This window comes from Ammospiza caudacuta, chromosome 7 (genome assembly GCF_027887145.1).
Source record: "Ammospiza caudacuta isolate bAmmCau1 chromosome 7, bAmmCau1.pri, whole genome shotgun sequence".
NCBI classification, from domain to species: domain Eukaryota; kingdom Metazoa; phylum Chordata; class Aves; order Passeriformes; family Passerellidae; genus Ammospiza; species Ammospiza caudacuta.
In genome coordinates this window covers 31,397,641-31,535,830 of record NC_080599.1, presented here as the reverse complement: position 1 = coordinate 31,535,830, position 138,190 = coordinate 31,397,641, and the positions used below count along the sequence as shown (strand labels likewise).

Sequence of the window (138,190 nt, the reverse complement as noted above, 5' to 3'; positions counted from 1 at the left end):
AAGAGCAAAGCATTGTTTTGTAATAATTTCTGTCTCTTTCCTGGCTAGACAGATGAGCTGATTTGAGTCATAGAATCAGAAAAATAATGATGTCTTCCAATTGTTTTACTTTTTCTAATTACTCAATTATCCCAATTGTTTTTAGTCATTATCCACTGTTACTTTTAGAAACAATGAGCAATAAATGGAGAGTTTAACTGTTTCCTTTTAGTGTAATAAAAATGATTAGTATAATAACAAACAATTTTTGAATAGAAAACTATGCCTTACTTTGATAGTAACTTCAGTTGATAATAACTTCTACTTGTTTACTTGTTGATGTGAAGAACATGAAACAGCTGCTGCTAACCTAAAAGAAACTGCCTGCAGAAGTGGTGACTCTTTTAAGTCACAGACACACTTATGATGCCAGATAGTGCTTGAAAATTAAAGCTAGACAATCTAGAGATCAGTAATAAGATGCAATTTTTCAACGGCTGCTGCAAAGCAGAACATTAAATATTACTATAGGATTTTTAATATTTGAGATTATTCAAAATGGCAAAGTATCTTTATGATGCAGATGCTGTTACTCAGACACTTCCTTAAGCTGCAGGTTTAAAACCTCTAGGGCTGGTCCTGGCTGCTTCCTGCACAGAAATGGCTTTAGGGACATAAGTTAATCTCAGATAAATGAAAAAAAAAAAAATCTGATCATGCATCTTTGCATCTTGTCCATGCACCTAATGAATCCTGTGTTGTTTGAGCCATATACAAATAACAAAGCTTCACAGTTTATGGGAAAATCACTCAAAATGTTGTAGAAAGGCATATTGTAAAAACAGCTTGTGTAGTTGAAATCTTCATGACAAATACTGAGATCTTGGAAATGTAAATTAGTAGTTAGTCTATTTTAATCAGGAAGACCAAGTGTGAAAGGCCTGAGCTAAGATGGTTCAACAAGTCAGTGAATGAGAGTTGTAATGCCCTATGTGATTCCAGCTGTTTCCTGTGGTAAAGCCCATTAAGCTATAGGCTTTCATTAGTACCTCTTTTTCCTCAGAGTTTCATCTTCTCTAAATGGGGGTCATTTGTTCAGTCTTGGGCAGCCTGAATCCCACCAACCAAGAGCAAGGACAAGTGCTTGGAAATCTTCTCTTTGCACCATGCTTAAGAGAGAGCTTAAGGCCTGATTTTGCTTTGCTGCCTTCTTTTTGCTCATTTTTCCTGTACGCTTTGGGAAATGTCCCAGTGCATGTTTCTGTGCCTTCTCATAGGTGGGTACAGTTTGTTCCTTTTGCATAACTGCTTCTGTGGAATTCTCCTTGACCTCTGATGGGTTTCGTTTACCCTCACAGATGAGCTCATATCAGTTCATTTTTCAAGGGATTTTCCAGTCCAGCTGCATTTGAAGTTGTTTGCTCTATCAGGTTTCTGTACAGATGACTGATGTATGTATTGACATATTAAATGCCACTCTTCTTGGCATGATCAAGTTTCTTGTCCTTGGCCACATTAAATCTTTGAGTAACTCCAATGTTGAAAATCTCTGGAGTGAATGCATCATAACATACCCTGTTCACAAGGAGCTCTTTCAGTAACTTAATTTCTGCTGAAATTACTCATTGTGGCTTTAGTTGTTATTTGTGCTACTACATCTCTCCCAAAATCAAGTGTGCTTCATTAGAGTAAGCAGAAATAAATGGAATTAATTTTTTCTTCCTGTAGCCTATGCAGTGACAAGGTGGAAAAAAGAGAAAAGAACCAACTATAAAAAGCTCCCAAACTATCAATTTTTATATTCCTGTGATCAAATTGGCTGTGTAAGGGCAACAAGACTCAGAGCTGACACAGTGTTAGGAGGAGACCAAATCTGGGTGTTAGCAGTCCAGCTGATGAAGTTTTGTATTACTGATGACAAAGGATTTTAAACTGAAATACAGTTTGCTTCTCTTTTCTTCAAAAGTGATCAAGACTTAAAAGAAAGCCATAGTAAAGGAGCCAAAGTGGCTTCACTGTAAAAATGAAATCAAATAAACACATGCTGATTTCAAAACTTTTATAAAATGCATTTGCGTTTTTCTGATTAAATAAATTAGTTCACATTTTGTGCTATTACAAAGAATATAAGGTGAAAACTCTCTTATCCTTAGATATGAATTCATGGAGAAGATTTTTGACACTCCTTCCTTGTAATGCACCTCTTCAATGATCAGTCTGTAGAGATACTTCCTTTTCATTCTGTTGTGAGCTTGTCTTCTAATGCCAGAATTTCCATTTCTCATTTGCTTCTTTTCTCATTGCACCGCAGAATGAATGGTGACTGCACAAAAAAAAAAGGTCTGGAATTTATTGTTAATACAAAAAAAAAAATTCTTCGTGCTTGTGAGTTTAGTAATGCAATGGAATTTTCTTGAATATTGGTTCATATGCAGCAGCTCAGAATTCCTGGGGTACTGGTTCATTAAGGGAAGGACAAGATGGCTCTTCTTCAGGGGATTGACAAATCCACTTTGACTGGAATAGTCTGTAGTCTTATCTTTTCAGTAAGCCACAGAACATCCTGCTGGGTATAGAAAATAGGAAAACACAATATTGAGCTGTGCCAGTCAGAAATGTCAGGGGAACCTGAGGCCCTTCCATGCCATATCTGCCTTTTCCTTTAAGATAGGTTGTACATCAATAGAACTGTGTATCACTGGCTATACAAATAACAAACCAGAAAAGTGTAAATCTGTAATAATAGAAAAGCACCGTTCTGCTGTGTTTTGCTCCTGGACACTCCGTATCTGCACAAATATAGGCCTTTTTGGTAACAGGACTATTCTAGAACTTGTGTGCAAAACCACTGTAGATACCTGATGTGCAGGACCAACTGAGCAGGTCTGCTCCCACCTCACGTTATTAAAGCTGCCTTCTACCCATCACTGGCCATACTGGCCTAGAGCTGCTCCCTGCAGCAGGTGAATCCCCTTCTCACAGCAGTGTCCTGGCCTACATTTGTCTTGACTCCCTGACTCCCTCTCGCTACCCCAGGCTGTACCCCAGCAGCTTTTCCACTCTGACTGTGCCCAGTTGCTGGCAGGATGAAGTACTCTCCTTTCCCAGACACACAGGCAGCTGTTCTTTATCTGGTCACAGGACTTATTGAACAGAATTCTCGATATGCCTCTCCTGAAGTGAACCCAGAATTCAGATGTTACTGCCTGGAAGCACTGGTAGCTTTTTTGGCACTGAATGTAGTTCATAAGCATGGCCAGCAGATACCCCAGTGTTAAGGGGAAAAGTCTGATTTTGCATGCACCTATATCTAGGCATGGCTGGAATGGGAATAATGGAGCCTTCTTTGCAAAAACATGGTATGAAGGGGGATTTTGGACCTATACAGCTATCTTCTAAAAGATGGCATTACTATAAACTAGCTTGGCAACACCCCTGGACAGAACAATAGGGAGCAATGACTAACACCTCTACTTATAATGAAATGGACTGGAAATGAGTCAGCCTGAAAGGTTAGAAGCTGCTGGCTTTTCTTATACAAGCTTCCATAAAATAACATTATATCAGAGGATTTATTGGGCGACTTGGATATTTCATTGTATCTGGGGAAATGAACAAGCAGCTGAGAAGAAAAGCACATCTGAACAAACAGAGGATTGCACAGTTGGATCCTTTAAGACAAGGATCCAAACTGTAGCTTCAAGTTACATGCCTCTTCTGTGAAGTTCAGTTTTGATGTTGGTGGGAAGTGACTGATCAAAAGTGGAACTGGTATAGGGGATATAATTTGCATCAACAGCAAGCAAATAAATAAAGTCAGGAGATGTTATGACTGACCCCACTGATGTCATTGGCATCCTCATCCTAAGTGACTTTCTGTCTCATATGCTAGAATAACATTCTCATTATCTTGTTTACTGAAACAAATTGAATCATTGATGAAGATACAGTTTTCCTTTCTAGTTCAGCATTTAAAATTTCAGGATTAAAATGCCTTGAAGCCAACAGTAGAGGACAAGAAGTGTCCTGGCAAAATAGAAAACATGCTGGCAATGGCAAAGTGCTGAACTGTTAAAACTGTCACAGGTACAAGGCTTTTTTCACACTAAGGTGTTGCCACACAAAGGGTAATTTCCTGCTTTTCGAATTCCTAGTAAGGACTGTCTCATTTACCAGAGGGTGTGCCTGCTAACTCTTTTCTGGAAATGATAGTTGTGTGCAACTACATGGAAAACTGTTCCTGAAAGCAGCGTGGTCCACAGACATTTCATGTTCCCCATTGTCTGGCTGCCAGTGCCCCTGAAGAACTTCAGTGAACATTATAAGTGCAGCAGTTTTTGCTGACTGTGGAACCAGGGTAGAAAAATATATTGGTGTTTCCTTTTTTTTTTTTGATTGCTTGGCTTGTTCTTAACAGGAGCATTGAAGGTAACTGAAAAATAGATATGAGATCTTTGAACCACAGCACTAAATCTGAAAATATTTGAAGTACAAGTTTTCCTGGTAGTTACAATCGGGCTATTCTAGAAGCAGCTTTGTGTCGACTCCTATTACGAGAGGAAGGGAGCAGGTTAAAAAAGAGTGGGAGAAATCAAGGACTGTCAGGGGCAAGAGAGAGGTGGCTCATGAATGCTTAGGAGTAGGGATGAAATTCTACTCAGAGGGGAAGTACTCAAAAGGAGACACAGTAAAGGAGAAGGAACACTGAATGGAATGGACGAGAGAGACTGGAGGGCAGAGGGAATGGTCCTAAAACCCAGAGACTAGAGGGGAGAAGATGAACAGGAGTACAGCTGAACAGCCCTAATCAGCAGAAGGGCAAGAATATTCAGAGTATAAATGTGAAAAGCTGTTAAGCATTGAAGGGGATTTATGAACTCTGGCATATTTCTGTGTTCCACATAAGGCCCAAGTCCAAAAAACAAGGCCACCATTGTCCTGCATCTCATGTCTCCTTCCTCCACACTGTCTCATCTATACAGCTTTTTATAGCTGAGGCATCTTTTTATAGATGGTGTGAAGGCACCACACTGAGGTCTTGGTGTTCATGAGGATAATTAGGCATTTTTAAAAAAAAGTAGAAATTATATAGAGAGGGTTAATATATGGTCAGATGAACCTATGCATGTATATGGTATAGATAAAGATATTTTTAGCTATCCACCAGTAATTTACAATGAGATATTACCGTGATCTTTCAATATTTCACACCATAGACTGGATAAAGCAGCTCTTCAGAAGAACTGAAAAATATATTTATATAGGGGTAGAATTAAAGCATCCTAAAGCAACATGACTGATATAGAATACATTAGGGAGTACAGGCTTTGTGAAAGTACTTTTTTTTACCTTCTGCATTTTATCTGTAGTTACTACTACACAGAGCTAAAATCTATAAGCCATGTATTTGTGCTTCTTCAGATGGGGGTTGCTCTCTATTTTGAAGGGTATTTTTATTTGGATTATGCAGACTCTGACTACAATATGAAGCAGAAAGTGGAATGAAGCTTTCATAGAATCCCGGAATATGCTGAGTTGAAAGGGACCCATTACAACCACTGAGTTTGACTCCTGGCCCTGTGCAGGACTCCCCCAGAGTCACACTCTGTGTCTGAGAGTGTTGGCCAGGCGCTCTTGAGCTCTGTCAGGCTGGAGCTGTGACCACGGCCCTGGGGAGCCTGTCCCAGTGCTGAGCCACCCATGGGGTGAAGAACCTTTTCCTGATACCAACCTAAACCTCCTCTGACACAGCTTCAGACCATTGCCTTGGGTTTTGTCACTGGTCAGGAGAGTGAAGAGGTCAGTGTCTGCCCCTCTGCTTCCCCACATGAGGACGTTGAAGGCCGCAATTCTGTCTCCCCTCAGTCTCCTTCTCTAGGCTGAACCTATGACTGTTTATTCTCCAAAATCTTTATTATTCTCATTAAGTGAAAAGATAAAGACTCAAGAATCTCTCTTAACAAACCAAATTAAGCCATGTCACTGGAGAGCACTGATAGCTGTTTTTTTAGTTTATATGTTTAAAATCACTTAACATCACTTAATCCCCGTGAGCGTTTTCCTCATTGTACATCTGCAGGTTCTGGATTACTTAACTTTTTATTGTGTGCAAATCATGCAAAACCATCTCAAATATGCTGAAGAGCCAGCCAGGGCAATACCTTATAAGGCATTTCACAGCAGTTCCAACATGTGTCATAGAACACAGCTGTGAGCACAGAGCGCTTTCCGCTCATCATCACAGTATGTGAGTCAAATCTGCAATGCCATGGGAGAGGAGATGCTTCTTAGTATGTGTACGAAATGAAAAGGGATTTGAGAGAAACTGTCCTCTAAAAATGGAGTTATTTCTTTGTCACTATGAAGATAATTTTAGAAGTTTCATTTGTAGCAAAACCATACAGAAAATTCAAACTGATGTTTAAACATTAGCAAAATATATTTAGATATTTTGTTATGCTACCTGTCTAGGAAAATACTTTTTCTTACTTAAAAAGAAAGGAAATGAAGAGATGTCAGATTTTTTCTAAACCTAAGGGTTTCATTTGAACAAATTGAAACCAAATAATGTATAGTTCCATGTGGAGGGGTAGAATGTAAGAGAATAGTGTAAAGGTAGTCTCACACCTGAGGAGCTGCAGCTGTACTAATCACCAAAGATTAGGAACAGGCCTGCCCTTAATTGGCCACAGCTGTGTCCAACAAGACAACAAGTGCTACAAAAGAGTGGGTTAGGTGGGTGAGGAGAGAGCTGGAGTTAGTTGGCTGTGCTGTGAAGAAGAAGTCAGTGCTGTGAGGAGCTGTCCATGAGAAATCACCAAGAAGGTATGGAGCTTTGCAATAAAGATAACAACAGCTCCATAATAACAAATTTTGGTTTAGTCAACTGGAATTGGAATGTTACTGACTTGGATTTTCTGCTTTTAATTGCAGGCAAGCCATTGGTTAAACCTTTTAGTCTACAGGTGACCTTTCCCCTTCCCCCTCCCTTAGCGCATTACATGTAAGGCAATCAAATAGCTTAAGCTTCTAAAGAGGCACAAATAACCGACACCCTTAAGGTGCCTGTTGACTGAGGTGATTGATTCAGCTGTTAGTGTGGGGTCAGCTGCACAACTCAGACCTCAGTTAGTACATCCTCAAAATATGTGAAGAATTTTAGACTGGAATTTAAATTTTAGTCCCTTTCAAATTCACAGCTCTTCAGAAAAGTGAGGAAGGAATCATGCACTACAGGGTGAAAAGAACACTTTGGAATTGGAAATCTCTGAAGTTAACATTAGTCTTTTTCCAATGATGTGTTCAATGAGCTTTAGATGTTACCATTTTGTAGTCTTTTGGCTATGAAATTTTTCATGGTTTTCTGGTATAACCACAATATAACAAAAATGTGGTATCACTGGCAACACACTGAGAATAATGCAGTAAGCACAGGGTTAGGAGAGGTTCCTTTCTGCTGTTTTAAGACCCATTCCCAGCAGAAACCATGGGAATCTGATATAGAAACCAGCGTGCTTTCTGGGGAACTATAATTATTAACAGATTTTTGCAATAAAGAATACATGTGGCGAGTTCCAAAAGAAGACAGACTTTGCAAAGGGCTGAAACTTTGACTAGAAATTGTTATCATCTCCTTCCTACCGTTGCCTCCCACACCAACCACTAAAAGCGACATTTCTTTGTGGGGGCTCAGGGCAGCAAATCCAGTTGTTCTTTGTTGGGTTTTTTGGGAGCTACTTGATATACTTGCATTTTTGTAAGTTTTAACAAATGCTATTTGAACCAGCCATGTGTTCAAGTTGTTGCTAATTCTTTGTGGAAGATCTCCCTCTGAAAGTGGCTGATAAATTTATCAGCCACTTTCAGAGGGATATCTTCCTCAAGGAATTATCCTGTTTATAGCTGTACTGACTAAGCTATAAATTTTTCAAGGAATTAGACTATTTATAGCTGTAGTGACTAAGCATATAAACTGCAATAGTCATATGTGAAAGGAATCTCATGATGGGAGACCATCTGCTGCTCCGTGAGGGCAGCCAAAGGCAGCTTGCAGAACACATCTGTAGACCATCAGGTCATGCCTGTCCCTTCCAGAAAGATGAGCTGCTTTCCTAAAAATTGCATGAAGCCTTGTTTCAGAAATGAAAGTTAAGTTATTTGATTGCTAACAACATAATATGTTTTGTCTATATGGCAGCACTGAGTTTAAGAATGGGGCTTACTTCTTTTAAAAAAAGGTTTAGAACGGAGTGATTTTTATATGCTCCTAAAATAGAGCACAAATTAATATAGAGGTATATTCCTTGCATTTATAGCATGAAGTCAATAGATGTTGCAGCTCTTGATGTGTGCCTGTTAGAGATACTCTATTAGAGATTAATAGAGTCCAAAAATTGATAATTTTCATTTCATAACACCAGAGGAAGACATGGAATGTGAGATTTCCATTCCTTTCCATTAATCTGACTAGGTTTTTACTGCTTTAGCTTTTTCGTTATAGTTGGATCTGCTACATCTTATTTTGAAAGGCCAAGTGGAACAAATTATGTAAGAAATAATGTTTCTTCCAACTCTGAATGAAGGCCTTATAAAAAAGCAATTGTAGGAATGGTCATCAATTTTCTATCAGATAGGTTTTCACTAGTAAACTGTGATTTATTTAAATGTGTAATTGGCAAAGAGTATATATGTATACATCATATATTTTATTTTTTTTGAGGGCTCGTGATACATGCAGTACCTTGCTAGAGAGCCTTGTCTGCTTCTTTTCTAACTCATTCAGCTTGCTGCTGTGGAGCCTTGGCTTTCACAACTTCACATCTGGGGAATATCTGCAATCTGTTTCAGAACTGGAGATTGCTAAACTGCCAAGAATGTCTTACTGGTTTTAGTTCCCATGAACTTTGTCCTACAGGTGTGGATCCTTTGTTCTAAGGATGTCCTGGTCCCTGGGACTCAACTTCTCAGCTGATAATAGGGGTGAAAAACTATAGCAAACCCTGCATTCTAGTTTGCTCCATCATAAAAGCAGTGTGCACTCCCCAGTATTTCTTCTGGGTATTCTGCTTTTCTTTGGTTCTTTTAGATGTACAATAGAAATGCCAGGAACATCCATCAAGTTGCAATGCTTAGCACTCAAAATTAGGAGTGAAAGCGAGTTTTCTTTCCATTTAATTTCTTTTTTCTAGCTTTTGATTTCTAGATGGTATAGATGGAGCTCTAAGTCTACTTAGACAGAAAAAAATAAAGCTTGTAGACAAAAGATGTGCTTTTATTTTACTCCCATTAAACAGTTCCGTTTAAACTGCTGGACAGGTTTTATAGCAAAATTCCTGTATTTTTGTATCGTGAAACAGATTAGAACAATAAGCTGGAGTTTGTGTTTTAGCATGAGTGTAACTCTGTATCTCAAAAAAAGGGCAGAAATTAGTTTACTTTTAGGTTCTTCCCTTGAAAGGTTGAAATGGATTATTTTATGAAATATGTTTTGCAAAGAAAATGTTACAATCTTTTGCCCTAAGCTCTAAGCAGTTCTGTTAGATGAAGTTAATGTCTCCTGTATGTGCTTTTTTGTTGCACAGATATTTTATACGAATCTGTATTTCTTTCCTTCTTATCACATGAAATGGTGAAGATTTTATGACTCTAATCATCATCATCTGCAGGCAATATGTTGAAGGAAAAGAATGCCAGGGGTGCATTCCATTGCTTTTTCTGGCCTCTGAGTACTATTCCAACAAAAATACTGTCAGAGAACCCAGTTCTATTATGTATGTATTCATTGGAATTAGGAATAAGTTCACATTGTGCCACTGAGCTCCAGTCTATTCAAAACTGCTTAGTAATAAGTTGAAAAGCAATAGAATGGCAAGAAATACAAAAAGTTAAGTAAATTTTACCTGTGCCAAAGAAGGTACAAGCATCTCTTGGAAGCATTTTGTACAAGTTTTTCTCAGTGAGTTTATACTGACTGCATTACACACACGTAGTAAAGGAGGAATTAATTACGTCAGCCACGAAGTAGCAACCAAAATCCCACAGGAGTAAGAACACCATTTAGAAGCACCCACCTGCAGAGTAAACTCTAAATGCTGCATAATTGGCTTTGTGTCTTGCAAGTACATCCATACAGGTCTACACCACAGTGCAACTCTGCTTTTGCATTGTGGGCAAATCACGTAATGGTTTCATGTTCATTGAAACCATCCCAAAAATTTCCTTTGTTGCTTAATAGAACGGGAGATTCCAGTGAAAATCTTACCTGACCTAAAGAGGGCTTATCTTAATTCTTGATGACATGCAGTTTAATTCTTCAGGCTTTACCTCGTGTTTTGTCTATTCATGCCTGACTCGACATTTAGCCAAGTTGATGTGGAGACTCCCGGGCAGTTTGCACATTCTGCAAAAGCTCTGCTCTGCCCATGAAATTGTTATTAGAGACTGCCCAGGTGTATCACCTGCCTGGAAATCAGTTTCTGAAATATTACTGTGCCTCTCTCTAAACAGGAGAAGGAACCTGTCAGGGCCTAGAACATACAGTGAGTAGCTCTGAATTCTGGCATCCATGTGGTTTGCCAGTGTCATTGTGGTTATATAATGTCATGTCTTCCTGGACCCCTCTAGTGTTTCATCCATCCAGGAAGTTGAGTAAACATTAGATCTGGGTACTGCATTTACTACCAAAGACAAAAGAACAAACAGATCCTCTGATCATATTCCCAGAAGGACTCCAGTGTTTTGCTGGGCTGCCTTCCACACAGTCATTCAAATGGTGAAAAGCCCAAAGAACATATTGTTTCTTTTTGGGTGCTTTCAATTCCCTGTCCACTGTGTTGGGGATTTTCATCCCCAGGAAACCTCAAAATAAAGGTTGAATCCAGTCAACCATCTGCTGAACAACATGTGCAAAACACAAGGCTTTCTGACCTTGGACAAAATCTGTCTTGATTCCAGAGAGTCTCACACAGTCACAGAAGGTTTGCAGGAGTGGTCTGCTTTCCAAGATATTTCCCCAGGGCTTTGGTATTACACTGCACTCCGAGGCTTTTATTCCCCCCTTGCCTCAGGTTCCTGTTGGCTACAGACATCTCCCTGCTGTCTCTCCCTCCTGTTTTCAGCAGGATGCTGGCTAAAGATCAACAAGTGAGAGTCAGAAGGACAGTATTTTTCCATTGAATGTTCCAAGACTCTTTTCAGGAGCCAGGCCCATGCAGCCAAGGCTTGGGTCTTACTGGGTACCACAGTTGCTTAGTCACTGTTAGTGCCTTACTTGTCTTCCTATGCAAAGGCTAGAAATGTGCATCATCACAGGAGCAACCAACATACACACAGACACAACATTATCTGGTGGATCTTCCCTAGGCTCTGAAATACTGAATGAAATGCCACACAAAGAGGCAGCCTCTGATTTTGTCATCTGATAACAAGACAAAAAAACACCTCTCTTTTCATCCATGTTCCTCTTGAAAATGATAAGTCTTCATATTGCTTGACAACACTTAGGATAACTTGAGCCAAACTGTGCTAAAAACATTAACATTTGGGTTTGTGCTCTACAAGATGCTTTACTCCCCCAACTCTCAGTTGGTAGCCCAGTACCATTTTCAGCTAATTTTTATCAGATATTTTGCCTTTTGTAGCTGAAATACAAACTTCTTGTGGGTCCAAGTTCTGTCTCAAAGATACGTTGCTTCCCCTTTACCAACCCTTCAGGATCCACCCGTTCCCACAGCCGTGTTGTTCCTGTTTTCCACTGCAATCAGGTAACTCAGCCCAAGCAACATTTGCCAGAGTTCCAACAGAAAACCTTTCTGCTCTTATTGCTAGTCAGATCAGAAAGAATGAAATTATTCAGCTGGCTGCATGAAAAAAGTAAGTAATCTTCTTAGGCCAGTCTGGGGTCTAATAAGGAAGGAATAAGCCTCAGTGCCTGCCCCTGCATCCAGCACCTCTTGCACTGCTTCTGCTATAGGTGACAGTGGCCATCCCTGAGGACCAGGACCTTAGCCAGCACTTGGCAGTGTCTCTGTGCAGCTCCTGTCCCATCAGCCTCTCCACTCTAACACATTTGGAGAGGTCCCATATGCCCTGCTGAAATTCTCATGGTTACAGTGCTCTGGTTACTTAACTTCTCATGTGCAATGGAAAATTTTAAAATCTCAGGTGTTCACACATTTAAAAGTGAACATCACTGTATAAGCTTTTGATTGTTAAAGACAGGTCTCCCATATATCCTATATAGGTAAATAAGCAATAAACACTATCTAGTAATGAAAAAAATGATGATAGATGCCTCAAGTCACATGCATAACTGCAGAGTACTGTAAGAGTTCCAAATATCAAAAAGGGGTTCCTTCTTTTCCAAAACAGTTGTCTTTGAGTACAAACTTTAAACAACTGATTACATCATTTTGAGCACAAAAATGGATTCTTAATCAAAAGAAAAATTCTATTTTGCTTATCAGTCTTAATAATATTTACATATATATACATAATTTAATATGTAAATATCCAAACTATTCTTTTAAAAAGAGGCTTTAGTAAATGTGCATTTATTTTAATTGGTTTCATTAATTCAGTTGTTACTTGTGTTAATTTTTAGTGTTTGTAGGTGAGTACAGTTTAGAGCAGTATACCAAATACAGAGATTCACACAGACCCGTTAAACACAGTTGGCGTTTCTTGTTTCCAAAAAATAGTTTTCAATTTTCCCAGGACATTCTACCTCCTCCTTGCCGAATGGTTTGGCCATGATTTCTAACTGTGTGAGTCAGATGTTCTTCCTTTTCCACAGCCTCCCACTTTCGTATCAATCTTTTCCAGATTCACGGAGCAGAGAAATAAAAAGCATTTGAGAATTGAGTGCTGTAATGAAAGATTCTGAATTTTAAAAAATAATAGGCTTTAAATCTCTGAAAATAAACTGGCTAGTTTGTGGATTGAAAGTGTACACCTACCAGAAAGCAAACATCAGATATTTTTGGATACAAAGAAATTTTCTTTCTGTAAATATGAATTTTAGTTTAATAAGTTTTCAGTCATTTTCTTGGCATAGATTTTAAGCCACAAATGAGACATTTAATTAATTTTTTTTCTATTCCCTATCACACAGAATTCCAGTTAAAAAAAAAAGGTAACTCTAATGACTCCCTTGCATTAGACTTGAGGAGCCAGCACTGAAGCCAAATGAAAGTTTCTTTTCCCACACTGGTGAAAGCAAAAGGTTCATTACAGACAAATTATTATGGCAGAATGTGTTTCCCCTAATATTCCCCTAATACAGTAAGTGTTTGGCTAAAAGAAAGCTGAACAAAGCAATTTGATCCCTTCTGCTGGCTATAGGGCCAGCACTTCAGCTTGTTGGTTCCTTAGAAACCCAGCTAGACCAACCACAGTCAGGTAGACCCAATTGGTATCAGGAATGTACTGATCTATTGCAGCTTTATTGCAAAAAGAAACCAGATAAGTAATGAGGAGAAAGTGCACTAGCAGAAACTTTTGAAAAAGGAGGGGTTTGGCATCCAGTGACATATTTTTCAATTTTTTAAAATATGTCATCCAAATAGAGATTCGTAAATAAGTAAGTGGACTGATAAACTGTACTGCAGAAAAAAGCAGTGTGGCCTCTGAACTGTTCTGCCTGTTTCTGTTCTATTGAGGAACTCTGAAAGCTCTTCTTTCAGATACTCAAAAAGCAACAGCGAGCAGTGGAGAGCATGACACTGCCTCAGGGAGCCAAGCCCCACCAACAGGCTAATGAGAGACATCTGTCTCAAATTAAATAAACATACTGGAAATGAATGAAGGCAGATGTTTTTAAAAGTCAAATATATGGCTGAAAATCTTTCCAAACTCATAGGAACTTTGCTCTTAATGTGTGATTCCTGTGTACTCAGAATTCTGCCAGAGGCCTCCCACTCCAGCAGTCTGTTCCAAGACCCTACAGGAAGACATTAAATACTGAATTTCTGATTCTTCCAGAGTATTTGGAAGTAGCAAATTTCAAAACAAAGTCTATTGTAAAAGTTGTGACGTATTTATACAGAAAGATCTCTTATTTATTTATTTGGGAACAAGTATGAAACAACTCTCTAACCTTGCTTTGGTATATAGCCTACTTTTATTATGCCAAAGGAAATACAAGTCCCAGGCCCAGGCAAGCTGGGGCTCTAGGTACCTGCATGGCTTACGACAGATTTGGTAACGTTTCCTTCTGGTCAGGCCTGTGTGTGTGAAAGAATAAATTGTGGAAGAGCATGGCATCGTGGCTGGCAGCTGACACTGCTGCAAGGTGTGAGGGGGTGGGCAGTGGGCAAAGGCTGGGCAGGCATAGCTGTGCTTGTGTTCAGGGAGTCTGGATACACAGTTTGGTTATAAAGGCACACTCATGTTTAAATCACTATATGAGCAAAGCTGTCAAAGCGTAGTCTGAATATGTGGGTAGCTGTTTATACATAACAGATGCCACTTTAGGAGAAGTCAACATAATTCCCACCAACAAACCCTGTGCAAAAAGCCCACAAAAACAGATCCATGCCTTCAAAGTCAACAAGACTAGACCTTCTCAAAATAAACCTCCAAGCTGAGAGTTCTCTGTATCTATGACATTTTCATTGGCAAAGATGTGCTGGATGATTCTGGTTATCACAATGCTGCATGAAGACAGATATCCTGTAAGTAGTCAGGCTCCAGAATGTCTAACATGTAGATAATCTCAAGCACTACCTGAATAATGCTCAGAAATGAACAAAGAGAATAAACGCCATGCATTCTTTATGGTTTGCATCATCAGGCAAACAGACATATCTTACACCATCATTACTAAACCACATTATTTAAAATTCAATAGCTTAGGAAAGTACTTGAAATATTTTAATCTCAATTTTAAGAGGCCATAACTGTGCAAAACTAATCCATATTAGTATTGTGTTAGTTGCGCTATCTCATACCATACTTGCATATGCTACAAAAAACTGCCTAAACCACAGACCTAGGGCTCCTGACCAGCATCAAAACCCAAGGCATTGAAATTCTCTGAAGAATACTATGCTTGTGTTATTTCTATTGCAAGTAAAAGCAAATAGGACTGTCAGAAATGCTTTGGGGACAATAATCACTTTTCACAAAGGGATCATTAAGATTTCAAAATCTTGGTAGGTTCCAAGAGTTTAAAGATACCATTAAATACCTACTCTGCATTTAAAACCATCCCCAAGTTTGAAGTTTTTAGCTGACCCTGCCTCTGAACCCAAGCTAATGATCTTCAAGTAGCTCAGCACTGTAGTGATTACTGATAATATTCCATAAAGGATTTCCTTCCCGTGGTAGAGTCCAATAGGGAATGATGAGATGTGAGGGTATTCAGTATTCTTTCCCTACTACCAGACCACTCATAAGGAGCATGTGTTTATATTTGCTCTTAGATTTCAAGGTATTTTGGAGAAAGCAAACCAAAGTAATTATACTAACAGCACTATATTTTTTCCAACTGAAAAACACTATTAAAGAAAGGTAGAAGTCTAGGTGATACAGTCTTTCATTCTCAGATAAGGAAATGGGGTCATGGGGAGCTAAGTGCCTTGGTCAATGACACCTGCAAACTTTATCTGTCAGCTCTGCAGACAGCTATGATGCTTTTGTTTGTATGTACAAACACATATATCTTTATATTGCTGTAAGGATAAGCCATATTCATTTCCATACCAGATCAGCTTAAAAGTAGCTGTGAGAAACATGATCTTTTCTCACAGTTGTGTAAAATGTCCCATGAAATATAAATACTATTTGATTGAATGTAGTGACACATCAAAGCAAGTAGCATGAAGTCATTTGCCTACTAAGCAAAACTTCTGGGTCAGTGGAGAAAAGCCTTTGGCAAAGACATTGAAATCAACAAGTATATGTTGATGGGGAGATTAGAGAGAGTTTCTCTTGCATAAGAGACAATGGCTAAATGTTATATGACTTGAAAAGTTCCTCTATTAAAATAAAAAACAGTGTTCTCTTATTTTCACAGCTGAATATATCCCAGATTTAGCTGCTGTTTCGTATTCTAATACTTGAGATTTCACTACATTTTTTGATACATGTGAGAAAATTAGGTTCATATTTTTATAAACTCATTCTAATATGTTTAGAGGTTATGTACTAGATAGTATATGATCCATAGCCTGCGCATCTTACTGTGCTTCTGGACATTTTTAGTCATGAAGCTGTTTACCAACACAAGAAATAAGACCTGGAAGATCACTGTACAAATCCTTTTTGTTACAGTAAGATCTGTTTCTGAGGTAAACATTGTAACATCTCTCTGATGTAGTGTTCTAAAATAAATGCTGTGGTCGTGTCAATATTCATTCACAAATCTGTATGAATAGATTTTTTAAATCCTAACTTTCACTTTACGGTGCTTTATCAACTTGGATAGGAATTCAAGGTTCACAAGGAATGCAGAACTAAGATATGATATGTTTTTAGTGAGGTAGACAGAGAGCAGCCTCTCCCTTTTGATTTCACTGTTATTTTTCCACATTAAGTTTTATTTTCCACAACACAAAATTAACTCTTTTGGTGTTTATTTCTATCTTCTTACCAGAAGGCATTAAACCCTAAAATGTGTCTTGAATGCTGTTTGGTTTTACAATCCTTTATGTGTAAGATGTTATATGCAGGTTATAGGACATATGAACTGTACTATTCAGAAATATCATATTTTGGTATAGAGCAGTGTGCATATGTATTGAGATTTATTTATATCTATATCTGTATAATCTATATCTATGTATACATACACTTGCCACAAACACATGTGTATATGTAAGTATGCATGCACCACCCAAGGGAAAAAGCTCAATGAGGAGGAATTGCCTCTTTTTTCTAAAGAAGGATTACTGCTCAGTGCTAAGGAATGTAGCAGTCCTATTTGTAGCAATTTCTGACACAGCGTTTAGTATAACCATACACAGACATAACGAGCAAAAGAACTGGAAAATATTTGTGTGGTTATTAAGTGCTAATAAAGCTGATAACGAGCACAACTGCCACAGACATTATGCAACATGGAGTAGTGAGATCTGTTTATAAAGGATGTGGTTTGCATGAGTCGGAGTAGAATTTTTTTAAGGAGTAGCATTACTCAGCAAGTTTCTTATGTTGGAGTCAACTCTTCCATTTCTCTGGGGGTTTTAGATGCTAAAATTTAGCTTGTCATAGGGAGTATATAATTCATGTTTTGGATTTTTTTTAATTAGGGAAAGGACATCTTTTGGGGAAAGAAAAGGCATAATCCTAATAAAAGCAATAATAATGATGCCATGAACTCTTCAATTTCTGTAGTTGAAAATAATTTAGAAGTGTACTTTCTCCCATGGCAGATTAGTTATTAAAAGCAATCCTTCAACTAAGTAGATGGGAAAGGAGAAAAGGAAAAAATGACAAGTTGCTCAATCAACTTTGCCACAAAAAAAATATATTATCAGGCTGCAGTCTCCTGCCTTGCTCTGTGGTACGCTGAAGACAGTTTTTGGACCGTCAGACATGTTGTTGCCATTTGACACAAATCAGTGTAGACAGCAACCCATGTTTTGCCAAGTGTTTCCAGGGAGGATCATGGGACAGAGCACGTTACCACTTGCTCTGTAAAAGTTCTTGCTTTCTCCTTCCTCTTTATCATTGTGTGGGCGCAGAACCAAGGTCTGGGCATTTCGACATTCCTAGGCTCTGGGCTGTGCTGGTCCATGTTCTCAGCACGCCCTGGCTGCCGCGCCTGTGCCGCTCCTGTCCCCGGCCGCGGGCATTGCTGGGCCTGGCAGCCGTCCCTCGAGCTCAGTGCCCGTGCTGCAGGAGCACTGCTGGGGAACGGCTTCTCTGGAGCCCTGCCAGGGACTCGCTGCAATTCTGCCCATCCTGGTGGCTCTCCTCAGCCCCAAGCCCCACACCTCCATGCCTGCCCCACATCTGAGGTGGTGCCATGAGCTGCACCTCCTCATTATGCTCAAGGTTCATTCCCGTGTTCCTCCCTTGCCCCAGGTCTCACTCCTTTGTCCTTGCCTGGCCCCTGGAAACCTGCCAGCTGCCTTCTTACTACACTTGGTTCAAATCATCCTCCCAGCCCCTGAGCTTTACCCCACCATATTCACTCTGCTTCCAAAAGAGCATGAGGTCACAGCTCCTCAGTGCTGCTCTGCCTGTCCTACCACAGAGCCCAAAGCTCTGTGCTGCACCCACACTTGTACCACACCTCCTGCCAGCACTCCACATTCCAGGTCTCCCATCTGCCTTTCCACAAACTGGGAGCTCAGTCCCATTGTCCTATTTCACTACTGCTTGGTGGCACATAAAAAACTCAACACAGATACTGTGCAAACCTCACTAATTTGTGGTTTATTCTCTTAAGATGAATAGTGAGTTTATGCTTCACCAAGTGCAGAAATCTATTTGCTAATCTGTCAGATAGGCATGAAATGAAATGCAAGAAAAGATTTCAACTAATGCAATGCTCAGATGGTTCCTGGGATGGCAGATCTCTGCACTGACCTGCTGTGACTCACTCTCTATAGCTTCTGTAGCTAACTTCACATGATAAGGTGTTTTCCAAATTTTACTTTTTATAGCCTGATTTTCTTTCACTTAGACTGAGTTCACTGAGAATTGTGGTTATCATTATTCATAAGCTACAAAAACTCTTGAGCTACAAGAGATTTATCATTCTGAAGTTCTTCCTATCATTATGTCATTAAGTAAATTTGACATATTTTTCCCGATTTTCTTTCCTTTTTTTCCTGTTTGCTTAAGTAAGTGAAAGTGTGAAGAATCAAGTTCTTTCTAGTTTCAGATTTGGCATCATAACCAAGACAGTTCTCATATACTATCTAAGCACATACATTTTTGATCATCAGAAGAAAACAAAAACATCTTTATTTCTGCCGATAGGATCTTGTCTTGTCCCTATCTTACTTTAAATTACTTATTTAAAATTAGCATTGCCAAATCAATTATTGGGGTCTGAAGTCCAGTTCCAGTGGTGTCTGGATCCTTCTTAATAAATAGCTACAGTTAGAGTCATAAAACTCAGATGCAAATCCCCATTGCCTTCAAACTCTGAGACTCAGAGTTTGGCAGAGGAGAGTTTCAGTTAAGTCTTATGCTATACAGACTTTGAGAGATAGTAAATAAAATATATTTTTCAAAGACATACCTGGAGTGAACATTTCGATTTTAGTTATAATGTTTTATTACTGCATTGAGAACATTTTCTTATTAACAGAATTATTTAATGAACGTTTAACTCTTATAATACTTGGGCTTCAGACATACTAAAACAATGCTGATCCATGTCAACTCACCCAGTAATGCAAGAATCAGAATGGAGAACACCATCACTGAAATGTATTTTCATCACAGTGAAATAGTGAAATTTTCACAGAGTTCTGGAAAAAATAAGAACAAGAAAGCCAAAGTACTGCATTTTGACATTATCAGAAAAAATCCCCCACATTGAAATATTCATGATTCTGAAACATTAATATCCATTTGCCTACATTTTCAATTTGATTCAGTATGATCAGTATTTCTTTCAATGTCTTCAGGGATATGGAGTTTGAGGAGTTTTCATGTCCCCATTTCCTGCATTGTCTAGTAAAACATTTCAGTAAAAAACTTATTAAAATGCAGCACGAAGATTTCAAAGGGCATCATCCTTTGCAAGGTCCATCAGTTGCATCCTGCAGAAAACAGGACTGGCCCCGATGCCAGGGATGAATCTGCAGCTTCTGCAGTGAACTGAGTGCCATCAGGACTGGTTATAAACATGTGTTATTAGTTTGGAAAGACATTTTTGCCTTTGCAAGATAAAAACAACCTCTCAGAAGTCAGCATTACTTACATATGGTTCCTCAAGCCTCACTTCTCATACTGTGTTCAGATAGCAATGTCCTGCAAATGGCAAAGCAGATAATGGTTGTGATCTTCCTCAGTGTGTGTCTGAAAAGAGGGCACATCTTGTGTTGGCACCACCTTCCCCATCTGAGACATCCTCTGTGTCTGGTTAAGTCATGACTCAATATTGCTACGACTTTTTCAGGGCTCCATACATAACATGATACAAACATTTTGTATTTACTGCTGCTAATCATTCATCAAATTGTTATTTTTGGCAGTCATGGTCTGCTTGGAGGAATAAACACTTTCATTAAATTGAAAAAGGCTGGACTCTGTATAGCATAAATGAAGGAGAGCTAATGATGTCTCTTGTTTCCACTTTTATGGGTTTACTTTATGTTAATTTTAAGCCACCATCAGGGAAGACTGTTTGGAGCCCTGCTTCCTAAAGTATACATTTTAGAGATGATTGTTTACTAAATATTTTGTGATGCAAAGATACTGCATAGCTCCTTCCTGCATTGTTTACAGACTTTCAGCCCCATTGGCTTCAGAAATTTTTACACTGTTTTCTATATCAGTCAACAGCTAACTGACAGAGAAAGATGATTACTGACAATTCTGGGAATGGAATAGCATTGTAAAAGCAAATAGTAAAATAGGAAAGAAAAATAGTAACAGGCTGATTCTATGGACCATAAATAATCCGTAGTAAAATGACAGACTACCATTTTTAATACCGAAGAGATATCCTGCAAAAGTGCCAAATCCTTGATCAGATCACCTTGGTCAACGCTGACCCACATTCAACTGTTCATGTCTGGCATCCTCTTAAAGCCTTAGAACAGAACACTTGGCACAGCAAATACATTTTATACAGTTTGAGAAACATATGCTCAGTTAGATTGCCCAGAGTTACTAGATTTTGGACCAGATGCTACATTTTCAAAGCACAATGGCTTGGAGGCGCTGGAGCACAATGAATCTTTGTGTTCCCTTCCAGAGGAAAAGTCAGTTCCTGGAATATATTCTGGGGTCCCTTCTCTGTCTCATAAGGACCCTTGCAACAGGGCAAACCTTGCTCTTGTGCTGTGCCCCACCACTGCAGGGATGAACACACTATTTAGTCTAGATTGGTGTTGGCTGCCTTTTCTGGTAAGGTGGATGCTTGACTGCAATGGGGAAAAGCCATTATGCAACCCACTACTAACTGGAATTTCAAGGGAAGATAAACAAGTTCTAATTGTTTGGGTAAGCACATGGTTATTTATTGCTTTACAGTGTTACAGCTTAGCTGTTCTACACATATTGATGAAAAATACAGGGAATATAGACATCATGTGACTTTTGAGCCTGTGGGAGCCTGTGGGCAGTCTGTGTCTGCTAGGAAGCACTGACACAACTCTGCTAACTGCAAACACTGCTGTGTATGTGTGAGATGGACAGAGGAATAATCTTTTTGCAGTAATTTTGCATTTTGCATTCTGTTGTCTTGCTGACCTGCAGTGCTGCCTCTCAGTAACAGGCTGATTACTGCCTGCCTAGGGTTCAGCTGGAAGTACAGGCATACACACAAGATTTATTTTTAATGCTTTACTACATATATTTGTCCACTTCAACTCTTATTACACCAGAGTTGTAATAAGAGTTGTAATAACAACAGGCTTTAGTCAATTTTAATTTTTATAAAAATTCCAGCCTGGCAGTTCCAGAGACATTTTCTGTCTGTCCATTATGCTGTAACTACAAGACTACTCCAATTTAGACCACCTGAACTCTGCAAGCCCCATTTGATGGGGGGCTGTGAATCAGAGTGAGTCAGTCTCTAACACCCATTTTCCCTTTATCTACTTTTAATTTGCTTTCTATTTTCAATATTGGTGTAATGGGCAAAAAAAAGAAAAAAAGATTAAATAAACCACAAAAGGAGTATATTAGAGACAAAAATAAGGAACTTGTTGCATATTCTGTTTTCTGTCATTCTTATATTGCTTCCTTTCAGAATGAAACCAAATAAAGACTCTGTCCATCTTTCATTGTGCCTGGGCCACTCATTTCTGTGAATCAGAGCACAGATGGATAATTTTCCATTGTCTGCTCCTCTGTCCATTGTCTGCTTATATATCCACCCCTCCTTACTGCTCTTTAGCTGTTCACATTCATGCTGAAGATCACAATATTGTGATCTAACAATTCACATTTTAGTTTAGAGAACTGTAAAGGGTACATGTGGCCATGTAGCCAGCTGGTAACCAACTGATTTGTCATGTTTGCTCTCAGGAATGCCCTGTAACTCTAAATATCTGGTCATCTGTATCCTCACAGAGCCACTACCTTCAGGTTAAATATATGGTCCCAGCATACTTGTACATAGGCCTATATATCCCTGGAGAAGATGCTGGCAAGTGGATAGACCTGAGTCAAAATAAATCTAGGCATCAGTTATTAGGTTTAATATAGTTTTTAATTATCAGTTATTCAACTATTTTAACTACTTTTAACTGTTAGACCGGGTCATCAGTGAAGTGAAGGGGGGAAAAGTTAAAAAAAATTACTAGTTGAAGAAAACAACATAAAAAATTTAATTAGAAATTAGCCAGTGTCATTTCATAAACAGAAGAAAGATCTGAATCAGTCATAGGAATCATTATTCAATTAATTTCATTTTAGGAGGAAAATGTATACACAGTAAGTACTGTACCAGAGGGTGACTGTCTCAGGAGCTGTTACCATGTGCTCTGAGAACATCAAAGCCCGGATGGCATCAGTAACATGGCTGATTCAAAATCCATGAATAAATAGGCACAAACCACAGCAAACAGGAACACTCTGACTCTCTCCTTCCATCCCTGGAGAGGTCCAGGCATGAGGTGCAGAATTAATTTGTTGAGACATCAGGAAGGGCAGCAAATGTTAGCACCCAGAGTATGTTCTTCTACATCTCTCTTTCTCCTTTATCACAATGAGAAATGACAGATGAGAATCATATTGAATACCTGCTTTTGGTTTTGTCCCCAAACCTTCCTGTTCCATTGTTTAATATTTCCTATTCCTTCTGAACGTTTCTTAATAGACAGGGAGGATTGAGTCCATTTCTATATTTTGCACTGAAATAATAACTTAGGAGTTAGACTCATAAGATTTCTGAATTCATTCTGTCTATAATATTCATTCTTGGTTGTAAGTAAGAACAAAGAAAAATCACAGGAGATTGTCTGAGAAACTTTGCTGTCTACACTTCTAAAGTCTGTTTTCTCCCTGATTACTCAAGCATTTAATATCATTGTCCTGAGGCGCATCTCTCCTCTCTCTCCCTCCTTGACTTTTCTGTTGCAGGAGCCTTTGCTTCTGACCATGGAACTTTTAAGACATCGGTCGCTTTGTTTTCTCTGTCTCACAAAATTTTCCATACTACACCTAGCACTCTTTGCCACATGATATATAGAGATGGAATCCAAAGAAAAATGGACAACTGCATCAAAAATTAGCCTCTTTAGCCACTATTAAAATGCGACTTCACTGATCACTAGTAGACAGGAAGCGAGATTTACACATGGGGATTTCTAAATTTTAATAAGTTGCAACAAACTTGAGTATGAGCAAGGAGGAACTTCCTTCCAGTTACCAAAGATACAGATGCTTACAAAAATCCAAATTGTTGTAGAATAATGAAATACCAGCACGGGGTTCTCATGGAAAAACCTGAAAAGCAAGTTGCAACATGAAAGACGTGACTAGTGGCTTGGTTTACAAACATATCTGCAGAAGAGTTTTTAAAATAAGTTACAAAGGAACAAAGTGCCATGTTTGACAATTAAGTATCTTTACACTTCCAGTTTTAATTAAAGGTTTTACAGCATTCCACAGCAACACAAAATGAAACACGGAATACAGCTTGTTAACGTGGGTAAGAAAACTTCCAGCTACTTCCAACAGATCTGATCAGATCTGTGTAACAGGCAGACCCATGGCATGTGCTGTTATACAATCACTGAAACGCTATTTACCTTGGCCCCCAGTATTTGTTTCATAACCCTCTTAGAAGAAGAGTGATAAGTAAAGCAGACCACACTTGCTAAAATTCTGTGGATTATGCGTTTTTCTCTTTTTAAAGGATCAGATAAACAGTGAATATATACTTCTCTGGGACCGGTGAGAATGGAAATTGCATTATTCTATGGAAAGATGGCATAAAAAACTATTCTTTATTGCCGATTTTCAAAATAATTCAAAGAAATCTGGATCCAGCTGTGACTTCTGATGATGTGGATGTTGAAACTTTGCAGATAGCTGGTTCCTGAGGGAAACATATCACAGTTGAATGTTTTATTAAGATTACATTATCAAATATAAAAATATTTTGGTTTTGGTGACTACTACCACAGTAAAAATTGAATATTTGAATTTTTAAAAAACAAATCGGGTGGAAATATACACTGGCCACTAGTTTTAAAATTTCAGTAGTCTTGTTACATGAGTACTATCAAAATTACAACTTATATGCAATATATGTATTTTTCTCCTTACACTGGGTGTGGTGCACAGCAGACCACAACCAGATTAATTCAATAAACAAAGCCATGTGTGGCAAAGCCAGCATGCTTTTATACATAGATTAGAGGGTGCTTTAGGAGATTAGATAAACACAGTTGCTGCCAGTTTACCAAGCAAGAGGCAGGACTGAGACAGGGAGGGCTGAAAATACTTGCTGGACAGCAGAAAGTCAGACACAGAAGAAAGAGTGAACTATCAAAAGGACATATCCCTACATTTAACCCAAACCTTGTGTAAATTCTGCCTGAAAGAATAAGAGAACAAATTTCTACAAATGAGTAATCATATGGAACCTAGTGGGAGTGCAGGTCTCTGGTGTGTCCTGTGTCCATTTCAAATAATCCATTTTGAGCTATGCCAGCCAGACCACTACAGTCCATGGGTTTCTATGGGTTCAAAGACAAGCCAAAAAGAGACCAGAATCACCTTTTGCCTCTACCTCTCCTGGAACAGTTACATACCCAAAGAAATCCATTTCTAAATAGTTTCTTATATGGCATTTATTTTCTGAGCCAAGTGTTGACAGAAAGCTGGATCACTTTTAATTGACTTTAGACAGGGAAACTGAAGCATAAAGTTCACTTATCAACAAGGTAAAGAAGAGCAAACTCTATGAATAAAAGTTTGCATGATTGGCCCATAGATGTTTGTTTTGTCTTATTCCTTTACTGGTACACAGGAAGGGCCATGGGAATTCCCAGACACATCCACATCCTTTGGGTTGTCCACTTTCCTAGTGTTATCAGCAACATTATGTTGTGCAAATATGTTACGTGGACAGGAAATTGTTATACTGCCATTGCTCATGTCAGTTTGACAACTTCAAATTTTAGTCACTAGAAAGAGGGTCAACATCCTTTTTTCAAAATATCTTTCCATTTTTAAGCACGCAATGATTGCTGCAAAATCTTGGTTCCTCAAACAGCTGCTCAAAGAAGAAGTTCTTACCTTCCATTGAGTGTTTTAGTATCAAACATTGCCTAATAGTATTCTCCACTGTAATGATACACAGTTAGTAGGACAAGCATTGGGAACAGCTAGAAGAATGCTAATTCTTTTTTACTGCATGAATGCAATCAAAGCACAGTACCTATCCCATGACTTTACCCATAATGTGACAGACTAGGAATAGTGTTGTTCTATGGTTTAATCACAACAGATGAGTAACAGCCCTCAGTTTATGTGCAAAGATTAAAATAAATCAAAACTGCAACAATATCTAGACATTTATGTACATTTTGCTTTACACAGGTCTCGGTGTAAGACTGTATCTCGTTTTACCTTACACCACAAAAACACTTCACACAAGAAGAATGCTCATGACAAGCATTATGAAGAGAGTGATGAGTTGTTATTGCAGAAGCAGAAACGTTACTTGAAAAGAAGTCTCAAAAGAATGCAGTTCTTTAATCTTAGTAATGGAAAAATGTTAACTCTAGCGACAATGCTACAAGATTAGTTAATATTCATCTTCCTGCTATTAAATGAAAACTGTTTCTTCTTTCACTTTAAATGATTTATGGAAACATTGACACAAAGTGATTGCATATTGTATTAAACTATATATTGGTACTGGAAGTACCAGCAGGCAATGGATGAGAGCAGAGTGGGGCTGGCCAATGACATGGAGCTCCATGCTTCTGATTTTAGATTCCAGCTGCTCTGCCTAGCTGAACTTCATGCACATGTGCAGGATAAGTTTTGTGAGAAAGTTTGATATATAACATGTAAAAATATTCTATATCTTTTCAGATAATGGGAAAAAATTTAATTGAAAGAACGTTGGATTTCAGGATTTCTCTCTCCAAAAAATTTGTTTATAGTATTAGATCCCAAGAATTCTTAATAGAGTAGGAATTATTTCTCTAGCTATTTCACATTTAATTAGGTTTTGCAGAACTGGACCACAATTCTTAGCAAATATTTCAGCTATTGCACTCTTACCCAATAAATAGGTGTGCTTCTAAGAATGACTGCAGAATTTCTATGAGTTAGAGCTACCCATCTGGGAGAGTGCTGATTCAATGTCACTTTAATGGAGATGAATAAACTGTTTACGTAAGTCATGCCATCTCATAGTCTGTAACACCACCAGTGGCTGCTGGGCCCATTACTGCATTCCACTCGCTGTTGATTTTTCTTCTCATGACTGATTAAGACAAAACATAAATTGAGCAGGTAATTTATGAGAAGTCTGTAAAAAATTGAAGGTAAACCAAAGGTAGTAAAAAGAGTAGGTCAGATAAATAACAGACATCTGTGGGCCATTATCTGACTCAGTATGACTGGCCACATAGTGATCTTATAGACGTGCTGTTCAAACATCGGTGTTTGGAGAGCAGATTGATGATTCTTTGACAAGGGAGCCTATTGGCACTAAGTACATAGATAATCACCTTTCCTCCTGCTCGCAACAGGCTGTGCAAAGCAGGGTGTTCTGTATTCCCTTTTCAGGCAATGAAGATATTTAAGTCTTTTAACGTGTGTTGCAATGGAACTTCAGATCCTGTCTAGTTGTATAAAACTCATGCAGAAACACACTATTGTCCATGAACACCCTTTCCCTGGAACACCTGACTAAAATAATGATTATTCTCACATAAAGTAATTGGCCACACTGTGCAGTGAATATAATTAAATCTACAAATGCACTACTAACTTGAGTAGATTCTGTGCTGGCTGCCTGTGCTGTTATTGGGAGCATTACATTTGGATAAACTAGATGGCCTATTGCCTTCTCTAAATAAAACCTGTGTTATTTTGAGGAAGAAAAGCAGAATAATATATGCTGCTGCCCAAGCCTCACTAGTTATTGGAAGGCTTTGTTTTAAAAAGACAACTAATTAACACGGAGAGAATTGTACATGCTGTCAAAGCTCAGTACAATAAACATCTAGACGCAATAAATCCATGAAGTTAGGCTGTTTCCACCAGAGGGACCGGTGAAAAGCAGTGCTCGCAAAGTCCAAAGCTAAAAGCTCCAACAGATGGCACTGAAGGCTCCTAGCAGCCCGTGTCGCTGAGCAATGCGCGGTCCCTGGGTTTGCCGGAGGAGCTGCAGGGCGCAGAACTGCGCGACAGTGACATCCAGCGAGAGACGGGGACACCCGCTCCTTCTGCACTCGCGGCTCTTCGAAAGCCCTGCAGTCCAAGCTGTCTCTCTGGATACAACACCATTATTTTTCTCTGGCAAACTCTCAGTAGCTGATTCTATTAATGTAAATTGTCCTTACAAGGACTAAAATATCAGTGAAGCATCTTGTGCTTTCAGAAAAGATTTCTCTCTAGTCGTTGCAATGATTCTGCTACTTATCTTAGTGTTGATAAAAACCACATTTCCCTGGTCTCCCCCCAACTAATGAAAACATCTCATTGTTTTCATTCAGAACTAAACCTGACTCTGCAGGTCACAGATATTTCTGCATACTCCATGTGGTCCAGATTGAAGCCTTTTGCAATACTGTTTGATTTGGGTTTATCCTAGGTTATTCCATTCTCTTTGTGGCTCTCAAGAATATCTTCCATCCTTTCTTCCATCCTTTCTTCCATTTACATAATGTGCAGAGCAAGCAATCCTTTCCCAACCTTACAAATCCACAGCTTTCACTTCCCAATTCCTCTGAAACTCAAGCAATTCCCTTCCCTGGCTTTTTGAGGGGATGTTTTTAAGAGCAGTGTAACTTGTCTGTTCTCTGTATTGAGACACTCAGATGTACTGGCATGTCTGCTCTTTAGACCAGAGAGGGACATGAACAGCCCTGAAACACAGAAGTGTTTCAGTTCAAGCTCTGTCACTGTCTGCTACCCACGCCACTTACTGTCAGAGCCCTGGGCACATTGTAATCCTGATTTCCCACAAAGGTACAGCTCCAGCCTTGTCTGGCTTGGTGGTAATGTTCCATGTGATCCTGAAACATTGATTCTCTTGCTCTGTTCTCAGACCTTGAAATGAGTCACCTCTGAAGTTTATTATCAAGTTCAACTCAGCAAACACTTTTCTAGGGTCAGGCTGTGCTCTACCTTGTGAGGAATGAAAGGGCTCTTTGTGCAGATGTCTGCATGCTTGTGTGGCAAGTGGAACAAATTAACTTTGTGGTATTATACTCGTTCCTTGAATGATTCATATGTTTGGTAAATCACAGGAGGGATGGTGGTTTGCAGCAGTAATCTAAAACTATAGAGGCAGTAAGATGTGCACACTCCGTTCTTCTAGACTGCTGGCTAGAAGACTCAACAATCATTATCCTGAAACAAAAATAGAGCTTCTCAATGCACTAGAAATATCCAGAAGAATTTGATTATTAATTTGGTTATTAATTTGTTAAATTAAAGTGAGAAGGTTGAGAAGTAAAACATCTAAAAATTACTAGAAAAAATATTGCTTATTTTATCTTTTGTGCATTTTCATAATTATATTTACAACTAAATATTTAGAAAGTCCAGCTGTAAATGATCAGCAAACAGATGAGCAAACAGAAAAGCGAGGATGGAGCATCACAAACAAACTAACTCAAGTCATCAGAAAGATTGGACTCTTTAGCTGCCTTGGACAGAAGTCTGCCAGTGGATCCAGAGGAGCAGTGGCAGTACTCTGATCAGAAATCTGGCTGGGAGCTTTGGGTTGATAGCCAGGCCTGACTCTGCCAGGGCACTCTGGCACTCTCAGGCCAACACTGAGGATATTTGCTGGCAGGAGAGGAAAGGTGATACTCTGCTTGAGAAAGGGAGTGGTGGCAGACCCAGATTCTCTTGATCATTCCCCACAGTCTTAATCTTTTAAGTACCTTCAGGACTTGTGCTATGGCTTGTTTATGCCCACACAGCTTTCACTGTCTACCCTTTTCTTCCCTGGCCAGTTTTATTCCTCCCCATACCAGTTCTAGCCTCCCTTAGCTCTCAGGGTCCTACTTTTTTCAATCTTAGGCTCCTTTTTTCAGCCATTTCCTCCTATCTCTCAGTCTCACTCACATCCAGCCCCACCCTTTCCTCAAATCCTGCATGCTGTCCCTTGCATGCCAGTCCTCCCTCCACCTCCTCTCTCTGGCAGCCATTCCCCTGCTGTCCTAGACTTCCATTTCACTTCTGTTGCTGGTGTCCTTGCTGAGCCAGTCCTGGCTTTCAGTCTGTTACTGTGCCTCAACAGAGGCATAATGGCCCACTGTCTACAGCCTTAGGTTAAATGCTCTCATGATACTGATTTTTTGAATCCCTCATCCTTCTCAGAGACCTGCTAGGTCCTGCTTTCCTTATCAACCAAAGTATTCCTTATCAACTCCAGAAACAATAGGCAGTTCTCCTTATTCTTTACATTCATCTCAGGAGCAGTCTTTGTCCATTGTGCCTGCTCTCCATCAGGACAGTCACTGATGTGAAGGTGAAACAGTGAAGGTACATGACAGGTCAGAAGCACCTTTCAGGGCTGCCCAGACTGTCCCAGCCAGGCCCTGGGTACACCATGCAGGCACAGACGACAGATCCTTTAGCTATGAAGTTCATCAAGTTGACTGAGCATACACAATGATTTATCAAAATGGTCTGGGTAAATATTGATGAATTTTCTCAAATTATGAGAAAAAGCTAGAAGCATTTCTTTCCTCTTGTCCATTAAAAATTTCTGATGAAATAACATGTAATAATTTCTTTACTACTATCCAAGAAGGGATACCATATTGTCTGGTTTTTTAATTTCATTTTTTAAAGTGACTGAATAATATGTGCTGATGTTTTTCAAAAATCTTCAGCACCTGCCATGAGAAATTTCATACTGAATGGTCCAAGAGACATGAGGTTATAAACACCTGCACTTAGAATGCAAACCTGAGCAGCAGCTTGAGAATAATAGGAGGCATTATGTTTGGTTTCTGGGTGTTACAGTTCAGGATTTTCCAAGCATAGCTACCTACAGAGAACAGTGCCTGCCTGCTAAGCTATTGTACATAAGCAAGATCATTTGAGAGCAATGGAAATTATGCTCAGCTGCACCTTCTCTAATTAGGCAGAAAATGTTTGCTTTTAAGCTGAGTTTCCTAGTTACCGTGTCCTGTTATTAAAATAATTGGTCTCTGTTCCTTGTCTGACCCAGAAGGGGATACAGATAGGGATAGTCATCTCACTTAACCAGTCTAGCAAGGAACTGTCATGTTTTCATTTAGCACCTTCCTCTCCCAGTCCACATTCATTCCTGCTCCAGTTTTAATCAGGTAAGTTTCTTGGTAAGAAAGTTGAGCCCCAAGCAGGCAGCACCAGGACTCATTCTCAGTGAATAAACTACAGTCATAAAAAAGAACTAGAAGTTTGTTATTAAAGCTTGGAGTCAGGAAGCTTGATTTCATGTTTGATTGTTTCTATATATTCTATGTGACTTCATGAAAAACAGAGAGATGAAAAATGCCCATGAATTTACACTGCTGCTCATCTGTTGCTGATAAACATGTCTGAAGATTGCTAACATGCAAAACATCCTTTAAAAACTACAAGTAGTCTCAGAAGAGTAAATGTTAATCTCCCTTGTTGTGGTTCCCCCACTGCAACACACCAAGCAGGTTGAATGGTTAGAAAATTTTAAAATGTCTTAAAATTCAAATAAATCACTGTGTGTTCCTGGGTACTCCAAGACTGTAAATATTTTCTTTTCCTTTACAAGAAATGTTACATTCTTGAGAGATCAGTGCAGATTTACAAGTGAATGTGGATCCTCATAATACCAATCTCCCATGGAAGTGGCTGTAGTTGGATACAAGATTGAAATGAAGATATCTATTTTATAAAGCCAGCATCTTGTCCACGTAGACCAGGGGACTGAGACCAAAGGCTCCAACATGGGCTTCTCACCAGAGAGAGAGAGCTCAAGCTAGTGGCCAAGTCATTAGTGCTCACAAAGGAGGACCAGTTCTCTAATCCAATACTCTTTCTCCAGAATTCATTTTCATCTCATTTCTATTTCAGCACTACAAAATATCACTTCTAAAGCTCCCTGCTCCTCACGGAGTGCTCGAATGACTCAGCTGCACAACCAGGCTCTATCCTGTGAAAGTGGTAAGACAAAACACAAAATTGATCTTTTGGGCAATTTTTGGCAGGATTGGACAAATAACAAGCGAGAGTTTTTGGTATTACACTTTGGATGTGGGTGTTTAAATCTGTTATCCAATCTGAGCTTTGTTTCCTGGTATTTGCTTCAAGTGTAGCATGAGGATCCTTCCTCATTTGTGAATATCGGCTCTCCGTGGTGTGAGGCTCTGTACACCCATCTCAAACGCTGAGCTGGAGCTCGAAACTGGGAGCCGAGCCCCACCTAGTGACACAGGATAAAAGTACTCAGCTGCTACTAAGTAGAAAAAATGTTTTATTTGATCATGTTTGAAATTCAGGATAAAAACTTAGTAAAATTAAAATATTTAATTTATGATTTTTAAAAAATCCTATTCTAATTGTGAGTTAATTTCTAGCATTTCTAAGATAATTGCTCCTAGTCTAGCTGAAGAAATAAAAGAATCTTGATTGATATTGCTCAGTAAAATCAGGCCTCTACTTCTGATTCCAATTTTTTTTTACATGAACTTCAGTTACCTGGATTTTGGAGTTTATTAAAAATATATTTGTTCCATTTGCTGGTTTCCTCTATTCACAGTAAGAATGGAACACAAAACTTAAAGAGGATCCTTCAAAAAGTGCCAGACCAACAGCAAAATATTAGCATGTGATGACAGCAAGTCATCAGATTCTAATACAGGCCTTCATTACTGGCATTTTTCTTCAAGATGATTTTTCTTAATCAGATAATGATTATGTCTCAGAATACTTTTTGTCCAGGTTAAAGGTTATTAATATTTTGGTTAGCTTTCTTGATATAATAAAAAATTAACTTATCTTATTTTAAAAATGTTAAGTTTCCTGTGAAATTTTACATTTGTGTTTCAAGGGAAAATTACTTTTCCCACACATTTTTAAAGTGCAACAGCAGAAAGTGAAGGGAAAACTATTTTCTCTATTTAGGTTTTATAAGCACAAAACTACTCCTTCGGTTTTAGAACTTCATTTTAATTTTCATCCAAATTCTGAAAACTCCCCAAAATTGATGAATGATGAGCATTAAAAGACAAAATGCTGATAAAGGCAAGAACTATGAGGTGGCTGGAAATGAAATGGATAGTAAATCCTTTGTAAGACAGTTTTCTAGAAATCATTCCTGCTGCGTTTCTTCAGAACCACTTCTTTGGAAGGGGAGGAGGTGGGGGTGGAGGTGTGTGTAAATTTAAATCAGAATTTTAGCAGGTTCTGTCAAAACAGTTAAAATGTCAATTTCGCAACCATTGTATGACTTTGTATGTATGTATGCCCCAGAACATTGTACGTTCTGAGGCAGAGATTCACTCCTTTTTATAAAAGCCCCTTTTCAGATATTAACTATTTACTTCCTTCTATGCTAGTTTGTCACCAAGGTTTCATGCTGCATTTTCTATAGAGAACTGGAATACATGGGTTTGTTTTGCTTTATTGTTCTAGACAAGGCTAGCCTAGTGCTCTGTCTCCTATGCAAGATGGACCAGTTCTTAAACAGTTTTGCAAAACAGCTTCCATTTAATTCAATTTTATTGCAATTGCAGATGTTGTATTACTTCTTAAAGAGGATATTTATTTGTTCCACTGACTGTCAGGAAGAGGACAAAACCATACTTTTAACATCCTTCCAATGTGTAATTTTCTCTAGATAATTGAGCTGAATTTAGTGAACATAAAGATAAATTGGCAACAGGAACAGCACAGAGAAAACGTTATTAAAAGTGGCTAATAATTCCCGAATTCCTCAGTCATCTGAGTTACATGGATTGACCTAATTTGGTGTTATTCCTTTTGTTGCAGGTTATTCCTGTGCATGCAAAATGCATGTGGACATAGATGAGAGTATGTATAGCATAATACAGCCCGTCAGCATGATCTAACTCTACAAACTACAGCCAAAGAGAAGCTGAAAAGGATCTATGACAGGCTGTGTATTGATAATGCAGCCGGATCAGCCGAACAGGTATCGGTGTCAGGGGCCTTTACAGGACGGAACAGCCCCCGTTCTGCGCCGGCAGTGACAAATCTTCAGCTATTCCCAGAAATAAGCTAATGAAGGGGGAAATATAAACCTCCCACCGCGGGCGGGGGCCCTGTATAAACCTGCAGCTGTAGAGGAGCTGCCGGACCCCGAGCGCCTCTCCCGGGAGCGGGAGCGGAGTGCCCGGGGCACCAATGCCGCTCTCTCCCTCCCTCCCGCGCGCAGCGGCCCCGCGGCCCCGGGCACACACGGCGGGCGGAGCTGCCGGAGGTGCCGCCGCCCGGCCCGGCCCGGCCCCGCGGCGCCGGAGCCGAGCCCCGGGCAGCCTCGCCCCGCCGAGCCGGCTGCGCCCCGGGCCCGCCCGCCGCCCCCGCGGAGCCCGGCCCGGCCCGGCCCGGAGGGCGCGGCCATGGAGCGGCGCGGGGGCCGGCAGCAGGTGAGCGCGGGCCGGGACAGCGCGGGGGGCACAGCGGGCAGTGCGGGGGACACAGGGCGGGCAGTGAAGGGGGCACAGAGCGGGCAGTGCGGGGGCACGGAGCGGGGGGCACAGAGCGGGCAGTGAGGGGGGCACAGAGCGGGGGGCACAGAGGGGGCAGTGAGGGGGGCACGGAGCGGGGGGCACAGAGCGGGCAGTGAGGGGGGCACAGAGCGGGGGGCACAGAGGGGGCAGTGAGGGGGGCACGGAGCGGGGGGCACAGAGCGGGCAGTGAGGGGGGCACAGAGCGGGGGCACAGCGCGGGCAGCGCGGGGGGCACGGAGCGGGGGCACAGCGCGGGCAGTGTGAAGGCAGCGCGCCTCGCCACGGCACAGAGCTGCCAGGTGTTCCGCACTGAGGGGGCGAAGTTACGCGCTTGCTGAAATCTCTGCCCTCTGCAACTTGAGTTAATTTCACAGGAAGTTTGTTCTGTTCTTTTCTTGAACTTTTTTTGTTTCTCTTTAGGACTCTGGAGATAGTGTTTCTGAGCTACCGGAATGGAGACCAGCCGTTTACAGAAAGTGTACGGACATTCTCTGGCTGCTCCTCTTCTGTCTTTTCTGGGCTGGTTTGGTAAGCGTGCAGTTTGTTTGTTTCCTGGAAGGACAAATCAAAATAAGAGTCTGCTGTAAGCAAAAATGAGATTGCTCTGAGAACTAAAGAAGCACATTTGTACATGTTTGTGTATGAGACGTGTTTTTGCCCAGATCCAATCTTTAGTCACAAGTACTAAAAGTAGAAGCACAGATAAAGGCTGTAAAGTTGAGGTTAGAAGGCAGTTGTGCTGGTCTGTGCAATCTGTCTCGACCACAGCCAATATTCAGCTGTACTCACTCAAAGCAGCAGTGGTTAATGTGGGACTGGGGAGCTTTGCTGCAGCCAGCAGTTGGCAAATAGCCACAGAGCTTAGTGATTGTCCTTGGTGTGTGTGAACTGTGACTTGCACCCCATGGGACAGAGGAGAAGCTTGCATCACTGAGTTCTTCAGTGGCTGGAGTGATGGGGAGATAAGCCTTGGGTAAAGCAGTACTCAGAACTTCACCAGTTTCACAGAAGAATTGCTGCTTTCTTGGCACTTGCAAAGGTTCTTTCCAGGGATTGTTTTGGCCCCCACAATGTACAGGAGGGTTTAAACTGCATTCCTGGACAAGGTGTTTAATTTTGACTGAGAATTGCTGCTACTTGTCCAGCAGAGGTACTTAGCTACCTCTGGGGTTTACAAGAAGATGATCTACTGGAACTTTGATCTGGCAGCAGAACAACTAAAAGGTCAGGGCAGTGTCACCTAAGTGACACTGCACAGTGTGGCTTTCTACAGGTTTTTTACATATGTTAAAGATACTCCTTCCTGAAATTTCAGGTAATCTCAATTTTAAATATATTTTGTGTTTAAAAATAATTCTGATTACATTCACTAGCAGCTTCAAGGGCACATCATGGCAGCAATTTTATTGTCCAAGTGTGTCTTGAAGGTCACCCTGTAACATGAGATGTAGTGAGCCTATGAAAAGTCACCATTTGAGTGATCTTGCCTAGTGACACACATGAACATCTCCAGGAACAGTGTTCAGCACCTTAGTAATGCTTTTCTCTTATTTTAATCAGGACCTCTATCTTCCTTCTCCTGTGTTATTCTGCTTAATTTATATACGTTCAACAATAGATGAGGGAAAGCTCTAAGGAAGCATTAGGGCTAAAGTTGCCCATGTGACTTGCTCTGGCTTTGTGCAGAGAGGTGAATTTTAGATTTAATTGTTTGGACCTGGAAGGCAAAAATGCATGACCTAAAAGGAATATTTATTGAATAGGAAGGAAAAGCTATGGTAGCATGCTTTCATATTTAAATAAATATTTTAACAGGTGTTTATAAGTGGCTATGCTGTGGTGGCTGGTGCTGCAGAAAGACTTGTGCTTGGATATGACAGCTTTGGGAACATATGTGGTCGGAAGAACACTCCTGTAGAAGGGGCAAATCTTTCTGGATTGGACATGACTAATAAAAAGTAAGTGCATCAGATAATGTATAAGTCAATCAAATGTTTGAGAACTTAGTAAAATACACATCTTCTAGTTGTCAGTCATATACATCTGTGTAACTATACACTGTTGTGTTGAAAGGCAAAAAAGGTGGGAGTAGTGCAGAAGAGTGACATTAAAAAGTTAAGGTAGAATTCGAAAATTTGCTGTGTTGTTATGCTTTATGCAGCTGCCTTCTTAAAGAGGATCTTAAACGGGACATCAGCCAAACAGGCAGTCATTCTATATGGCAAATCTTTCTACTTAAGGATGTTGCACATTGAAGTTCCCAGTCATTCCACTGACTCCTTTGGAAAAAGTTTCACTTGCTTTGTAGCACTTTAAAAAGAAGGTTCAGAATTTAAACTTATGAAAAACCAAGAAAGCTTGTTTTTTGAGAAGAGGATCTTTTTTCTTTCTAGGTATGTGTTCTTTCTGAATTCATGCAGCCTGGAAATACAAAGCCCCAAAATCAGTTCACTTTCCTTGTGCGTGTCAAGTTGTCCACAACAGCAACTCAACTCTTTGGAAGATCTACAGAGTTTTGCAAGGAATAATGGTGTGCCACAGGGAATATGAGTACCTCAGTGTGTCTGTAGAACAGTTGAGCAGCTTCCACTTTGTTTTTGTTATGGCTCTTACACTAGGGAGTCATATTTTACCATTAATTTCCTGAACAGTTCATGATAACAGAAAATAAAATGTCTTGTTTCTGCTTTATTTCAAACCCACAGTTTCTAGAAATGTTACAGTTCTCTTATGCAAATTAGAAAGTTGTTCATTAACTCCTGCACAGTGCTGAGATTATGTAACAGAAAACTGACTGTTGATAATGAACTAGTGAAGTTTGGTGGGGGTGCCAGTAGGTGACCAGAGTTCATATGTTGTTTGTGACTCTTGTCCAACTGGTTCCTTTAAATGTAATTAAAACTGTGGTGGAATTATTAATTCCATGAAGACACAAGTGGATTTATCCCTCTAGACATTAGATCCCTGCGTTTGCTATTGCATTTTGTTGTAGTTTAACCCCTGCTGGCAACTAAGTACCACACAGCCCCTCACTTCCTAGCAAATCCAGGACACGCCTTGAAATTTTATTTGATTCTGGTGTTCAAGATGAAAATGCTGTCAGAAATAGCTGTTATGTGAAAGAGGCTCCAGTTTATTCATGTCCAACATGTAAATAAAATAATCTGTAGCCTAAGCCTTATTTCATGGGGTGTATATAAACTTCAGACCATATGAATATTAATAGCTGTTATTGTTGGAGGTCAGTATCCCATTATTTTTTTTTGTTTTGCTGTTCTATTTGGCAGAGATTGCTATTTAAATTGACAATGTTTGTTTTAATTTAATTCTGGAGTAGTTTGACATAATTTTGTATCTACAGAAGCTGTAAACACCTGTGAGATTATATAAGTATTTTCAGTCTAACTAAACATAATTGCATCAAATTCCAGCTAAAACTGCTTGCATGTTTATGTCAAGGCAGGGAGAAGTCTTGCATTTTGAATGGCTTGGATTACCCAGCCTTTCTTTCCCAGGAGTGCTGTCTAATGGAGCAGAGAACCTGGAAATATTTCACCTAGATGCCAGCACAAGTTAGGTTTCTGGATACAGATGTATTCTATTCTAACTCAGGAGGGCCTGGTTCTATTGTAGCTTCCATCATTTCAGGTTTTTCTCTAGTCCTAGTGAGCAAGGATTAATGGCACTCTGGAGCAAACAGTGTGCCTGCCCTCCAGGAATATAAGTGATAACTGTGGTTAAGTTGAGAAGGCAAAAGATCCTGCAGAGATTGGTTTATATTTACTCAACTACTTAATTTGCTATTCATATTCCCACTGGAATATCAGGGATGAAAATGGACTGCTAAGGGATCAAACCAGAAGTGCAACAAAACTTAGCTGTTAATGTGGTTTTTCTCTCAATTTTTTACTAATCTTAAGTTACTTTTTTCTCTCTCTGGTTTCTTTTTTTGTTTGTTTTTTTAGGTTCTTTCCTTTGTGTTTACAGCCTGAATGTTTCCAGTTACACAGTAAATCCAAAGGCAGCTCAGCTGTGTCCCACACTGCCAGTTCCACCAAGGTAAGCATGACTGAGTGCTTTACGACCTCCTTCAGTCCAAACAGCTTCTTATGGATTGTTACTTTCTCACATCTTGTATTTGCTTCACAGTCAGGATGGTTTTGCTTTGTTTATTTATTTTTTTGTCTGTGTATCCTTACAAGTTCTTTTATGTGCCTGTGAACATGCCAGTGTCCTGTCCCACAGAACAAACAAGGACTGCATTCCTTCCATTCCTCTTCCTTTTCCAAATTAGGAAAAAGCACTCCATATGAGGAACAGCTTAGCTCCTGCACAAATTTTGCTTTCTCCCTCAATGCCAAGGATGTGGTCTTTGGCCTTGCTTCTTCTCCTGAGCCCAGAAATTTCCATCAGAATAATTTTATAGCCAGATGGCTTGAAGCACAGATATGTGGATGTTGCTGTCTTTGTCAAATCAGGCATTTGTGACTCAAAATTCTTAAACTCGTGATTTTAAGTTCCACTGTGTCATGAAAATACAGCAGAGAATTGGAATCTCTGTGTTTGCAGAGCTAATTCATCTGCTTGGAACAGCAGAAAATAGAACAAAATGAAGAGGAGAGAGCAGGAGACATGTAAAAACATTACATACAGTGGATCAAAAGACAGCGTGTAAATTGATGAAAAAATATGGCATGTTTCACTTATTTCCTCAAATCTCTAGGCCTTTTTTTGGTTTGCCAAGGAAGTCAGCAAAGTTATTCATCTTGCACAAAAATATTACATAGTAGAAGCAAAGCTAGTTAGTAAATTTTTAGCTGTTGATAACAAAACCTCTCCTTTTCAGGTATGATTTTGCCATTGTCTGTTGTAGGGCAGCACTGCCAAAGTGGGACAATAAATTTATGCAAGAAGCTTGGCTGGGAGTGCCAAATAATTTTGTATAAATATTTGGTGCCATTAATTGTACCTTGCAAACATTGTTTTGGTGTGGCTTTTAGAATGCTTAAATATCATAAAAGCAATACAAAGTGGTTTTGATCTAGAATTATCTACAACAACATAGGTTGCAGCTATGTTAACATGAACTTTGTTTTTACATAAATACATGGGAGCAAAGCAGGTGAAGCCAGACTAGAATGGGAATAGGAGCTATGTGCTGATGGTGATAGTTGATGAGAGAGTTGTTAATTTCTTTCCTCAGGCTGATCTTGAATGGATCTGTTCTGGTACAGTGATACAGGCATGATACTGTTAAGGAGTTTATTCTGCAGATTATACATAAAACTACTCTTTATAACAGAATGCTGTCTGTGGAAAATGGCAGGATGGATCTCTGTGGATTTTAAACTGTTTGTCCAGTAATTAATATTTTTTACCACTTTTGTTTTCAACATTTCAGTAAATCCTTTCCATTATTTAATCGCTGTGTTCCACAAAATCCTGAATGTTATTCCAAATATGCATCTGTCCTCATAAGTATGGTTAATGAAATGGATGTTTTTCACCGAATTCTGAGTGGAATATTGGCAGGAAGAGATACTGTGATAGGACTGAGTGTCCTTGCACTAGGTAAGGTTATAAGTAAAAAGTGGATAATGATATTCAATTAAAAGGTTAAAGTGTTTCTTGTAAGTCTATATGTTTAATTCAAAAGTAGACTTTTTCATATTTTCTGGGCACAGTTATTTTTTAAGGAAGAGTGATCAGATTTTATCAGGAGACATTTAATAGACTGGTGAAATGCAGATCTCTATCAGATTCTGTGGTCCATGACATGGTTAAATACCTCATTTTGGAGGACCGTAAGAAATTGTTGAAGAAAAAGATTACATCAGCATGAATACTTGACTCTTACATAAGATGTTAGTAAAAAGCTAGTATTTCCCGTGGTGAAATACATCAGCTATAAGTTTCTTATTATTTAAGTTAGAGGTAACTGTGTGCTTTAAATGTTAAAGAGCTTGCCAGCTTTATTAAATGCTGTTGCTATTAACATTACTGTTTAAAAATAAAAGCCAAAATTCTACAAGAACCTTAAATTTATATTTAAAATGAAAAGGGTTGTAACACTCAAACTTTATGTATTTTTCAGCCTTCTCTTTGATACTGGTTTTAGCCTTCAGATTCATTCAGACCCTCTTCATCCATACTCTGATTGCACTGGTTGTGTTTGGGTTGTTGTGTAAGTATACTTACTGTTTCACTGTACTGAAGGATTAGCAGCTGACCAAACAGCTATCCTTTATTTCCGTGGCCATCCTCAGAAACCTTCAGCTTACCACAGTCATTTCCAAGCTGAGGCCTTTTGGTGCCAAGGTCTGGCTGTGCTGTTCCAGCTGCTGAGTGTTAGGATGATGGTGATGTTTATTGTTTTTATAGATGCCTAGGAACAACATTTCTTTTGGCAGATGAACGCAGTTATGAAAATGCTACTGTTTCAAAGAATGCTTAGTGAACTCTTATACTGAACCATAGGAATCTCTCTGGCTAAAGCTTGTCATTCCATGAAAGTTAGCTTTGGATCTCCACAATGAAATTACATGCCTGAGCTTTGGGATAATGCAAGAAGTCCAAATGTTCTGCTGCGGTTTTACCTCATTCTGACAGGCCATTACTGGAAGTTTCTCTGTGCTCCCTGGTCCTGTGGCTCACTTTGGTGGCCGACAGTATTCCCGAGCCCTGGGGGATGGTGGGAGGGCAGGACACTGGGAAGGGAGGGTGGGCAGGCATCATCCTGCCAGCAGCAGCGTGCCCTGCCTGCCCTCACGCTGCTCTGCTCTGCTCAGTTGTGTCAGGTGTGCTCTGGTGGCTCCATTACGACTACAGGAATGACCCCAGCACTGAACTGGAAACAGAAAAGGAAAATGTAAAATTCCTATTTGGATATGCCATCTTCTCAACAATCATCACTGTAAGTAGCATTTTGCCCTAAGCAACGACAGAGGCTGTAACTTGAAAACTTGAACTACAGGGGTTCTGCAACAATAAAAATAATTCCTAATTCTTTTCAAATTGGAAAATGAGATTAAATTCTAAGATCTTCTTACATTCATTCACATATAATCATAAAATGACAGAATGGTTTGGGTTGGAAAGGACTTTAAAGATCCCTAGTTCTAAATAGATTTTTAGGCCCCCAACAAAACTACAAAAATAATTTTATATATTCATTGTGAAACTTGTTTTTTAGCCTTGCCATACTTCAAACCTGTACAAACTGTATCAGTGTTGTTGGTGTAAAAATGCCAGAATTGTGTTCCATGCCCACTTTGTGCTGCATCAGCTCACTGGAGAATCATGTTGAATGTGCACAGGGCATTGGCTGAGTATGGATATGAGATCTGTGGATTCATCCCACCCTGTCAGCAGGAGAAAGGGGTGGCAGCTCTTTGAGACAATGAAAGGGGCAGTGAAATGCAGGCAGCATTGTCTAGACCTCAAGTTACAGGGTTAAATTCTGTTTTTCTCTCAATGACCTTGTTTTACAATAGAAAATCTAAGTGGCTTGCAACTTCTGAAGAGAGTTTTTTCACTCTGATGTTGCAATGTTAAAAGGAGCCATTTCTCAATTTGAGGGTACAGTCAATTTATACTTCATGAGACATTTGTCAAAGCAGTTGTCCTGTTGTCTTAGAGATAAGTAAGATCCATATGGAATTTGCCAGATATGAACAGTCTGGCAGTTTACAGTGACAAATATAAATGTGTCACAGACCAGATTTTTTTTAATATCCTCTGAAAGTTATGACCTTTTTACATCTGCTGATACTAAAAAGGTAAGAAAAAGTTTCTTTGAGTGCTGGTGTGTTCCAGTACAACTGACTGTTGTTTGCAGAGCTGTGGGAACAGCCACTGCTGCAGGTTATGCTTCAATTCAGAGCTGGTGGCTTCTTTCCAGAGCAGGCAAGAAAACTAGTGAAGGAGCTGCCACTGGTTGTGTTTATTGCTTTAGAGATTCCAGCCTCCCTTTTAATTGCTGGTCATAGTTCCTTGTCACATAGAAAGTATTGGGGATTTTGTGAGATTTTTGACTCAAGGCTTTGTTGTTGGCAGGTTGGGTTTTTTACTTTTGGAAGACAATAATTGATTTAAATAAGTTTTCATTTTATGTCTGCTTTGCTCCTATACATACATAGCTCAGAAACTAGTTGGGTTGTGGACTGCAGGAAAGGACTGGTTCTCCTACCATTGTGAAAGTGAACAGTAGCAAGCTGACCTGAGTAGAAAGAAAGTTTAAAAGTTCATGACATGCAGGATATGTGAAAGCAATGTGCAGTGTGTAATGTATGTTTATGTTTGCTATAAAGCAAAACAGACAGTTTCCATTAGATCAATTAAAGTCTTATGGATACTATTTTGTTAAAAAAAAACAGCAATGACTATTGTAGGAAAATAAATTTTAATCCACAGGCTCTTTGAGAACATAGGTAATGTCTTGGAAGGACTTTCTAATATGTAGTAAGATTGTATCAATTGCTTTGTTGTCATGTCTTTGTGAAATCTGTATCCTCTGATCTCACATTTGACAACTCTGATAATTTTCTTGACAAACCCCTAACAATTTGTCTTTTTATTTCCTGAAACAGGTTGTTCTGCTCTCCCTTATATATGTACTAAGAAAGAGGCTTCCTTTCTCTGTTCAGCTCTTTAGAATTGTTGGCAAAATCATTGGCAGAATTCCTTTCCTCCTGTTCCAGCCACTCTGGACTTTTCTGATTCTCATTGTGTTCTGGGTATTTTGGGTTGCTGTACTGCTTAGCTTAGGAACTGCAGGTAAGCATATGCTTTTCATGTTTCTGACTGAGTGCTAGCCATTTCCTAAATTCTCTTCTTAGATGTGGGACTTCTTGGTGCTGGCGTACAAAATGTGGGCTAGCATTGTTACACAGCTGAGTTGTTTTATTTTATTTTATTTTTTAATTCTTTAATTTTTAAATTTTTTTTACCAGCTGTTACAATCATAGCACAGCTCAAAGGTATTTTATGTTTTGTCTTCCTTCTAACTTGAAAGGAATGCTGATCTTTTCAGCAAGTGATGCAAACAGTACAGAGGACAGCACAAACTTACTGCACAGCAGAGTTATGATAAAGTTTCAGTTTTGAAAGAAATTACTTTTCTCAGATTTCGCATAAGAAGGGAAGGTATATATATTGTTTTTATGAGCAACCTAGTAAAACATAGGTTTTGACAGAGGTGTTCTGGCTGGGTATTTTTAGTGCAGATGTCAGTCCTTGTAAGATCTTCCTGTTAGAAGCATGTTAATGTCTAGCAGTGCACGTGTGCATTTTATAAATAACCCAGATCACGTCTCAGTTACAACCCGAGCATGAACGCAGGTGGGAAGGCGCCGCTCTGTGCGGGCAGTGTCCCGGGTGGGTTGGGCGCTGGGTGTCCCGGCCGTGTCCGTGGGGACACTTTGGGGCCGTCGGGCGCTCGCTGCGCCCGCAGCAGCAGCGCCCGCGCCCGCCAGGGGGCGCCGCAGCCCGCGGGGAGCGCCTCAGGCCCGCCCGCCCGGGGAGCGGCTCCGGAGAACCGGGGGGACAAAGGGCGGCTCGGCCCGCCGGGCTCCGGGCAGGGCTGGCGGCGTGCCTGGGCCTGTCGTGCTCCGGGGAATGGCCAGCGCTGCCCCCGAGCCCGCCGTGCTCCGGGACACAGCGGCTGAGCCGGGCCGCTCCGGGACACGGCCGGCGCAGCGGCTGAGGCGGCCCGCGGGCTGAGCGCACGGACAGCTCCGTGTCAGCCGGATTGCTGTTGGGATTTCCAGTCCCTTACTCTACCTCAGGTGTGCTTTGTGATTCAAATCTTGGAGGACGAGCGCTAAACGAGATCTGGTGTTGAGAATATTCCATTAGGTTGTCGCTCAAATTTTCAACCCAAATATGAGTCCTCTGAAATGCTGCCTGTTAAAGCAGCTCACCATCAGATAAGCTGGGGGTCGTTCTGCTGTTCTGGGTAGACAGACCCACACATCCTGTAATGACAAATGCATACAGAACCGTATGGTTAATAATGCACTGACAGGACACCTTGGTATTATTAATTAGTTTTCTACAATTGTCCTGTAAGTGGAAGATGTCTCTTTTTATTTTGAGTTTTGGGGACTTTTTGCACCACTTGAGAGTACTTCTCTGAAGATCTCCAAAGATATGCTTTCTCTTGCAGAGCAATTTGTTTTCTTCATTGACAAATAGTTACCTGTCTAGGATACAGCTTGTAAAATACAGGTGGTGATTTTCTTTGGTTTGACGCTTTGACATTTTCTTCTCACAGATTTGTTTTCTGGGGCTGTGCAGGCTGTATTTTAAATGCAAATGTACCAAGAAAGCTGAAAAAAATGAAATGTTTACAAAGACACTAGACTTTTTGTCTAATACAGAGAGATGGGTAAATTAAATTGGCTTGCTGCTGTGCTGCACCTGTTCTTAACATTTTCTTTGAATCTGCACTAGTTATATAATATTTATGGTGTCTCTGTATCTTAACAGTTCTGGAGCACTTGATCCTTGCTTCAGCTGTGGCACACCTGATCATTATGTGGCCATGGAGGCACCTTATTTACATCTCCTCCAAAAGTTAGTGTTACGGTGAGAAAAAAGTCCTAACTTTTTGGGGGCTATAGAAAGCTATAGCCTGCACTTGAAAGGTACTTATGCACATGACTAATTTGAAACACATGGATAATCCTATTAAAATCAGTGGGACTACTTATGCATTTTAGGGTAGGCACCTGCCTAAGTACCTTGGTAATTCAGAATCTGTAAGAGCAGCAGAGACTGAGTGAATTCCAGACCTAGAAAACTAGGAGAAATGCCAAGACTTCATGAGACTTTAGGTAGCACAGTGGCACCAGTTAGAACCATTAGCTGGCTAGGAATGGAATTCAGCTGTTCTTTGGAAAAGCTGATATGTCTTAGGGTTATTGAGTTTTATTGTTTGCTAATTTGTGGGTAATTCACTGCAGAACTGAAGTAGCCATGTGGCACAGCAGAGAATGTGTTTCAGCTTTTCAGAGTGCAGGAGCTGTGAGGTCTGCATGGTGAAAATACTATGAATGTAGGATGAGAAGGTGGTGTGATTTTTTTGTGTAATAAAGGTGCATCCTGCAAGCAAGTGAGCAGCAGAACTGCCACATAAAGCTGTGCAACAGCAAAATGAGCAATAAAAATGTGTTTCCTGCAGGGGCCTTGACATTCCTATTACAGTCAGGTAGCTTACCTGTAAATATCTTTACATGAAAAAGCACAAAATAAGATAACACAATATATTGTGTTGCAGGAAGCACTAAGATTCAGTGTATGATTCCAGAACCTTTCCTCACAGTGGGAGGGGCACAGCATATTTTCATGTTAACAGGAACTGATAAACAGGCTCTCAGTATTTTCTTGTCAGTGGCTCTTTGTTTGTGATAAGGAAATTGCTGGACTAGACTTCCCAGGAATTTTTTGTCTCTTACAGCAGCCTGTTGCTGCAGGCATCAGCAACACCTCAGAGCAGCAGCTGCTGAAGAAGGGCATCTGAGCTAAGTGTGTCAGTCCCAAAATGCAGCTGAAGGTGCCACACGCAGCCAGCACTGACTGGTGTCCCAGTGCCCTGCTCTTCTGGCTGCCAGGGCAGCGCTGTGAGTCCCAGGGGAAATTCTCCTGCCTTCTGCTGCAAACACTTGGCCTGTTTGCTTTGTTAACATCACTTCTTTTGAAGTATTGGCAGCAGATCAACACTTGTACTCATCAAAGGCTTCCAGATCTGGTGGTTCAGATGTGGGGTGTTCAGTTCTTTACTGGCTTGTTAATGTCATCGCTAAGAGTGTATGATACCCTGGGAAGTTTCATTATTGTGTCCTTGGAGAAAAATATTCTGTTGACAGATTGAACTGTATTTCAGGCTGTGTTGAAACAGTTCAGTTTGTATGAACAGGTAGATCATACTACAATGATGAGGAAAATGGCATACACTTTTCTTGACAGGTTATCTAGGACAGCTTTAAAGTTTATCTGAGATACTGATATAGAAAAATAGCCTTGCATGTAGTTCTGCTGACAAAGTCAGGCATGTCTGGTATGCCCAGAAGACAGGAAATTGGACAGAGATGTTTATATCATTAAACAGATTTTTGGGAAATAACAAAACTAGTTTACTTTACCTGATCAGCAAAGTGATCAAAGGTGAACTCACAGATGGCTCTGCCTGATTTCTGTGCAGCTGAGCACAGCACTGTGCACATGTACAGGTACAGGGTTGTCCAGGAAAGACAAAGCCATTACTGTTATTACTGCAGGTGGTTATTTCAGTAGGCTGGTAAAAAGCAAATAGGATTAGTTTGCCATATGAACATTTATCAGTCTTCATGACAACAGTACTGAACAAAGCCTGAACAGGTCTATTTTGGAAAAAGAAATGTTCAGGTGGATTGTATGGTGGAAAATGTCCTTAATTCTGCTACCAAATGGTGTAATGTCTTTGTGTGAAAATGGAGAGGCAGGACACCTTTGTGTCTCACTGACATCTTGTTTGCCTGAGTTCCCTTAGTAAAGGCTGTAGGCTGTGGATAATGAGTGTATTTGGCTAGTTGTCTGCTGCAGGAAAAGGCAGTCAAGAGCCTCTGGAAGAAATATGGAAAATGAAAAATCTTTTGAATTCATAATTATATGGTGCCTCACTCATTTTAATGACTTAAAGTAATTATTGTATCCTCAAAAACTCACCTTAAAAAACCCTCACTTTTGCAAACTTAAAACCAGTGAGGCACAGGATGGGGAGGCATGAGGGAGAGTTTGTGAGAAGAGATCTGAGTAGTAGCTTTTTCAAACCATCAAATATCTTGCACTTCCCAGACTTAAAATTCATTTGAATATATTGGAAGCACTACATTGTTTCTATGAATGACCAACCAAACAGCACTGGAGAGAGCTTGCCTGTTCAGCCAATATTGTTAACCTCTCAGGAAAAAAAAAAAATCTAGAAAATATATCTGTATTTATGTACCCATGTAGCATTTTTTTTATCTTTCAAAGAACTCTAAAATAATGTTGCAGTGCTACTGTGGGGTAGATGGATATTTTTCTTTATTTACAGACTAAAAGGCTGCTTCTGAAAACTTAAAAAAAGCTTGTCTAAAGCTGATTGCTTTTTATTGCTGAAACAAATCTTTACTGTTTCTACTTCTAGTTATTCTTGAGTAAGAAGTCTGTGGCTGTAGAAAAACAGGCCAGAAAGGAACCATTTCCTAGATAGCTTTGTGTATGTGGTGGTTTTGAACTTGAATGTGGTGTGTTGTCCTGTAAGAGAACACAGAATCATAGAATCAATTAGCTTGGAAAAAACCTTTGGGATCATCAGGTCCAGCTGTAAACCTGGACTGCCAAGTCCACAAAATGAATACGTGAAGTATTAAAGCTTAGGTTATATTGCTGTTTGAGCAGTAATAGCCAATTCTGTCTCACTTTTTTATTTCTTTCCTGGAGCTGGAATAAGAAACTACTCACCTCCAGAGATTGTTTTATTTGGTGAACATGTTTCTCTTTAAGGTTAGTAGACTTAAGGCTTGGTAAAATAAAAAAAAAAAAAAACAAAAACATAGCATGTTAGGAACCTAGAGACCTTTTACTACAGTCAAATTGTCTTAATGCCATTATCCCCTTACTACTCTTCAGAGTCAAGTGCCACCAACAGGATTGCACAGAAAAAAGGTCTAATTGTTGAGGAATCTGAATTGACCCCACCTTTTGTGAAAAGCCTTCTATGAATACGAAATACATTCTTTGTTGGTAACAGAAGTGGAAGGAATGTTTTTAGCTTGGGCAAGTTAATTTATCCATGCTCCTAGATACAGTAGTGGCCTTGCAGCATGTACTACCATACCATGTCTGCTTTTTCCCCCCCCCCAGAGAGCCTAGATGTATCTGCCTGTATTTTGCACAAAGATTGCAAAGTATAGAGAACAGAAGACCAATGGCCATGGTTCTGATTAGTAATAGCAATAAAGTATTTGTTTTGTTTTGCTGCAACAGTATGTTATGTATCCTTAATATTTTTCTGCAGTCTTTCTCTTCTGCTTGTTACAAAAAAACCCTAAAGAATTTCATAACTATGCATTTATTTCAAATTTGAATAATGGAAGTGAAGGTTTCATTTACTTCTGAACTATTTGATTACTCAAGTCTAGAGTAATGTCTTCTCAGATATCTTTACTAATATGTAGCTTTCCTTTTTTCTTTATTGGTAGCTGTGTCTCAATCCCAATTTAAGCACAATCTTTTGCTTTTTGTGAGATTTTATTTTTCAAAATCCAAGTTGAATTATAAGATGTTGTTTCTCTAACTTTGTTAGAATGGCAGAATTAAATAGCATCAAATTTACTTTTTTTGTAACTTTACTGAAGAGAAGTTAAGAGAACATGCACAGAAGCACTTCCATGTCCTTCTTGTCCCTGTCCCCCTTTCTCCTCTCCCCCTTGTCTGGCATGTTATAATAACACAGTGGTGTAATCCCAACTTCAGGTACTGCACAGGCCACTTCAGGAGGACAAGTAGAATACAGAGCTCTGTCTGGAATCTGCTACATGGCATGGTATCATTTCGTTGGCCTTATCTGGACTAGTGAATTCATTCTTGCCTGTCAGCAAATGGTCATTGCTGGGGCAGTGGTTACTTGTTATTTCAACAGGTGAGTGCGGAATTGTCCCTGATAGTTTTGGGCATTTCCCAGCATTTACTTTCAATCTTTTTCTAGGAAAAATGGTCCCAATTAGACTGCAATTTATGTCAATATCGGGAATCCAATTTATTATAAAATAATGTTGCTTGTTGTAAGATCTTGAGTAAGATTTTACAATTGGCATGGTATTAATGTTGGTCACCCCTGCTGCTGGAGATGCTGGGCCAAACTGGGCCCTGATATTGGAGCTCTGTTGGCTGTGGGGGAATTCCCATTTGGAAGGCACAGGCTGCATTGCACCCTATTCCAGGAGACTGCTTTAGCTCCAAATGAGAAGCAGTATATTGTTCCTTGGTAATGTCATGTATTCATGGGCAGTTTGACCATTGCATTTTGGTCAATACACCACATTTTTGGTGGAATACACCACATAAATCCGCAAGGCACATGCACTGTCCATATCTTGTTGGTGCAGAGCAGGGAAGCACCTGTAGAAACTGCTGTGATGACATTTACTGCTCTGCTAGGGGCTTCCGCTTTCCAGCTATTTTTTACTGCTGCAGGAACTGGCTGCCAAGTACAGAAGGTTCCTGCTCCCAGTTGTGTTGGTATCATTTTGTACAATACTGTTAAGCTTTCCTCTTGCTTGCCAGGTGACCTGTACTGTGTTGAGAGGGTTGTGTTTGCCAGGGGAAATGCAACTTTTCCATGGTGGTAATCCCTTGTCCCGGCCTTTAGGCTGTCAGGACAGATGCAGAGCAGTGCAGGCATGGGGAGATGCAGAGCAGTGCAGGCATGGGGAGATGCAGAGCAGTGCAGGAATAGGGAGAGGGTGGTTAGCTGCAGGAGCAGCCACACCAGCAAGGGCAAGGGTTATCTTGAGCTGTTCCAGCAATTCTGAGCTTGTCTGCTGTGTGTTTTTAATGTATTCCCTGGGGCTGCATCATAAAGGCATGTCACAAGAGTTTGTTTATGGGATCTTACAGACAGGCTTCTTTCTTCTTGTCCTGTGAGTGCTCTGAGGAAATGGCACGGCCTTCCCAAGCGGAAATCTCCCCCCACAGCACGGCCAACAGCCACGGCTGAGCTGCAAATGGCGTGGGCAGGGGGTCATTCCACCTGGGTTAGCTTTACAGGAGATGTTTATTTGGCCTGTAATACCACGACTGAAAATGGATTTGGCCTTCTTTTATTTTAGATTAAATATGAATACACAAAAGATTTCATTGATTTAATAAAAATAAGTAGATTTTCTTGCTTAATGATTACATTTTACAACTTGTCGAAAGGGCTTGGTCTTTTTAAAAGCCTTCTTTGTTATAATTGGTGTTTTACATGAGGGTTTATTCTCACCTTGATGTGCTTAGGTGTTATGTATCTATTTACCTTGACAGGGAGATGAGCCTTTCCCCCTCTCTGGGAGTAAAGGAAGGTGATATGGTAACTCAGTCCATCACAGGCATCACAGTTCTGTCCATGTCTGAGCTTCTTTGGTAGCTCCAGTGCACATATATCACTGCACAGATTTGAAATCACATGTATCACTGCACAGATTTGAAATTAAGGATTGGGCTTATCTACCTGACTAAATGGTTGAGTACCACAGTTTCCAAGAGAAGTGAAATACATATCTGTCTTAGTAAGCCAAAAATGAAGGTTTATGGATGTTGCACCAAAGTCATTGAGAGATGAACTAGAACAAACTTTTAAAGGCTTCCTCTTCAAATTTATCTGCAATATTTATCCTTTGGCCTACTTACACACTTGACCTAAAAGAGCCACCATCATGGATGTGGTCAGACCTGTGCCATGTGGCTTTGAGATAAGGTAAAAGTGCAGTACAGTCTATGTGGTCTCTGTTAGTCTCATCATATCTGTTTTATTACAAATCTTGTAAATTTTTGTGTTTGTTTAAAAATTGAGATTCATATTTACTTGAGGAATAGAAGATTCATTCCTTAACATTTCTGAAGTATTTTATGCTAAAGTTATTTTTAGACAGTCTTTGGAATTGGTGAGACATAAGTGAAGAAATCTGAAAGCATAGCTCTTAAGAGAAGTTTAAAGAACTGAAGAAATACACTTTTCTGCCATTTAAATATCTGTGTCTGTTGGGTGTGTAAAGATGACATTTTTTTCCTCTCACAAAAAATGTTTTTCAAATGAAAGCAAAGATACATGTGTGATCATTTGATTCAAGGAACTTAGTGTTAAAGAAAGACACTGTGTCACAGAGCTCACAAGTAAATGAAGGCAATTGACAGTAGTGAAGAAATAAAATTATTAAAAGATAATGTATTGAATACAGGTCCACAGGAGTTTGGAATAGTAGTGTTGTATGTACATCAAACAATCTCATAATAACATAAAACAGAAATAGCAAAGAAGAAAAGCAAGGTGTGGCTCTATTCTATATAACCAGTCAGGCAGATTCCCAGATTTCCCTGATACCTTGTGCACATGCAGATGAGTGCACATGCACAGAATCCACTGCACAATGATTGCTTGCTTGTGCTAAGGCCCCTTCAGGATTGCAGCCACATCATGCACAAAGGTGGGTGAAGCTTCAGCCTTGGGAGCAATGGGAGTAGGTTGGAGCCAATCTTGAGCTTGTTTACAAACATAACCATCACCTGTTGCTGTGTTTAGCCTCTTCCCTGTTTCCTACTCTGAACCAGAATTACAAGGAAAATCTGTTCTTTTTCCAGTCTGTTTGAAGGCAAAGCAAAATCCTGGTCAGACCTTGTTCTTGTGCAAGTTCCTTTGCTAGGAAAAGGAGCTGTGGAAAAACATCCAAATATGTAAAAATTTATCTAAACTAAGTTTAATTTTTGGGATTTTTTGTTTTTGTTTTTTTACATTCTTTTTCATTATTTAGTCATGTTAAAAATATCAAAAACCTTCATTTTTCTCTTCAGTAACAAGTACATTATTAACACAGGAACAAATTTTCTTTTTTCTGTGTTTCTTATCACTAGTTAGCCTTTAACTTGCAGAAACTTAATAATTTGTATTCTGACATCAAACTAACACTGTCATCTGTAAGGAACTGTTTTAGGGAGAAAAAAGCAATGGCTCACTATGAATAGAATAATTCATCCACACTACAATGCATGTGTTTCTAACACAGAAACCTGATGACTCTAAAAAACCCCCAAACTGCCTTATTCAGTATAAAATTCCACCATCCCCCAAGCCGTTCCCCTGGTTTTAAGACAAAAATAATAAATGTAGCAACTGCTTTGCTGGAATTTCCTATTTCAAATAATGTGGTATATTCACATATTTAAATACAACTTTTCCACTGCAAAGTTTTTTGTGTTTTGAGTGAACTGCAGTGATACCTTCAGGATTCTTGCAGCATTATAATCCCACTCCTGAATATAGTGTGTATGATATAAATCCTTGCTGAAGTGAGGATTTATTAAAATTATAATTTTAGAGCTTCTTAGCCCAAAGCAGTCATTCTCTTATTGGTGTCTTTTTATATTTTAATTTCTTGTGCAAACTACTGATTTTTCAAGATAACAGAGGTTTTGAATAAATCAATTCTGAAAACAGGGCTTCTTATGTGTGATGTTATGTCTGATCTTTATGTAGCTACTTAGTCAAACTGCTGCTGGTTCTGGTGCCTAACTAAATATTTCAGGGTTGGGCCAGTTGCTTAAGAGTTACTTATGGAAGGTCTAATTATGACTATTGGTCCGTATGGGTTTTTTTTATCCTATGAAATATTTTTAACTGTACTTAGAGTATTAATCTAGTTTTTTTTTTTCAGTGTTTGAAAAGGGGTGAGGAGATCTCTTTAAGTTGATTTCCTGAGGTTTATATAAATTCTTGAGAGCTGTGTCATATTACTATCTGTAAATGACGGACATTAAACTGATCTTTATAAAGGAGGCAAAGTAATAAAACATGTATTTAGGCCATTTATTGGCTCTGCTTTCTGATTTTGGCAGGCATTATTTCCCCAAAACAATACAGGTTAGTGTGCACTGGAGCTGCAAGGGGTTTTTTTAGTTCAGATTATAATCCTAAACATATAGTATGATACTGCTTTTTTGCTGTATTCAATTTTAAAAGAAAGCTTCTTCTGTGGGGGAAAAAAGCTTTAATAATTTTTTTAAAATTTAAAACCAAATTTGGCCAAATTGCAATATAAAAGTAGATAGTAGCTCTCAATTTTATATGTGAGAACTTGTGATTTTATTTTCTAGTTTTAATTTTACCACTAAAGAAGAAATAGTGCATTCATTCCCTCAGATGAAAATCTTGCAGAACCAAGGGTTAAATAAAAGATTGCAGAGAATAAGAGAAGTGACAGAAACTGGAAAGAGGTGTTCAAGGAGTATTCTCAGATGTTGTTCACTTCTCCTATTTTTATTGTAGTTTTTTCCTAGATATTTTTCCTTTCCAGAAAATAGTAATTTCTTAAGAATTAAACTAACCCAAAAGTTTTAAATTTGGCTGTTTTTCTTTGGACTAAGGTGAATATTCAGATGAAGTCAGTAGAAAGACTGGAGTAGTTCAATAAGGAAAGGAGGTAACAGCTTAATTCCTAAAATTTCCAAATACTGAAAATACGCAATGCTTATCTTCTTAAATAAGTTGCTAAACCATTTTAAAATTGTTTGTTTCTCTTTCTAGAAATAAAAATAACCCACCACCTCACCCAGTCCTGTCATCCATATCAGTGCTTTTCTGCTACCATCTAGGAACTGCTGTAAAAGGCTCATTTCTAATCACAGTACTGAGAATACCAAGGATTGTTCTCTTGTACCTTTGCAACATCCTAAACCAAAAGGTAGGTAAATACTTCTGTAACACTATAAAAATAGAAGGTTAAAGATGAGATCATGGGGCAAAGAAGTGAAGAATATATTTCTTGCTTAAAAATATATGGTATTGCTATTACTGTCTATTATTAATAGATGGATTTTCTATTTTATCATGTTTTCTTCATTAGGAAAGCTTTTTTCTCCCAACTCAGATATCAATGCACCCTTTTTATTCTCATGTCTGATAATTTTAAAAGCAGAAAATACCAATATGAAACTCACCTTTAGGGTTTTATACAAAGGTTTTTCTGAAGGATAAAGAAAAAATTGGCAGACTGCTCTATTAAAACTTTTTGCATTCATTTTTAAGGAGCAGGAATAAGAATACTACTGTTAGATTTAAAATCTGTTATAGAAAATACTTCATCTGCCTTGTAATAAGCTTGTATAGAGAGAATATATGGAATAAGAACTGTTCCTGGGAGTTGTAGTATCCAAGACACATCTTCTAAGACACATAAAGCATAGATCTGGGCTAGTTTGAATATTTTTTACCTTCTTTTTTCCTTTCATTCATCTCCACATCTATGATCTTGTGCTGGAAACACAGCACTGTAGGTAATTCTGGCACTTCTGCAAGGAGGGAGGACTGTTAGGAATGCACAGTTCTGATTTTAGGAGAAGATTTAAGAAAAGATTTTATTTTAGGTCTGTTCCTCTAGGGTTTACATTGGCCTTGAAGCATGTTATGTATAGTTATGACAGGGTGTTTACATTTACAGTGACAATGTATTTACTATGAGGCATGTGTTTGCTATAGGTTATGAAGGCTTAAATAAAAACTCCTTGTCATAAAACACTTGAAAGGTGTGGTCTGGATTTATGTTGCTTTCATATGGAAGTTTTAGTTACAAAACTTTGTGAGTTGTGTTAACTAAGAACATTGTATAAAGACACAGACTTCCCCGCCTTTGCAAAAAATGTTGCTGTTCTCTGTGAACAGAGGAGAAGTCAGGGGCCTGTGAGGTTGCAGATAAATTTACAGATTTTTCTTCACAGCAGTCTTCAAGCAGAATCAGAGAGGAGATTGTAGGTGAGATCCCTTGCTCTAGGCTTTTAACAAACAGTCCTTACTGAGATAAAACAGCTTCAGTAAAATCTTCTCTCCAGCAATACATAGCAAGAGTAAATTGTTCTCTGTCAGGAGTTTGCATGTACAGTCACTGTTTTGAAGGAGTTATTTCTGGAATATTTTCATGAACCTTTTTGGAAAAGTTGGGAGGTTTGTGGTTTCTGCTTGAACAATAGTAGCTGTTGGGACTGGAGTTTTCTATAGTGACTGGAAGATCTCTGCTTTCCAAAACAAGATAAAAACATTCTGACCTTTGGAAAAATAAGATTAAAAAGACTGAGTGTCCTGAACTGGATTTCCTTTTGTTAAGAAAAACAGGCACTTAATTTTGGAAGGGTATTCTGGATACCAAGGTGTCTTGTTCTCATCTTGCATCATCTCCATGATGAGCTCATGATGTGATGGGGGATCATGGAACAAACCTTAAGCTTTACTCTTCAGTTTTTGCTATGAAATTAATACAGCTCAGTGGTCTATGAAGAGCCTGTTCTAATACAAGATTTTTCTTCCTGATGTGAAAAATGAATGTAATGCTCTGAGTCAAAACACATGGATGTTCATATAAACCCTTCTACCCATTCTTTTATTTTTGCTCAGTAGAGTACCAGTAATTTCAGAACTGTGGAAGGTTTTTGATAATCAGGTTAAAAATCTGTCTCTGTACTCCCTGATCACTGTGAAGTGCTTTAAGGATTACTGACTTGCCTGCCTGTTTTTCTCCCCAGGCAGATGTTAGCTCACAAAGCTGCTTGCAGCACATATTTTCTTTTCCCAGAGAAGAATCTTCCATCCACAGGAAGAAAAAAAAAGCACAGCTCTGCAGTCATTAATATTGAACAGTCTGAATTAAAAGCTATTCCTAAAATCCTAATGGAAGTATCTGCTGCCTAAGTAAAAATTTTATTAGAAGAGTCAGTCACCTGTAAAGCAAGGTTTTTTTAGAACATTGGTTTTGTTTGAGGCTAATTATGTGTCCAATAACCAGTAATTTCATTTATTGCAGAAGAATGCAAAGCACCTGTTTGACTGCTGTTCCTGCTGGGTTTGCTTCCCGAAAAGTTACTTAAGATACTTTAACCAGGTATGCTCTGTCATCTCAGTCCCTCAGCCTGCTCTGGATACCATGGTTGGTGCCTGACCCTTAGCATGGCTAAAAGTGGCTCAGCCTGGGTGCAGACCAGAATTTCCTGCTGGCCACCTAAATTAAACAAACAAACAAGCCTCCAAGTGCTTGGTGTGAAGAAACAGGGAATTGACAGATATGCAAGGTGCTAGATTTTAGAAAACTTGTTAATACAGCTTGGGATAGTCAGCCCTTTCAGAGGGCCACATGCTATTTCTGTAGGTAAGAATACGTAACATTTTGTTGAGTTGTGCCAGACAGACTTATGAAGCACAGAGAGTCCAGGTAGGAGGAAGCTATGAAGAATTAGGAAATATACCTGGAATACGGCATTAACTAGTTAGAGTGTTTTCCACCTGGAAGTCCTGAATAAAGAAACTTAAATTCCTAGTGATTGCCAGTATCAGGAGATCTGGAAATACAAACCATGATGATAGCAGTCTAGTTTAAAAGATGTTTTAATTGGAAATGGATGATTTCTGACATACAGCAGTTTTACAGATACTTGACACCTCTTTTTACCTTCACAATTCAGTTCTCCAAATGCAGTCCATATTTACATATATAATTGTAAATAGTTAGTTTTTGTCTTTGTCATTGCCTTGTTTTTATCTCTGGGAGGTGTGATATTCCTAATGTGAAAGGGAATCATATTCACACTGATTCCACCCTCTGAATGCTGAGCTCTTTGTTCTCATTGCTGAGGGTAGTGGTGAAGTAAACAAGACAATCCTGATAAAGGGTCTGACTTCTCTTAAGTAGGTGCATAAATTAGGTTTAGTCTTGGGCAGTTGTTAAGAGAGTTTTCAGTTTAGTTCACCATAGATTAAATACTTCTGCAGTGAAATTTCTGAATTTTCAAGGTTTACATTTTTTAGGTAGGTCTTATAGTCAGTGACTCGGTGAGGAATATCAGAGTTCATTTTGCCTCCAGACTTTCCATTTGTAGTCACCCTTTCCACTTGGCTTGGCTTCCTGCCTTTCAAAGAGATATCCAGCATCCTAGTGTTTACTTTCTCCAGCTGTTGTCTGCTATGTGTCTGTTAAAAGAATTAATTACTATAATGTTCTTCCTTTTGTTTCAGAAAGCTGTATTGTAGCTCTTTTCCCCTTTAAAGATTTCCTGTTTCCTATTCTATTGTTGGCAGATTTCTGGTTTTATGTGAGTTGTGATTTTTAATCTAATGATCATAATAAAGTGTTCACTTTTGTTTTGTTTTTTGAATATATTTTTAGCAAAGGTGATGGTTGTCCACATGTTTCAAATCCAGGGAAATTTGGGCAATAATTAGAAAAAAAAAGCAAGAACAGGCCTCAAGATTTTAATAGAACTTCTATCTGTACGAAATTTAAACGTTGGTCTTGAATTATTGCTTCTCATTTAGTAATTTGTGGATATAATTATTTGTTTCATTTTTCCCCTATAACTGATCTGTTCAAGGCTATTTATTAAAAAAAAAATTTTACCATGATTGAAAGTCTTAGTCTTTGGTTCTGTAAAATCTGTGGCCATGTGTAGAAGAGAAAAGAAAAAAAGAAGGAAAAAAATGTCTACAGTTTTAAGCAGCTCTGACATATTTCTTGATTAACAGAAATAGTGAGCTCTTAAAAGCTCCTACTGAGATTGGTGGAAGCTGCCAGGAGCAAGGTAGAAATTCCCCACATATGTTGAACACAGACCTGAGAGTAGGACTTGGGAGGGAGGGGTTAAAAATTGTACCTGTGTTTCTAACATTTTCTTAAAGAAGTATTCTTTAAGTTCAGATTTTGATATTTTTGTAACCTTAAATGTGGAACAGCTGTTGTAAAAGTTGGTCCAAAGATCATTGTGTACATTAGCATTCCTTACTATTTACTGTTCTTTTGCTTTTTATTCTAGCATTATTTTCACTTTAATCAAGAGCATATAATTACCTGAAGCTCTAAAAAAAATAAAATAGAAGATCCAATCACTTCTGCACTATTTTCTTCAACCTGTTGTTAAACTGCTTAGGTAATTTGAATTCTTTCTGTTCCTTCATTCACAAGTTTAATCAGGATTAAACAGTGCTTTGTTTTCCCTCTGAGAACTTGGCAGATGAGAAACAGGTGCTGGAGAAAGTAACCCTGGTGAAAGAATGCAAGCTTCTTTCTTCCCATGCAGAATCAACCAAATGCTCTATTATGTTATCTAAGGGTACTTTCTGGGCTGCAGTACCACCCTGCATGTGATGATATTTAATACTGACTTTAATAGTTGCATGCATCCCTGAAGTGACTCATTCTCTGCAGGCTCAGTTAGGTTTTGCTCAGCTCTCCTGGAGGTTAAGTGAACAAGCCAAAGTGTTACCCTGTCGTCTTCCCATCATGACAGAGTGCTGTGCTAGATGCTGGCTATTGTCATATTTGCAGGGGGCATAATGTAAGCCCAGTGTCCTGTGCAGATTGCAATGTGGACAATTACATTCAGCCTTCCTAAATTTCTCTTGGATCTGCAACTGGATCCTGTGCTAAACTGTGGTGTAGTGTTGCTATGTGCTGTAAAACAGTTCACTCCTTAAGCTGTTCCACTTCAGTCATGGGCAAAGTGATTCATGTGTGTGTATAATCCATTAGCAACAATTGTAAAGCACTCAGGGTTCTGTGGCTGAGAAGAATATAAAGTCACTATCCTTACTTGACAGTTCTGCTTGCCAACACTTGTCAGAATTACCACAGATTTTTCATCTGACTCTGATGGTTTCAGTATGTTCCAGATAAACATATCCAATCATCTCAAGTAAAATCTAGGAGATAGAAATTTTTCTCCTGTAAAAAGAATATACTGGCTTTTAATGTGATTTGGGAATGATGAGGTCTGTGTCTCTCCTGCTTTCTTAAGTTGTAATGGCAGTCTTAACTTTAGAAACATTGAAGTGCTCACATGTTCTCCCTTTACAGCCTTGTTGCAGTCACTTTTTAAAAACAATACAGCTGGATAGTTTTGCTTTTCTGTGTCTGCTTTGGGTCCATCTGCAGCCAGTTGGCAAAGTGACTCCTCCAAAGTACAGTGGCTGGGTTTCTGAAGGGGTTGCTGAGCAGGGTGTGGTTTCTGTGTTCATCAGCATGGCTGCTGCAGTGCTGCAGCCTTCTGGGCTGTCAGTGAATTCAGCAGGGTGTGAGCCCCATTTCCTGGGACAGAGACCCTTCCTGGGGACTGAAAGCCAGCAAATGTCCAGTGTAATAAACCAAAAGCAAGTCTGTCTAATGGCTCTATATCCATAGCAGTTCGTTGTCTCTTAAACTTTGGATGGAAGCCTATCAGGAGGTTTCAGTTAAGTGCCTTGTGGAGAATTCACCTAGATAAATCCAAAATTCATGCATGCTATTGTAAAGCACAGTTCTCTCCATGCCAAACACATTGTGCCTCACCCCATCAAGTACTTCTTTTTCCTCCCAAAAACAATAATGCATTTTAATGTTACTGGCAATATTGCTTCTAGATATAGAGCTAATTTTTCAATCCTCTTGAAAGTACAAGGATAAAATGTTCTTCTACACTGAAATAATATTTTATTTAAGTTTATCTCCCCTCTACAGACTTCATGTATATGATAATAGGAAACAAAAATCTTTAGGTCCTAACTCATTCTGTAGGATGAACCATGAAGGGAATAGAGTTGAACAAAGGTGACTAATTCTTACTTTGCTACATTTCTTCTTCCCTATCCTATTAAGAAGAAACAGAAGGGGGGAAAAAAGAGAGAGAAGGAGAAAATAAAAGGCAATTAAGCAAGTGACAGGTAATTCTGTGCTTTTAAGCAGAGAAATTTGTGAACAACTCTCTGGAAATCTTCAGTTTGATTTATTTCAGAAATCCCAAATAAGAACATTTTCTCACTAAGTGCAGGAGCCCTGAAAGCAACCCCAGTAATGGTGTAATCATCATGCAATGGGCACGTAAAGCAGGATCCTTTTGCTCCAACCCTGACATGGAAACGGAGCCCACATGTAACACTGTGATGCAGCAGGAAAGGACACCCGACTACCCTCTGAGAAAAATGCTGTGTTGGTCCTACCCGCTGGATGACAGCCATGGAGGGAGTAGATAACACAGAGAGTAGGAAGCAAGGAAACCTGAAAATTTTCTCCAGTAAGTCCAGACTGAAAATATAAGGTGAAATGGAAGTCCTGGAAACTACAAGATGAAACACTTGCACTGGAAAGAAGGGGATAAATGCCATCGTACAAGTTGCTGCTTATGTTCTCAGGCTTATCTCATGGAGGGGACTGGAATATCCTGTGGCAAATGAAGGGCAAGAGCAAGCCCATTAGCCATCTATGAGACAGCAGGGAGGGCTAAAAGCCTGACAAGATCAGCAGAACAATAGAGTAGAGTAGATATAAATTGTTCATGAATAAATGTCTGGAAGGTTGGAAGGTTCCTAAGGACCAGCAGGACAACTGTCTGGAACAGCTCCACATGTGAGGCCTGGGAGAGGGCAAGTCCTAAGTGATTTAAAGAAGGGGTTTTCCACTTAGGAGAAGATTTGTGTAATATGCTAATCTGAAATAGGCACTGGAGTGGCTGAAAGTCCCTTCCAGTCTTGTATGTCGTCATCCCTTCAGTGGGGCCTCACAAGGCCCATCTTGCCCTTATTTCCCACCATCTGAGAGTCATGCTACAACTCTCTCAGCAGACCACTACCTGCTGCACAGCAGCCACACTCATTGCCTCCTGCTACCCCTGGATTTTTTTTTCTGAAGGGCTTCCATTGGCATCAGTGACACTTGCAGGCTAAGGCACTTTGAGGTCCAGTCTGAGCACTGCACTGGGGGTAGCGGACCTGGGCAGCCCCCAGGAGAGCTGTCAGCAATAAAATCAGATTGGGATGAAAACACCAGCAGAGCAGAAAAAGCTGAACTGGGATGAGAGATCAGCATGTCTCCTTCTTCCTTTTTAAGAAGATTCTGTTGCTATGGCAATTTTCTCTTCCCCAAGCTCATTTTATGAAAGCAAGCCCTAGAATGGAGGACTGAATTCAGCTGTTACACAAAGTAGCAATTATTCTCAACAATTGGAGAACTTACAGTCTGGATCTGAGCCACAGCGCCTTTCTCATGAAACTCCCAGGTCACTTTTTCCAAGACCTTTGACATTCTGTGTTGTGAGGCACAGAAGGATATATTCTTTAAATAGATTTTTTTTTGCATACTGTGGTATTTGGAAATATGTAAACATTCACGTTCCCTATTTATTCATCCTGACACTGAGAAGTCAGTGTCTAGTTCCCAGGCCCCAAGCCAGAAGAGGCTTGTGTTCTTCAGAGAGGAGGTGATATGAGATCAGCTTGCTGGTGGAAGGACAAATGCTGATCCCAGTCCACTATCCCCTGTGCTTTCAATGCTGTCAATGCCGCCATTACTTGCTTGTCACCAGAGCAGAAACTACCATTGTAAAAGATCAATTTATTAGGCAAAGATAAGAATATAAGGGTTATAATGTGTATATAAGATCAGACTAAATCTCTTTCTAGCTCAGTATCCCACCTTCAGCAATGACTGTGAGCAAATGCTAAGATAGAACAAAAGGATATTTCCCTGCCTCTGTGCTGTTTCAGAATCTGTTTTCAACCTAGGGATTTCTTGAGCTGTGTGTTTTCTGTGTGTTTAATAACTCGCAGCAGATTCCTTTTCCCTGAAATTCCCCATCTCCATTGAGCTCCTGTGAACTTTCAGAAGCTAAAGCATCCTTTGCCCAGCAGTGCACAGTTTGCAGATTTATGGTGAGAAGGAATACTGTCTGTTTTCAAATTTGGCTCCTAATACTTCATACTGTCCTGCCCCTGCCTGGCCTTTGTTGTGGAAGAGGCAGTGAGCCATCTAAGCCTCCACAGCCTCCCTGCATTTGTCATGAGCCGGCAGCATGAGCCTCCTGCTGCATCCTCCTTCAGTCATGTCTTTTCCAGACAGAAGAGCCTCACGTTCCCCAGACAGAAGACATTCCATACCTTTTGGATCATTCCTGCTGCCCTTCTCCCAAACATTTTCAAACCCTCTAAAATTTTTGTGCATGGAAAAATATATTCTATAGAAACACATATTTAAATAACCTGTTTCTAAATGTTAGCAGGTTCTTAACTGCCCATGGTCTACCATCTTAGCCTTTGCTACAATCTTTAATTTGAAAGGCTTTGGATTATTGCACATATCCTGCAATTTTAAACTTAATGGGATATATAAGATTTTTATATATAATTCCTTTGCCAAAAAATTATTTGCAAATATAGGTAATAACTTGTATGTGTTAGGTGTTCCTTGATGAGTAAGAACAAAAAACCACTTGAGCTCATTTTTGTGCAATGCTGAATTGCATGGAAATGTATGTTAGCTTACATGTTTGATGTGTTTTGTTAGTGAGAACATGTAGATTTCTATGTGGCTGGATGGGATCAGGGCATGGGGTCTGTATGAGAAACTTGAAAATTGTGAGGCAAATGTATGGAAAAAGATTCTAGATTGAACAAGAAACCCTTCAAATATTTTTTTTTCTCAGAAATGTATTTTTTGCTAAAAGGTAGAGACCACTTGGCTGAGTTTTCCAATTGTGCTGGTAATATTCTTGCTTCACATATGTCTGACTAGTTTTGTAGCCTTCAGCAGTTCATTAATTTCTATCTCCTATTCATTCTAGAATGTTAGATTATTACCTGGCTGCCTTTATTTCTTGAGTGTCATCATTAGGTAATACTTAGATTATTTGTTTAAGTTGTAACTGCTATAAATGCCATGTTTTATCAGCTGGTTTGTAACACAACAAATGCCTGTTCAGGTTGTGTACTGTCTCCAGTGTCATTTTCAGTCTTTTCAAGGTAACCATTCTAGTTAATAAATATCAGAAATTCTTTTCATTGCACATTCTTTGAATACCAAAGTGGCTATTTCAAGAGTGCAAACAAATGAGTATTTATTTTAAGTTTGGAAACAATGTTTGTACAAGCTCACGTGCTTTCTCAACATTCTTTTTTATTTTTAAAACACATTTTTTGCAATTTATAATGAATACAGAATCTCTGTTTAATTTATTGGCAAAATTTATACTGACCTCACCAGGTCGGGATCTGCCCTGTGAATTTAGATCTTAAGGAACAAAAACAAACTTAGAAAACACTTTTCTACTTTGTGTCTCAGTTCCCTGTGTGTTTAATGGGAATGATGAAAGAGACTGAACTCCCAGCATGGTATAAAGAGCAATCTGTCCATGTCTGAAATCCGCAGTGACAGCTCTGGGCGGCAGACAGAGGCAGTGTGACTGAGGCCATCTCTGCCCGTGCCCTGGCCCAGCAGGGCTGGCACTGGCAGCTCTCCTGCTGCCACATCCTGGGAGTTCTGCTGTCATGGCATCCTGCCAGGAGGGGAACACCCTCAGGATAAATGAAAGTTAGCAAAGAAGGCATTTTCCTATTTAGGAATGAAGTGAGCTTGCTTGTTTAAACATATTTTTATGCAGATACTCTTTGAGTTCCTGTAGAGTTCATGACGAAAACTGATGTTTTCATAGAATGGGCAATAGATCCATGGTCTTTATTTATACTTTTTCCATCTATGGATGTATTTTCTAATATGTAACTACAGTATTTACAGAATGTCAATGGTTTTTTCTTTACTATCAGAGGAAAAATCACTATTTTTTATATAAATAATATCCACAATAAAGAGGCAGAAACTCTTTGATTGCATTTAACCAACCTTCCTTCCTTCCTTCCTTCCTTCCTTCCTTCCTTCCTTCCTTCCTTCCTTCCTTCCTTCCGACACTTCCTTCCGACACTTCCTTCCGACACTTCCTTCCGACACTTCCTTCCGACACTTCCTTCCTTCCTTCCGACACTTCCTTCCGACACTTCCTTCCGACACTTCCTTCCTTCCTTCTGACACTTCCTTCCGACACTTCCTTCCTTCCGACACTTCCTTCCCCATGCTACAGAAATTGCTCAGAGGTAAAACCAAACTCTACAGAAATAAATTTTCTTTGCTTCAGATAGCCGAAATTGTTTTATATTTTGAATTGTAAGTAAGAAAAAACAGATTTTTGAACAGGAAGGGTTTTCAGTAGGCCAGTATAATTCACTTTCAGCAACCCCCTTATGGGCTGCTTATTTTTTCACTTCCAGGTGAAGCAGAAAGCAATATGAGCACCACATACATGTTTGGCTTTATAAATTGCTTTAGAACAGTAATCCCTTGCATACTGCAGCTCTTACTGACCATATCAGATGTGACTAAAGTTTTTGTGGTGTAATCTGCCTTCTAATAGTTTGAGTAAAGGGAAACTATACATAAGAATTGCTGGTAAAGCCCAGAATATGTTTCATGTATCATGAGTGCTGCTTTTCTTAGCTGATATTTTGGACGTAATTTCAAAACCTTGCTGAGGAGTTTCATAAATGGGACATACGTGTTAATTTATGTATAAGTGCAAAAATAATCAAATCCATGAAGGTAAATATTCTATCCTCCCCACCTATCCAGGAAAGTTTCTGACATAACATGTAAAATTCTCAATACATTGAAAAACTGGGAGCGCCCCAATTATCTGTTGTTCTGAGTGGGGTGGGGCACATGATACAGTCACTGGTCTTGTCCAGAATCCTTCACAAAAAGGTTTGTTCAATGGCTATGACTATAAGCTTGAATTTCACTGAAGTGTTTGAAAGAGCCACATATAAAAAATTTGTAATCATCAACCTTTAATGACCCAGTGAATACATAACTTCATTTTTCCACTTACACAGTTGGCCAGCAGTGTTGGAGATAGATAGCCTGTAAGTTTGGACAGTGTGACTCGAGGTGTTCTCTGGTAATTGTCTCATATTCATTCACAAATGTTGGGGTCAAGAACTTCCGTGTTTTAAAATAAGCTGGATAAATGTGGCTTCAGTGATTTATTTAGTCACTGTTGTAACATTTGCTAATGGTGGAAATTATGTATAAAAACTCTTTGAATTTAGAAGCATGACTATTATAGTAATTTATAATAAATAACTCTTTATATTCATAAAGTCAGTAATTCCAAATAGAGTTTAAGGCTTTGTGTTTTGCTGAAGTAAAATCTAGATTATCAGTGTTTCCTCTCTCACTGCATTATTATCTTATGTCATTTCAGCATGCATACACAACTACAGCCATAAATGGGACAAATTTTTGTACATCAGCAAAGGATGCTGTCTGTATTTTGGCAAGGAATTCTGCTAAACTTGCATCCATTAGCTGCTTTGGAGATTTTCTCCTATTTTTAGGAAAGGTAAGAGTAAACAAAAATATTGGTTCTGTAAAAATGAAGTGAAAAATCAGGTTTGATTATCTTTTTATATACCTAAAGTAAATAAAGTTTATCTTTGTTAAATCCAGTGTTGTCAATGCTATAAAATAAGTTTGGGAGAGAAGAATATCTGAGGAATTTACCTTTGCAGAGTTATTTTATTGTATGATAGCAGTGTCCTTGGACCCACTCTGGCAGTTCCAATTGCATCAAGTCTTTGGTAAATACATGGCAAGAGGTTTCCTCTGCCCTGTGGTATTTACACATGGAACTGAACACAAAGTGCCACAGCTGTGTGATGCTGGAAATTACTTAGCTGTCTTCCAGATGACATGTGCTCTTAAAATACTGGCTGTAATGTATTTGCCTCAGGGTTTGGGGAGATTGTTTTTTTTTTAATGAGAAACATTTCTGCATGATTAATGAGGCTGCACTTCTTTCTTGCTGCCCTGTACAGGTGTTTGTTGTGTGCTTCACTGTTTTTGGGGGATTGATGGCATTTAACTACCACCGGGAGTTGCAAGCTTGGGTGGTTCCTCTGTTGCTGGTTGGATTTTTTGCCTACCTGATGTCCCACAGCCTTCTGTCTGTGTTTGAAGTGACAGCAGATGCCATGTTCCTTTGCTTTGCTATTGATATGGAAACAAATGATGGAACTGCAGAGAAGCCATACTTTGTGGATCAGGAGCTGCTGGTAAATCCCACTGATTACAGCAAAGATATTTGAGACATTCTAAGCTTTTAAGCACTTTTTGTTTCCCTAAGACCTAGTAATCTGAACTCACAACCCGTGCTATTTCCTTTCCAACACCTTAGAACAGGATGGACTCAGGGATTTCAAGTACATTAATTTATAAACTGAAATAAATGGGTCCCTCTGACTCCTGTGTCTTAGCTATGACTTGCTGCCTTCTTTTAGATCATATTCAGTAAGTAATGGTTGACTCTCTAGACCTAATTAGATATATCTTCAATATATTGTTGGTAATTAGAAGACATAAATAAATAGACAAGCTAGCTGCAGAAATTGATCCATGGGGTGCCCTAAGATTAATGCTTATATTTCTTGCGACTGACTGTACACTGATGAGAAAAAATTAACAAGTAGCAGGTCAGGGATCCACTCCACATCCTACAGGTGCTGTAGTTCTGGACATATTTCATGCAAATCTGAGTTGCTCTGCTTCATACCTTTACAGATTCTTTTGCCAAAACATTGTCTTCTGTCTCTTGATTAAACTCTTCTGTCTCTGGACAGGTTGTTCTGCATCTTTACCCTTGTAATTGCTGTATTGTATTACCTTCAGTACTTAGCTAATGGTGATGCAGTGCTGTAACTGAAGCCTTTGAATATACATGTGTCCTCCCTTTCTAATTAAGAGAATATCTGAAGATGCAGATCTTTTTTTTCCTTTTGTGCTATTTTTGACACTTCTGCCTTTTCCTTCACAAACTACACAAGAGAAAATCTTAGCAATCCATGAAAAAAATTAACCAGCAGCCAGAGTAGCTCATATGACACAAATATTCTGGATGGATTTCTTCAGGACAATGTCAGAACTGTTTTGGAGTTTTGGTTATTATTTATTTTTTTAATGCTGCTGTTAGAGTTTCCGTAATATTCATAGAATTTTGTTGAGAACAATAACAGCACAACAAAAAGCCAGCCTAAAGATAGGCTTAACCCTTTGTACTGAAGAAAGCAGATATATATTCTTTGGCTGTGGTTCAGAATAGTACTTAAGCACATCGCCTGGCTAGGAATATAAAACTGAATGGAAAACTCTGAAGCCTTGACCTCTGTTCATCCCTCTCTGTTTTGCCAGATTCTAAAATACTTCTTAAGCCAATTTTCCTTCATGAAACAGAGGCTCTCTTTTCTCCACTTCCAAACTTTGTGGTAGTTTCTCTTTAACTCTGCTCTTAATTCTGTGTAATTAGCCATGCCCTAGAGCTGTGGGTGAAGAGAGTATTTCCCACAGGGACAAGGAGTCTTCCAAGCAGGACAGGCTCTATACCCTTCTATGGAAAAACTGTGGGCAGCACATCCAACTCCTCCTCATTGTATGATCAAGAGTAAGTTTGCTAACACAGACGAGAATTTGGAGTTTCCCAACACATGAAGGCATTTGACTTGTCTGTGTTACAATCAGGTTACAAACATCCCGGGGGTGGAAGGGAGGCTCTGTGGACCTCAGGACAATATGCAGCAGTGGGTGGAGAGCTGAGGGAGGGATTTCGTACAGCTGGAAACCTCATTCCTGCAGTAGGAGTTGTAACAGAGATTTTGATTCCTCTTTCTCAGTTGCATTCATCACGTTTGCTGCCTCTGCAGTCCCTTGCAGTGTCACTCAGTGTCATCCAGCCAGGAACCAGCTAGAGTGTCTTAGCCCTGGGCTAATTATCTTCCTTCACCAGGTATTTTTATTAGCATAATGGTTTCCTTTCACAAACGGTCTCACCCTGGTTTTTGCTTGTAGACCTTTGTGAGTCAGAGTAACAAGTTAACAGAAGGGCGAAACCACAGAAACACAAGACCATTCCAGGATAATGAAGATGGGACAGAGCTCCAGCCTATGGTGAGACAGAAGCGTGGGATATGTGTTTACCTGCCAGCTAATGTGTTTGCCTTTGTGTTCCAAGAAGGGATTATCACGTAGCTCCTGAACATCTCACAACAACCAGGATAGTGTATCCAGTATCCTGTTCTTCTATTGCTTTCCCTCCTCAGGAAACCCTCTGCTAGTGCAAAATAAATGGATCCAATAATTGTTGTCTTTTTTTTCCACATTCCCCATTGTGGCCAGCAGAAGAAGAGAAAGTTTGGACAGTGCCAGAGGGATGGGAGATAAATAATATTCAGGTAGTCTTTCACCTGCCTGCTGTATCAAAGTCAGAAGAGTGGTAGGCTGCTTAATTTCATGTTGAAGTTCCAGACCTCTAAGACCAGAGCTTAGAGTCCTCTTCTCTCCTCTTTCTCTCCTCTCCTCTTTCTCCCTATTTTATCAGTATATATTTATTTATTCTGTTTTGTGATGGGGTAACAAAGCTGACAGGCCAGAAGGGAGTGTTTCCCCACGCCCAGGCTTGGGAAAGTCCTCAGAGTCAACACTCATTCACTGACATCTGAAAAAATACTGCAAATTGCCCAACCTAGAAGCTGCCCCAGCAAGTTCAGAATCAGGGTCTGATTTTCCCCAACATTGTGGGGGCCAGGCTAGGGCTGCTAGAAGAAGATTCTGCAGGAACAGCTCTTCTGGCACCCACATTTGCTGGGTACTAAAGTCCTCTGCTGTCACAGCTACTTACAGAAGTGTAACCAGTGTTGGTGACTTTTCTTGATCTGCTTTCAAAAGGTACCAGGCTCTAGTGACCTCTCACACAATTCTGTGGACATTCTGCTACAGGCAGAGCACTCCTCCAGTTTATTACACAGTGAGGGATAGTACTAAATATTTTCATTGTTTGGGTCTGTTATTGCATTCTTCAGTAATTTTTTTGCCAAGCACAGAAACCAGAGGCTGGGTGGGTGTTATTCCCTGCAAGAAGATTGTGGATTTGAGATACAAAAGACCCTTAATCGTTTTCCCAGTTTACTCTTACGACATTTAAATGCAGAAACAGTGCTACACATTATTTGACTTCTTTTTTCTCTCTTTGCAGACTTGAATGTGAAGTACACCAGGAGGTGTGGAAGCAGAGCAGCAATAGCACAGTCATATCAGCAAAGGTTACCAATAGCCCAGGACAAAGTATTAGCTCCCTAAATCTGTTGTATCTTCTGCACTGGTAAAATGACACACAATCTGTTTGTATCAATAAAATATTTTGTGTGTCATCACATCTGATTTTTATTACTACATTTGTTGTGATGGTCTGAAAGTTGATAATAAACTCACTCTTTGTAAATTTCTATGTTGTCAGACTAAATTAGTAAGTCAAAAAGGTCATGGAGCTAACATGATTTTTTCAGGTTTCTCTGGAATGCTGTGCCAGTCATCCCTAGAACAGTAAATGCAGAAACATTTGTAGAGGAGGTGCTCTGAGATGACTGTGTCCTGATTCATTCTGCATATCTGAACAGCCAATTAAGGAACAGACTAAGCTCACTGATGGAAATTACCCTTGATAGAAATTCTCTGTAGTCAAGATAATTAGCAGTTATGAGGTAGGTGTCTTTCTTTCAATTATACTCTTTTGGGAATGGTTTTTACAAGTTTGTAACATAAACTGTCCAGCTACTCTCCAAAGGGCAGATGAGGAATAGTTCTTCCTTCTTTCTGCAATTGAAAAGATGAAGCAGAAAAATTTGCATCTGTATTTAGAGCTTGACAAAGTAGCAGATGACAGAGATAACAGGACAGACATGAGATAAAAATGCTATAAATAATACTTTATAGAAATGTTAGCTGTAACATGGGTGTGAAATACATCATGGAGGAAATGGAGCAACTGTCAGGGCTTCAGTCAGAAGAGGAACACAAGGGCAGACACTTTTAAAAAAATTAACTTGGTAACAGTCTGCCAGCACTTTCTTGGGAGCAATTTTAAAGCTTGTTTAAACTTTCTACCTGGATCCTGACTGTAATACACTTTGCAGGCTCCACCTTGTTCTGAGTATGGAGTAGTTTCAGATTTTACTTGGTGGCACATTTTATTCTCTTTGTTCAAATTTTATTTGAGGAGAGGTTTGTGGTGGGAAAATGATGCCAGCCAGGGATTTCAGTAAAGTATCAATATAGGAAGTGAGACATCACTGCAGGTGACTCAGAACTGTCTAAATGAATAGATTGATAAACCCTTGATTAGTCACAGCTTGGAAATGATATACAGAAAAGCTCACTGATGCCTGAATAACAAATCCATTTCATTTAAATACTGTATCCGGCCTCCTGCTGTTGAAAGGAGACTAGTTATCGAGAAATACTAAGAAATACTTGCTTTTTATCCATAATTTAATTAACTTCAGTCTACTTTAATATGAGGCACTTCAAGAAGTTGTGGAATATAGGATAAATTAGGAAAAAGGGAAAGAAATAGATTAATTACTTTCTGCCTGGCAGGATGATAATGCTGGCTGTGACTCACCACCTCTCCTTATTTAAATCTGTACCCTTGGATACTTTTTGTGCTAAGCTTGTGCATGCTGTGGGAACTTCTGAAAAGTCCTGAAAAAGCAATAGCTCTCTGACCCTGAGAAGTGTGCAGATATGGTACTTACAAAGGGGCAAAACTTTTCCTCTGCCATGGGTTTGACAAAATTGCTTCCAAGAAGCAGTGTCTTCACAATGTAAACATGATGTTTACCAATTTACAAAGCATAAGAGGTCTGCTTTGAAGTTAAAAAAACCCCAGTTCTTAGTTCTTCATTCAGGGTTTTTTTCCTGTTTGCATTTGGTACTCACACTGCAAGTTTTGGCCTTTGACTCAGGAACTCTGGTGGAAAAAAAGGGAGGGAAATTTTTATCTAAGTATGTCCTTGTTTTCAGAAAATCCCTGGATGACCTTCAGAGGTCCCTTCCCACTCAACAACTCTGTGGTTCTACTCATTGCAATTATGATGCAGGGTCATTGCCTTCACTGCACTCCAGAGTGGAGAAAGGATTCATACATTTCCTACAAATTCTGGGTTAACTTTTAAAGAAGGAAGGTACTGAAAAAATACCAGTTAAGCTGTATTTGAGTGTATGCTGTTTAAGGAATACTGTATTGTCATTAGTCCAGAAATTACATTATAAAATAAGTTTTGAGAACTGTGTACATTTTTAGAGAATACTTCCAAATATATAGCTTTTAATTACATTTGTACAGAAAGCATAGCTTTATAGCTTTCACTTACAACTCAAGACCTCCCAGTCTTACATACATTGCTCTAGCAATTGTGTCAACCATCTCCAGCTGTAGCATTGCTCTGTGGCAGGAGCCTCCACCTGAGTGAGAGGGATAAGGCACTCCTGGAGAAGCTGATGCTATTTAGTGCTTGCTTGGCAGGGCTGCCTTCCCCTGCAGGGTCCCGCAGTCAGGAGCTGTGAAGGAGGCTGCAGGGAGGCGCAGCTCCTGGGAATACAGTTCCTGCTGCTTCTGGGGCTGGGCTAAGCCATTTCCAATAATCTGACATCTGCCCTGCAATGCAGCCCCGTAAGCGTGGAATCATCTTTCCTGCAGCTATGGAAGATTAGATCCAGCAGAATGAAAGGTACTTTTATAACTATGTTCCTTAAAAATAGGAGACAGGGACTAGTGGTGTCTGCTAACCAGAACATGGCCAAGTGTTGTAGCCTATTGTTTTAAGCAAAGCAGCTTGATTTTGGTCTTGCTCAGTGTCTACTTCAAACTCTGAATTCGGTTGTGATTCCATTGGATCTCTCTGTGGATGAAACATGCACACCAACAACAGCATGTGTGTTGTTTGTTTCTTCTGTTTAAGTACATAAGGGACAAGTAGTTTAAAGTCTAAGATTTGGCTTCAGAAGAAAGGAGGGCATGGTCAGGCTTTGAAAAAGATTGCTTTTACCCAAACTATATACAGAACAGCTTTTGCTGTTGAATGTAGAACTGCTTTTCAGCATTCAATACAACAGTTCTAAATAATTAAGAACTACCATTTTGAAGGGGGAGAATCATTCAGGAAGAGCAGGTCTTAACAGATCTGTTGCTAATAATTCTCTTGCCTCAGATGCAGGGCTTGGACCAGTGACCTCTAGAGAGCCTTTCTAATTTAAATTCTGTAAAATAAATAAGCTTAAGACTTATGCAACAAATAGGTCAGCTGAAAGTCAGATCACCACATCACATTCAAAGATGACAGAAACTAATGGAGCATGCACAAACAATTTCCAGTCTTGAGGAAAAAATCCTTCATAAATCCAGAACTTGCAAATGTAAAACATTTAATACGCAAATGTAGTCCTTTAAAACTGCAGTGAACACTTTTAAGATAACCTTGAATTATGTTACAGAAGTTACAAACTGCAACATTGGCCCCTATTGACACATGCTCTTTTTCCTCCTTTTTAAAAGTGCCAGTAAGTTAGTGTAGCTTCTCTGCACTCCATGCTGAGGAAGAAAGCATCCTCCATTTAGGAATAAAGCTCTGCTATCAGTAACTGAGTACCTGGGATTGCAGGTACTCAGCAGGCACGGGCTGTGTGTGTCTTTACATAATCTAAAGCAACAGTGTTTTGCATTCTCCAAGTGATGGCATAAAGGCAACAGGCTGAAGCAGAGGCAACAATAAATCTGTGTGATCCTTGTTTCCCTTGAGAAAACGGCAGGGATTTAGTGAACAGCTAAGGATCTCTGCTCATAACCTCAGTCATGAAGAGGGGAAGTGAACCCAGCTGTGAAGGACCTACATTCCTCTCCTATTAAGTCAGTGACACTCATTCCTGAGAGATTTTTACAAGATAGTTAGATTAAATCCCATGGAAAAAAAATGAACCCAAACTGCAACAGAACGGAGTTCTACATTGTCCTTAAAATAGGCAAAGGTGATGCTTATCTGGGAATAATGCTTATGACATCTAATCTCTAAGACTGGTAGAGTAACAAATGAGACAAGATCCTCTACATACCTTTAAGAAAAAAATATTTATTTATAAAAATACAATGGGATCAGTTTCAGAAGTGTGGCAATAAATACAGTTCAAGGAAGAAAAAAGCATTTCTACATGGATATATTATGGCACAATAAAAGGCAAATGCACCATCAATCATGGAACTTCTGTTGGCTCAAGACTTTGTACAAGCTCCCTTTTTAGTAAGACAACTATTTCTAAGTTTGGTCAGTGTTGATAATGGAATGAATACACAATCACGAATGCACACTTATGTCTAAATGCAGGACTTAACATTAGCAAACAATACCTTAAAACATAGCAATGATATTAAATCACTAATGAGATATCTTAAATTTAATTGGCAAAGACCACATGTAACTTGAAGCATGAGATTCTTTTATCTCCTCCGGAGAAAAGCTGTAAATATGTAAAATGAAGGCTTAATTTGGTATGTAAAAACCGACTTAGTAGAGATTGTGAGAATGCATAGCTCCTTACGAAACAACCTGGCTGTATCAGAGCACTCCCCCTTTCACAGTATTCCTTTTACTTCATATGCAGTTATTGTTTATGCTGTAGACTACAACTGTTACAGCACTAAAGGCAACTAGACAGGGAAAGGGCAGAGAAAGGAGAAAGGAATGTATGTAAGGCAGTATTTCTTTAGGTACATTAAGCGTAGTGTGTAGGAAAGACAGGTAACAATTCCACAAGGCTAGTTTCGTTCTTACTGAATAAAATAATCAACTAATACTGAACTTTTGATGCAAAGCTAGTAATCAATGCCCTGGTCACTGTACTGGCCATGGTAATCTCTCTGATAGTCATCTTGGTACTCCCCGTGGTAGTCATCCGGGTACTCTGCCTGGTAATCGCTGTCGCTGATTTCCGACCCGTTCGTCCCTGTCCCTTGGCTGCCGTTGTGGATGACAGGTTCTGTGGGTGCAGCACAGTACTTGGGGTCGTACACTTGCCGTCCAAGCCCATACACACTCATTCCCTTCTGTGAAGCCACTTTGTTGGTACCCATTTGTAACGAAATAGTTGAGTTATCCACAGGCTGTAATATGTGCTTCTGATCATAGATGTCTCTCCTGGTACCTGGGGCCAGCATACCAGCCTAATAAAACAGGATTGTAGAGGATCAGTAAGAAGGTCAAGAGCTGGGATTACTAGATTCATGATTTCAACTAGTATGCCTCATTGAAAGTGCTGAAAAGTAGGAATTAAAATACAACAAAACACAGCGCAGTAACACCTGTTCACTAGTAGGTGAGTCACAGAAGCAAGTCCTTGCAGAAAGGTCCAGTTTATGTTCCTCCTTGGAAAGAATATACTAAGCATTTTGATTAAGGTACTGCCAGTAAGCAATTTCTTTTTTGCCTCTGTCTAGTTAATACTTATAATGAAGTTACTGTTTTCTCCTGGTGTAACACTGCCAGCAGGAAATTCTAGAAGCAGTGGGATGTTTTTATCCCTTAAGACACTCAGCACAGAACACACTGGTTAAGATAAGAGATTCAAGTCCCTCAATTACTGCATAAGAGCACAGCTGAACTGTACCCACGCACTGCTGCCTGTTAAACTCTGCCATTGGGCAGCACTCCAGGCTGTCCCATCCCACTGGGCTGAGAGCTGTGTCCCTCCCTGTGTCCCTCCTGCACATCACACACAGGCCTGCTTACCTGACTGGCTCCTTTGTTAGTGCCCATCTGTAGGCTAATCGTTGTCTGGTCAAATGGCTTATCAGTTTGCATTTTTGGATCATAGAGGTGTCTTCTAGTTCCATAAGCAGTCATGCCTGCCTGACTGGCACACTTGTTGGTGCCCATCTTTATTGGGGGAGGGAAGAAGTAGACAGAAGAAATTATTTTTATTTGTACATTAAGCATAGTCTAAGGAAAAAAATATGGTTGGTAACTGTGATGGCTGACAAAAAAAGTCATTTCAGTGCTTGCTTTCCTCATGTAGTTTGACCATTACCTGTAATATATTACCCTTTCTCCTTTCAAAAGTTTCAAAGGGAAAAATAAAGGCAACTGTCATCCTAAGGCCCAACTGCATTGCAATTGGAATGGATGTATGCCTCAAAATGTAAAAAGTACCTTTTATCTTGACAGTAATGATTCATTTACACTACCACAATTTTTCTACCACAGGAATTTTAAGATTTTTACTTTGGCTTTTATGATTACTAAGAAAAGAGGAAAGAAAAAACAAGTTTCATACAAAGAACTTTAACTATCCAAAGACTCCTACTTCAAAACCACCTTAAAAGACAGAGATGATGCTGCTAATATTAGCTGTTCCTTTCCTCCTTATCACTCTCACAGCAGATTTAAAACAAACAAACCAACCTTCCAGGCAGTGACTTGATCTTATAGAGCCACTCAACTGCTTACAAGAATTAAAACCTCATTCCTCCTTCCATGATAAGAATATATTGTTATTCTGTACCTGGTTTTGCATAAACAATGTCCCAGTTAATCAAAGCAAGAAAGTTGTTCTCAAATGTAACAAATTACTGCAAACTTGAATTTCATACTTACCTGCAGGCCAATTACACTTTGACCAGCTTTTAGTTTTCCTGCATCAAAACTTCGTGCTTGTTTCTCTGCATATTTGACACCAATATCAATTGTAGTATGAAAACCTTTAGTTTTTGCCTATTTTGGGAGAGGGAAAATAGAATATTCAGTGTTTGAAATGTATTTTCTGTCTCCAGTCTCTAAGTCTGGGCTCCACAAGCAGGTCTGTCTCCATGAGACTGTGTCAGGGCTCAGAGAAGGTACCAGTTCCCCACACCATTTGAAGGTGGCACTCCAAAGCTACCTGAGTCAAAAGGACATTCTGCAGGGATTAGTGCTCTCCTGTGAGCCTGCCCTGTTCTGTGTATGCACATGGAAGCAGTCAGGAACCCCCACTCTGACCTCTAAGCCCTCCCTGGGGCATGTGGGAGCACACAGCTCTCTGAAGTGCACCCTCTGCACTTCAGACTCTCAGCACTGTCTGTCCTCTCCTGACAGGCTGGATGCTGCTTTCTGTATTTACATGGGTTGTAGGTGCATCTGAACTGGCATGTGGATTTGGGCCAGCTCCAGAGGCATAAATACTTACCAGACCTGCCAGTGCCACTAGAGTAGTCTGTACTTGAGTCATATTTCCGTTCTCAAAAAGATCATTTGCTTCAAAAATGTCATGTGGCTTCATACCATAGACTTGGATGGCCTTGATAAAATTCCCAATGTTCTCCAGCTAAATAGAAACAAAAATGCCAGTTTTCTACAGTGTTTCAGATCAGAAATTAAGTCATTTTAAAGCCTTCTGGCATTGGTTGGTAGGTTTGTTTGCTTGTTTTACTCAAGTTCTTTGCCTTGTGCAAACTGAACGAAACAGTTGGCATGGTTAAGAGTGACTGGTGAGAAGTTTTTGTTAGTTTTAATACTGATTTCAGAAATCAGACTGAGGTCATCCAGCCTGGCATACTTCCATCAGTGAGTACCATATACTTTGTTAGAGTGGGCTTTGATAAGACTTGTCTCAACTGTCCCTTCCAAGAGAAATTCTAATCTAAAACCTGCTTCAAAATTAGAAAATCTGACACAGTATCCATGCTATTTGACTTCAGCAACTGATAATTTTGAATAAAATAAAACTGTAACTATGTGGATGAGATCCTTGTATGGACTGAAGGCATTATCTTGCTCACCTCCTGGGACAAACAAGCCTTGGGACTTATTAGCACTTTTTAGCACTATGTGCTGTAGAAATTGGAAAGCAATGTAGAACACAAAGAGTAAGGACTGAATCTCTTCTTCCCTTCTGAAGTCTTAAGAGGTATTAAAACTTTAAAAACAAAAATCCTCACCCATATTTAGAAGTGTTCAATGCCAAGAAAACAAGGAGGCTGATGTAACAGTATTAGGCTAGACCCATTAACAGCAAAGGCAGCAACTCTAGGGAGCAATGCTTGTTCCAGACACCTTTTCAGGAGGATGCTTCATACAGAGATGTATAGGTACAGGCAGGCTGTTGACCTAATACCTTGCAGCACTGCCTGGATGGAAAACACAGTTGTGATTCAATAAAAAGATTTTATTTTTTTTTTACTGGGCAAAGGCTTTGCTATAGGGCTCTAGATTGTTCTTCCATCTGACACTTCCTGAACAGCTAAAGCACTGCTATTAAATACAGGTGCTCAACTGGCATTGATGAACCACCTCAGCTGTAGCTGCCTTCTGTTAAACACTGTTCATGTCTGCAGCATCCTCAGCTCTTGGATATGTAGCATATCTAACTTGGTGCTACTAGGATTTAAGATGTACAACTTTCACAGCAAATTTGTTAATACAGACAAAAGTACTGTTTGGGGTTCAGGGGGTTAAAGGTGTAGTTCTGAGGTTGTTTTGTTTGTTTTACCTGGTGCCAATTTAGTTTTGATTGATTAATTTTCTTCACTGATCCTGGCTGCAGCTTATTTATAAGCCTGGGGAGGTGAAAAAGAGGGAAATGCTTAAACAATAAATCTCATCCTTATACCATCCGTGCAGGCATTATATAATACTTTCACTCATTCTTTATTAGTTGCATTAGTTTCATCAAAATGGTTAATTTCTTGGTTCATACAGTGGACTTGCTCAGTTCTCAGCTCTCACAACTCTAACAGACTGTAAGAGTTTTTGTGTGCCATTTGATTACTATAGAAATGAGCTACACCATTAAATTTAGAAATACTTAGAAATCTTAGCTGAAATATAAAGGAGATTTAAGTGTTCATTTTTCCAACAGTTTCCAAGAAGTTGTCTCCCACCCTACAGTCAGCTATCTTTGACTGTAATTGTTGACATATTTTCAAGGGGAATCTTCAGAAAGTCCCTTCTAAGTTCCTTTAAAGTAGACAACTCCTAAAAATAAGGTTACTTAATAAATGCTTACTCGCATAAGATAATGCCATCTTTTAATCCCAGTTGGAAGTTTGCACCAATACTCAGCCCTGTCACCTCTTCTATCCAGTTACGCAGATCTTCTTCTATCTGGGGGTCATATTTCAGGGCAATCTGTAACACAAGCAGTCATAAAGTTACTTCAGGAGAGAAATCTCCAACTCTTCCCCACCCCAACTCCATTTCACAGTATGCTGTAGCTGTCATCCAGTAATTTTATTGCTGGATTTTTAATCTGTATTTTATAAATCAGAGTACAGATGTAAGTACTTTATCCCTTTAACTATAATTTTCATGGCTTTACTAAAGGTCTGTTTGGAAAAAGCACTTTTAAGCACGTTGCAGTTTTTCTTTGAGTAAGAATTCCTGGAGCTCCTAGAAAAGTCTTTTGACAGCTACAGAGGAATGATTTTTGAAAAAATACAGGAGTCAAGTTATACTTTGGCAGGAAGTAAGGAAGGGAAATGGTATATTCTGAATTGCCATGCCACCAGTACTACTGCTCACGTGTAAATTTCTACATGAGAAATCTTAATATAATAGATTTGAAGTTATTCAGCTGAAGATGATAGTGGGTTTGCTTTTATAGCTAGTTTATGATTAATAGAGATGACCTAGTAAGTTTTTTCCTTGTTGCTACAACATTAAGTTATCTCGCTGGGGATTCTGGGCGCTGGTCTGTGTCTGGTTTATCGTTAACCTTTAGTATCCCTGCAATTTCTCTTCTCTTTGACCTTCCTGGAAGACCCTTCTGGAATAAATTGTGATCTCATATTTTAATTGCAAAGGAAGAAAACCTGCAAAAATCTTTGAAGTTTGAAGGCATCAAGAAGAGGCCTAGAGTTGTTAGAAAGATTACTTAAAAATTCATTTTCCAGATGTTCAGACTTCCCTACTCTGCGTGTAAGTTTATGGTTCGGTCACTAGAAATCAATCCATGTGAAAGGAATGCTTCAAGCAGTGAACTTCAACACCACCAGCTGCCAACAGCATCCGTGTTCTTTCACTCTGCCCTTTGTTCCCCTCCCCTGAAAGCACCACAAAGCAGCTCCCACTTCCTTCAGGCTAAACCTGTCACCCTTGCAATCCTTTTCAATATTGGCAAGTTAGACAAAATGGATTCTATCCCTGAAATCATCCCTACGTTTTCTGCAAACAAAGTTATCTGAGCACCAGATTGTGTGAGATAAATAACCTGCAGTGGTGCAGAGGCTGGCAGCACTTCCAGCTTCATTAGCTGTCCTGCATGGGTCAGTGAGCAGGGTGGGAAGGGAGGGAGCCACTGTGAGAAACCTGACAGACAAGCACACAGTGTACCTGCACTATTTCTAACGTGCAGAAAGGCAGCTCAGCTACACCAGTTGCTTACAAACAAGAAACTCATGGACAGCCATTCACATTAGAGCAAAATGTACATCTGAGATTTTTTACATATAGTTTTAAGACTTCAGCCAAGAAAGGCCAGCTATTAGCAGCTATATATATACTGAAGATTATAATTCCAACGTATCTGAATGACTTGGATAGAGGCAATTGCTACATTTTGGCTAGCATTAATAATCCCTGGCTCCAAACTGACCAAACTACAATTTACAGTACTCTGTTCCCTATTTTTCTTCTAAGGGGAATGGAAAATTCTTGTATCTCTGGCTTTACTTCAAACCCTTGTCTGAGTAATACTTATTTTCCTTAGACTATTTGTTAGAGTAGTGCAATGGTGTCTTAGTTACAGATCAGGATAATGGACTAACCCATTCCTACATTCAGATCTTGACTGAGGTAAGAAATTCTGTGCAGCATTCTGTACAAGACGACAAGGAAAATGTCATTACTTTATTTTTTAATCACACCTTTTGGATATTAGCTAAGATGAGATGCAGACTAGAAAAGCTAACTGAGGATCACAGCTTGAAAGGACATGGCTGTGGTCTCGTCTCGAGGGTGGCAGGCAGTCCCCCTTCAATCCCTTTAGTTTAGCACAGCAGCAGCACAACCACATTTATTTCCAGTGATGGTCATAACAGCAAGGGTTGGGAAACATCTTGAGAATGGTGCATATGAAGAAGTCAACTGTCATCTTTCTCCTTCCTAACCTGGTGATTAGCTTACAAATGACTTTTCAGGATATTTTTATTTCCCATGGAAGCAAAGCTTATGTGATCACAGCCTTAATTTTTCTCCCCACTAACATCTGGCAGAACCCAAATAGCTCACTCAACATGATAGAAAAGAAGCAGTCTTGGACAGAATTGAGCGAGTTACATGTTGTGTGAAAATAAATATATGTGCAAGGGAGAAGGATACCAAAACTTCTTCCCCAAAAGGCTGAATTGTAGCATCGGACTCTTCTTGCACATTAGAGAACCTGTTAAAATCTTGCAGAAGTCACCTCACCCACAAAACCTTAAGTTATGTGTACAGGCAAGACAGTGTATAATTTATTTCTGTACCCCAATTCAAGTGAAAAAACAGGGTTTATAGAAAGGCCAGAACTTTCTATTCTGATGCTCCAGTTGGAAGACAGCAGATAATTTGGGCTGGTCATTCATATGCTGACAGCTCATACTGTGATAAAATCACCATTCCAGCATGTGGGTACAAAGTGGGGCGTGAGCTAATGTCCCCCACAATTCTTTAGTTACAGACATAATGAACATTGTGCTTTCCGAAAATTTAGGCAGTTTCAGTGTAGCTTAAAGACAGTGTTAGCAATCCTGCAGTTGAAATCATCTGGAATAGAAATGGACTTGTGTTTCTACCACTTTTTGTGATCACACCACCAAGAGACACAGTTTAATCTTTTCCCTCCCAATAGTAAAAAAAAAAAAGTAAATATGGAAGCCAGTAAGAGTGAGAACCCTAAAGACTTCTGCAAGTGTGACTATCTTAATCTTTCTTGGCAGGCAAAGAAGAAAAAGTCAGAAATTTTCCTCATTTAATAATAAGTGCATTCCATATGTGAGATTACAACTGAAGTGAATATTAAATTGCTGACCCCACTGCTTGGGGACCTTAGAAGTAATCAGGTGGAATTTTATCACTTCTGAAGGATATTTACTTTATGTTGGAGTATTTTACCATGTTTCAAATCTTGAGCTTTTCAAGAGGTTTTAAATTGCCTTGGGGTATCACTACAGTGGTTATCTAGAGACAGGAAGTAAAAAACACTTATACACATGAGGAGAGTTCTTAATGCCACTAAAAGCTTTATTTTTGTTCTGATTTTTGAGCTGGTGGGAAACTAAGTTACAAAAAGTAAAAATTGGTGCTAATTTCTCTGCAAATAATATTCAATCTACCTGAAAACCTAGAGATGTGGAATCTTTCAAATCAGGCTTTAAACATGTGAGAAAGGATTAAACAGGGAGAATGACAGGTCAGATACTACCAGAAATAAGGCATTATGCTTATTCTGAATTCTCAGCTCTTCTATTCCCAATGGCACAACCAGAGGTTATGTAATGCTCTTACTGAATATTTCATATTTTCCACATGTGGATATCAGAGATGTTCCAGTTTTCCTTTGATTGCTATCTATGAGGTGAAGCCAGAGGCTTTGATACGAATGTAAAAAAATTGTCTTTTTCCATTACAACTAATCAAAAATATGCCAACATTTGATCCTTTATAAATACTGAACCTTCATGGAAGATATTTAAGTCATACAAGTCTACAGCAAAAGAAAATACTGCCTACTGAAGATGAAAGCAGTAGCTAAGCAGCTTCATTCACAGTATCGTCAGTGCCACAAAAAAACCCTACAGTTCCAGAATACTGTAAAAATGATTCAATTGTAGCAATGGATATAAGATTTTGCAGAAGTTTAATACAAGATAGCAGGAAGCCAACTGTTCATTTCTTTCTTCTGACAAATGTCAAAAGATACATAAAGTTGTTGATGTTGCGTTTTCTATTAATGCTTCAGAGATACAGGTTTAACAGAAACATCTTTGGAAGGAAACTAATGTTTATAGAAGTGGTCAAAATTATGGGTGACCCAAGGTTGTGGCAGGAAAAGGCTGGGTGTTCCCTGCCTATGACAAACTGATACACATGTGTTTGTGCCAGTGTATGCTTCAGGCTGGAATCCTTGTGTTCAATTTGATTCCTCTGGCAACTTCACACCTGATCCTCACACCTACTTCTGTTCAGGTAGGACTTTTCTCCTTGGGAGATCTTAGAGTGTAAAAACCCTCCCTCCATGTGCAGGACAGAGACAGTAACAATCATCACTGTTTTTATCAAGCTCATGAATTCCTGGAAGCTAGCAAACTTCTGCTGGCCAACTTGAGCGATCTGTCTGTGTCCCTTGAAGTTACTCAGTGTGCCTGCAGCATGTTTAGTTTGAGTGATGATGTTAACCAGTACTTCACACCATAACTGATATCATATGGACTTTGAGCTGTCCTTTTATGCTAATCTTTTCCAAATTACACAGTACACACTGTACACTAAGGGCTCCGTGTATGCCAGATCTCCAGTTTGAGTTCAGCTGGCTGCATTGCTGCTACTCTGGAAAATTACTGTAACTGCATCTCAAGGAAGAGTTTAAGCACACTGCACTACTTTTTACACTGGGACTAGCAAACACAAATCTTACTAAGCTAAAAAGCAGGTATAAAAGATAAAACTTGAAGTTAAACATCATGTCATAACAGCTTGCACTTCTTAGTTCTGATGAAATTTCTGATTAAAGCTGCAGGCTTCCTGCCCTTCTGAGCAGGAGTCAAAGGTTTCATGGGCAGCACACTAAATTTAAAGTACTAGTAAGCATTTCAAAAAACTCCTCTCTAGTCATAAGTTTCAACCAAAAAAGCATGTGCTTGTCAAAGTACATCAACAACTCTATTATAGGAACTGTGTTTGTCAACAAAACTTTAAATGTATATACATATAAAACTGCAGCGAAGTCAGTTGAACATTTTGGATTTCCAAGGTAAATAAAGTACAGGGCCATGTACAGCAAGAGAAATAACCAGGACTTCACTCCAAGATAAGGTGGCATAGGAAGAGGTTACATAAATGCTTTTCACTAAATTGGACAGAAAAATAGATAGAGGCATAAGATTTGGATTTTAATGTTCTTCATAGGGAGAAATTTGATATGGCCCATATTCTTGCTTAGAGTAACACAAAGTTACTAACTTTTCAATTAAAAAACAAGATTGAGCAGGGAAAGCTTACTGAATTTTTAGTAAGTATAGGAGCATATTCATCTTGTACAGAATTTAATCCATGTTTAGCCAGGTGTTTTAATACTAATTTTACTTTTACACATTTAGATCATAAACTACTGAAAGCAAATATAAACAACAAATTAGAAACTCCAGGTTTTAAGACCTAAGCCTGTACAGTTTCAACTTTAAGTAGCAATTTGTTCCTGTATCAACTTTTCAATCTTTATTAATTCAGAACTGTCTGAGTGAAATTGAATTGCTGTGGTTTCAGTGTTGCCTTTGCAAACATCCTTTGCATTGAAATAAGCACTACCTTCAGCAGTGATTTGTCCTGCTGAGGCCAAAAATACCAATGCTCATACCTCTTTTTCATTTGCTTGGTACTAGTTTGTGATGAAGTATTTTTCCTCCCCCTTTTAAGCGTTTATGATGGCATGGGGAAAGATGAAAGCAAATTCTCTCCTGGTATCAAGGCAGAGGAGGCTCTTGACAGCCCTTACTGCTCAGAAGTGGGAGTCAGGCAGACCACAGCCAGTCCCAAATTGTCATCCAGAATTCCTGTTCATCACCTGCTGTTCTAGAACATGCTTCTGAATCGCCTGTCTAAAATTTACACAGGCAAATACCTGGGAGAAGAAAAGTGTTAAGAGCTTAGTGGCTATGTGAATAACCAAGAAAAAGGCACAAAGAGTAAATTCTTCCCATTAGAGGGACAAGGATTTTTAAAAAAATTTTAATGATACAAGCAAGCTAGAACTTTCTGGTTAAAATTCTATGGTGCAAACAGATTACATATCTAATCTTCAGCTTCAGAGGTGACACAGTGGCAAGGACAATCACTGATTATTTAGTCATAGTGTAAATAAAGAGCAGCACATTCTGTAAGTTGGGACAGGGAACCCATGACTGGAAAAATATAAAGTTTTGGTTTTTACTGAAAGTGGGTAAGAAGATGAAGTGACAGGGTACCAAGGCGATTGTCAAGGAAAGCTTGCCATTTGAAGTACCAACCCAATGAGCACTCATCATAACGACAAATTTAAATTTCCTGTTAATTTCACACATGTGGACCTGGATTGTGTGCAAAAGCAAAATGTGATAGGAGACACATTTGTGCCCAAGAACCCCAAATGTAACAGGAATGTGACAATGCAGACGAAAGCCAAAGATGAAAGTACTTTAAAAACTCAAAGCCAGCACTCACTATGCCCTGGTATTTGAAGATGCATTTTTTTCTGTCATTATGGACTGTTGTACAGAAAGGCAGAGAACACTGCATTACCAATGGAAGATCTCACTACATCCCAAAATGCTACTTAGGATAAAAATTTTACAGCTGTATCCATTTTGCTTAATATTCAACCTTTTTTTTTTTTTTTATGTGTAGTGTAACTGATACCCTGCCAACATCTCACTGTTTTCTCTGTAAATCAAAATTTAGACTACAATCTTAAAAGAAGAGATGGATGAGCATTAATCCAAAATTCCTGGCACTATTCCCATAGACACCAGTTTAAACTCTGTGAAGTGAGAACAAACCATGCCTCAAAGTTTCCAAGTCATCTTACAAGTACAGATACCTGCAGTCATGCATGGTGCTTGCTGCCAGATCAGCTGGCTGGAAGAACTGAGTGTTCTATTCCCTGGCTGTCCAGCAGGATTTTATGACATTTTGCAATTTTTTTTTTTTTTTTTTGCATTTTTGCAGTGCTACCATCTCTTCCCCCAAAGTGCACCAACAACTCAGACACAGGCCTGCTCTTGGACTGAATGCTGCTTCCCTCTCGTACCCAGCAGGTCCTGCTACACCCTCACTTCTTCTAACATGTTCTCAGTTTTTCTTGCAATTTTGCTCTCATCATGTTTTGCCAAAATCAAATTTTCTGGCTTGTAACTCCAATTCTCCTTAGCCATCAGCTTCCACTGTCAACTGTAACACCTTCAGGTCATGCCACCATACTTTACACTCCTTGGTATGGAGTTCCTTTTCTCTGTTTATTTAGTCTGTATATTGCTGAACTATTTATATTCCTCCAGAGAACATGGTTCCAGTAGTATCCACTATCTATTATTTTAAACCACTGCTGATTTTTCCTTCAAAAATCCACTAGGATATGAAATTTGTTCTCAGCTAAGACACGGCTGATCCAACCCAATGGACAAAAGTCTGTTGGTCCCTGGTGGGAAGGGAATTCTCCTTGCTTGGAAACCCAGCCCCAGCATGACTGGTATGACACAGCAAATCTGGACAGGCTCTGACATCACGAGCAGTAATGTCTCCTGAGACAACACACTGAGTGCTGCATGGAAAATCCTGGTAACCTGACAGACCTCAGTGATGCCTAGTTTATGTTCTTTTGTGGGGGAAAGGAAAAAATCATAGAGAACAATCTGGTGCATAAACAGAAAAAAAATTCCAAAGCATCAGTAACCCAGGAAGCATCTCTTGGGACTGTTACTGTATTTCTGGTGGAGTTCTCAAACTACTACTACTCTGAGTAGTTCTCAAAGCCTAGAAGGAGCCTGCAAACATAAACAGTAACATCAGTGATCATTCAATCTTTTTCAGAACACTTTTCTAATCTATTGCTACTACAGAAGCCCAGGAAATTAGACATTCTTTTAAGTTGATTCCCTTTTCTCCCCAACAGAATGGCTTTCAAATATGTAATTTTACAAGCAAACTGTATTGTGACTCGGTAGCCCTTCCCCAAGGCCCAACTTTGTTGACAGGTCTTTCAAATTTTCCTCCCAAACAGGACTGCAGAGTCTGATTATTTCACCAAATTTTCCTCCCAAACAGGACTGCAGAGTCTGATTATTTCATTCTCTCTCCACACCTTTTTTCTTCTCTGCAAATCCTCTTCACTTACCCAAACCAGAGTAATTATGTTCTACAGCAGCAAGCAGGTAACTGGTAACTCAAACATACCTCCCACAAAACTTGGCTAAAGAAAGCTAAGTCTGTCACTTCAAGTGTTGCTTTAAAAGTTACTCAAAATGCACATTCCTTCTGCCTCTCCAGCGAAGAGGCAGTCCATGCTTCATTTTCTCAGCACTTTTTCCAAAGGCAAACCTCAAGACTCTCCTCTCACCACCCAGTAAGCTCAGGTACTCAATTCCTTGCTGCTGGCACAGCTGTGACAGGGACGTGCACAGATGACAGGGCAGCTGCTGAGGTACCAGCATTTCCAGTGAACTGGGCTCAGGGCTTTTCACTCGGCTCACTGCGGTGTCTGTGATAGGTATTCATAAAGAAAACACTGATTCCTCTCATTCTTACCATCCTTGTACACAATAATTCAATCTGGCTTTTATTTTTGTAATTTAGGTGGAAGACATGATTTCTTGAGAACTTCTTTAGCTGCTTCAGCTACTAAGAGCTGCCTAGATTTATCTTTCATAAAGGTAATAGATCAAAGTCTTTCAATTAATGCATAGCATGTTTTTCTGGTTGAGGTAATTCTCCCCATTGGTAGTCTTCTTAGCAGAAGCACAAATAGTGCAGATTTCACACCCTAAGCTTTAGAAGACCTTGTCTATCAACAGCTTCATACTCTTGTTTTGCTTTACTGCCAGCAAAAATATTACAAGAATGAACTTAGCAAAAAGAATGAAAGACAATGATAATCTGCTGCTCTGGCCCTTTACCTCACCTCCTCTCCTGGGTATATCTCTGACCAATTAAAGTTCAGTAGGTGATGCACAAGGTTGATTATAATCCAGGAAACATTTAAAAATATTTTGGATTTGGCCACCCAGACAAGTTGTGCTTTAACCATACAAAAAGTGTTATAACTATATATTTTTTTAAAGGTTAATGACCATAACACATTAGAAAATGTTTCTTTAATTTTCTAATAATATACATCTTAAGAAGAATTTCTAAGAAAAGTAAAAGTGAAAAAAATTACGATTACATGAACGTGTAGCTCAACCTTTTATGTAATGTAGTTTTAGTAATGTACAAATCAAGCCATAAGCCTGTTATGCTGGAGTTTATGAGTAAAGAAGTACAAGAGAGAAAGCAGAAAAGACAGTCAAACTCCAAAGTAACAGACTGATTCAATACCCTGTAGAAACTTTTAAAACACTATTTTACAGCAATTCAACACAAGCAGAAAGAGCAGCTGGCACTGCTGGGGGTGGGTAGGAGATGCACCTACACACTGCATCCCAAACTCAGGATGCCAAGTTGTGGTGTCACTGTGCTGCACTCCTGAATTGAGAGTAGGTTTGAAATATCCACCCAGAAGAATGTGTGGGCAAGGCTGTGCTGCAAATGACTGTGAGAGGTCTCAATCCTCAATGATTTAAGGTTCCATTATTGTTCTGCAGAACAAAATGCTCAGGTGCACTGACTGAACTTTAACTTTGTTAGTTATATTTTGTTCCAATTCTGTTCCATCCATTCAAAGACCAGTGCTTTATTGCTCATGTTTAATCTCACAATTGTTGTTTACTTTTTTATTAAAACCAGCTAGGTTCTTTCAAATAGAAGTAGCTTTCCATATCAAAGACATTTTCATACCATCATTTATTAATGATAAAGGCTGTCATCAAGACAGACCATAGTAAAAAGGCATTAGTCTTAATTTTCTTCAAAAATTACTTGTACTTTTTATTTGTATAGGACATGATTAATACAACAGCATCAGCAAGGTAAGGGAACAGCTTCTTGCAAAATTAAGCAAAGAGCATTTAGTCTTAGCACACCAGATACATGCCTGAACTACACATGCTTCACTGACCTAACACAGTGTTGACTTGCACTTATGATATATAATGGAACTTCTAATTGATCCCCCACAGTGTTATGAAGTGAACCAAGGCAGTGGCAGCTCAGGCTGGTCACACAGTAGGAATCTCAAGAGCAGCTGCAGAACAGGTCCTGCTCCAGCACATCCTTCTGCTCAGTATGTACTGGCCTGAGCTCTGACTTGTGTTCTGCCCATGCTCAACACAGAAGGGAAATACTCTGCTGGGGTCCATGTCAGCAGCAAGGCAGGAGCTGCTTCTCACCATGAACATTTAACTATAACCAAATCCCTTGCAAAATGCATGTGGATTTGATGCCTTACCTTTTCCTGTGAAGGCTTCTAGTATATAGCCAACTGATTAGGGACAACAGAAAAATACTTTTAAATTAAATTATTCTTATTCAAGCAAAACCAGGGATACTAAGGTAATGCTGTCTATAAATAAGAGACTGTAGCAGTGGAAATATCTGCAGGAAAGCAATATAATGGCAGAGCTTTCTTAGCAGGAAAGCAAAGTACAGCTTTTGCAATAGTAATGTCCTGTTTTATCCTTGGGAAGAGCCATGGTAAAAACATGCAAACAGGGCAAGATTTGCTTAGAATCCATCTATAATTCAGACAGCTATGATTTTCAGTAGATCAGATTCCATCTTCATGCAAGCATTTCGGAATAGCAAGAAAGTGCAGAAATATTTAGGCAAATAATTGGTGTTCAGGTCCTGTGTGTATGCACAAGCCATATACTGATTCACTTCTCTGTACCCTTAAGGATTACTCAGTTACCAAAAGGTTGTCTAATGAAAGGTCTGCCTAAATAACATCCTCAAGAAAAATCCTGTGTTGACCCCAGAATACAGGGTTGAGTCTTGGAAGGGAAGCAGCACAGGCACTGAATGGTTGCAGCCCGGTTTCCTTGAGTATCAGTGACCAGGGTAAGCTCAGGCTCCCAAGGCTGACAGCCTGCTTGGCCCAGCTGCTGGGACAGTTGGGGACAGTCCAAGCAGGGCACTGGACCGTGGCTGTGACAGCAGCACTTCATCCTCGCTCCTGGCCTTCCCCTGCTGCCAGCTCCTCCAGGGGCACCGGCGCCTGCCAGCCTTTGCCAGTCACACATCCAGAACGGCACCACTTTGGGTAAGAGACACTTCTGTACAACTCTACAACAGCAAGTTTCATTATGTTTCCCCTCTAAGTATCTGCTAAAATCTGCACTGGTTTGAGGAGGGGAGGAAAAAAAAAGGGAGGAGGGGGGTGAGTGTGGGTGGGAGGAGGGAAGGGTTATTGCAGTTTGAAAAAAACAAGTCACGAACACAGAACCACCCGCCTGAAGAAAAGTCAAAACTGTTTTTGAGAAAATCACTGTCATTCAACCCCACTAAATAGAAACAATGACATAAGTTACTATGAGGCATTACTGCAGAACCAAATGTATTTACTCAAAAGAAAGTATTTGCTGCTGAACACAGCTTTACAAGCTAACAGTTGTTTAGAATCAGATACTTACAAAAAGCATTTTTAAGCAAGAGTCCCTCTTAAAGAAAAAAAGAAGGATTTTCACATGATCTCACTTAGAAAAAATCTGTTTCAAATTGCCCTACGTGTCCTGGCCTGGAGCCCATTTTTACTGAAGGCCTTTCCTGTACAGTTCCATAGGGGATGGGAATCTCTACAAAGTTTGCCTTAAAAGGACGTGTCAGATGCCCAGTTATACCGTGCTAGGCAGCTACAGGAGCTGACAATTCTGGGTACAAAGAAGTTTCTATCCTTTATTCTCTGAGACAAATTATAAACTATTTGCAGGCAAGAAAAAGCATCCAAATTAATGTTCTGTCAAAAAAAGACAAGGTGAGACAAAAATCAGTGATGTGCTGCTGTCCCACAAGAATGTGTGCATCCATCCATCTATCTTTTATGGGTATTGACTCACCAACAGGACTATAAGTATTTTTCTCCAAATTTTAAAGTAAGTCTAACTCTGAAACCACACAAAGAGCACATTCATTTGTAAATTTTAAACAAGCAAGCACTGCTGTAATGCAAATCATACTTTTTATTTTCTGAGGCTGCTAATCCCATTTAATTGTCATGACTGTCAAGCTCTATTTGCTTTCTTCAGAAGTGTTCTAGTACACTGTGAGCTTGCATTCAAAGGATACAAAATACTTATCTCATATCCTTAAAAATTACCCTTATCAAGTTTTATGATTTTCTAACACCAGTGTAAGATTTACTGAAAGTTTATTAATTCACCATAAACAAGGTCACTGTAATACATCCTATACATGGACAGAAAATGCTTTAAATCTGCAAGTGCAGATTTAAAGTGCTCACTAAGGTTAAACATACCAGGAGTTTCAGCAAACACCCTCACTGTTCATTTACTGGTGCCCATGCTGGTGCAGCACTGGCAGTTCTGTCTGTGCTGTCCCCACGCAGGAGCAGAGCCCTGTGGGGACAGTAGCTAATCCTGGCTATGCTGTGCCATTCATCACCCTCCTCCAAGAGAGAAGGGTGCAGGTTGAGAGGCAGAGCTGGAACTGGCCCCCCTGAGCCAGGGCTGAGCAGGGGCAGTGACACCAGCCCGCAGTTCGGCACAGCCCGTGCTGCTCCACAGCTCAGGTGTGACGAGCCCCAAAGACAAGAGTCAGCTCGGCAATCAAGAGTCAGAGTTTACTGGGACTGAAACCACGAGGCAGAGGCAGCAAACTCCTGTGCCAGTGGTTCACAGCAGCCACTGCCAGATGTCCCTGGGGCAGCTCCTTCCACACATCTGTCTGATCCACCCAGGGGCTCCCGAGCTGTGGCACCGGGGACAGGGCACATCTACCAGGTGGGGCTGTGCAAGGGCTCCTGAAGGCGAGTCCCGCTGTGTGTGGGCTCAGGCAAGTGTCCAGAGCAGGAATGGCTGCTAACATCCAAGCTGACGGCAAGAGAAGTGTTTCCATGGCAAATCACTTGCTTCTGCTCCTGGTAAGAGAGGTATCCTTGCTATGAATTCTCAACCCAATGCTACCAAGGTTGCACCACCATCAGTCTGTACCTCTCAGTAGGGTTACTTCTTACTGCTGTAATGTTAATACTTCTCCTGAAGTAGCCACAGAACTGGAAACTCATACTTGATCAGGGCAGAACAGACTTGTCCTGAGACTGTAACAGTGGAAGTGGTAAGTGGATTAGACACATCAAGGTAAACACACTGAGATAGACAGTAAAGGATGAAGCTTAGTGGAAACACTGTAGTTAAGATTCTCCACTGCTGGATTACCTTCTTCATTTAACAACGACAAAAAAAATCTAATTAATCTGTGTTAATACCAATTCTCAGCGAGTATGAGAACTCTTCACACACAGGACCTAACACTAGGAGAATACAAATTAATAGGTTACTACAGCTTAATAAAGCCAGTGATTCACTGGGTTCCCTTAAAAAAAATCCTTTGCAAAATTCCCAGCAGGAGGCTACAGTCACATTTCAGCACTGAGGTAACAGACTGATTGGCAAACACGTTCCCAAAAGCACAGGAGCACCTGCCCAGTAAAAAAATCAATTCCAGTGATTTGGAAGTGCAGAGCAGCAGGGCCACCTTCAAGCAAGTGCCGTCAGACACAATTAACTGACATTTAATCCTATCAGTCAAAGTGAAACTAAGCATCAGAAACAAGGAACCAGCAGAGAAACTGTAAACTAATTGGAGAATTCTCATAAATTGGTTGCGATGCATTAAAAAAATGCATCTTAAAACTAACTGACAAAAATAGATGGTTTCCTTTTTTGTATCACTAATGTGTTTTTAGTGGTGCATGTTTAATGTGCCAAACATCAACTGACTGCAAGTATAGCTATGGAATTATTCCATGGTCATATTTATGTTTCATAGACAGTTTTGCTATGGACTTAATTATCAAAACTGTACCATTAAATACAAAGTCAAGAAGTTCACTTGAACTGCAGATCTGTTACCAATGTCTGGATCCAGCTCGAAGAAATTCATAGTTCTTTGAAAAAAATACAAAATTTGGACACGAAGAGAAAAGTTTTAGTGTTTTCCACAGCGAAACTGATATTTAGCTAGGAAATGTAAACTTCAAGAGCCATGATCAACTATGAGAAACCATGAATTAACTGGAGCAAACTAAAGTTTAATGCTTGCTCCTATAAATTCTTCTGCTATTTCCTCTAAAATTCCCTTTTCAGTATATATTTCTATGACAATATTTCTAAGAGCACCAAAATATTAGATTTTTTATTTATTCCCCATGCAACAAAATGAAGATTTGTGTAATGCAAATAGTTACACAGGCTGATTTTATTTGAAACTAAACATCTGAATTTAATTCAAAGCTTGTAAATGAAAGATATTATTCCTTTAAAAGTTACACAGATGTCTACATATAAAAGAATAAGAATGCAGAGATCTTACACTGTCATTTATGATGACAGAAATCATTCTCCTCTGTTTTCAAAGCCTAAGTTTTCACTGCCTTTATCCAGTACAGTCTCAATTTTTATTGTATAATTTCAGACAACATTGATAGAAATGCACTTTTATCAGTGGCAAACATTCTTACCTAGGGTTCACAAAATTCAGTGAGCAAACCTAAAGGTCTGTTAAAGGAAAATAGTCTAGAGGAAACATAGAATGGTAAAGTAAATATATGGTAGGAAGAATTGTATTTTAAGAACGGAAAAGGGTATTATTTCTGTTTTGAAAGGAGGGCCTAACAGTTCAACCACAGTCAGCCAAAACTTATCTCACTATTAAATCACTAATTTAAAAATCTGAAAGAATTATTTTAATCTGGTTCCCAGATAAAAATACTTATTTTAAAAAGAGTAATTTCTGGACTAAGCAATTAAATCTGTTTATTTGGCCTGTAGCAGGTAAAATAGATGACAAGAATTTTCTCCTCAGCAATTTCAAGAGGAACACAATAATCATACCTAGGACTGGTTTGCATTATTCACCACAGACTTCAATTCTTTTCCATTAATCTGTATTTGCCCTCAAGAAGGAAAGCAGGAAACACTATTGCCCTCCTGCACACTTGCAAAACAGGGAGATATTTTGTTTACAGGCTTCATTTGTCTAACAGCCTTCACTTTATAAAGTTTGTTTCCCTTCCTGTTCCATTTCGCTAGGGCTTGACCTTTCAGGGTGGCAGCTGCAGGGCGGGGATAACACCGCAGTCACTCTGCTGCCTCTAAAAGTTTGGAAAATGGAACTGCCCAGTGAAAGCTTCCTGCCACAGGGATGGCTCAGAGGGAAAGTCAGGGACGTGCAACAGCCAAACACTATGCAAATTTTAACTCCCCACACAAACCACACTCCTGCACACCCCCACTTTCTTATGAAGATGAAACTGGCACTGTATCAAAGGTAAGAGGAGGGGGAAGATAAATGCCTGCCTAATACAAATAACACTTCCATGGGAAGGGTGGAGGCACTAGGAAGCAGCTGAATGGACTGGAACCTCTCCTCCTGCTGCCCAATATTCCTGTTTGCTCCACACCTTCTGCAGCAAGACAATGGAGCATAAATCAGAGACAAACACAAAATCGAGTTTGCAGCTCTATCTAATTGCATCACCATCTCGTGCTATGTCAACCTCACGTACTGCACAAACTCCCCATTGCTCAAGAAGAAAATTATTTCTTGCCTGCAGAAGAAACCTTTCATTTCCATCAGTTTAAAGGGCTCCCCACTGAATATTTGTTTTGGATCAATTATCTTCTGTGATCTCAAGTAAACAGGGAATCGGCTTCAAAGGGATTACACTAGTTTGACTACTACACATTTCTCATGCAGACAAGTTTCCTTACAGCTGGGAACCAGTACACAAACTCCATGCTTTCTCTGCAGGAATGAGGAAAAGAGATCCCTAACAGACACCAAACACCATATTAGTGTGAACTAAGGTAAGGAGCAAAACAAGAGAAGGGTGGAGCCTCAAAGCAAAAAAAAAAAAAAAAAACAAAACCAAAAAACCCCTAAAACAAAGGAAAAAACCAAAAACAACCTCGCCCCAAACTAGACAAAAATTTTAAGCTTAGAGACTGAATCCTGACCCCAATTAAATCCTTAAAAAGCATCAGGACACGTTGTATTCATCTATTCAAGTACCATAGCAAACAAAAGGTCTCTCTGATCACTAATACAATGTCAAATGAGCAAATAAAGAATAAAAACCAAAACCAAGGGATTTTTTTATCCAGCACAGCTGGACCCTCAGGCAGCATAGCCACGAAGCTGTCCATTTACAGAAAAACACTGCTTGGAGATCAGCACTGAAAATTTCAAACAAGGATATTTAACAGTAACTATCATTCAAGCAGGGAGGTTCTACAGCTACTTACAAACGTTACCCCAACAGCACATTAAAAAACACGTAACACATAGTCTGCACAAAGGCCAGTATTTTAGAAAGTCTGATTATAACTGGCAGCAAAAACCAGCTCCAAGACTTGGAATTCTTCAAATTCTATTTCTTCATATCTTCATGAGACAGAAAAATCTGGGAAAAGGAATTTTTGCTCTTTACAGAGACATTATCTGCTGGTCCTCTGGGAATTATACAGATGAACAGACACACATCTAACCCACAAACCCATGCAAGATACTAGATTGGAGGTACACGATATACCTGTATATAACACAACTGCTTTGAAATTTGATCTCTTCCAATGAGAACAACATTCTAAAAGCTCAAAGCTACACCTCTTCTGGCGATTTTGTTGTTGATTGGAGGCTCTTTTTGTTTGCTTGGGTTTTTTGAAAGGAGATGTGTTAATTTGCCTTTGGTGCACTTGAATTGTTTTCTATGGCACTGCTGCACTGACATTTTCAAAGAACACAACAGAAACCTACAAACAAGTAAACTGGAGCTGCCCCAAAACATCCACCCCTCTGCAATACTTGCATTGAAGGCACAGAATGAGAACAAAACAAAACTCAGCAAGATGAAGTAGAAGGCCCTTTGCATAAAGGTGTGAATTACACCAGTTTCAAACCCTCTGCTGATGCACAGGCTTGGAAGAGTTCCTCAGGAGGCCCTAAGGAAGCCGATGGCAATGAGAAACTGAAAGAAAGAACAAAGAACTACTTCCCATCTTGTTCCCATTAAGGGATCACAGTTTAACCTACATCACTTTGTCAATAATCTTCAAAGTAGTAGAGTATCTACTTCCTTCCTAATTCACATGCAGTAATACACAACACGTTTTAATCTTTTTTTAGGTTTGGGTTATTTGTTGGGGTTTTTTTTTCAGTGTGTAATGGTGTAGATAAATCACTAAGTTTAGATGCTGGAAGCAACCACTCTGGAAGACATTCGGTTACATGATGTCATCAAACTTTGCAGCAGAACCCACAACCATCCTGAGAAAGCCAATAAAGAAAAAAACCAAAGCAAAATGTTGTTTTGTAAAGCATAAATTACAACGTTTAAAGTAACTACTTTCCTCCCTGCTCTCCTTTTCACTCAGCTACAAGTCAAACAGGATCTGGGGATCTGCTGAAGCCTGAAACCAGACATGAGTGTGAAACAACCGGTTATTAAAGACCACGTTTAGGTTTTAAGCCTGTGAATAAAGACACTGAGCACCAACTTATCCCCGCTTGTATAGCGGTGTAATTTTTATTGCAAAGCTTTTCCTTCTTATTAGGCAATTGTTCGCTGCAAGGCAGCAGCCAGTCTAACAGGACAACGCAAGAAACCTTTTGTTCCCAAGAGAAAAACCTCAGCAAAGCCGCGCACAACCGGCTCCGGCCGCGGGGCCCGGCTGCAGTCAGCGCTGCCGTTTGGGCCGCTCTCTAGCGGAGCCCCGGTGCCGCGGCGCGGCTGCTCCCGCTGGCGGAGCTCCCCGGGGGCGCGGGTCCCGCCCGCAGCCGCGGCCGCGCCGCCTTTGTGCGCCCCTGCGGGCGGGGCGGGGCGGGCCGGGGCGGGGCGGGCGGACAATGCGCGTCTGTGCGGGCCCCGCGCCGATTGGCCGCGCGCCGCCCGTGCCCATGATGTCATGCGGATGGAATGCGCCGCGCGGGGGGCCGCGACCCGCGCAGCGCCCGCTCGGCGGCCCCGCCCGCGCCGTGCCCGGCTCTGCCCGCCGGGGCTCCCCTGCCCGCCGCTCCGCCGGCTCTGGGACGGCTGCGGGCCCCAGCGCCGCGCCCCGCCCGATCCCGGCGGGCGGAGAAGGCACGAGCGGGATGTCCCGTGCCAAGGGCTGCCGGTACGGGCAGGTGCAGCCCGGGCCACGCTGCGAATCGCGGCTCCGCGCACGGGCCCGCCCTGCGCTGACAGCTCCTCGGTGCCCGCAAGTTTTCCGAGCGGTGCCGCGAAGGGCAGCGCTGTCCCGGGCCGGCGGTGGGCGCATCCTTGCGCGCCTCCACCGCGCGGGGCGGGCGGAATCCGCCGGCAGCCGGACGCAGCGGAGCCCCGCGTCCTGCAGCGCCTCGTCCCGTCCCGCCCCGCCGTCCCGGTGTAGACAAAGCCTGGCGAGCCCCGCGCCGCCCGTACCTTGTTCTTGACCTCGGCGGAGAGCCCGTAGGAGGGCCCCTTGTTGAAGTGGGTCATGTCGACGGGCTCCCGCGGTCTGGGGGCGCTGATCGCAGGCGCTGGCGGCTCCGGGCTGAGACGAGAGTCCGCCCGCGGCCGCGGAAAGTTCTAGTCCCTCCCCTCCGGCCGGAGCCACGAAGCGCCAATCGGGGCGCGGGCCGGGGCAGCCCCCCCGGCGGGCCGGGGAGGGGGCGCGGGGCCGCGGGGAGGAGCGCCCGCCCCGCCCGGGCCCGCCCCGCCACCGCCGCCGGGCGCCGCCCGGGGGTCCGGCCGGGGCGGGGAGCGCGGCGGAGCGGGGGGACGTCAGCGGGAAGGAATCCGCCGGCACCGAGGGCTGCCGCCGCGGAATGCGCCGCGCGGATTACTACGGCCCGCGGTGGCCCCGGGGAAGGGGAGGGGGATCTCGGCGAGCGACCGGCGGCCGCGGTCCGGCGCTGCCGGGCTGCTCACGGGGGCCTCCCGCCCCGCAGCGAAGTGCCGCACGCGGTGGGCAGCCCCCGCCGCACCGGGATGGCGGCACTGAGCACCGGGAAGGCGGGAGCACGGCGGTGGCTCTGCCTGCCTTCGGGGCGATGCTTCCCGCGGGCCTTTCCCGGGCGGAGCGGGACCGGCCGCCGGAGAGGAGGGCTCGGGAGCCCGGGCGTAGTGGGACCGGCCGCGGGCAGGGCTGGATGCTGGGGAAACCCTCGGCCGCTCATGCAAGCCGCTCTCGCGCTGTGCAGGGCTGAGCTACTTGTGGAATTCCTTTAAAAGTTAGAGTATGCGAAACTTGGAACAACTGTGGGAGACGGAGCAAGAGGGAGGAAAGAGGCGCGCAATTGTCGCAGTGAGATGTAGCAGGACGACGGGCTCATGCTCGTCTCGATCTCTGCTCCTCTGCATCTCCATGTGCACCTGGGCGCGGATCCCGCGGGAGGCAGCATCTCCGGAGTTTGTTCGGGTCCCCCCCTTCCTTCCTTCCCGCGGCGTTCAGGCACTGAAGGACGGGCTGCGCTGTGTTAGTGGCTGCCGGGAGCCGTGGGAGTCCTGTCCCTCTGTGGAAAGCACAGGGCACACGCGAGGTTTGCGTGCTGGGCATACCAGCGGGATTACACCGGATCCAGCCCGTTCCTGGGAGCCAGCGGTGCACCGCGGCTGGCATCGGCGCTGAAGCCACTCTGGAAAGCGAGTACACAGTGAACACATGGTCCGTTGAGTGAAGTCCTGACCCGAAAATACAGCACTGTTTCCTTCAGTGTTAGAGTAACCCTAGGCACGCAAACTAACCCTTCAAATACCGTTAAATTTTAACATATTTGAAAATAAAAATCATAAGACGATCCATTGGTAGGACTGGTTGTATAAGGCACAGCAGGCTATAAGGCTGGAGCTGTGGCCCACTTAGCCCCGCACTTGGTATCCCACGGAGAGAACAGGTCTGTGCCTCCATGTCATAGCAAAATATCCGGACTAAACAGTCTTATCTTTGGCTGAAGCCAACGGGGCTCTTTGAAAAGTCTTGTGGTGGGGCTGTAACAGTGCTGAGGGGCGGGCAGGGCAGCCCGCAGGTTGTTTTGTACTGCGGTGCTGTGCATCAGCTCAGCTCAAACCGCTTCTCCACTGCGCTGCCTCTAAGGAAAACAGCCAGGGCTGTTCCTAATTAAAGGAAGCAGAACTGCCTAAAGAACCCACTGGGAAAAGGAAACTGTGCAAGAGAAGCAGGAAACTGAAGAATGGGGTGAGGGAATGGCAGTTCACATAAACATAATGAAAGTTCATTAGTTTTTAGACATTCATGTTGGGATAAACCCATCTTTCATAGCCTCAGAGAACATGTGATTTTGGGCTAGATTCAACATCCTCCAAAGTCCTTGGAAATGTTTCCATTGACTTAAATTATGTTGGATCAGGACATACTTTGTTAATGCTCTCAATCATTTTTGCTGCAATACACAGTGGCTTGGGAAGTTTGAGACATTTACAGTTGGTATGATTTCCTCAGCTCCATAAATTATGTTTCATCAATTTTGGAATAAAATGGTCCTGATTAGTAGCAGACAAAAATATGGCTTACCGTTTCCTTGCTGTACAATTAGGTTTAAGTTATCCTCAAACAAATCCTGTAGTTTGTGGGGGTTTTACCTCATCTGAGCAGGGCACAAATACAACTTGTTGGTTTTTCTGTTGATACTGAATATCTGATTAGAAAATAACCAGTGTTTTGGGGTGATGGCTGCCGTTTATTCTGTGACCAGGAATATGCTCACACCCTGAGGGAAGAGGCTGTACAAGAAATATTTGAGTGTAGTTAAAATCACATTCTGTTTTGCATCACTCTGACAACACAAAGCAAATTTAAGCCTGTCAATGCACTACAAAGCAGCTGGAGCATACTGGGCAAGCTGGCTCATTACGGGTAAATCTCTTATCTTTGTCCTATTTTTCCACATTTCTTATTACTAAGGCTGTTTGTATGGAAAGAGGATTTGTAGAAGAATTATTCCCCACCTGAAATCATGATCCTCTTTGTGACATTGTAATAACTTCTTCAGCCACCACACGTAATGCCATAAACATGCACTGATGACTTAGTTGGAAACTAGAGAAAAAGAGCTCTGAAGAGACTAAGTCTGTTTTCTTGGAAACATGGACCATAATCTTAGAAATATTCTTGCACATGAATTATTATAAGCATATGTGTAGTCCTGTTAAACTCCCTGAGTTTAAATTATCGTGTGTGTAATTCCACCATAATCTATGGAATTAATGTGGCTCAATCAAACTTCTAAAACACATTTGATTTCTGTGTTCTGCTCAATGACTGAAGATGTGCAAGGGGGTGACTGGTGAGTCCTAGCGGTGGGGGTGAGCCCAGCCATCTCTGAGGTGGAGCATTGTCTCCTTCCTACCCATCTGATCCTTATAAAGGGCCTTGGTTTAATCAGCTGGCTCAGCTGAGGAGTGGGATGATTTCCCTAAAGGATAAAGGAGATGGTTTGGGAGAGCTAAGCTGTATACAGGAAGATAATTTGCCAGAGTGAGCTCTGAAGGGTGATCCATAAGGGAAGGAGGAATGTGCTGCTGGGTGCTGTGGCTGGTGTGAGGGAGAGGAATGGGGTTCTGAACTGGGGAGAATGGTGGTGCCAGCCACGGGGCTGGGTGGAAGCTGATGAGGAAATATACCACCATGGGTGTGATTTTTGCCTGGAGCACAGGAGTAGGTTCCTGGGTGGGAGCCACAGAGCTTGGAAGCACAGGAGTGCAGGGAGAAGGAAAGCAGGAGTGGCACGGCCCCGGCAGGGCAGGAGGTGGCTGAGGGGAGCAGGGGCTCGGCGGGGCAGGAGGTGCCTGAGGGCGGGAGAGGCTCGGTAGGGCAGGAGGTGCCCGAGGGGAGCAGCAGGGGCTCGGCGGGGCAGGAGATGGCCGAGGGGAGCAGGGGCTCGGCGGGGCAGGAGGCGGCTGAGGGGAGCAGGGGCTTGGCGAGGCAGGAGGCGGCTGAGGGGAGCAGGGCCCACTGTGCTCTGCCGCCGTCCATGGAGCTCGCTGGCCTGCAGGTAACGGGAGGCTGGCTAAAGATGGGGCTGGCCACCAGCCTGGGCCTTGAGGAAGGGGAAAGATACTCTGGAATTTCTGAGTTACAACTGTGCTGTCTCGTAAGGATTAAGGAAAAAAATACCAGTGAGTGAGCTAACCTGGTGAGGCCAAAGCAAGGCTGGGCTGCGGTCCTCCCCTCTGATGTGCCTCAGCTGAGACAAGGAGCTAACCAAGGCCTTTTGCAATTCTCTTGTGTTTGGGGGGTTTTTCTCAGGCTGCCATGTCAGTGTGCTGACTACTCCCAGTGTTGTGAAATGGCCAATCCCAGGTAGGCAGGGACACTGACACTCAGAAATGTTTTAGCCTAATTAACTTACGTGACTAAAGTTATTAAAATTGCTGTAGGATAAATACAACTTGTGACTCCAGTAAGACTTGAATCTTACTGATGGTCAAGGCCAAACATTGGCAGTAGCAATGAAACTGCAAAGAGAGAACTCTACAGAACAGCCTTAGTACTACACAAAACTGTTCCTAATCTTTCATTTATTAGGATTCCTTTTCAAAACAATGCATGTCCTAGGTAAGCTGTTTATTCATATGTTACCTCAAATATCTCCTTTAAAACCTTGCTGTGCTCATACTGCTACTTACTCTGGAACATTCTGGGGATATGCAGCACTGCCTTTGGTACTTTGGTTAGATGTGGTGTGCTGTATTGCCTCTCAACTACTTTACCAGACCATTCTCATCCCATGAGAGATCCTCTTGCCTTGTAGAACAATTGCAGACAGTAAGAGGTGTTCATAGCCCACTCCTCTTTCCTCTGTACCAGACTACAGAAGACAGCATTTTCTCAACAGTCATTAATTCTACCTAAAAGTATTTTGCAAGTGTCTTAAAATCAACATCTGGAAAAACTAAGCACAGAGACTTATTTCAAATACCACAAACTGAATCATGGGGCCAAATTCAGCCTTGATGGAATTATTATCTGATATCTGTGTCCTGTGTTTTCCCTACGTTGCTTGAGTAAATTCCCTTATATGGAGATGTTTTCTGAGATGCACATGATGCCAAAATGCTCAGAGAATTGCATAGGACGAAGCCTAAAATACTGAAGTAGAAAAAAAAAATTCAAACACAGACTTTTCTTGAAAGTGTGTTGTTCAAATCCCTCTTTTGAGAAGGGAACTTAAGTATCAGTTCTGGCAGTATAATACTGGAGCCCAGGTCTTAACTTTGGGAAGACTGCCCTTTGGGATTAATTCTTAAGGACATAAATGTTACTCATGATAAAATAACTTGCTGAAGAGAAAGACTTATCTACATGTTTGTGTTTTTAGAGATTAAGCTGTATTTTAACAAAAACAATATATTTAGTTTGTTAGAATATCTAAATGTTTTCTTCTTAATCCATCACTTTTTCATTGATTCCAGCAGTGATGTCGGCTTCTGTCCCCCATACTTTTATGAGGATGGGGGGGTTGTTACCTGCTCGTGCTAGCTGTTCATAAATAAGCTTAAGGCAGACTTTTCTGCTTTTTTAAAATCTTATTTTAGGCTCGTGACCTCCTCTTAAAATGAGATAGCTGCATTCTTATCAGTGGGGGTATAGCTCAAGAATAGTTGAATGCTGAAGCACATTCCATAGTAATATAGGGGAAAAAATCAAATATAATTTATGTGCAAGCTTATTACTGTTGGGGGTCCTGTGTTGTCATGTGCCCCTCCCTGCCCTGGTGAAAGGTGAAAGGCTTGTTGCTGGTGTGGGTTTTTAACTTGCAAAATCCACTGCACAAGCAGAAGGCAACAAAGGACTTCAGATTGCTTGCTGTGCAACCCGAATGCCTGGCATACTTTACAGTTCTGTTCCTGGAGCAGGGGAGCAGCAGCGTGCTGGCTTGCAGCAGGTGGGTCAGAGTGCCCGTTCTCCCTCCCATTTGCTGCCTTCACTTCCCCATCCCCACCAGTGGGACCTAACCCCTCGCAGCCAGGCTGTGTCCCCAGCACGCAGGTGCTGGAGTGCTTGACTTCCATCAGTTTTATTCACAGCAGTATTTACCTACAGCTAAAGGAAATGCCTGCAGGGACAGCATGTGCTACCAGAACCCTCCTTGTGAGGAAGACAAGACTTTGTGTGTTTTCCTTCTTTGTTGGATCTCGTGTGTATGAAGAAAAAAACCAACTCAGCTCTTGTATCTCAACTTGAGGCAGACTTTGGTAGGAAAATAACTTGGCACTGTATCTTTGTGCCGCTTTTAATCACTAGACCTAAGTGTGTGCCCTTTTCCTTCTTAATTATTTTGCTTCTGCTGGCTCTTCTTGAACTTCCCCTCAGTCACACTGTAGCTCCTGAGGTTCACCAGGCCTCTTCCTTGGGAGCCTGGATGAGCCAAGGCTGGGACCAAGCAAGCAGCACACCCCAGGATTTCTGCTCCCCACAGCAGTGAGCCAGAGGAGGGGCACACACACCCCTCCTGCCACAGCTGTACTGAGCTGCAGTCCTGTGAGGACAGAGGGAAAGGCCAAGTGGTGTCACACGAGCTGCTCTGTTGGCAGCTGCCTGGGAACTGCTGCCCCGGAGTGCCCTGAGCCACAGGCACCTCTGAGAAGGGGCTGCTGCCTCAAAATTATAAACACTGAGCATTAAGGACATGTTCCACTCTTAAACTCTGAATGGATGCAAAAGTTAATGATATAACAGGTTAATTCTAATGCACAATGACTTTGAAGCCTGAAACTCCTTATTTTTCTGTGAAACTTCACAAGTCAGCCCTCTCCTTCGGGGGGATGACTGCATGAGGAAATCAAAGAAAGGGAGAAAATTCTAACTTTGGTATTTTGTGCTTCTGTAATTCTTGGCTTCCAGCTACCACTTTAACTTTCCACGTATACATACGAAATATAGATTTTTCACATATATATTTTGAAGAAGCAATTTCTGTCTCTCCAGGATGCAGAAGTTATTACATTTACTATTTGGCTGAAGCCTGCTCAGCATGATCTGAGATTGATTTCAACACTTTATCTCCTTTCCTGAACCTCCAAACTTGATTTTTATGCCACTTGAGCACGTTCTCCTTCCTTTTATTTCCTTAACAGGTCTGGACAAATTCACATCTTTCAAGGTCTGGTGTGTTAACACCAATTCTTTTCTTCATTCTCCATTGTGTTCCCAATAATAACCTCACAGTAGGATTGATTCAAGGTAGTACATGGTAACTTTTTTCAGGCAACTTCATGTTGCATTATTCAAATTTATACATGTGAATGAGAAACACAAAATAATTACAATTGGCCTGTGAACAGAACAGTTATTTGATGGTTAATGGCTTCATGCACACTTATTGGGACAAAACTATTCTTGAACAGTGCTGATATTTTAAAAGGTTGGTTAATTATCCAGTAATAGTAATCTTAATCCAGTCTTAATAATCAAAATGTTAATATAGGTAAAAGGAATAAAACCCTTATCCTTGCTGCCTAATTCCATGACTTCTTCCAATTTTAATTATCTCAGCAGTATTTTCTAAATGAGACTAATTCCTTGTCAGAAACATTTTCCACCTCTGACAAGGGATTCTCACAAGCTCAAGAAAATGTACTGGTTTTTGCCTGTTAACTTTAGTTCATTATCCTTCTGTGAAATCTCACATTAAAGTTACACTTAGAAATTAAGACAATTTCAAGAGCAAAACAATACATAGCAAGTGATTGTGAGAGTGCTTTACAGGGTTCTTTGGGACTGGAATGGTGCAGTGGAGCAGAGTGCTGAGTGCTGCACATGAGTGACTGGCTGAGGCACAGTGGCATTTAGCCAGAGGCTGGCTACCATGGCATGGAAACTCAGTTATTACAATAGTTTGGATCCCACATCTGTTTGAATAAGAGAGGTTTCAAATAATCCATGTCACTGTTAATGTACTTCAGTACATGTCAGAGGATGTGATTCAGACTTGGGGGAGAGAAGGGAATTAGGAATAGCTGATGCTCAGATAACTGAGACGGTACCAGAGCACAGAATGCTGAGGTTTTTAGCCACTTTATCCCAGATCATTAATCTTGTCTATTTTATGCTCACATTGCATCCCACAAAACTTCACAATTTCCAGAAGATGTTGAGTGTGGGGTTTTTTTGATGGTTTGGGTGTTTTTTGCTTGTTTATTTTGGCTTTGTGCTTTTTTGGTGCTATGGAAAAAGTACTTTTTCCCCTTCTTTTTCTTTTTTTCCCCCTCCCAAACTGAAACAAAGATTTAATATTTTAAATATTTATTTGCTCAAGTTTTAGTGCAAGCAATACCTATTTTTTGAATCTCAGTGGTATCAATGTGATGTACTTAGTGCCTGCTAGGTGTGCTTGCTCAGTAGTAAATGCAGTGTTGGGATGGTTCAGTTCTGTATCTGCAGTTCCCACGTGTGTTGGCCCATCTCCAGAAGGGGCTGTGGGATGGAGTAGAAAGTGCTGGTAAAGATTACTTGTAGAAATAAAGGAGAATCCTGGTCATGGGGGTTAAAGCTGCAAGTGAACAGGTAAAAAATAAAGTTAAACCCGTGGTCAATAATAAACTTTCTTCAGAGGAAAAGCTTGGCAAAGGAGCATATAGAAATGTTCATTACATCACAGCACAGTGCTGCACTGGGTAAATTCAGTCTAACCAGTATAAAACCTTAATTGCTTTGGCATAGATTCTGATTCTTCAATAAACCTGGAAGGATTGATGGGGATGGGAGGTGTGTTAGGGCAGCAAGGCAGCAGTAACAACTGCTTTCCTCTCAGAATTACCTGTTCAGCCTTTCCAAAGTAATACTTTACATGGAAGCAGCTCTCTCTGTATTTCCTCAGCCTTCCTATTCTACCCTCAGTGTTATTCAAAGAAAAAGTTAGATGAAGATTTTCAGGAATTATCTCTAGTCTGGAATTTAATGAAGAATTTGTTTAGAATTGTGATGTGCTCTGCTTTGCTTGTCAGTGGTCATCTTCTATCTGCAAGTGACAGAAGAGTGGAGATCCACCAAGAATTTTCCAAGGTATTTATTTTGTATCTAACTGCACTGAAAAATCTTAGTATGCCTTCTTATGAAGTTACTTTTTAAAGGAATTATTCCAAGTGTTAATGCAGAGCTGCTAAGATATCACTTAACTGTTTCTTTACAAATACAGCTACATTACTTTTAATGTTCTGCTTTTCAGTGTGGATATGAAAAGCACATTTAACAGTAATTCCCAGCTGTCATGCTTGCTTTTTTACAAATGGGTGCCTGCAAAAACAGGCCCTGTTTACTGCTGCTGAATAATAATTTCTGGATTTCATCTTGGCAGTGAATGTTGGGGAGATATCCTTTAAGCCACTGAATTGGAGGTTAGGACATTCATTTCAGTGTCAGCTGACATCCCAAGCTGGATCACAAATGAAAAGCAGCAGAGTTCAATTGCAGTGTTTAACAATAAAGCAGGAAACTCTAATTGCCAAGCTCCTGGCAGCTGAAAGTTGAATTTACTGTAATGCTAACGGAGCAGATCTGACTGTTGATGCAGCATCACAAATGTCCACTCCTCCTTAAACCAAGGAGAGGGCTTCTTCGTTTTCAGAAGCTACTGTGCACTGATGCATAGAAGGGGTAGGATTATGCACAGCAACTTCACTGTAGGGTCTAAAATACTTCCTAAGTCACAATATTTAAAAAAATACTAGAACCTTTTTTGGACTCCTTTAAAAATTATTTGCTGCGTAGTACAAGGCCAATTTAATCAATCCAAGAATATTTTCTTTCTCTTCCTCTGAAGTTTATACAAGATCTCTTTAAGCAGTTTCCTAAATCCAGTACTGTCCAGGTCATCTCAGTGCATAGTCATCAATATCTGACTTTTGTATTAAAAAACCCCACACCCCCAACACACTTCCTCAAAAAAACAGAAGGGAATAAAAGGCACTCCAAACTGCAAATGAAACATTCTGGGTGGAACAGTGGGCTAATGTCTGTGCTACTGTTCATTAATTTATCAATTTACAATACACATATGCATAATATCTTAACTGATAAAGTGTTAAAAGTTTTTTTTAAACATTAAACATTCCTCAGAGAGACCCTCATTTTCCCCATTTTTGCCTGTTAAATATTATTACTCCTGTTCTGTCCCTTGTTAGAGAATAACAAATACATGAAACACCTTGTTTAGCTTTGTTCCTCAGGTATATGTGAAAATAACATGTGTAAAACTCACATTATCAATCAACAAATGCATCTTTTTATAGATGCGTGCATGGTTAAAGCCAATCCTTGACACAGCTAAATGTGAGATTGCTTATTTCTGTTGCAGGCATACTTATGTCTGACTAGTTAATGAACTGGATTATAAAACATGTTAAAAAATTTTGGGCAAGGGAGTGAAATAGATACAAGAAATTCTAAATGGGAAATGTTATACTCTGCAGAAAGCGACCTGAGCTGAAATAAGTATGTCAACAAAGGTCCATCTTCACGTATCATAAATCACTTTCATTTCCTTCTCCTTTACCACTGCAGCATGAAACAGCAATGAGAGGAAAAGTGTCTAAAGCTCTTACTGTGAGAGCTACTGGTTTTCCTGAATTCTTGTGCAAAATTCTGGTTCTTACCAAGCAGCTTATGCAAGATGACCTCTGCCTCTGAGTACTTCCTATTGATTTCAACAATACTAGTCATGAGACTACCATTATGCTATCAGGAAGTATGGTCTTTGGAAAAAGTCAAATTCAAGTTTCAGCAAGGTCTAGGGCTCAGTTTGTGCTGTGAGCAGCCTGAGGGCTCAGTGCTTGCTTTGCTAGATCCTCACCCAGCTCTGGAACAAGCAGGAGTTTGCTGGCACAGCCCGTGGGGCCAGCCAAGGAGAGGCTTATCAGAGTACTGAGAGCCAGGCAGCTCCCTCAGCCCTGCAAAGGCAGCACAAACGTGCTGTGAAGGAGACACGAGCACTGTGTGTGCAGTGTGTTTGAACAGCCATGGAACATCTACCCAGAACCCTTCATTTCCCCTGGGGAGATGTGAGAGACACAGTGGCTAGAGAGAAATGGTGACAGCGAGTCTTTTGTGCTTTTTCCTTGAAGTGTGGGGCAAAAATGTCTTCAATTGGATGGTGGCTCTTGGCACTAAACAAAGTAAAGTAACTCTGAATATTTAATATTTGTCAGCTAATGCATATCTAGATAAAGCAATCTGATAAAGAAAATTCATTTAGAATTTGGCTTCCATGCTAGGACCCAGAGAACGAGTTTCTGGATGCCTTCTGTTCTCCTTGAAAATATTTGCTAATTTTGATGATGATATTTCCATAAAGTCATATTTGTTTTCTTTAAGAATATATTTCTTCCTCATTTTGCTTCAAATCTAAAAGGTATTACTGTTTCCTCTTTTGGAGATAGAGAAAAAGAGGTAATGTATTTCGCATCAAACATTCCTTGTATGTAATGCAAATGTGTTTGCCATAATATTAATGTTTAAGGGAAAAAAAATGAGACATAGCAAACCCCAAGAATCTAAACTTAAGGAATCCAGTCAGTGACCTTTAAGTCTTTAGCTAGACCCTGGGAGAGCTGTTTTCTGTTCTGTTCTGGGAGAGGAAGAATGCAGTTTTCCCCTAGAACAATAGACTGTTTGGTTGTACCCACCTTCTAAAAACAAAAGATAAGAAAGAGCTTCTCAATAACAAAATGCTAGTTTACTTCAGCTCCCCTGTGCTTTTGGAGAGAACTAGCAGTTATTTGAGATAATCTTCTCAAGGAAAAGTCACTCTGGTTGATAGCAAAACTTCCTTTAGGAGAATCTGAGCCAAAGTCTTTTTTTCTGAACTATCTCCTATGACTGTGATGCAGTGTTCTGTTGAAGGCTTTGGTCAGTCAGGCTGTGATCTTCCCATTTTGGTTCTAACTGCTTCAACTCTAGAGACTCCTGGGTCATTTCTAATCCAAGTTTTTACTTGCTAGAACTAATTATAAACTGCTCAAAAGTAAATGCCCTTAACTCAAGTAGGCACTTGAGCCAGTTAGGAAAATAGCAGTCCCAGGGAATGGGTGCCATCCCACACCCTCATAGCCAACAATCTGCATTAAAAACCACTTCATATGTGCTATTTTAACCTGTGTTTCCCAGAGTAAATAACATGCTGTGGGGGAACATAGACTGAGATATTCTTGACTTTGCTCCCCCAGAAAGCAGCCAGTGAGGAAAAGTGGGAAAAGTCTTCCCAAATCCTTGAAAATGAGACTACTCCTCATCAGATGGCCTGGAGCAATTCAGTTTTTCAGTATAGCCTCCTGTGAAGAAATCTACTGTTACCTTCAGAGTGTTTACATGGGAGGTGACAAGTCTGAACAGGCAAGTTCTTTCTTTTAGCAGTAGTCATTGCCATGCTGGTGACAGGTGAAAAAAATTCCTGGAACTCCACAGTGTTCAAAGGCAGACTCAAAAGTTTATGAACCCGCAGTTGGGAAGCACACCAAAACCCCAAACCCTGCCCTGGGCAGGGCTCTGAGGGAGTAACGGAGCAGCCAGGGATGATTTTGCTGAGGTGAAAACCCCGCGCGGGACGAGGCCTCCGGGGCCGCTCCTGCTCTGCTCAGATCGGGGGCAGCGCGGCCCGGCTGTGCTGGGGCAGGGCAGGCCTGGCCTCACTGCTGGGCCTGGGCTGCAGCAATGGCAGCTGCACTGCCCTGCTCCTGCCAGCCTTCTCTAAACCCCAGCACACTGCACCTGGGCTGCAGCAATGGCAGCTGCACTGCCCTGCTCCTGCCAGCCTTCTCTAAACCCCAGCACACTGCACCTGGGCTGCAGCAATGGCAGCTGCACTGCCCTGCTCTTCTCAGGCTTCTCTAAACCCCTGCACACTGAGCCTGTACTGTTGCCCCTTACCCAGAGCAGAGGAAGAGGCTGCCTCTGTCCCCTTCCCCTCTACTCTAGTTCCCTTGTAAAACAGAAAGCACTGATCTAAAATAAACTACCATTAGCCATAATAGAGTCCAGTGTATCTCCAGCTTATCAAACTATCTGCAACCGTGCAGAAAGTCATGATAAGATAGTCCTCACTTCGGTTCAGGGGAAAAAAGCCCTTGGACACATCAGATTTACTTCAACCAAGTCATTTTCAAGGACCTCAGTATGTGCTACACCAAGTCCTTCTCACATAGCCTTAACCTATTAACTGCTCTTTAATTTCAGACATAATCTTGGTTAAAACCCACAAAACTCCCTGTTCTCACATGTGACCACATCAAGGGACTCTGCTTACGCTGAGGATTATTAAGCCTGTTGGACAGGTTGTAACAGCTGGCTTCCCCACAGGGCCCTGCAATATCATGACAGCAGTTTTCTGCACAATCTTTTCTGATGATTTCTAATGGTTTTCTGCATGAAGCAGCCTATGCCTCTGGACCCTTGTTTCCTAACAGCAGGAACTATTGTTTCTGTTGAGCTAAATTCCACCCAGTTCCCTACCAGAAGAACTGCTGCAATGTTTTGACATCTGATGCTGAGGAAAAGCCCTCCCTGAGCCTCCTAATGAGGAGCTGCTTGGGCTCCACCAGAGCCAGGCTGTGCTCTCTGGAGGGCGTTTCTCCTCTTCTTTGAGCTTTTCTCTTTGTTTATGTTTCTGTAGCCAGCCACAGAGCTCTCTGTGTGTACAGATGACAGATGTGTTTACATTGCCTTATAGGTGGGATAGTTGTAGAATCACACTTTGCCAGATAAATGTGAAATGCTGGAGTATGCTTTCAAACGTTTACTGCCAACAAGATTCCTTTTAAAAGCTGTTCCAATGTACAGGATACCATTTTTCATGGCAAAGTCTTAAGTATAAATTGTACTGTTCAAAGTAAGGTGCTTAAAATGAGAAAACAGGATATACTGGAAGTCAAATTCACTGTATCAGGAAAAGAGGGAAACTCTGTTCTTTCTCTATTTCAGAGCTTGAACCAGTTCAATTTCCCCAACTGACAGTTTTGCTCTGTTTGATGTAGATTTGGTAAGGCTTTTTGCACATAAGCTTTGAAGAAAGTCTTCTTAAATGGGTAAGTATTGTGCCTGTAGCATGACACTTGTCACCTTTTTATTCATCTTAAGAAGTGAGCAACAATTTTCAAAAGGTGCACAACAGATTATAAGGACAGCCTTGACAAGACCAGAGGGAAAAATGATACTTGTTTAATGCTCTGGGGGTTTTGGAAGACTTGTAAAGTACAAACTGTCATGAAGCCAACTTAATATAACAGTTTCCTTTATTCTCTAAGGATTCACAAGGGACTTCACCACTAGCATGAAGGAAATAAAATCTGTTGTGCTAGAAAAAGACCTTGTTGCCTGCAATTTTAAAAATGACACAAAGTTTCCTTACAGGAAATGTTACATTCATACAAATTCCCATATTTATTTGTAGACAAGAATTACCATTCACATAGCAGAAAAACTAGATGAAAACAGAGACAGGATAGACTTAGAGCCACTATAAGTTATTGGCAAACAGACCTAAATGATAGCAATAAACACAAATGCACACAAATTTTACTTAAATGTAGAGAAATCTTTATTGTCTCATTTTAAGTACCAGCCTAATTTAGTAACAGGAATTCTGGAAAATAAATTACTACAGGAATGCAAGTGAGGAGCTTGTAGAATCTAGTTCAGGTAAAGTTTATCTTGTCTTCTGTTGTTACACTATTCGACCAAGATACACTGACTTGGGATATTTTTTCTTTAGATCAGGCCACTGAACAATGAAATAATCTGAAAAGTAGTAAAGAATCTTTCCAGACAAGGATAAAGTTTCCACACGGCAGATGCTCTCTACATACACAATAATTGTTCTCTTTATTCGTAGAAGGCCAAGAAGAAAAGCAGATAAACAGACAGGAACACATGTTCCTGGTCCATTGCACAATATCTAAAAGAGATGAAACACATTACAAAAGTAAGTAATGAGTTTTTTCATACAGCAAAGAATTAAGTGTATATTTATTTAGCATTACATTTACACAAAAAATATATTTCAAAAAATATATTTAAAAACCCAGAAAAGGCAGGTGAATATAAAAAAATAGGAGGGGCAAACAAAACACATTACTTCAAAGTACCAAATAATACAATATGCAAAATACCATAATTTTTTACATGTTATGAAGGAGGAAAAGACCTCTGAGATGGCACAGTTATTTCTCTGAAGGAAAAGTTTACAATTCCTTGATTCATGGGTCTATAACCAAAACAACTTCCACTCTCACTCACAGCTTTGTGTTGTGTCAGTCATTAAATCTGTGCACATAATAAAGCCAAAGAAGTTTAATTAGGATTAAACCTGGGATCCAGTTATAAACCTCTTGAACCTTGGCTTAAGTCAGCTAAACACTTAAGAGTTCATCAAAAATGTGCTGATGAATTAGGACCTTCACAAGAATCTATTAGCTGATATGTGTGACTAGATTTTATTTTTTATTTTTAATAAACATTGGGAGACAGTTAAAAGCATACACAAGGAAGGAGTTGTGGTAAAAACATGTCATGTCCTTCGAGCAGAGATCTCAAATTCACTTATAAATGTTAACAATAAAAGAAAGTACTCTTTTAATTTTAGACATTCAACTGAAAAACAGATTGCTTAAAAGTAAAAAGTTTAAACCAGGGTATATTAGGCACTCCACTTGGTATCCAAATTGATTTCAGGCAAGAAATTTCTTACTAAACTTAAATAATACCATGTAATCAGCACTTTTCTGCACAGCTGGGTTACATGGAAATAAAGAGTTCTTTTATAAAATTATGGCCCTATACCCCATAAACTCACATTTTTTTTGTTCCAAGTTCACCAGCTTGTGAAAGATATTACACTGGTGGGGGGGAAAAGTCTGAATTTCTGCTTCAAGGCTGTTCTGAACTGACAATTAGTTCAGAACATTTCTTTTCTGCTTGATGGCAAGATTAGGTTAGCAGCACCTTGCCTCAGCAAAAAGCAGCAACAGATTTGGAGTTCCAAATTCTCTCAACTATTCTCTGCCTTTATTATAGCCCCAGAAATACAGCTTGGGGATGTGATGACTGTAATGCTGTGTTTTCTGACCAGAATCAACAGACTGTAATACTGTTTCTAAAAATGTTCTGATTTTATTGTTGATCTCAATTGAACTATTTATTAATGCAAGACTTTGCTGATGTTTTCTCAGAGTCCCTTACAAGTAACGTGCTGTATGCAGTTGTAATCTGGAAATTTTAGGGTATCAACAGCCACAGCTACTTGAATTTGAAACTTGCAACTATGTACTTATTTTGTATTATTTTTGTATTATATAGGTCAGAAGCTGAACACATCATCTTTACATCCTAGAGTTTTGAAATCAGAGAAGAATACTGTGGTTTCAAACCTCCTGCTGAACCTGATTAAAGCACATCCACACTGGGACCTTATATCCTACTCTACAATCTACTGAAAATGCAGATCTGTTTTTTGTACATTTGGCTTGGTAAGGACAAACCAACTACACATGCTGCCTTTTTGCATTTCAAAGAAACTTTTCCATATCTGTAAACTAAATAATGCATTTTGCCATATTTCCTGGGAAGTTTGATTAATTTGCATGAATGTTGGCTGTGATGCTGGTACATGGCTACTGACATGTAACTTAAGGCATGTTTAGGTATCTCTGTTTGTAATAACACTTGTTTCTGTAGTGTAAATGTAGGTAGGCATAGGAAACAATTTGTTCTCCTGTGTCTGCAGGCAAAACCCACCAGTATCCCTGCAGAAGCTGGCCTGTTCCAGATAAGTGCATAATAAACACCCAAAGCCCCAAAAAATGATTTACTGGTTATTATTTTTGTGAGTTGAATATACAGTCTAACTACTGATTTCCTATTCAAAATCTGGTTTTAAGGGAACAGACCAAAATGTGCACCACTGCTGAACAGAAACTCCACTTTCCCCTTCCTTAGCAGAGCTACCTGGAGTACACATATTGTTCTATCTTCACTGCTCCCTGGCCCTTTCTGCATTCTATTGCCATCCTTTTCCACCAATTTGTCTGTACTCTACCCAATCCTCTGAGATGTCTCCCACCCATCCTCTCTTTCCTTTTGTTTTGTGATCACTGGTGTTCATCTCTCTTTGCATCCCTGTTCTCAGGCACCCTTCCAGCTGTCTTCCTTCTTGAATAGCTCTGCACTCTTTTAGCCTCCATCTACAATGAAAGCTCAAACATTGGTCCCTTACTTTCCACAGTGTGACAGAAAATATACCAATACACAATATATAGTTGAGGATATGACTTAGGTCAGGTAGCCATCCTAACATTCTACTGGGCCCAGAAGTTGAGAACTGTAGAACTGGTTTTAGAAAAAGTTGAATTTTTATAATCATTGTCTTTATCAAGCCATAGACTTCATCCTACTCGTCCCCTTTATTAAGCCTGGCCAGCAGCTCCATTCCTTTTGGTATTTTGGTATTCTTGTGTCTAGATGCACACATAGAGGTAAATGCCACAGTGAATTCCAAACTAAGTGTACTCACAAAAGATGTAATGAAATAAGAATAAATTTGTGAATCTCTGTGTAGCTCTGAAGGCCACAGTGAGCTCCTGTTATTACTTTGCTGAGGTACAAAACAGAAAGACAGCTATCAAAATTAAAATAGTAATAAAATACCTCTCCTTTATTCAGGTTTTGATATGATGTATTCAGTTTTTATTTTCTAATGACTGTTTATAATTTGTAAGCTGCCTCTCAGATGCCCTTTGATACACAGAAAAGTACTTGTATGCAGGAAAAATGATCAGGAAAATGATGGACTTGGCATCTTAAAAAAAAACATGGTCTGATCATAACTCATGTCCTCTGCTCTTTCCCTTTCCACACATATGAGTTCAAAGAGGGCAAAGCAGATGTGGCTCTATAGGATTTCTATATGCAAAATGCTCATATAATACTCTGGTATATAACTCTAGATGTTCCTATCCCAAAATGCTTGGATTTAGGAACTGGCCATGAAAAAGATTGTTATAAACCTGCTGAAACCCACAAACAGATCCCTATCTGAACTGGTGGCTGTGTTCTGTAAGTCAGAACTAAAAAGTGACCTTCAGTTAACCTTCAGTACGTGTCTACAGGCATGTCCTGCTTAGAACTGGTGTAGTTGCAATTGCAGTAGCAATTCCTCTCAAAAAATCTGGTCAGACCAGTCCAATTTACTCTCTCTCACACTGCCAGCAGGAAGGGAGACCAGTGGTCCTTCTGCTTGGAGTCCAACATCATAAACTCTTCAAGTGTCATCATACACTCTTCAAGTGTTTGATGTACAGGGAAAACTTCAGAGAAAACAAATATGTACATTATAAAGACAAGGAACCATTGCAGAAGGTGTAAGGTAGAAATGTTCAGCTCCTGCTGTACACAAACTGGAAAGGATGATGGAAAGGAACTGAATCACCTACAGCCTTCCTCAAAGATGAGAAGATGAGCAGTCGTACTAGTGAATTTCAAAGCACTATTCAAAAGTAAATTTTGGAGAATGATTGATATCTTACACCTTGAAAAGACCAAGGCTTTTGTTTTTCCCCACCAGCAGAATGCCAGTATCTCCCATGGCAATCACCAGTATGCTCTGGGGAGGAGGCAGGCATCTATTGGACAAGGGACCAGGCCCTCTACAAGGTCAAGCAGCTATTGAGGGTGTTTCCCTCAAGCATCTATTTACAAACAGCATTTGCAAATGTTGTTTCCCTCAGAAATCTCGTTCCCTTTATCAGTTTCCCTCAGAATCTATTTACTTTAGCTACAAAGCTGCCTGTAGAATATTTGTATTGCATGAGATATGTCTCTGAAAATCTCTGGGTGCAGCCTTGCTTAATGAGGCAGCAGAAAGGGGGGAAAAGGGGGCCCAAGACAATTTTTGTGTCACTTTTTGACCTCTTGAGTTGCAATTGTCCAAGGACTTTCCTGGTCACTGGGGGTTCCTGCTTTGTTGCCAAGAAGCTGTAAAGGATTGTTCCAGAAGCCAGTGCTACAGGTCTCTCTACACCATTCATATGCACCTCTGATGCAAGGAAATGCCCAGCTCTCTGTTAAATTGGCTCACTGGCTGCCTGGGCTCACAGCTAGGTCTATAAACTAAGTCCTACATACTAAAATTCACTGCCAATTCAACCTAACCAAATTCTAAACAGTAAAAGAAACAAATCAAGCTGTATATTAATGGAGGTTTAAAAGTAAAGGATCAGAATACAACATTTACCTTCAGCAACTCTGTGAACCTAATTTCCTATTAACCACTTTTATATAAAAATGGAATAGTTCTTGCCTTTGTGCTTCAGATATTTTCCACAGCTGTTGAAAGAAAATAAGCTAAGCCAGCAGTCTGGGAACACCAGGAACACTGGCACATGGCACCACTGCTGATAAAAGCTACTTTAGAGTTGGTGAATGCAGCACTGTAGCAGAGTGACATTTACCAGGGAAAACACTGAAAGCAGAGCTTGCAGCTTCACTGGGATTAAATGTCACTGGCCAAAGCAAAAATGAGTAAAGAAGTAAACTTGTAGTTTCTCTCATAAGTACATAAACATACAATTGCTGCATATCTTTTAAAGAACAAGTGTTTACTTATGTTCCCAAAGTACAACAATCAAAAGGAGGACAATGTAGTCCCCCTGAATTTAGTAGAAAGTGGAAAACTAATTTGAAATTTGCTTTGCATAGGGAACTGGCAACACCTGCTGCTCTCCTTAATGACTCTGCAGAGATTGGCCTTTTGTCATCTGGTCAAGAACAGAAAAGCTGCCCTGCTTGCTGGGGCTGATGGTGGTGTGGGGATGTGCATGTGTGAGCTGAAGGTTGTGCTGCTTACCAGGCATGGAGCCACCTCCTGGAGCCCCTGTAGGACACTGCCTGGCCTCCTTTGTTCTGGGAATGCTCCCTGCTCCTCAGTGCTGAGCGCCTGGAGTCAGACTGAGGGAATAGGAGGTGGTGGTGATAGGCAACTAAAAGGGGCAAAGGCAAGTGGAGTGATACAAAATGGACCAAAGCTGGGTTAACTGAATGATCCAAATCTATGCAAGTGCTACCTTTTAACTGCTATGCAATACCTACTTTTTAACAATGTAGGAAAAACCTATTAGATATTCCTATGTTAGAGCAATAATGAATTCTTTTGTTTGTGTGGTTTTTGTTTTGATGGGGGGAGGTGGTTGTTTTTGTGGCACAAGAAGAGAGAATCTGCAATGAATTAATTTGTATTCTGCTATGTAAATTACAGCATTTCATGAACTCATCAGTCCTTGCTTGGTTTTAATATTATATTACTATTTCAAAAACTTCACACTCAAATACTTAAGCATGTTGAGAGGGAGTGCTTATGGAAGCTTTTGCTCTTTAGTATGTCTGAAAATTCAAGTTTTGAACATTGAGAAAAATTAGCTTAGAATTGTTAATACTTTTTACAGTTTAAAAAAGGCAGGAACCTTATTATTGTTATTGATGGGGAGAAAGAAGAATTTCAGGTTCTGTTTGCACAATAGGAAGGTCATTAAACTACCTACTGGTTTATTCTTTTTGAAGAGTGAAGATGAGTGAAGATCTTATCCAGTTCACTTTCCTCCACCACCTGCATATAAAACCAGGTAAAGCTTCACACCCTATTTTCTGTTTGAACTTACCTACAGAATGCAAGGCAGGACAAAAAAAAAAAAAAGCTGAAACTAGCTGGGTAGTCTGATGTAAATCAGGTAATTAAGGTAGAACTGAATTATACCTGGGTACACTTTTATCTTCTGCTGTTTAAATCACTTGAATCATCAGGGGTGCAAGAAGTTGGTTCCAGTGTCCTACAGGAACAGCTTGTGTTTGGGCTGTAGCACTGCCATGGAAACCTTTCTTGTTCCCCTCTGGATCTCACTGGTACAGTAGCTGTTATTATTATCATACAATACAGCAGTAAGTGAGGTGCTCTTCAAAACAAGTGGAGACATGTGTGGTCCTACAGGCAGATTACCTAACCAGGATAAATAAGATTAGTGAATGCCAGAGTGGGGAAGAGAGAAGTGGAAGAGCAAGGACTCTAAATTAGTACACTACAAAGCTCCTCTTTGTTTCTGAGTGTTACTTTCATCATAGAATGAAATAGATTGGGAAGCATCACCTTTGATGCAGCTCTCACTTTCTAAAGGTTTGGGGAGAGACAGAAAAAATCCTACCTAGTGGATTTTTCTATGGAGGAAAGGGAGAGCTTCTGCAAACTCACTAGGAACTGGATGTAAGGTTTTAATTGTAACAGCGTTAGGCATTATCACTTCTGCCTTCTAGGCCTGACCCAGGCTACCAACCCACTGTCCTCAGGGGCAAGAGACAAGGGAAGAGGCCCAGCTGATGTGATTTGCATCAGCCTCTGAATACAAAGCAGTGAGGGAAGCTCCCAGCCCCTGGATTTCAGCAGAGCCTAGCTATGCATGTGGCTATTTGACACTGTAAAGACTTAAAACAGCTCAGGCCTGCTTGTGGGTATGCCCAAGGGCTTTACTGATGAAAAGAGAAGATATGATTGGGGTCATTAAGAGTGTCAGAAGTTAGGCAACAGCTTAGTGAGGAAGGTTCATTTGGATGCCTAAAGAAACATGCAGGCTTTAATTTTTTCTAAGTAACCTAACCTAAGGCACCATACCTAACTGCCCCTGTATGCCAGCTGACAGGTCTGTCATTGGGATTAAAAGGTCTTTAGAGTGGTAGTTTCCATCAGCAAACTTCCCAGCCTAGTTGCCAAATGTAAAATGAGAAGCATAGAATGATCAATTAAAAATAATAATAAATGACAGCTGTGAGACTGGTACTAAGGCTCAAGTCTGTGAAATTGTTACTGTTGGTTATTAAAACATTACATCAACACCCAGGCTGTCAGTGGAACCAACAAAACAACAACTGAGTCTTTTGAGACACTGTGGGAGATGGGTTGGTTAAAAAAGAACAAGATTACCAAAGCAGATACTATGTGGAGAATAAACTAACTCCCTACCTATGTTACTATGGAGTGGGTATGTGGTTTATTGCTGCTGACAAATTAGTAGGAAGTAGAGGAAATTTGACTTAGTGTAGATGAAAAAGTTGGTCATAAAAGAATTCAGTAAAAAACTTGTGCCAAGTAAGTTAAATGGTAGTTACTGAACTACATCTTTAGCTACAACACTAGGAACTATCTGGCTTTCAGCAATGTCACCTTGGCTGAATGTGAACCTGACCACAGTCTCTTGGTCACCATGAGAAATCCCATCCAACCTTTTAGAGCCTCTTTACAAATAATTTTTATATCTCCTCATATAGAAAGTACTGCTTGTTCTAGTAGCCTGCTCCTACTCAAAAGGAGAAATTAAATCCAAGGACTTTCAAATATACTCATATATGTTACTACTAGTGGTCTAAGTTGAGCCTTTAATTGCAAATCTCAGTGTGTCTTTCATTAATCAGATATTTGTTTAACTTCAACTTAAAAGCAGTGTTTTAGGTTAACTAAGCATGATATTTAAATGTTCATAAAACATCTCTTGGGCTACTGCCTAATCACTGAAGTTGGTATAGCGAGAATGTGCATCAAATACCTGCCTGAAATACCTTCACAGTGTAAGACCTAGAGGTGTTGGCACTCTGTCTCTGCATACCAGTGGTTAGATTTAGCAAGACTGTTATGCTTTATAACATACATGAAGTGTGACCAGGGTGTGCATTAGGTTCATAATGACCCTGATACCTGATGAGTTAAGACTTTTACGTCTAAAACTGCCTTCTTAAATCTAAGCTAAGATCTCAGTTCATCTTTACTGCTGCTCCTGTCCTCCCTGTGAAAAGCAGTGTCTATAGGCAGTTAATTAGCAGTCACAAAAGGGCAGAGCTACAACAAAGCTTTGAACCAGCTGACTGGAATAGCTCCAGATGTTTATCTGTGCTCAGCACAGGGTAATTCTGCACTGGGGCTGCAGGGAAGCTGTACACAAGGTAGGAGGGGTGAATAAGACTCATTTTCATCAACACTGACAAGTTAAACAAATTTTGCTGCCTTCATTTTGTTTTCTTTTTGGATGAAAAAAATTGTATTGCTGAAGTTCTTAATCCAATGTTCTCACTCTTGCTTATTTTGACTGTTTTGATCAGAGAAGAACATTAGTAGATCAGACATACAGTCTGGTCCAAAGAATTATAAACACTGTGGAAAGATGCAGTGTACAAAAGAATACAGCAGATAGTTCTAATATTGCATTATACAAAGATCACTTGTTATAAAATGAATGAAGAAAAAAATGCCACCACCCAGATTTTGTAGCTTTCCACAAAGTTCCAATTAGAACCATGATATAAGGGACAATAACTTACTATTTGTCACAGTAATTTGTGAGAGTGTTATGAACTTAAGGCATTTTGGGCAGAGCACAAAGAATGGAAAATCTTAGCTAAATGAAATAATGATCTCCTTTCATTTAGCTTACTGTGCAAACACTTCTGTAACCAGAAGCTGCCTCGGTCAGATTAACCAGTCAGGGGGTCAGGCGTGTGTGATGGGATGTGCAGTCATAAAAGAAGAGGTGATTGCTCCAAGCATGATCAGCTGTGCAGGTTTCAGGCTCCTAGAAAGAAGTTTCATTCTCATTCTCTGACAGCAGAACATGTACATGCTGTGCAAACTTACTACAGACTTCCCACAGGAAGGAGGCCCTAATGTGGTAGCACTGCCTTGTTAGCCTGATTTAACCCAGGTTTTCCCAAATAGCAGTCATCTGAAAATATCTGCTTATTTCAGGCTCTGTAGAGCCCCGAGGCAGTGGGAACTGTTCAGAAGAGTCCCCAGAAAAGGAAAAAAATTCTGGTCCTAAGGGTCCAGGATGTGCAATCTGCTAATGAATGGACCTTTATGCAGCATTTCTGCACAACTGTAGGTGAAATTTAATTATATTAAAGGATGACAAATCACTGACCCAATTACATAACCCATCTATGGCTGAAAACAAGGACTGGATACAATATTTTGCAGCTTCTGCTGAATGGTAGGGGCATATTCTTAATTTTCAGTTTGGATTTCAGGTATGCCAGAATGAGCAGGGTAATCATGATCCAGGCAAAAGGCTAGATCACCTGAAAACTTAGTTGCAGGCTTGGCAAACTGGCCCAAAGACAATGGTTCTGTAACCAGCAAGAGAACTGAAGACCAGTTTCCTTTGAACTTGTATCTACTGACTGACTTCAAGCATATTAAAGGAAAGATGTAACTTTAGTTTAGTCCTTCTTGTATATCAAATCATCTATGTAGGATGCAGTAATTTTCTTTATCCTTGGAAAAAATCTCTGTGCAGCTTGTTTAATTTTCTATAAATAAGAAGGATTTGCATCCTTTTCTAGATAATAGATCTTATCTTATTCTAGTTTTATGTTTCTTTTTAGCCTTTCTCTCAAATGAAGACAACAGAAGTCTCTCTTCTCTGACCAGCTGCCTGTTTTCATGGTAGGAATTTGCAATCTCTGAGGCTGCATGCTAAATCTGGCTGCAGCTGATGAATGGTTTTAAAAGCTTTTCTGGGGGAAGGTGGGTGTAAGCAGTGTGTGCTGGCACAAGCCTTTCCCTGTCCCTGGAATTTTAGACCTTTGTGTAGGAAACCTATCTAAGGCAGATAGATGTTATAAAAACTGCTCACCATACATTCACCTGCAAAACACACTGATATTTACATTTCTGTAATTCTTGGCTATAGAAACACAAGCCAATCATCGCTTCTGACATCTTAATTGTTACTTGGCTTAATATCTCTAAAGGGACTTAAGCTGCAGAGTGCAGATGCTCATAACTCAGAAATGGCCCTCCTGAAGATGATCTCAAGCTGAACAACTCAACTGACTTTCACATTTCTTAAACTCTCTGAAGGCCCACTTCAAGTGTGGGTAAAGTCCTGCAAGACAGCAAAGATGTCCTGGGAGTTGTTCAGCTCTTTCTGAACTTACTATCTTGATGAAGGGCCAGATGGAACTGATTGCTCAGGAAAACTGATGCAAGAAGCTTTGCCAGATCAGTGTGAGATACAAAAGAGACCCAGTGCTCATCAAGTAAAGCACACATCAAGTGCTCATCAAGTAACTCCAGTGCAGCTGGGTTTGCTGTTTCCCTTTTGCAGCTATTTGCACTCCACAGAGAAGCTTAGGTTGGCATAACTACCATACCTGTACCAAATCTTGCCTTTGTGCACCCAATGGTTTTGGGCTCCCTTTGCAGTACCTTTCTTGTCCTGCATTTCTTGACCACTGCAACACTTCTGTGTTTCTCTAGCTTTAGGCTGCCTACAGAAGACTTCAGTCATTGCTTAATATGTACACATATTTCTGACAAGCCTGAAAGCAAGTGTAAGGATTTGGGGATCACTCATACACACAAATGACTTAGAAGCAAGGTTGTCTTTCCCTCCTGCAGTTAAACAAGACCAGAGTCTAGGCTGAAAATGTACAGTGCCCATGAGCTCTCCTGTTTAAAAATATGAAGCTCTCAGCATGATGTAATACAGTGCTTGTTTCTAAACTCAGTTGTTGATTTCCATGCCAAAAGTTATAGATGAACCTGTGAGTGCCAGCATTTATCCCAGCCTAGTTCTAGTTCTTTGCATTACTAAGCATTACATTTTGCTTAGTGAGTGAGTAGAGTGAGTTTCAATTCACTGCAAACATTTTTGTGGAAAGGCAATTAAATACTACCAGTTGCCTCACATACCATACAGTCTTTTCACTGGCAATGTGAGGTATTTTAATCCCTGAAACAGTCTCCTTGGCTAAGTGTTTTAAAATCTTTGCAGCTCTCTATTATTATTAGAGTTATTATATTTTAGAGAATTCTTAAACTAAGATATACATACAAGTAGTAGTATGTAAGCAGATTTCAAGTGGTACATGATTTGTCATAACGCCAGAGATGCTTCTGCCAGCTGCTATTTTCATTGATAATAGCACCTGACAAAAAGTAATTGGGGTTTGCCTTCCCCTCCAGCTCTTTAACCATGGATAAAGACTCTTTGGGTCTCATTTTGAGATAGGGGTTACTTTAAACACTGCAGTGGGCTTAAAGGCCTTGCTAAAACCTATCCTTAATTTTACAAGCACAAGTGTTTTCCAAAATGTTAGTTTGATAGCTTATCACAGTTATCAGCTCCAACACCATTTCTAATAACTCTGTGTGTAAATCTCTCTGTCACTTTAAATTCCTTTGGTAAACAGAAAACATAGAATTAGATTAGTAACTTCCTGCTTCCTTTATTAAGCTACACAGTGAGATTTTTCCAGTCAATTTCTTTTGCAATATGTAAAAAAATACATTAACAATACAGTGGTGTAGCAAAGTTATTACTAAATAGTTGCTCACATTTTTCTGTCAGCTCATGTCAACAAGTGTGACTATTACCACTGCCCCAATCAAAACCACTGTAGAAAGAATAGCATGCCACCTTCTCCCCTCTCTGTTTTATCTCCAGTTTTCAGAATAGGTTTGAAAAACAGCAACTACAAAAAAACCCTACTTCTGTTGCCTTGCACACTAAACTGTTTGAAAAGTCCAGCAAGTGAGATGCTTTTGATCTGACAGGAACTGACCAGTACTATTGAAGCAAATGAGATCACGTTACTCACAGCAGCCTCTCTAAACATTCAATATACCACAAACTTTTAAAAGCCTCTTTAGAATTAGCCATGCAGTTCACAGAGGGGTTTAAAAAGTCTCCTTACAAATATGTGTGTGTATAGATGCTACTACTAAATTATGAAAAATACTTTGTAACTGCACTAGTTTTTACATGTTTCATTTAAGCATTTTAAACCTCATAAAGTATTAATTTGAAATTCTGCTGAACTAATACTTTTTAAAAAATCCTCAAGTTTAGATTACTGACTCCTTAAGATGACAACAACTCTAGCAAGAAGTCAGCTGACTTAAGTGTGTGGAATATTTTAAAATAAATGTAATTCGCGTGAGAGTGCAGTTTTCGGAACAGCTTGAAAAAGCTACTGAAGTGCTGAGGAGTTGCTACTTCAGCAGTGATGCTTTTTGACATTAGATGAGATAATTAATGTCAGCCAAAGACTAAATAAATATGCATTGTAGCTCAGAAGTCCATGTAAGCACAAGAACTGAATCTGTATATATTTGTGCTGGTCAGAACCTGTCTGTGCCAGACTGGTCATACCATTTTAGAAGCAAGTCCAGCCAACAGGATAACCAGGCTTTCAGGCATAGTTTGTGCTGCTGCAATCCTGAAGAGATACTATCAGGAAGCAGCAATCTTGTTTTTGCTGGCTCTACCAGCATAACAAGGGAGTGACTTTGTGAAGGTACTTGCAAACTTTGCGAGGGAAAACTGGTATTTGCTATTCTAATTCACCAGCAGTGCAACCTGTTCTTGCTTTCTTGATGTATTGCTGCTATATTTAATTTAAAATTAAAAATAGTTTTCCTGTGAATTATAAACCTAAGCATACATATGAGATGCAGTCTGCATATGCCAAGTGCTTTTATAATGTGGATTAGCAAGTTCTCAATAAATTAAAATTTTCTTTACCTACCAAATCTGGTTTCCGTTTGTAGGTCAGAGGGAGAGAGTAAAGTATGGAGTACAGTGTTGTTAGCACAGAGGAGACCCAGGACTGTCTGACCTCCCGGCTCCTGGGAATGCGATCCAGGCTGAACTGGAAAAGAGCACGAGGAATGGAGCTGTTACTTTCCTGACAATGTTGTGGCTCCTTCTTGTTAAATCTATCTGTGCCAGCCTTTTTCCCCCTTTCCTTAGTCTAGTTTGGGCAGGTTTGTGTATAAAAAGTCCACAGTGCAGCACAGAGACACACCAGAACTGGTGGCTGTTGTTCGGTGCCGTCTCGGCTTCCCCGAGCCCCGGCAAGCCGCAGCAGCAGCAGCAGCGCCGGGCGAGGGCGGCACCTCGTGGGCACCGGCGTAGCTCGGAGCGCTCCGCAGCTGCCGGGCGTTCATTGGCACTGCGGGAAACGCGCGGCTCTGCTCCGCTGCTGCCCGCCCAGAACCAGCTAACGTGTACAAGCCAATATCACCACCCTTTAAATGAGTACTCAGCGAGTATTTAAAAGATATGCGCAACACATATTCAAAATGCAAAATATCTGCGTAAAGAAACAGGAAAGAACATCTTATCCTTAAGTAAAAAATAGGTAAAGAAGTAACTTTCTTTGTTCTTTCCCTAAAGGAAGATTATTCATGGTGTGTAAAAGGTATCAAATCAATGAAGCAAGGATGATTCCTTTTGTCTTGAAGGCCCAGGAGCAGGGAGCAGTTGTTAGGCTGCCTCCCTCCTTGCAGGTGCCCTTACCTCAATGGAGAGGAGCTGCACCTAAGAATTATTGCTGTGGCAGAAGGCACTCCTGATGCCAATGACATTTTGGCCTGTGTAAATGAAAGGCAAATGTAGTGGCTGCAGTGCAGGGTTCAGTGATGCTGACATGTGGATAGTGGTGGTTGCCTCACTTCACATGGGGGTAAGAAACTCTAAACTCTGAAAATTGCCCAGTTACTTCATGTGCACATTGCTAATTGTCATAGCTTAGTCCTGGCGATTTGTGCCCCTGAAAGAGGATGTTAACAAAACCTGTATGGTAAATACAAACTACAAATCTGTCTTGAATAGCAGTAACTGGGACTGTTTTTGATATATTAAGTGGAAAGAATTAAAAAAACCCCAATATTTGTAAACGCAGAATGTTAATTTTCTCATCTGAGATTATCCTGTTTCATTGTGATATCTTTCTTCAATAGCTGTGACACTGGAAGGCATTAACAGATGTTACAAACTGATTTTTTAATGTTTTATTTGCAGGTGTTAAAACTCTGATTGCATTACTCTGACAACAGAATATGGAAAGATGAACATACCCCCTGCTCCCTATTCAACAGGTTTCTGGTTATCACTGCCTCTGTTTCTCAAAGCTTTGGATGAGTTCAGATGATAAAAAGAAATGCTCTAAGTGGAGTTTAGACCTTTGCATAGTACTCAGCCCTGCAAGAAATATGGGTATGATAAAGTGGTTTTAGGCAATCAGCGTCCAGTGGAACTATTCAGATGAACCTTCACTGTAAGAATGGTGTTAAAGAGCATTTGACAAAAAAAACTGTAGGTGATTTTCATCATCATTAAATAACCCAAATAATTTCAGCAGAGCTTGGGAGGAACTCCAAACAGTATCAAAGTAGGAATTTACTTGGAGAGTTCAAGCAAAGATCAAGATGATTTTATCTATACTTTTCAAAAAATATGGTGGAAACTCTGTACATCAGTGTCTATGTCATGTTATGACTTCAGTCCACACATCAAACAACTCCTAGGTATAAGAATTAGAAACCAGAACTGGGGGGTGTTGTTTTTGTTTGTTCATTTAGAAGCCACTGCCAGATGCTTCTGTAATCCCAGCCTCTCCTCTCATTAAGTGCTGTCAATGTTCCAAAGGTACATCCTGTATATTTTGCTGGAACACTGCATAATATGTCTGACACCAGAAAAAGATTTCTCCCCTATCTACTATGGTGTCATATTGTTGCATCTTTTTTTCTTTACATCTTTAGTGCACTCAGAATCTTTTCTCTAATTTGAAAACAAATGTTCCAAACTGGCAAATCTGTAATGTAATTTCAAAACCAGTGATGTTGTCCTTTACCTAGTTAATGTTGCTTTGCAAGGATGTAAGGAAAAGCTAGTGGAAAACTGCAACTGCTGTGAATTATTATAATATTCTCAGCTGAATATTGCAAAGAAATTGAGTTTACATAATGCTTTTTCATTATGAGAAATAAAATTTCTTAGCATAGTACCTCTCATGAAATGGAAAAGAACATATGGTCAGAAGAGGTTTATGTAAAGGTTAGTTAATCTGGTTGCTCATCTCCTATACCATGGGGGGGTATAGGAATTCATGCTCTTCAATAAGTTGTCTCTCTGCTGCTGGAGTATGTTGCCAGCAGCCGAAACAGGTTCTCTATGAGCATAGAAGGTTCCTGAGTACCAGCTCTGGGGGCATCCACGTGGAATAGTTGTGGTTACAGGTGGGGAGTGATAGAGAACAAAGAGGCCAGTGAATGCAGGAACAGAGACTTTTCATAGGTGGCACATTTTTTAGTTCTTTTTTAAGAGGCTTAGTGGGTTGAGGTGCAGCATTTTTCTTCTTGTAAGCAAGATGCTCATTCTGGCTTCCTTCTCCCTGAATTGCTTTTAGAACAGAGCTAGACCACCGATCAAAAAGAGAATTATTTGGAGGGGTGGGGAGGTGTGTGTGTTTAATTTTCTCTTACATCACTGGTATTCTGTTACATCATTATTTTAATTTGTCTTCCATCTGGTCCCTAGTTCTGGAAAAATCTACTTCCTTAGCAGGATGAGGAAGGGAATGACCAGGTGTTGAAGCATTCAGACAGCATTCAGACTTCTCCCTTTCACTTATGCAAAGCTTTAAGAAGTTACTAAGGCATAATTTTAAAATTCATGATTTCCAGTGCCCCCAATTACAAAACACACCGTGTGTGTGTGTGAAAGCACACTCTGAAATTCATCAAATATATGTTACAGGCATGTGATGTTTACTTTCCAAAATTTATCTTTCATTTTCACTCTAAATACTTTTGTTTAGTAGAAAGAGAATGGACAAAGAAAATGAGCATCTGTTATCCAGACATCAACTCACATGCAGCCAAAAACGCTCCTCTGGCTTTCAGTGTTGAGAAAAAATATAACTACAGGATCTGTTAGTAGTTGGAGAGGTTATAAAAGAGAAGCTTAGCAAAAATAAGTGATCTATGAAAACCACATAACCTCTTAATGCTGAAAATATGTGTCTTTAGGAAATCTAATAATTTAGGGTTGGATATTCTTCAGGTAAGTGAATATGACTGTGTGAATGGCTATTTACCCAATCTGAACAGGAAGCACCTCTGGTCACTTTAATAAACATTCATCCTTGGTGCACAATGAGATGTGAAAGTTGCAGTAAACAAACTTAAAAATATCATTCCTTAGTGAGCCTTAGCAGCAGTTGCCTAAATTAACAGGGTTTATTCTGAAAGTCATTGCTACTGAGTCCTACAGTCTTTTCTCCCAACAGCACTGCTGAAAACAGTGGAAGTGCACCATATGGAATCAACACCATGCAAATAATTAATTTACTGTGTGTTGTACTATTTGCTCAAAAGGACCTAAATTTTTTGTAGCCAGAACATTCATTTCCATTGTACTTATTCCACTAAAACTTTCTACTAATTTCACTGGATGTCAGATCACACTTTAAGTCAGCAGTTATGCTGCTGTCTGTTAATCATACAGCAAACAAGCTGAAAGCCAGCAAGCATCTGATAAAGAAATAAACAAGATATTTTAATTATTTTTTCATGAGTTTTAGGAGTTCAGCATTTGCTCAGGTCATCAGCCAGAAAACTGACATTCAGAGGTCTTGCATCCCTTTTAAACAAACAATTAATACTTTATTTTAAAAATGCAACCAAGACACAGTCTAGAAACATACAGAGCCAATACAATTTAAATTAAGGTTTTCTTAGATAAAATATTTTCATATATAATTTCTTTAAAAAAAATATTATGTGTCTGAGGGAAATGCCAAACTAAAAAAAAAATCCCCTCTTCAATATTTTTGCCCCAATATTTTACAACTACAAGTAACACTTCAGTGGCAAGCTGGTATAAATATCTTTTCAAAGAATCATTTCCAAATTGCCTTCAATTAGGATGTCAAGATAATTTTTCTTACATGAGTATTTAACAAGTTACCTGGGACTCGGAGAAGGTTTCAGCCCTTTTTTGTTCAAAAGAACGAATTTTAGCTTCACTCATCTTATCTGAGTCTGCCAAAACATAATGTCTAGGAGAGTATGACTCTGACAAACAGCTGAGTAATCTCAGGATTTCTGTTGTGTGCCCACCTGTAAAACAAAGCAAACTGCAATTAGTGTGTGAAAAATGTCATAACTTTCCATTTCTTCAGCTGAATCAGCCACTTTTCATTTTGAAGCACATGAGTATTACTACTGCCAGTGAGAAAGTATTTTCTGAGAGTAAAGATTCCATCAGAGGATGGCTGAGACTGTTTACATAACATGGAGGGAACTCAGCTCCCAGGGAAGTGGTATTGATGGATGTTTTCCAGTGAAATGGGATTGAACCAGGGTCACACAGGAGTCTGATGTTTGTGTTTAATGTCCCGTACACGGTGCAGAACAACCAGGCACAGAGTGACACTGCTCTCTACTCAAAGGCCACCCCATGGGCCATGGCCAAATTGCAGCTGGACAGGATCTGGCTCAGGGCTGCACCTTGGAGGCAGAACTGCCACTGACCCTGCCCTGTGCCCAGTGCTGTGCCCTGCCAGGGCAGGGGTGTGCTAGCCCAGCTCATCACACTGAAACCAGCCAGGCAGCCAGAGCAGTGACAGCCAGAGCAGTGACAGCCACAGCAGTGTCCCCCTGCAGCCACAGCAGTGACAGCCACAGCAGTGTCCCCCTGCAGCCACAGCAGTGACAGCCACAGCAGTGTCCCCCTGCAGCCACAGCAGTGTAGCTGCTGGCTGCTGACAGAACAAACAGTGCTGCTTCAGGCACTGCTCTGAGCACTGCCCTTGAAGAGGCCTTCAGAACCTTCTAACTGCAGGGTCACTCTGTCCCAGAGCTGAACTGGCACCAAACCAGAGAGCGGGGGAGGCTGTACATACTGGGCTTTTTGGCAGCTGGGTAAATTTTTGGTTTTTTTGCCATTTGAGTTCCCTGAAAAGCAGATAGAGGGATATTGTTAGAGTGGAAGGGGGGGGAGAAGGAAGATTGTGTGTGTAGGTGAAGTGGAGCAATCTCACCTTTTATCTGCTGGACTGCATCAGACCAACATGAAACCAGACCCACAAATACATCATGTGTTGACTGGATGTGGTGCTTTTGTGGTGCTTTTTTGCAGACCAAAACCAGTAAACTGCACGTATTCCTACTACCTCCTGGTGTTCAGGGTCACTGGGCTCCCAAGAGACCTTTGCTGCACAGGTTAAACACTCACAGCTGGTGAACAACTGACAACAAGGAGAATTTGCACTAGCAGTGCAGCATTGTACTAGACTTTGCCACCTTTCCATACAATTTCGTGTGGTATTTTTCAGATATGTTTGGAGATATTTTCTCCTGAGCGGTGTTTGTTAAGGTTTCACAAATTTTAATGCAATCAGCTGAGCACTCACAGAAGAGCAGGAGATTTCTACTTACAAGCCTTAAAGAATAGGCTTGAACATTACGTGGATCTTAACTGACATGTATTATTTCATCTGGTAAGCTTATGTACAGTGGAACTATTCTTTTATTACAGATGAACTAAATGCCAAAGGACTGAAGGAAAAAACACACATCTCCAGCCCTAGTGGATGTAAAGATGACCTGAAGAATTATAAACCTGCCAGTCAAACTAAGATGCAGAGAGATCTCAAGATTATTAATCAGTTGGTGTGCAAAAACCAAAGGGATACTGAAGTGCTGAAATCACAGCTGACCTGTATTTGTCAACTGCAAATTTTCAAATAAACTTCTTGGAGGTAAATTAATTGCCCATCAACTCTGATAACAAGGTAACAAGGAGTAGCAGATGTGTATATCCCCTTTAGCGAGGGGTGGCATTCTTGTCTCTGAGGGATCCACGTGTGACTCTTGTAAGCAGATCACAGCACCGCGGTTTGGGTAGATTGCAAATGCCACGTGTGTGAGGGGCACGCCGGGGCTTCGGAGCGCCGTGCCCGGCACCGCCTCAGCAACCTGCAGTCAGGCCGAGCAGCTCAGTCCTGCACCGGTGCTCTCGGTGCCTCCACCGTGACCTCGGTGAAACGCGCAACAATGACTCAAATGGAGAACCAAAACACCCAAGGGCAGGCGGCAGCCCCGAGGACACCGGCCCGCGCGGGGGCACCACAGGAACTGCCGAGGCGGGGCCCCGGCACCGGCCTCTGACACGCGTAACGCGACTACAACTCCCGGCATGCATCACGGCATATGGCAGCGTTACGCTAGCCGGTCATCGCGCTGCATGTCGGGACTCGTAGTTCCAGGAATCTGGAGCGGCGACTCTAGGGTGCCGCTCGCTCCCGCTGGCGGCAACCGCCACTCACCAGAGCCGGCCACCACCAGGAGACTGAACGGAGGCGTCCGCCGACCGCGGCGCCTCCTATCCAGGAGCACCAGCGGGACAAGCAGTGAGGAGAGGAGGAGGAGCAGGACCACGACGACGGGCAGCTCCTCCATGCCCGTCGGAGGCCACCTCTCGCGGAAGCGGCCGTGGCACCTCCCCCGTACGGCGGCCGGCGCGGTTCAAACCTCCGCGCGCTCTGAGCGCGGTGGTGGCTCCGGGGGTGGCAGGGGCCGCGGGCGGACAGGCGGGCGGGGCTCTGCGGGTCGGGGCGCGGTGATGCGGCGTGAGGGGCTCCCCGTGTGCCCGCCCGGTGCTCCCCGCGCCTCCGAGCACGCGCTGCGCCCCAGCCGGCGTTTCGGAGCTGTGAAATACCGCCATAAGCACGGGGGGAATGAGGGCCCGCAGGCCGAGCCTGTCGACTTTAGCACAGGCTGCAGGAGCCCAGAGAGCCTTGCCGGCTTTCACGGGGGCTGCAGCGGGAGCCGAGAGGGGCCTGCCGGCTGTGCACGGGCCGCGGCGGGGGCCGGGGGCTGCGGCGGGGGCTGCTGCAGGGTGCGAGGCTTGCGGCGGGGGCCGGGCGCTCCGTGACGCGCATGGATGGATGGATGGATGGATGGACGGGTGGACGGATGGATGGATGGATGGATGGATGGATGGATGGATGGATGGATGGATGGATGGATGGATGGATGGATGGGTGGGTGGGTGGATGGATGGATGGATGGATGGATGGATGGACGGGTGGATGGATGGATGGATGGATGGATGGATGGATGGATGGATGGATGGATTCCTGCGGGAGCATGACTGCTGTATGCACTGATACCGATGCAGGTATGTCTGCTTACATGCAGCTGTAATGTTACACAGCCTACAGTAACGCGTACAATAAAGAATATTAACGTTTCACTGCCTGTCGTGGTTCTAGTCTTCATTCATGGTAATACTTCAGCTTTTCATTTCACTAAGAAGCGTGGAGCAGCAGATCAGCGCTCTTTCTGCCTCCGTCAGCATCCAGCCTTTGTTAGGAGAAAGCGGTGATTCAGCCCCTGGGCTAATCTCAGATGCGACGTGTGTTTGCTAGAAAGAGTAATATTCTGCATGTTATGATTAGGAAAGAGTTTGTTCATCACTGTCCATAAATTATCTGCCAGGGAGCAAGTCCCTCCTCTTGGCCAGTGAATCAGGAGCTGTGAACTCTGGAGCTTTATGGAGAGGTTTGATGCTACTGCGTTATGGGGTGAGTTGTCAAACACATGAAACGTGAGAGCTGTGCATTGTATCTCAAGTGTACAACCACAATAGATCAAACACATTGCAATTCTGCATCTCCCTGCCATTGTTTCTCTGGCTGTTTTTTTTCCCTCTTACTCGTCCTGAAAGAATTGCACTTTTTGTGTCCCTACCAGCCTTGGAAGCTTAATGTTTCTTTCTCATTTTTAACAAAGGTGTTCCAGTTGTGGATTCCAATGGTTATTATATATCTTAAAAGTAAAAGATACAAGCTCCACCAATCCTTTGCCACCTTAGGATCTGAAGTGAGTCTTTGTGATTCATGCTTCACAGCTCTACAGATTGTTTTTTTTCTTTATGTCACTGTGACATATAATTTTGCAGTTGCTTTAAGCAGAGGGTATTAAAAACAGTATTACTATGGTGAGCTTGTCTTCCACCCAAATGAGTAACCTCACAAAAAGTATTTCACTGCCTAGTCATTATTGACATTTGGAAGCAACAAGGTTTTAATTAAAAGTTCTGTTGATGGTGCATAAATTTCCAAAATTCATTTTGATTTCCATTTAATTAGCTACATAAAACTAATAAGTAGGGACAATAGAGGTGCAAGTCAATGACAGAACAAAGTACCACAATACCTTTTCACGACATAAACTACTAGGTTAAAACGAGACAGTAAGTTCTACAGACAATTTCAATACTAATTTTATCTATGGTCATCTTTTCCCCACTTGTAGTCTCTTCAATGAAAATAAATATCATTGATGTAGAATTTATCCCAGTTGCCACAGGAGGGGTAGCTAGCAATTGTTTTATTTGAGGTGGGTTTTTTTCAAGATTTCTCAAGATTTTTGCTCTTATTTTTTCCTACCATAAATGTTGAAGAACTGCTTTATATGAGGCATTTGATTCCAAGAAACAGTCCTGGAAACTCAGCAGTAGAGATTGATATAAAAATCTTCAACTTTTGTCCTTTTCATGGTATTTCTTCTGTATGTACACACTTCCCTTTCTAATACAGAATCCTTCTGTAAATGTATCAGGTGAAATTAATGAGAAATTGACCTACAACCAGGGAAGCTGGAAGGCATTTAAAAATAAGAGGAAAAAATTAGAGTGATGCAGACTTGTTCTTTGGAGTGGACAGTTTTTGGATGCAAAACAAAGATTTTGACTTTCAAGGAGTCTAAAAATCTGAGCAGTGACTTTGCCTCATAAACTTCTACAGCTAGTAAGTCTGCTTACTCATTGTTAAATTTGCAAGAGTAGGGGATATAGTTTTCAAGTAGTATCCACAGAAGATTGCAAGGCTTTAGGGAGGATTCAGAATTTGGTAAGAGTGGTTGAAATAACTAAAGACTGAGGCAACAGTCTGATACCTAGTTGCCATAAAGTTTTGTGGATTTTTTTTTTCCTTTGTGAAGACTGAGCAGAGCTCATGAAGATCCCTTTTGTAGTGTGACACTGCTAATCCTGCCTTTTCTCAGTAGGACTTAGGTGTACTTGTGTTCTTTCATCATGGCAACTCCCTGCTCCCTTGTTACCATGCACTGGGCCTGGGAGACTTCAGTGCAACGCTGTTAGCAGTTCTGAAGAGAGCAGGTTTCTGTCTGCTCCTCCTGGTGTGTGCTGAATGCTTGGCCATGATTCCAGTCTGGGAAGTGCCCTGAGAAATCTTCATGTCAGCATCAGCAGTGCATAAATGCACAGTTAATATGAAAGTTCATGTGAAATGCCAAGTTTAGCACAGCATGGCTGTGTTAGCTCAGTGATGTCAAGCAGGTGAAGTGCAGGGGTCCATGAGGAAGGCAGTGCTCAGTGCTGATACTGCTCTCCAGTCTGCACAATCACTGATACTGCAGGTGGGTGAGTGGCCTGGGTGTGTGGTGCACTTGGTCTGAAAAGGCATCTGACAGAAAGTGGTGCAGGTGCAGAGGCTGCCTCTGACACCTCTGCTGCCGATGCAGGAAGTTAGCTTGGAACTTTTCTGGAGGAGAAATGAACCACACTTGTTCTAAATAATTGGTCACTGTTGTCCAACTCTATAACTCTTGAATAGGAAAAAATAGATACGTTATTTTTTCCATGTACCACTTGTGAGACAATGTTCCAAAGGAAGACATGCTGCTCTCCTTTTAAATGGGAATATTCTCTGTGGAAGCCTCCTGGTACCTGGGGTGCATGGCTCCTTTGAAATTTACACTGCTGGGCACTAAAGGGAACTGAGCAAAGCTGGCTTTTTGTGTTTCAGGTTCTTTTGTCTCCAACAGGAAAGGCTGTAATTGGAATATAAATAAAACCATTTTTTCTCCTGAAATGAAATGTAGACAGACAGCTTTGGCTATCTGGCAGTAATTCCCATTCTGAGTTTCCCTGTAAGTGATCTAACTCTTAACTGTTAAACAAGAATCTTTCCAATACACTGAAATACACCTTATATTCATGATTTCTTAACTGGCACTTTGAATACTTGTGATGTTTGGGTTTTTTTTTTCCTTCTAATTACAGGTTCTAAAATTACACCTATGAACAAGAGTGAGTGTACTGCTGTTTTCTAAAATGAGGTCATTTTTTCTCCTTTTGACTTAGAGTGCAGCTCCACAAACAGTTGCATCAGCACTACTGATGAGTAAACCAGCGAAATGGTAGAAACAACTGGGTGAGAAAAAGGGCAGGAATCACTTGGCCTTTGCTAGTGGAAAAAATTGTAATGTGGAATCATTTATCATATTAAAGCTCAGTAATTGATTTAAATGTATCTAAATATTATTCTTAGTTTCTGCATTATATTTTTATAGAAGTGATTCATAAGAATATATACACTACATAAGGAAACTTGATTGATTTTTTTTTTTGCCAGAAGCAGTTATTTCTTTGTATGTGCTAATGGTGTTTTTAGGAGCACTATGAGAAGTGGTGTGCCTTTGGATTAGGCAAAACCTGAAGACTTCTAACTGGGTTCTTCTTTAATATTAGAAATGCAAACTGTATCTGGAAGATGCTAGAAGAGCATTAACATCCTAAGTGTTATAACAAGTTCTGTGGTTGGGTAAGAAAGGTATTTTTAAATTAATCAGTGGAGTAGACCATTTGGGATCAACTGGAGACAAGCTACTGGCTGATCTCACTTGAAGGAAAAATTAGGATGTTATCAGAGCCAGTGTGTGGCAAGATTGTCCCTTTAGACAGCTGCTACTTTCAATAGCTTTGGGCAAAGTGCAGTCACACTTTCTTATGAGTCATTAGAATTAAAGGAATGTAATCTTAGAAGTCCTGATTTGTATTTGCGATCAGAACAGCTGTAATATTTATGTTAACATTAGAGTTAATGCTGTGCTTCCTGGTATAAGGGCACTTCTCATATATATTTCAGTCTCTTTTGTTTAGATATAAAAGTTCAGCACTTGCAAACACTTAAACAATGCTTGTGCTAAATACCAAAAAAGTGGAACCAAATAATAAGACTTATTCCGTATTAAAAACTTTTTAAAATTTTCATTTTTTTCCCATTCACATTTGCTTTTCTTTACACTTTAATTTTCAGTGACAGACAGCAAAGCGAATGTGAGTTTACAACAGCTCAATAAATAAGGTATCCTTCGCTCCTACATTTCTCTCTTGTTGGCAATGTCAAGTTTTCTGAAAATAGTCTGTGGAATTGGGAGAGGAGGTTGTTTTTAGAAATTTGTTTGGGTCTAAATACCATGTACAAATTTAGAATCAAAGCAGCAATTTGTAAGGAGAACGTTTTCCTCTGGCAGGCAGGAGCCACAGTGCCAGGCAGTGTTTCTTTAACCTGCTGCGCCTGAGGTGTCTGCAGGGCTGGTACGAGTGCCTTTGATGACACACGGTGTTGTAACCATTTGGGTGCATTCTGAGGGTGCTTTTATGGAGCAGAAACTTTTGTAGTACACAGCACTGACATGACATAATGCAACTTGTAATTGCTGGGTAGTGTGTTCAGGAGCAGTCCCTGTAATGTACTGTAAAATAATGCTCTTCTCTCTGTTCAAAAGGCCAGGAGAAAGAGATTGATGTTTCACTCCTTAAAAGTACTGAGTGGCCTGGAGGTCACTTGGGTGTCTCAGGCCACTTGGCCTGTAAAAATAAGGTCTTTTTTAAAACACACGCCTAAAAATAGATGTGAAGTCTATTTTTAATCTCCTGGAAATCTGTTTTCTGATCTGTAATGTTAAATGAAACTTGCAGGATACTTGGGGGTTAGGATGTAGGATTCTCTACCTATTCACTGCTGCTTTTTGACTGGGGTTTTCCTGAGCTTTCCACGTAAGCATCTGGAAGGAGGATGAAGAGAAATGCACATTGCTTTAGCCTTTCCTGGGTTCCTGCTGTCAGAAAACTTGACCACTGCTTGTGCGGGGAGATAGATGGGACCAAGCTCTCAGCTTGCTTTGGGTTCACAGCTTTTCCTCTCTCAGACTGAAACCCAGGCAGCTGCGGGGCTGCTGCTGCTGTCACAGCTCTGGCTTTGAGTGCCCAGCCCTCAGCATGCCTAGGCTTGGGGAAGGGCATCTCATCCCTCTGTGCTCTCCTCTCCTTATGAGGATTCAAAATGCAGCAGAACTGAAACCCTTCTCTGGAAGGTGTCATTTCTACTCAGTTGAAAGTGAGGACAGTTTTCTGAGCTGTTCAGGTTTCTAAAGGTCTAGCATTGAATTAATGCCATGCTGGACTGGAAATAACTGGTCATATTAAAAGAGAAGGGAAGATGTCTTCTGGTTTTGCTCTACACCATCTTTCATGTTCTTTTCCTCCCATTTTTCTTCTTTTATTCATGCAATCTTGTTTAAAAATATATAATCTGTTGACTATTGTTTTGGAGATGTTGCCAGGTATGGCTGTGGATTTAGGGATTTGATCAAGTGCTATTTAAGTCAATTGAATGTAATGATTCCACTAGCTCTCAATGGAGATAAATTGAATTCTTTGCAGAGTTTGCAAGAGCTGCCAAAGGTATCTCAGTATTTTAATTTCTGTATGTTTGTGTATGATACTTGCAAGGCAAAATATTACAATTTCAAAATATGAAATTCTTTTTTTCTTCTATCTGTTTAGTTAAAATATGTATGATATCAGCCATAGCAAAGCCTATTAACTGACACAGTCTGAAGTCCAGCTATTGCCAACATAATTTGCCCTCTGTACTGTACTTTAACAGTCTTTAATTATGTGATAAGATTTAAAAACAGATATGCCTTGCATTTTTTTCATCAAGCACAGGTGATGTGTAATACTGTTCTCTCACTGTTTGACAGTACAAGGAAAGAATGTCCTTGCCTTTATTACAGTTTTAATGAATGTTAGGAAATTATAAACCATTTGCATTAGTTACTGTGGATTTAATGTGTCGTTAAGGTGTCAGGAGAGTTAGCTGGTCGACTCCAGTGCCTGTGAATTAAACAGTGATAATGAGACAATTGCTTAGGATTAAGTTATGGTGTTAATTATTTAGCTGACTTGTGATTAATATATTACTGAAAAGAAAAAACTTTATACGTGTGGAAACACAAGTTTTAAGTCAGCTTCCAATGTCTGCTTCCAATTTACTAACACTGACTAAAGCAAATAAATAATAGAAATAATTTCCAAAAAGAAATATTACATGTGATTTCATACTCTTTTTAGAATAGTTTGAAGAAAAAATATGTTGTCTTTTTGATTGCATGTTTGTGTTGGAGGACTGGTACAATTGTATATGCAAGCAATTGTTTAGTAGCTAATAGTCAAGCCAAGAGCTGGTATAAGTCTTGATGATGATTATTATTATTATCATTACTATTATTTAATTGATGAATTGTTTGTAACTGCAATCACCTTTAAAGAGTACTGTACACAGAAAAGAGAAAACAGGTTTGTTCCAGGTGAAACTGAGGAGTGCATACGTGTGGAGTACAGTGTGGCCACAACTCACCTGCCTTGGCACTGCAGAACGTGGCACTGGACTGGAATGTTTTGGTCTGTGTGTGTGCACTACAGCTGTCCAACAAACCTTTAATTGTAAAGTTTCCCCTTACAGTGGTGAGATTCCTGTTTCCACTGGAGCATAATTTCCTAACAGAAAAAGAGGACATCACCCAAGGCACTCCAGATGTGTAATGTCCCTTATTCAGCAAATCAGATGAACAGGTGCTGAAATGTTGGCTCTTTGAGCAGTCCCAGTAGAGTTATCACAGAAAAATGTGTATGTTTACAACAAAATAAAAGGAAATGGGCAACACTGATAAAAAACACAACCAAGATGTTCTAATTTTTGTATATCACAATGCAATTTTTCTGCAATTTATCCAGTTAGACAATATATTTAGTGCAATTCACAAAGTGACTTTTCAAATCCACTGATAATGTTTGCATGATAGATTTTCATGGTGAAACTCTTCCACCTTAACATTTTTAGTCTGTCTCTATCTATCTATCTATCTATCTATCTATCTATCTATCTATCTATCTATCTCTGTATATCTTACATATAGAATTAATTTTGGGTTTTGTAGTCAATATTTTTCTAGTATTTATCTAATCAGTAAGGTATGGTGTTGAATAGTGTCATTGGAAGTAGAAGCCTAAACAAAATTCCTCACTTGATTTGAAAGGCAGGCTGTCTTTCTGTACTTTAGCACTGCTGTATTTAATGTAGTTTCATGTCTTTTTGTATGTTTTTTGTAGTTTTGTCTTTTTGTATGTCTTTTTGTAGTTTCATGTCTTTTTGTATGTTTTTGCCAGGACTGCTGTCATAAATCTTAGATTTGAAAGAACACTATAGAGCATGATATCCTTCCTAGGACTAGAATTGTACAAAGGAACATGTCTGTGTGAATTAATATACAGAACAAGGCCTTGGAAGGGGAATCACTACAGCTCTTGATATCAATGCAGACTAACAATTAAACCCTAGGTAAGAATCTATAATAGTGCCAATGCAAAATTAGAAAATAATCACAATATTAACAAGTAGCAGTGGTAAAAGCAGGGGCTTTGCTAGAATTCATTATTAGTAATAAAGGAAAAATGAAAAATACATTCTGGACCTCCTAAACTGACAAAATTAAGATATAAATTATATTTACTTTTGAAACAATGTATGATACCACTTTAATATCTATTACCAAATATGAAATTTAAAAGTTTTAATATTTAAGAAATATAAATTTTTAAGTCATGTTCTCTGAAAAAAAATTATTACAAATACTATTGACTACTACTTTTGACAACTATGTGGAAAACAATTTCTTGCTTTCTTACTCAGTTTTTTAAATTAGATTTCAAAAGTATTTAGACATATATAAAGTGAGTATGGATCAGGTTTTA

At 40.4% G+C, this 138,190-nt stretch overlaps 3 protein-coding genes across 7 annotated transcripts; 1 reads left to right on the top strand and 2 right to left on the bottom strand.

Annotated features, from left to right (window-relative positions):
• The first annotated feature begins 31,421 nt into the window (after window positions 1-31,421).
• On the top strand, window positions 31,422-68,817 carry SLC44A3 (solute carrier family 44 member 3). 4 transcript variants are annotated; one of them, XM_058808467.1, is made up of 17 exons: window positions 31,422-31,446; window positions 33,274-33,436; window positions 34,395-34,452; window positions 35,790-35,932; window positions 36,368-36,504; window positions 37,940-38,033; window positions 39,376-39,545; window positions 40,069-40,158; window positions 40,763-40,887; window positions 42,563-42,749; window positions 48,474-48,639; window positions 53,278-53,434; window positions 55,544-55,621; window positions 64,785-64,922; window positions 65,398-65,634; window positions 67,421-67,519; window positions 68,604-68,817. In XM_058808467.1, exons 2-17 carry the CDS (start codon window positions 33,393-33,395, stop codon window positions 68,607-68,609), a joined length of 1,929 nt encoding a protein of 642 aa, XP_058664450.1. In that variant the 5' UTR covers window positions 31,422-31,446; window positions 33,274-33,392; the 3' UTR covers window positions 68,610-68,817. The 4 variants fall into 4 exon arrangements, with proteins under 4 accessions (XP_058664450.1, XP_058664447.1, XP_058664449.1 ...); XM_058808464.1 differs by lacking the exons at window positions 31,422-31,446; window positions 33,274-33,436 and adding an exon at window positions 33,809-33,890 and having other exon boundaries at window positions 34,395-34,502; XM_058808466.1 differs by lacking the exons at window positions 31,422-31,446; window positions 33,274-33,436; window positions 36,368-36,504 and adding an exon at window positions 33,809-33,890 and having other exon boundaries at window positions 34,395-34,502; window positions 37,962-38,033.
• A 3,694-nt stretch (window positions 68,818-72,511) lies between these two features.
• Window positions 72,512-96,110, bottom strand: CNN3 (calponin 3). The gene is made up of 7 exons (XM_058808205.1): window positions 95,891-96,110; window positions 77,435-77,556; window positions 76,919-76,985; window positions 75,617-75,754; window positions 75,049-75,165; window positions 74,185-74,331; window positions 72,512-73,619 (listed from the first exon to the last, which is right to left on the bottom strand). The coding sequence occupies exons 1-7, from the start codon at window positions 95,945-95,947 to the stop codon at window positions 73,272-73,274; spliced, it is 996 nt and encodes a 331-aa protein (XP_058664188.1). The 5' UTR covers window positions 95,948-96,110; the 3' UTR covers window positions 72,512-73,271.
• Window positions 96,111-109,901: 13,791 nt separating this feature from the next.
• On the bottom strand, window positions 109,902-129,792 carry ALG14 (ALG14 UDP-N-acetylglucosaminyltransferase subunit). 2 transcript variants are annotated; one of them, XM_058808920.1, is made up of 4 exons: window positions 129,609-129,792; window positions 127,247-127,398; window positions 123,018-123,140; window positions 109,902-110,355 (listed from the first exon to the last, which is right to left on the bottom strand). In XM_058808920.1, exons 1-4 carry the CDS (start codon window positions 129,739-129,741, stop codon window positions 110,125-110,127), a joined length of 639 nt encoding a protein of 212 aa, XP_058664903.1. In that variant the 5' UTR covers window positions 129,742-129,792; the 3' UTR covers window positions 109,902-110,124. The 2 variants fall into 2 exon arrangements, with proteins under 2 accessions (XP_058664903.1, XP_058664904.1); XM_058808921.1 differs by having other exon boundaries at window positions 110,118-110,355; window positions 123,014-123,140.
• Between the last annotated feature and the right edge of the window lie 8,398 nt (window positions 129,793-138,190).

Coding starts and splice junctions, on each gene's coding strand:
- SLC44A3 (XM_058808464.1), top strand. CDS start 33,864: ATGGAGCGGCGCGGGGGCCGGCAGCAG. Junction 38,034..39,375: donor ACACTGCCAGTTCCACCAAG/GTAAGCATGACT, acceptor TCAACATTTCAG/TAAATCCTTTCCATTATTTA. Junction 40,888..42,562: donor TCTTCTCAACAATCATCACT/GTAAGTAGCATT, acceptor TTCCTGAAACAG/GTTGTTCTGCTCTCCCTTAT.
- CNN3 (XM_058808205.1), bottom strand. CDS start 95,947: ATGACCCACTTCAACAAGGGGCCCTCCTACGGGCTCTCCGCCGAGGTC. Junction 77,557..95,890: donor CCGCCGAGGTCAAGAACAAG/GTACGGGCGGCG, acceptor CTTGTGTTACAG/ATTGCCCTGAAATATGACCC. Junction 75,755..76,918: donor CAAAACTAAATTGGCACCAG/GTAAAACAAACA, acceptor GTTTCTATTTAG/CTGGAGAACATTGGGAATTT.
- ALG14 (XM_058808920.1), bottom strand. CDS start 129,741: ATGGAGGAGCTGCCCGTCGTCGTGGTCCTGCTCCTCCTCCTCTCCTCA. Junction 127,399..129,608: donor CCTGGTGGTGGCCGGCTCTG/GTGAGTGGCGGT, acceptor TTTGTTTTACAG/GTGGGCACACAACAGAAATC. Junction 123,141..127,246: donor AAACCTTCTCCGAGTCCCAG/GTAACTTGTTAA, acceptor GCTCTTTTCCAG/TTCAGCCTGGATCGCATTCC.